General features: G+C 40.7%; 3 protein-coding genes across 3 annotated transcripts; 1 reads left to right on the forward strand and 2 right to left on the reverse strand.

The window, feature by feature from the left end:
* Positions 1–532: 532 nt before the first annotated feature.
* On the reverse strand, positions 533–11,140 carry barx2 (BARX homeobox 2). The gene is made up of 4 exons (XM_026340406.1): positions 10,728–11,140; positions 5,836–6,154; positions 2,941–3,025; positions 533–2,106 (listed from the first exon to the last, which is right to left on the reverse strand). The coding sequence occupies exons 1-4, from the start codon at positions 10,912–10,914 to the stop codon at positions 1,825–1,827; spliced, it is 873 nt and encodes a 290-aa protein (XP_026196191.1). The 5' UTR covers positions 10,915–11,140; the 3' UTR covers positions 533–1,824.
* A 2,637-nt stretch (positions 11,141–13,777) lies between these two features.
* rbm7 (RNA binding motif protein 7) lies at positions 13,778–17,868 on the reverse strand. Its single transcript, XM_026342237.1, has 5 exons — positions 17,666–17,868; positions 17,207–17,369; positions 16,256–16,331; positions 14,958–15,051; positions 13,778–14,765 (listed from the first exon to the last, which is right to left on the reverse strand). Exons 1-5 carry the CDS (start codon positions 17,756–17,758, stop codon positions 14,421–14,423), a joined length of 771 nt encoding a protein of 256 aa, XP_026198022.1. The 5' UTR covers positions 17,759–17,868; the 3' UTR covers positions 13,778–14,420.
* Positions 17,869–61,048: 43,180 nt separating this feature from the next.
* On the forward strand, positions 61,049–115,817 carry clmpb (CXADR like membrane protein b). The gene is made up of 7 exons (XM_026378558.1): positions 61,049–61,439; positions 101,025–101,176; positions 104,651–104,855; positions 107,419–107,586; positions 108,857–108,979; positions 109,478–109,619; positions 110,899–115,817. Exons 1-7 carry the CDS (start codon positions 61,391–61,393, stop codon positions 111,233–111,235), a joined length of 1,176 nt encoding a protein of 391 aa, XP_026234343.1. The 5' UTR covers positions 61,049–61,390; the 3' UTR covers positions 111,236–115,817.
* Positions 115,818–125,458: the final 9,641 nt, after the last annotated feature.

Consider the following 125,458-nt stretch of genomic DNA (forward strand, 5'->3'; position numbering starts at 1 on the left):
CACTAAAAATACACTTAAGGCTGTTCCTCACTTGCACACGGAGGAGCCCCTAGGTGCACTACAGGCCATCTTGTTTGCTCTACAGATAAAGACGATAAATGTCACATTATGAAGCGCTTAAATGCTTTGTTCAGCTGAATGTGATTTATAGCTAACTTTGACTACGGCTTATACATCTTCAAAAGCTTCCTCAATAATGGCCTGCCTGGACTTCAACCTGCCAGAGCTACTGTAACAGTTTGATTTAAGTCAGCTTAGCATGACGTGATCCAAGAATTAATAGGATCGTGTAATTTGTTGCTGAAATGTTTTGATTAGAGACTGACCAAAACAAGGCAAGTGAAATTTCAGGTTACATTTGTAAATTAGACTATTATGAAATATGAAATGAATAAATCAGTGCATTTGATCTAATCTATATTGCTATTTCTAGGGTTTAATCCGAGCAGTTGTTTCACAATAATACAAAGCAGGACTCAAAAGAAATATATTTTATTAAGTGTATTTAAATACATAAACACACACTTGTGTATAGTAAAAATGATTTTACACACACCTAAAAAATGCAAACAAGCTTACCAAACAAGCAATATTTACATCAGAAAAATACTGCACTTTTTATATGAAACAACGACAAAAATAATAATAATAATAATCTGTATAATTCAAAAAAGCGAAATTCTTTAAAATTACACATCTTTGAAACAGAAGAAAGTACAGAGAAGTCGCTGACAGGCAGTTGAGGACGGTGTTATCTTAATGCGGGTCTAACATACTGATTGCTGTGTTCGGGCAAAGCCTGCACGCTGAAAAACATCTTTGAGATTTTAAATGTTCAGCATTTGCCTGTATGCGTCTCTGGCACAGGCTGTGATTTATTCCCTCTGAGAATCTCTGACAGCTTAAGAGTCTTAGTGGCCTCGTGGCAGAAAGCAGAGTCATCCCTACTCCAGTTAAAAAGAAAAAAAAAAGAAGAAGAAGAAGAAGAAGAGAAAAGATCGGGGACGGCTGTAACGTTTTACATACAAACTATTTTAATCCAATTTAAAACAGCAGTTAAAAATACTGTTTTACATATATATCCGAAAGACCATATATTTTATACTTTATACATATTTATACAGTATGATACAGCGGCTGAAATATTGTTGTTTAAATGAGAACAAAATAAAAATGTAAGCTTGTACTGAGCAAATAATGAACACTGCTGTACAGGAGAATAGCAAACTAAACACAGTAGTGTCGTTTTTAAACTCTACAAATGGCACTTGTAATCAAAACTCACTGTAAAAATATACTTGCATTTGATAGTTATTTTAATCAACACTTTAAAGGTTTTCCTCTGAGACTAACAAGGCACTGTAGCCATTTATATCATAGCTTTTGGCAGTGAAGAGTGAGTTCTAACACATAGAGACACTACAATAAGGCAAAGTTTGATATTTTGGCACATGCACTACGTGAGGCAGCTTTGAGGATCAGTGCCGTGTGTGATCTCATACGCTTTAAAGGTACAAGAAGTTGTGATACATGTCACTGTGTTGTGACACATTAAAGCTTGACTGACCTGTTTGGATTTGACAGATTTGCACTCATCATGCTTATAGACCAAACCAAAGTTTTACCAGTTACCTCTCTGTGTGGTAAATTTTCCAGTACCGAGTAAATAAAAGGCTACATTTGGTAAAGATTGGATGCAACCAAAGTGTTTCCAGTCAAACCCCTAAAGCAAATGGGTCTAAACACCACACTGGCTTTTGACAGTGATCCTGAGGCACCATTTGTTTTCAGGTTGGCGTTAGTCTTTGGTTGCTTTGTTCTTGCTTAGCTGGCTGCGTGAGTCTCTGACTGCATTAGGAGTGGCAGCGCCCGCTCCGATTCCTCCATTGCTCTGGCTGAACTGAAAGCTTCCGAGCTCAGATCTTCGGGTTCGAGCTGAGATGCCTCTCCCCCATGATCCTCTTCCTCAGCTGCCCTCCTTATCTTCTCCTCTTCCTCTATCTTCATTCTTCGCTCTTCAGCCTCTATTTCCTCTGTTGTGGGAATAGAGTTCTTCTTGGGTCTTCCCTTGGGCTTTGTCGGGGCCTCGTGACCTCCTTTGAGCACCTAGAATAACACACAGATAATCTTAGCTGACTCTTCTGGTAATAAATGGCAGCAGTAGTCAAAGGCACTACTCGCTATTATAGTAATTAGGAGAAGACGTATTGCTGCTGGTCACCCCGTGCACGCTCATTTATCTTTAACGATTTCAGGTCTTTTTTTGTTCTCTGAGTTGTTGACCCTTCTCCAGCAGTGTTTGCTCTCACTGCTGTCATCATCGGTCACACCTAACACCACACTTTGTCTGTCCACACCCTCTCCTCCTGCTACCTTCCACTCGCTTCTCTGTGTAAACCAAAAGTATATACAATACAATTGTTTAGCAGCGAACCTAAAGCCGGGTGGAAGAAGGAATGCAAACCATTTTTGACCGAAAGATAAATAAATAATAACTCAGAACATTTGCCACTCCCACTATACAACAATGGTTGGCCCCTGTTCAAGAACCACTCCTACAAACCAATTAATTATTATTTGTGTTAACCAGCTTCATCTTATTTGAACCGATGTGGACATCACGTTTACTGACTGCTGTTCTCCATGAAGAAGAGACTCTTATCTGATTGAATCTGGAATTGAATTATGAAACTAAAATAAAGATTATAACTAAGACAACAATTATCTTCCTCTGACAGCTGCCTCAGGGTCTTTATGTTGGTCGCCACCCAAGCTAATGTTTCCTCATTAAATATCTCCATGACTGTCACGTCCCCCTGACCGTCTAACACATTAGTCATGGACCGCTTTGATTTAAAAAGACATTTTTAGCATCAAACTTAATGTAAAGCCGTATTTCTGTCACGGCACTGTGCTGCTCTGATTACATGTGTTTCTTACCATTTTCTTCCACTTCATGCGCCTGTTTTGGTACCACGTCTTCACCTGAAGCTGTGTGAGACCAAGAGACTGGGCCAGGTCTAACCTGCAAAATAACAAAACAAACCATTTAGGCTTTAAATATTGCAAACTTAAAGTCATTATATGCAGCTAACAGCGCTGGCATGAGATAAATCCACTGTTTTAATATTTCTGCAGTGCTGGTAGTGCACCTCGGTGAGAATGGGCCACTGGAGGCTTCAACAAAGCCTCTTTGCAGCATATTTCTACTACAAAAATATGAGGAAAAAAACTTCCAGTACGGTTAAATAACTTTTTACCCTTAGCTCTAACTTTCAATGTGACACTGTTCACCTGCAGCAGTGATCATCTGTACTGAGGTTCAGTAATGCAATCACAGCACAGGATGATTCTGCCTATTGGGGCTGTTGAGAAAACTCTGAATGTATCCACCACATGTGTTGATCCATGACTAACAGGGCTATTGGTCGGCGTGAAATGCGATACGTCAGGAAGGGACAGATAAAGTGAACAAGGCATCCATTCGTAAAGGAAAAGGAGCAGCTATTGGTTTGGTGTTTAAATAAGATTTCCTCTTCCCTGCTCTTGTCAAAGTCTTTAATAGTCAGATGAAGGGTTTGTCACCCCCACCAACCCCCAGTGGCAGGAACTGAGTTTCATTTGATGGGAAAGTCAAAGCCGACACAGAGAAAAAGGAGAGAGCAGAATGTAAAAAGCAGAGCAGCAGCAAATCCCCGGGAATCATGGGATCGTCTACTGTACATAACCTTATGCTCTACTACTGCTATACCATAACGTGTGTGTGTGTGTGTGTGTGTGTGTGTGTGTGTGTGTGTGTGTGTGTGTGTGTGTGTGTGTGTGTGTGTGTGTGTGTGTGCCTTTGAAAAACACCAGCCAGTCAGGCAATCAAGCTGTCTTTTGAACTTCACCATAATAATGTTTCCCCGTCCTAAAGCACAGCAACGACTGGAGGCAAAGACAAGTAATTGCACAAATGGAAAACACCTACTTATTTACGGTCATTAGTTCTCAATGGAGAGAAACCACACATTCACGCCAACAGATAAGTAACTAACTCCCTCCAAGCTACTGCAAAACTGCCACTTTGTTGCATTGCTACACCTTTCACAATAGGAGCATAACCGAATACCTTTCAATAATGATGATGATGATGATGATGATGATGATAGCAGTGGTTATTATTAACACAATTACTTTAATTGGTAGTTGCCTAAAATCATTACAGTGCCATGATATAACTGATTTAAAGTCTTTTTTCGGGCATATATTTGGTTTTGTTTCCGCTCGCACTTGTGCGTACCGTCTACTCAAGACCGCAGGAGGATTCGAGCCAAGGAAAGGAAAGGGAAAAGTGAAGTTATCTTTGGATCACAACAAACCAAAGTGGGGAGCACGCCACATCTTTGATGTGGGGTTTTTTAAAAAGGGGATTTTCCTCTGCTGATGTTTTTCCGCCAGCTGGGTATTTAATTAATTTTCAACACAGTGTTAGAATCAGATATTTTGACAGGACACAGTATTTTGGCATCGCCATGTGTGCGGGTGGTTGGTTTTGATCACTGAGTTGTGTTCTGCCTTGGGCCTCTGCTTTAAGATGAAGCATGGCACCTTTCCAACAGCTTCAGGCAAAACCATGATGTGATATATTTAATAATGTACCGTGGGAGTTTTCCCCACGGATGAGATGCAAACGAAATGACAAATAAATCTGGTTGATTCCAAATGTGCCAATGTTTGTTTTCGTTTTTTTTTTTAGATTGGATGTGGTGAGCAGATAAATTTTCAAAGAGGATACAATGGGTGACACGTCTGTTTAGAAAGTAGCTACTCCCATGTTTAAAATGCTGCACGTGAAGTCAGATATTTATGTTTTTAATTAACGCTGATGTACTATCAGTATCTGCATCATAAGAAGCAGATGAGTGATGAAGATTCAGTGTTCATTCATTCTCTATTTAAAGTACATTAAAAAGTTCATAAGCAGTTTGACATTCCTACAGCGCTGGTAGTTTTTTTTTTTACTGTTCACTACTATTCTGGATTATGGAAAAGTAGCCTGCAGGCCAAATATAAAAGTGAGACATACAATAAAACTGGAAAATACAGTCTAACCTCATGTCAGGTCCCAAAAATGACCCACAGAATGGAACTTAAGACACAGATATTAACATGTGGATTACTTCATCTTATTGTAGAAACCTAAACGTACTTTACATACACCTGCACATGTGTGAAATGATTGGCAGTAAATCAATGTAATACATTTCTGTTTGCTTGTGTTGGCCCCCGTCCCTGTTTTCTTGAATAAGGCAGTGTTTCATTGTCGGGGCTTTTTTTGCTGTTGGGGAGCTCAGGGTTAAAACGTTACTCTTGTCTCAACTAGAATGCTGAGGTAATGCTCTGGCTTCGACAAATTCACATTACACGAGACATTCCCCACAGGATGAATCAAAAATTATGATGTTAGGTTAACTACTGCTCGATAATTACAGCTGTGGCTTTGTGAATGTGTGTGCGTGCGTGTTCACTCTGCACTTTCTAAATGCAGTCTCTGGCAGGTATGCAGGTTTTTCAAAATGTCACAGTTGATTGACACTTATGACTTTGTTGGCTTTTTTCCATCAGGTTGAAATTTGAGAACTTTTTTTTCTTGTTACATTTCACATATTAATGGTTTGCTGACTTTATGTCACTTAGCCACAAAACCATTTAGGTAGCTCTCAGGTTAACAGAGTCGTGATTTATCCTTTGACAATATGTGCAAAACTCTTGTAATACACCCCAGCTGTACCTAATCCAATCTACTGTACCTAGGTGTACTCAATCAGATGTGAGTTTGGTGAGCATGCTGACCTGTCAGGCGTGGACAGGTACTTCTGCTTCTGAAACTTCTTCTCCAGCCCCATGAGCTGCAGCTCGGTGAAGATGGTGCGGCTGCGTCGTGGCTTCTTCAGGCGAGGCGTGCTGCGCTCGGTGTCCGACTCGCTGCTGATGCTGAGGGGTGTCTGGCTCGGCGAGGGTTCAGAGCCTCGCAGGTGCTGCGGGGAGAGCAAGGGCCGGTGCGAGGGGGGGACCCCGCCCGGAGACTGCGGCTGGGGGAGGTGGGTGGGCAAGTTCGGAGGCTGTCGTGTGATCACTGAGAGAAGCGGGTAGGCGCGTAGTGACGTGGAGCCTGGAACAGCAGAGACAGTGCGTCAGATGACAGAAGCACAGCAATGCATTAATGTCGAGCATGAAGAAAGAAGGAAGATTACATATCCCCCTGAATCACTGTAAGTTTTTACTGAGCTATTATGAGCTCCTCGATCACCTCGGTTGTCCAATTATCGACCACCTGTAATGACTTAGACGGCTTCATTTTTAACTGCCCAGCGTTTGCAGTGAAAAGTGTTTTGCTTTTGACCTCCCTCATGTAGAGAGCTGTGATCTTGATGACGCATGCTGTGTTTTACACTGCTCCCCTGAACCCTTCGGAAGAATGATTATTTTTCAGAGGTTGTTAAATGGTAACCGACTTCCCAGCACCAAACCACATCCACACACTGAGTCTGTCAGCAAGATGTAGAGGCGCACACACAGACACAGAATTAGCTGCAATTAAATCTTTAAAAACTAAATAGTGAACTGTACAGCTAATTACTTTCCTCTTAGAATCTCCCGCACTCGTGCAGAGCCAAAAACAAACACACACACACACTTTAACCGCTTTTCAGTGTAGACAGAAGCAGAAAGTCGCCAGAATCAATAAAATGGAACACTTGTCTGGAGCCGAGGAAGGAGGGAAGAAGGCTAAGAGGTTGGCTGAGAGGAAGTAGTGGTTGAACCAAAGTGAAAATAATATCATGCCAGAAAAATCCTTACGGCTTCAAATAAAAAACGAGAATGAAAACCAGAATGTAGACACACAGGTTGTCACGAACAGCACGTGCAACCCTGGTTGTGTGCAGTAGAGCTGTCTATCCACGCATCCAACAGCAACAGACAACATGCACCAATGCCCACTGGAGGCATAAAGTCAGACCTTGACTTTGGTTTTTAGATGCTTTTCCCTGTTAGTCATCTGTCATTTTCAGATGATCTGTTTTCTCCGTCAGGTCAGTGCGGATTTGTGCAAAGATAGGAAAAATAAGAGGAGGAAGGATGTTTTTAAAAAGATGGAGCAAATCTACTCTACACGTCTAAACTGTGCGTCAATATAAGATTAACCCCGCTGTTAGAGGTAGGTCAACATGCATGGGGAGCACAAGTACTGCATGTAAATACACATAGAGTGCAAGTAGGCATAGTTGCTCCACACACACACACACACACACACACACACACACACACACACACACAATGCCTTGGGCTTATCATGACATCATAGTAAGGCACTGAGGTCACCACTAATCCTCCAACGTTAGATTGCTGCTGTTGCAACAGGTCTAGACAAGAAGACCTCTTTACTCTGGTTATACGCTCTCGCTCGCCATTTATACTATAAAAAGTCTCAACCGAAAGGAAATCTCTTGTCAACAAAGAGCTCGAAGTTGTCTCAGACGGAGAGAAGAAGGGGATAGAGACATCGAGAAATGTCAGCCCTCGTGGTGACTTTCCACTGACAGCAAAAACTGCCTCCCTGACGCTCTGTTGACAGGGGCCAGTGTCTTGTCAATAGTCCACAAATAAACTGTTTGAGTAGCTGCAGGAGCGCATTGATACTCTTGATAATCACAGTCGGAATGTGGGGACTGGCACAAGTGCTTATGGTAACCATTACAGAAAACATACCTGCTAAAAATAGATGGAGAGCTGTTTGTTAAGACTTCCTTCAGATGCCAACAATTTGTTCTGTTGATCACATAGTTATTGTTGTGTAATCTCACTCAATGAGGAACATTGTTCGTTATCTTCTACCGTCATCTGCGACCTCTTCTCTGTTTCATTTTTATTTTTTTCTCAATGGTGATCTGAAAAAGACGATTGAGGGCTGAGCTATCACAAGTAACGTGAACTTTCACCCCGCTTTGTGTATAAACTGTTTGGTGACAGCTACAGAGGGCTCAGTTAAACAGGTTTGGGCTTTTTTTTTTTTTTTTTTTACTTTGCCCTTTGAGAGCAAATCAAACAGTGTTAGGGTGGGAAGGGCAACAGGCCACGGCAGCTTTCTTATCTGCCCTAACTCATTGCTTTAATTAGAATCATTCACCTTCAGGACATGACAGATTGGAGCAATTGATTGCCAGTTCTCAACAAATGGTAAAAATAAGCTGTTAGGAGCATCTTGTTGACTATAAGTGTCTTTTTTTCCAGGCACACTGGCAAACTTCTCCAACTGACGCTGCACGTCTAGCAAAAGACATTAAGCGTTAACTATTTAATCTGAAACCTGATCCATGCAGGTCTTCCTGTGGCTGCTGAAATCAGCCTGTAGCATAAACTACTTTTAGAACTGATTTATTACTGATCCTTTGTCAAGATAGAAAAGTGTGATGGTGGTGGTTATGCAGAAATGGCGGGGGGGTGGTGGTGGTGGGGGGGGGGGGGGGGGGATGACAGGTTGTCAAACATTATCCCCAACTGAAGATAGAAGATATGTGTGTACTGTGTCCTTGTGTGTGTGTTTGCATGCTTGCCTGTGTGTGTTGACACTGGTGCAATCAACTTTCTCAAGCCAGAATTATGCCTAATGGGAGACTTTATTGTCTGCATTGGATTAGGCTTTAAGATGGGATGAAAACCCTTTTGCTCACTTGGATTTCTTCTGTAAGCCCTCAGCCAGTATCAAACCAGTGAGCAGCGGCCCTCGGGCTGCACACACTCCTCCCTTTTTTATACATTTCTTTTTTATCATGCTGTCAGGTGAGATCACACTACAGTTGATCTTAATCTCTCTCACCTCTTCGGGAAAATACCACTAAAAGCCCTGCCCTGGGTCCTGCTGAGAGATGGGAGTCCAAATGAAATATCGTACCCTGCCATTACACGGTTCACTGTTGCTGCCTCTGACCCTGATGAAACTGACGGAGAATTAACTCCAAGAAAATGAATCACTTTTACTCCACAGAATCAAGTCAAGTATTTCATCATGCACAAACAAAAATGGTCCAAAGAAGAACACGTCTGAATGGAAGCGATACAAAGCCAACAATTAATTTGTTATCAGCTCCCTCTGATGACATTATTACCATTTCTCTCTTTCAGCGGCCTCCACTGGAATTAGGAGGTCATAGCATCTCTTCCTATGCAGGATGAAGAGCGCAGTTTCCACGATTAGGGGACCACGCAGGGGCCAAGCGCCTCTCTTTGGCTCGGGATCTGTAAGCCTGCCAGCTTCTATATCAAGCACGAAAAGCCATTGATGTTGGTGAATATACTATGTCTCACACCCCCTCGGCTACAAATAAGTGGTGGGCACACTGTTCTGATATGCGGGATGGGTTACTCTATCCATCCAAACAGAGGGGTGCCAAAGCCCAGTCATAGTGCCCTCTAGCATACACCAATCCATATCAGAGGGATGAGGGAATTGCTTTCCCCTATTTTTATCCATCCACGACTGTCATCATCAAATTGCAGTGGCTATTATTTCAAACTTTGGAGCTATTCTCCTAATGGTTCATATGGAGTGCAGCGGTGGTTTGGATTCACCAGGTATTAAAATGATGATGAAGGGAAGCTGTTTCGTTACATTTTTAAAAAGCTTCGTCGTGTTGCTTTGGTACAAGACATTTTAAAGGGCTTCTTTAATCATGGAACATAACCGCTTCATGAAAGTAACCACATACTGACAATAATATTTTTAGGTTTTGAATTTCATTGAGTATCAATAAAGATTCCTCAGGGTGCAGTATTATTTTTCTTTTCTCCTTCTTTTAATGGGCAGTGTTAATGAGGGCACAGCGCTTCACTTTGATCCGGGTCACATACATTTCTGTGATGTTGGACACTAACAACACGCAGTCCTAACATCTGAAAACTTCCATCAGCAGCAGAACTCATTAAGGGAGGCCTTTGGTTTAGCAGAACATATATTAATCCAAACCAATGACATCAAATAGAGTGAAGATTAAACACAAACGTATAGGTTTAGATTTTGTCTTTGTTTTTTATCTGTCTCATCTACTGTGTCTTCACTTACTTTCATGTATAACTACACCGACTTATCAGTGCAGTCATTTATCATCTTAGGCACAAAAAAAGCCCTGAAGCATCGGTGATGTTCACTGACTGTAAAGCATGCATTTGAATTTTTTAGCATGAAACCTGCTGTGATTTATAAAGTAAAGCAAAGTAATGATAAAGGTGAAATTAGAGAATTATTAATTCATTTAGAATTATTTAATTTAATGATGCTAATCCACAAATTAAACATTATAAATCACTCAAGTGAAAAAACAAAAATGTCAACTTCATTTGCACAGTTTGAGTTGTAGGCACCTGAAGGACAATGTAAAAAATAATTAGCATAGAAGACTCAGCAAATGTTGTCATTACATTTACATTAAGTGGCAACACAAACCAACATGGTCCAGTGTCGATTCGCCTTGAATAGGATGTAAACGTATTAGAATTCAATTAAAATAAAAACATCTATCAGAAATAAAACGGACCAAGTGGAAAAGGTGTCACAATTTCCGTGCGTAAAATGACATCTTCCCATTTCCCCTCTCCAACCTGCAGCTGCCATTACTCCCGAGTCACCACTGTTTTCTAATTAGTTTCTTTTTTTAAATTAGTCAGAATAAAAAAAAATCTCTTCTTACCCGAGCACGAATGAAGGGGCTTCGGCCGAACAACGAGTGAAGGGCACACCGAGTAGAGAGAAAGTTTCTCAAAGTAATCACAAGTTTCCTTGGAGAGGATCTCGTCAATCATGAAAGTCTTGTAGCGCCGCCTGGCAGCCTTCAGCTGGCCCGGGGAGGAGAGCCTCAACTCGGCTTGACAGTGCATGATGCGTCCGAGTGCGCCGTGCGCTATCTTCGCTGGACAGTGGTTACTGGTCAGTAATATCTAAGCTTATGCAAGTTGAACCGTGTGGAGAGGCGACGTGAGGAGTTCATGCGTTTAAATAACTCATTATTTGTCTTTAAAAAATAATAATAATAAATGCGTCGGCGGGTTGAAGCAGCCTTCAACTGGAGCTGCGCAGAGCGCCACGGTCGTAATGAAGTGACTGCGATCTGTGCTCACACCCACTGCTATATAAACCATCCCTGAACACATCTCTGCAGCTCTCTCTCTCTCTCTCTCTCTCTCTCTCTTTTACAAATACATTAATTTACTGTACCTTGCCCCCCCCCCCCCCCCCCCCCCCCCACACACACACACACACACACACACACAAACACACGCCAGAACATTTTTCTCTGTATAATTTTCTACCTGCTTTGTTAATTTGACTCTAAATTACTTTTCTGTAATAACAAAAGTTGTTTGATTATTACAAACGGTAAATTAAGAAACTAACATTATTATCAATGTTTCAGCTTTCAAAATAAAAGCGGTATTAATGCATCGGTTTCGTCGTGTTTTTTTTTTTATTCCGGACGCTCACATTAATTTTATTTAATTTATCTGTTGATAAATCTGTGTCTAACTTGTTTTCTTCTCTTCTTTTAGCTCATTTTTGTTATGAACCTAAAACTAACGAATCTATTCGATATTTAAAGTCAAGACTCAAACTAAGTTTGAATGTTGTGAATTTAACTGTGACAGTAAATAATAAGAATTTCTTCTTTAACCCTAAATAGGCTGCAGATACGTATAAAGGAGTTGTATCTTGTCTGTGGAGTAGGAACACCTTTAACTATTTAGTACGAAGCTCGATATAGTTAAATCCACTGTGTTTATTTAGTTACATGATTTAAAAAATGCAAATATTATTATTATTACTGATGTAGTTGTCATAAATGTGGATTTTCATACTGAACTCTGTAGTTCTTTTACAGAAGAAACATTCAAATTAGATTATTTATAAAATAAAAGTCTATATAGCCAGAACTGTGATTAAAGGCCAACTGTAAAATGACGCATTTGTAAATAATTATTAATTATCCACAAACGACATGTGCGACATGAACAGAGGCCGACTGAGGTAAACAGATGCAGGATGTCGCAGGTAAATTACTGCAAAACAAACATTTCATGTTTACAGAGCAGCAGCATTATGTTTTTTTAGGGGGTTAATATTCTACTTCTTCTTTCTGACATTACTCTCAGAGTATTAACTGTATTTCTCAGATAATGTTTAAGTGAAAAACTTTTTTTTTTATTATTATTACCTCAGATTACACGTTGTCAAATAACTGATATGAACAACAACTAGTTTGTGTAAGGAAACCCGGTGCAGGTAGAGTTTCAAACTCCAGACCCCTGAGGGGGAACGACCGTCATCACCAGAGCAGGAAATAAAAGTGATTCGCAGGCTGCATGCGGCTGCGTTCAAAGTGAGAATGAGCATTATGAAAGGGGAAATGTGGGAGCTCTGCATGGGACAGAGCGGCTTCTTTTCAGGAGTTTGCTGCCTTGATCAAGGAAGTGGAAGATGAGGACGACTGCTGCTGCAGAACCAGGCTGATGAACCAACGTTAAAACCAACTTAAATTATTTTACTGTGTGTCAGTCGCCGTTTTAAATCAGCATTGGTTAAGAAAAAAGACATTTAGACTGGTTGCATTGACGGTTTTGAACATTGAACATGTTTAATTATTTAGTAAATGAAGACCACATTAAACGCACCGCGCGTCAGGCCTGTGCCACATGGCCACCGCGGCACCGATAAACCCACCGACCTGAGCTGGTGCCAAGCTCCGGGACTTAATGCTGCAGGGATCTTTTCATTTCTGATTTGAGTTGCAGGGCTGCTACAAGAGATGGAGGATATCTCCGTGGGTGTTTGGAAGTGGATCATTTTAGGAGACTAGGCTTCTAAAAAAGTCCACACAGCAGCGGCTACTGAGTGGCCTCTCTAATCCGTTCGCTCCAGGGCTGGAGACGCCAGGCAGATCAACCAATTAAAAGAGTTATGCCTCAGTCAGGAGCGGAATAAGCGCCTTCCCAGTACTGACACCGAACAGAGGATCCTCTCCATTAGAGCGATTTGGGAGCATCAGGATGCAACATGATATCAAGCAGATTACAGGCAAGGCAGAGCTTAGCGCAGTAGGTGCAAATGCACAACCGCTTTTGGACACTGGCAGGTTTATTTGGGGGGATGTAGTTGTCGATAGAGCGCGGGAGCCGCTGTTGGTGTCATAAGCGCTTTCGGAAGGGTAGATTACGACCTCAACTCGGACATTAAGGGATTTGATCATCACTTTGTTGGAAAGCAGGTCCTAACAAAGACGCTGAATGCAACGTGAGATGTTAAGGATCAAAGTGCTGGTAATTCTGGGAGGGAACAATATGTAAAGTGACCCTAACCTGAGATGTTAAAGAGTCTTCAAGGGAAAACACACCTCAACATACCTAGAGGCTGTAAAGTGAACAGAGTAGATGACAAATCTTCACACAGACTCGAGCATTCAGCATCCTCATCAGAAAGGTCAAACGGAAGCGCCGATCATGTGCCTCAGTTATATTTACTCTCTTAATTGATTCAATAAAAGGATGCGTGTGGCGCCACCTGTAGATTACTTCATAACCCACCGCACAAGCATATTAGTTACATGTGGGGCCATTTATAGGTGCAGATGAGGCCATGTGTGCATGCACTGCAGCGTGTAGCATCAACATACAATAGATCACTAAGTCACATACACAAAGAGCTGGAAATAGTGATCAAGAGGTGCAGCCATGAAAGACAATACAACAATCAAAGAAAGGGAGCTTTATAAGAATGAAAATGTTCATTTTAAAACAGTTCTGTCTTACAGACGTACAGAATAAAAAAATAAAATAAAGCTCATTTTTAGAAAGCACAAGATCAACTAATCAAACAATAAGAAAAGATGGTGCCCAATTGCAGTAAAAGTGGTGCTGGTGGATTTTTTTTTTTAGCTGACTTTGTTTTTTGCTCCTTTTGTAAAATACCTGAAGAATTTTAAATACTGGGAGCCCCTTTTGAGGGCTAATTGCATAACATAAAAACTGGTCAAAATGCAAAATCTTCTCTCTTTTTTTTCTTAAATATGTCTTTTTTTTGCCTTCCCAAAAATTATTACCAGTCATGTTTGCTTTTTTTTTGTCCTTATGACAATATTAGTTTTCCCCCCATTAAATATCTGCAACATATGTGAGACAAAACTCACATGACAGTAGTGTACAAATTTAAAAAACGCCTTAAAAGTAAATAAAAATGGCTCTAAGGCATTAGTTACCAAATTGTCAAACTGGTAGGATCCTGTATAAACAACCTGAGTATTGGTGTGAATTTGTCAACGTAATTAATGGTCTTCTTCGGTAAGTTGTCCACAAATTTGTGAAGAACTGAAGTCTTTACAGAAATCCTTAGCATATCAGTACCGTCGCCATCTATTCTCTTGGTAGCCACGGTTATCGTGATGCCTGTTGCCACCTCTGTTGTCGTGGTGACGGTTGCTACTCCTGTCATTCTGGTGGTGGTAGGTGTCCCGGCTGTGGCCGTGTTGCGGATGACGAACAGAGCCTGGTTCTTCTCCGTAGCGCTGGTTTCTGCCACTGTTCATCTGGGACGAGTGATGCCGCTGGGAGGTGTTATGTTGCCTTGAGCCACCTCTGCCTGAATTTCCACCTGCAGGAGGCTGCCTCTGCAGAGGCTTGGAGAAGCCACCGTTCAACTGTTCAAGTTGCTGCATGTGAAGCTGCCACATCATGTTGTTCATCTGCAGATGAAGGAAAAGACACAGGATTTGTGTTTTATACAGTTCACCCTGGACAAACCCTCCCCAATTGTTTCCCCTGTTAAAATATGCACATTTCATCTTAATCATGAAAAACAGATGTATTAAATGCAGACATTACTTTATGTCATGGCCGTGCAGTGTTGTATCATTATAAAAGAAGAAAAAGCTCACCATGACATTCTTCTGCAGATTCTCGGGAGATGAAAAGGACCTTTGCATTTGAGGTGGAGGAGTGTAAGGTGGAGAACTGAATTGGATCGGGGTCCTGTAAGTCAAACAAACTACTGTCAGATATTTTTTTATTTTAAAAAGGCACATCACATAATGCCTTGCACACACTTCGGCAAAACCTCAGATGTAACATTTTGTAGGATAGTAACCACAGATTAATAGTAGCAGTACTTTTTGAACATTTTCAGAACCTTTTAACAATACTGTGATGATACAGACAGCTGATAATTTTAGTCACTATAATTATGATATTAAATTAAACAACATAAATTAATATTACAGGACCTATCATTGATTAAACATTTAATGGACAAGTCTATCACTGCTGATGGGGGACTTTTCAGAAGGGGGCGGCAGAGTGGATTAAACTCCTCAGACATTCCCCCATCATAGTGGGAATAGTGGCATCTTCTCTCATTTACAATCTAGTGTTTTCCACACATTGACACACATCTGTTGTAAAATGCCACAAATCAATATTACTGCCACTTATTGACTCTCTTTTTTTAACAGATTAGAGATGTTATTTAATTGTAGAGCTACACACAGTGTTGACCAGCTCGTCTCTCTCTCAGTCACACACTCGCATACTGACTCATCTGCGAGTACCCACCACAGTAAGCACTGTCCTAGTAGTTGTAGAGAATCAACTCTTCAAATAAGGTAATGGCAAAAAAATAGGAAGTCTAGCTAGTAAGGACTGCTAAGCCAATGAGAAAACACAGCCAGGTTGTTCATAGTTTGTATGTATGTGACTGTTGCTTAATGTGAATAATGTGAATATTAATTATTTTCCTTTTTAAAATATATTTTCCAACAAATGTCCTAAACAGGGAAAGATGGAAAGAAGTGAGTCTTCTATAAGTGTATATGCAGACCAGTCCAATCCCATTTCATATCATATCCTATGGCAGAGTTCCTATTTTAGTATTCAGGAAGGCAAAAAGCATTAAAAACTTGTATATCTAAATAATGTGCATGCTATGGCTCTACATTACATGGAGTCACAAGAAAGATACAAAGCAAATCTAATCTAAGATTAGAAAAAAAAAAGAACTTGTCAAATGAAAATCCACTTTCCCACTCTCACTCTCTCAAAGTTGAGATAAAAACAACATTTCTAAAGGAAAAACACCTTCCTTACATGAACTCAGTGGTAGTGCCATACATTAAAGTGCAGCTAAGATCTCATCAAAAAGAGATCTGTACCTGAAAAAATTAATAAGGTAATCATTTACCTCTGGCCATGGGGATTTGGGGTGTTTGCAGGACTTGAATTCTGTGAGTTTCCTGGACTGCCTGTATGACTGCTACCTAAAATTGTGCAAACAGAATATAAACAGTATGGCATTAAATGAGAGAAAATTATTAAATGGGAGCATGACAAAGATCTACTATTCATTTACCAGAATATATGGTATTCTATAACCCATTAGTGCCAGCCACACAAAAGAAACATCAGTCATGACACCTGGAACTTCTCCAGAACTGACACCATATGTTCTGTTTTTGTACTAAATCAATTAAATCGCATAATAATAGGATCTTTACATAACAAGCAAATATAAGGAGAACTGCTCTATTCCAAAATAAACCACAACTGACTTCACTGTAACAAAAAATAATGCTACTCATATCATTTGCAATTCAATAGTCAGTGGTAACAGTAGTAAACAAGCCTTTTTAAACATGCCTCCTGCACTTTTAAAAAGGCTGCGGCTACACCTTTGTTTATTTTAGCTCAATATCATGAATGGTGTCTCTTTTCAGTGAGAGCCCTCTGATGGCATAGGTACACCATTATTCCTTTATAGACATGGTTGTATTCTGCACCAAGACTTTAAAAAATCCAATGGACCCAAGTGCTGACTCCCTCTGCTTTTAGCCACCATGTAAACTTAAAGACATGAAATTATCAAAGGGGAACAGACATACACAGAGGCAAATAAATGCAAGCAAGTACATTAACATATCCTTATTTTTCAAACCCCTAGTTAGGTCATTATAATCACTTTCAAGTCACATAATAATGATTTAGAACAAACCAAAACGAGATTTAAATGTCTGCATACAAGGTAAATGAAGATACTACGTATCTATGACGTGCAATTAAGCTGAATGTTACTAGCATCCAGTAAAAAAAGCAAACAAACAAACAAACAAACAAACAAAAACCAATCTGAACTCACCTGATCTGAACTGCACATGAATAGTCCTTCCAAACAGCGATATCCCGTTGAGTAGTTGCATGGCATATGGCACCGACACTTCATGTTTGTAAACGGCAAAACCAAATGTTTTCTGTTTTCCATCAGAGTCTTTTGGGATTTTAGTTTTGATGAGAGGACCTGCCTGAAAAAAACAACCACATATCGCATCATTTCCTAAACAACAACTGAGCTCAAGCTAATGCTACCTAGCTAGCTGCTATTACCACGAACCCCGTAACCCTCAATCTCATATTATACAACCATTACCGTTAACTCTATAACACGATGTCACATTTGTTAGAAGAGAGCTTACCGTTTTATCACTTAACCTGATAAAGTGGTAAGCTCTGATATGAACTCGATGTGTTAGCATCTATTGGGCTATCAATGCACTTGATATTTGGTGTTAGCTCTGCTAGCTTTAGCAAAAAAAAGCACCTGTAAAAACAACTCGAACAAAAGCTCCTCCGTCACTCGTGAATCTAAATTTCTTATGAAGAGCGTCCGGTCAGTTTCTTCCTCTATTCCCATTGTACTTAAGCAAATACCGTCTCCCTCCTAACGATATGATGCTAAACTTTAGCTTAAAAAAAGCGCTCTGCGCAATATAAACGGAAGGCCTCGTATTGCCGTAAAGTAAAATGCCGTCAAACTTCAGCTGTCGTCGCAATGAAAAAGGGCTACTTTACGACACACAACAATGTATTAAACCACGATTGAAAGATTTTGGTTTTCTTTGGGAGTATGGTTTAATTAAACCATGTCATTTAATTAAACAGTCTAATCTATCTATCTATCTATCTATCTATCTATCTATCTATCTATCTATCTATCTATCTATCTATCTATCCATCTATCTATCTATCTATATATCTATCTATCTATCTATCTATCTATCTATCTATCTATCTATATAGATAATGTTTTTGTCTAGTTTCTGTGACTGCCTGGCTGTCACCTACAGATAAAGACTTGTTTTTCTCTGTTGCTCGGTCTGATTACGTCACTGGCTGAAGCACCTGGAACTGAGTGTTTCTGATTCTGGCTACATCATTGAGTGTGGGGGTCAAGTGAGCGGCATGAGAGGCTTGACTGCCACCCTAATCAGCTGGACCTCTGTATCTGTCCTCCATATTAATTAGATCAATTTAAACTGTAATGATTTTCTCCTCGGCGTCTAGAGAAACGTCCTTACATATTCTGGGCTGATAAAGCTCAATTTAAACAATGCCTTTCTTATACTTTTCTTGCAGGTGAACTTTTTCATTAGACAATTCGGGCGGACTGCATGCTATAGACATTACTGAAGAAGCTACGCGTTGCAGTTTCTATGACATAGTTATTCCACGCAAGGTGTTGTTTCCATTGCTTATATTACTCATGTAGCAGTAGGCTAAATACTTCAATTTAACACCAAACCCTTGGCTGTCAACATGTCTTGTGGGAACTGTTCTGCTCTGCATAGTTGTTAATATTTGACTTATTGGTGCCTTCCCACAAAATACTTATGATTTAAAATGCTGCTAGGGTGCAATGGAAGCAGTAAAAAGCCTGAACCATAAAACCACACCTGTGCAATATACTATTTGATGACTAAAGCTCTCAAATCTATTTTTGGTCCCTACACTGCCATTACCCCATACATCTCCCTGATGTATTTCCTCCTCCTGTTTTATAACCACTGGAAGAAATTCAGAAGAACACTATGAAAGTGCCGGTTCTCAGAACAAATTATACAGTGTGGAAATGAGGGAAATGGGTTTGTTAAATGCAAGACAGAATGGGCAGACCTGCTGAATTTGTTACTAGTATTAGTACTTCCTGTGGGAATCAACTAAATACAGTGCTGCTTTTTTTTTTTTTTCCAATAAATAAGCACATTTTTCTTTTGGTCTCTAAGGTATTTCAAATCGACATCCAATTAAAAAACAAATACATTTTATCAATATCCATTTACTCTAAATCTATTGGGCATGGAGTGTACACTAATGATCTACACATTTATCATTTCTGAAAAGTAGCAGTAGATGGCAGCATTGATCCAGTGACAGTGGATACACCAGAGTCACACTACCAGGGGCCTCATCTCTGGGAGGATTTGAGACAGTATGCACTATAAAAAGAAACAAAAGGCTGAATGTGTATGGGTTTTTATGTAGAGAAGGGAATTGAAATTAATTGTCATAGGACTATCTTCTGTTTCCCTTTTAGCCTGTAGTCCACATTCAGGTTTCTCATAAAGATTAAAAGGATCTAAATGGTTTGCTAGAGGGGTAGTGTTGTTGTTCATGTTCATGGAACTTCACGGTTTCTACAGTGTTATTTTTATTTTTTATATTTAAGAAGGGAGCTCCAGGGTGAAGAGCGTTATTAGTAGAAAAACAGGGATATGTGGGTACATTAGGGGCTTTGCTGCTACTCATGTACGTATCATTTAAGCTGTACATTGACTGAAAGAGTTAATAAAACAGTCATTTTTGATGTGATCAGTGGTTTTTGTCATCCTGTACTCACCATCACGGACATGAATGCATCCGCTTTAGTTTTCATTACTAAATTCCTGGATACATCTACACACAGGCTTGACTACATTGTTTTAATTTATAGAGGAAGAAAAAAAAACATGACAAAATGAGAGCAATGCTCAAGGGCAAGACAGTGGCCACTGAGCAGTTTTTGAGGGTAGAAGTGACAGGGCAAGACCCCAGAAGTAGGCCACCACCAGCCACTCCTATTCCAGTCACATCTGGGTGAACCCTTATAGTAGTTTAGAGCTTCTCCACAAATGTAACGAGACCCCACACAGACACACACTTCCAATCATGACCTCTGGCTTGGAGGGTTATTTCGTGGGACTGTGAAGATTTATATACGCACCCGTTTTCTTCACCAACCCCCACCCATGCTTCAGGCTCTAACCTATACACAACACACCCTTCTGCTATTCATTGATATTCATAATTCATGTGGAAGGAAGTGATTCTGGATCATTAATCGCACATGAATTTTAGTGAGATGAAAGTTTAATTAAGCCATGCCCCTTTGGTGGCATGATGCCACAGAGAAGCTTCCTACTGAATGCATCCAGTGCACAGTTTAATGGTCTGTACCTTTATAAGTGCTGCTCAGTGCTTATCCTGCAACATTTCCCCGTCTACAAGCAGCTTTGCTGTATTTTATACCCAGTGCTCTGCTATTGGATGATAACAATTGATAGCGATGGGGTGCGAGTGGTTCTTCTTATAGGTTCAGTAACAGGATGTGGATCAATCTTACTTCATTCAATAGAACAGCAGAACCACTATTGTGATTGTGCTATGTCATTCATTATTCATGACTGCCAGCTATCGGTCCATGTACAATATGCACATGATCTTTTATGTCTATGCAATCCTGTTTGCAACTTTGGTGAGTGCAAAATATTAGATTACAACAGGCTTGAATCTATTGCAGCTTCACTGGAGGAACGCTCCAGTGTTCAAGTTCAGCAGCACAAGTTAAGCATTACTCATTCGTTCCCCAGCAGATTAATAATAATCATTTTCAGTCAATCAATTTCTCCAGGTTTGCTTCAAATATTAAGTGCAGGACTTCAGGGACATATTCTGTCCTCACTTTGTAAGACATCTGATGAAGTGACTCCCTCATACACACACACACACATGCACACAAAGACAAGAGCTTATCCTTGGCAGTATGCCACCCCATTTCAGCACCCTCCTAAAACAAATGGATGCAAAAATCTTCTGAGGGATGTCTCAGTCATTTCGTTTCTTCAGAGCTTTCTCCTCTGTTGCAACATGCTTGTTATCTCAATATTGGCGCTGCATGTTGCTGCTGCCCTGACATGCTGTGACTTCATTTTCATTTATGTGACTCCTCAACCCACCCACACACACACACACACACACACACACACACACACACACACACACACACACACACACACACACACTAAGACAGAGATCTATCCTGCAACAATGCTACAATGCTGCAGTGCTGAGCAAAGCATCACACATAGAGAGAGAGAGAGAGAGAGAGAGAGAGTAATGTCTGGCATTGGCCCCATACCACAAAACGGACTGCGGCAGTGCACCCAAAACTATACCTTCCTTATCCCCTAATTCACCCTGCAGAGGTTGACTGATGAACAATATTAACTTACACATTTCAAGTCTTAGCATGGTTATTTATTTTGCATACAATAATCCCTCTACCCCACTTCTCCCATTACCTAAACCCCTTTAAGTGCTAAGCAAGAAGAGAGGCGTCAGCACATTTCAGATGGCCAGGCTCACCCAGGATGCCGCTCTGTTGAGGAGCAGAATAATGCCCTTTGCCAAAGATGCCATATGGAGGGTGTTTTATAGCCGAGGAATGGAAGAGAAGGACTATCCTAGAGGACTAGAGGAACAATTAAGAAATGGATCCCTATAGTATAAGGGTCTCGGCTTCAGCTTCTCTGCATTTAGTTCTGCTGTTTAAAAACCTGAAACACCTTCAGAGAAGATAACAAGCGCTGCAAAAATAAAGATCTTCTAAAAGTAAGATTTTGCCTCCCCCCAAATTCATTATAATCAACAATGGAGTGTCCTATATCTTTGCTGCTAAGTAGAAACATGCCCTCAGAGGTAGTCAATGTTGGAGCTCATAACCTGTAACCCTGAGCAACCCCTGAAAAATCTGTTTTTTCCATTTGAAGATGTAAATCAGCTGATCATATGATAGTGTGCCAACTTCTTATGATGCAAACATTTGCCCTACACTCAAAACCTCCAGACTAGAACTTTTTTATCTAATTCTCACTTGAGCTCAGGCTAGCAGTCTGCCATCAATGATGTAATTACACGGAGGAAATTACACTCATTGAATAAAGGAACCCTGCAGTCAGTTAGCCCCTTAATCTGTAATGTCAGTATATTGAAGAAATTACACAGACACTGGAACGGGATCAAATTCCAGGTAAGGACATTTATACATTCACATAAAATAATACAGCTGTTCCTCTTGATCAAATGCCACTTGAAAAATCAAAGTTGTCATATAAACCGCAGACGATTGGCATGAGGTTAAGAAATACTAGGTACTGCATAACTTACTGACCTCCAAGAAATCAATGATGCAAATGAAATAAAATTTCATTCAGCCTTAGTATATGGAGAGCATAAGAAGAAGAAGAAGATCAATATTTTTTTTTGTTTAATGCTCAGGGTGTAAATTAATTGCTTGCAGTAGTTTTGCATTTCTAGCTTTGTAGCTTACCTCCCTCATATGAGCTAACTTTCAAATTCACAGTGAGCTCTCTGGAGACCTACAAGTTGTTGTTTTTTCCTCCTCACCCCCAGCCCCAGCCCTTTATCTTCACTGTCAAGGTAAAGCACATTACTTCAAACCGATGCAGGAGCCGCTCTGGGCTGTACTGTGTTTCTTACCGCAAAATAATGGAAAGAAAAGTTCAAGAGGAGTCTGGCAGCTGCAGCGAGATGGAACCATGTCAGATCTACTGAAGGCTGTTTCAGGGTTTTGGATCTGTCATTGTCAAAACTAATATTGTGTGGTCTCTCTATCCTTGTGGGTGGGTGGGTGGGGGGAGTGGGGGAGGAGTTGTACAGAAATGTTCAGTGTTTACCATGCCATTCAGCTAATTTATTTATGATGTCAGAGAATTGTAGATGAGCCATGAAACTACTACAGAACAAGTTGAGAGACAGATGTTGTGCAGGGCTCAATGAGAGAAAGCATGAATCACAATCTAACTGTCATACAGTCAGAATTTGTATTCATAGCTTATATTTTCTCTAATGATCCAATTTTAAAACCATTCACATTGCAGGGATGACTGTGATCTCCTAGACAAACCTTTGGCACATGCCCTGGGACCTGCAGGTGGAAGAAGAGACAACACATAGATGCACATTTTAATTTTTGGACTAGGCTGCATCAGCTATTTGTGAAGTCATTTTATATATTTTATGTGTGTAAAGTCCCTCCTATGTTCTTTTTACCTTGCTAGTAATTTACTAAATTAGGTTGTAATAGTAAAGCTTAAGAATTGTCCCAGCTAGATATACATGTGTAAATGAGTTGTTAGGAAACATCTGTCACATGATGACACCCAGCTGCATTAACCTATGAAACCAGACAAAGGAAGTCAAACTCCAGGCATGCTTGAAATACATAAAGGCCTGGAGGTCCTGTAATTTTCTACTTCTAAAGTCAAACAAGACAGGGTCTTGTCAAAGACATGATATCTAATCATATACAGTAGTTACTCTAGATGACATGATGTTGGCCTCGAGTATTACTACGAGGAACCTTGGAGTTATTTTCAACCAGGATAATTCCTTTACCTCGAACAGAAAATATATTTCTAGAACTGGCTCCTTTTACCTGAAGAATAATGCTCAAATTAAGAACTTACTGTCTCAGAGTGATGCTGTAAAACTTACCCAAACATCAGCCGCTCCTAGACTGGACTACTGTAAGAACTAGTTTGTGTTGTGTAACCTACATTCAATTTTTGTGTTCAAAGTGCAATTGTTTTTAAGCACTTATGTTATAATTAGAGTAAGTTTGGAGTTACATTTAAAAAAATTAAATGAGAGGGCACTTCAAAGAAGTTATCTTTACATCTCTTATCATACAGCTTACAAGAGCTTACATTTGCAAAGTAATTTCCAGTCCGTCACACGTTCTAACACATGGCACATAAATACTTGACAAATGCAGATAGATAGGGGCTGTGATTTTCCACATACTCTGACAGACATGGGACATTCCTGTGCCATTATTCCCTTATGCTTTCCATTTTCCCAGAGCACAATGATGCATGCAACAATGCATCAGTTGGCTGCCCACTAGATTAAAGGAAAGAACCAGGAATCTTCCAAAAATAGCATGTGTATCAACACTCCCACCAGCTGCTTCATGCTCCACCCGGGGACATCATATTCCATCAATCTTTCAACCATTTATTGACAGGATGTCCGCATAAATTTGTCTGACGGGCTTTGGAGCACTATGAAATATTAATTTTATATTCTCTGTCTGATGTTCTAGATGTGGGGGCAAATTCTGTCCCTCAGGCAACACAAGCAAAGGTTCATACATTAACTAACAGATAATGTTGATGGAAAAGTGAATAGTAGGAAATGTTATGATGGTATCAACAGTTACTCTGGTACTTTATGTGCTACAAATCACAAAAAAGTCACACAGTCATACACTCAATCCTAAAACAATATATGTGTCATGTGTTTCTTGAATAAGTCTATGCCAGTTCACTCATGGAGTAGTTCAGCTGCATGTAAGCGACACTGTGAAACCTGTTGTAACATCTCAGGGAATTGAAGCATCGCTTCATCTATCTATCTCGTGGACATGCCATTTATAATCAGAGAACGTGATAACCACTTGTTGTATCATCATATTGCAAACAGCAAACAACAAGGAGTCATAGCCTTCAAACTGCCACCAGTGTAAGGGTATTTTAAAATAAATTTCCATATTCATTTTGTTTTTATCAAAGTGAAAGCGACCCAGCTTTGTTTGGATGAGACACAGAGTTTCTCTGTTGTTTGATGCTTCCAATTTAAAAACTGTCTGAAAGTAAAGAAATTATTCACATCAATCCATGCAGAAAGTACACGGAAATCGCTGTTGAGTGTAATTATATACAGTAGATGGTTATCAGAGGGGTGATGGTGGTGTACCATAAATCATGTGTGTATATTTTAGTGTACACCCTTCCATGTGCATCTAAAAATAACACATACCCTCAAGTGTAAGATGCTGTATTACAACCAGGACATCACCAGCACATCAGGTTGTATGAGAATATGTAAATAGCATATTCATTGTTTTCTTTGTTGTCTTACAAAAGGTATAGCATATGCACCAGGCCGTGGAGAAATATATATCACTGGCTGGAACAGACTGAATTTGAAGTTCAACAGATTTAGAGATACAGCATGTGGAATAAGAAGATTTTAATGATGAAGGACTAATCCCAAGCCAATTCTTTATTCATCAGCGGAGTCAGAAGAGTAAAAGCGTTTGAAGCGACTACAGCACCATGTGGGAATGAGGAGCAGGAGAAGTGGCAGAATAAACAGTGCTTACAATGATATATGACTTTATTAATGGGTGATATATGAAAGGGGAAAAGGTCTGGACCATCATCAGTAGAAAAACTTCCCCTGTGATCCCAACCTCTGCTTCCAGCGTATAAATCCATTATGATGCAGGGACGTGATAAGCAAACTGTTTGGTAGGTCAAAGACCACCAACGCTGAAATCAATACTGTTATCTATTACACAGCAACCCAGTAACTAAAATAGCAGTAAAGGGACATAAGAATTGTTTAGCAGAGGAGAACAAATTTCACTTCACATTGAAATCACCAACCAAAATAACACCAACAATGTACCTTCTCAAATTGGTGTGGCTGTAATTCATTGATATCTGAGAATCGCTTGCTACTTGATGAATATTCTTTGTTAACATTCATAAATAATCTTTAACTTCTTCACCCGGCGCAGACTTGCACAGTGGGAGGTTTACTTATTATCTTATTTTAATAATTTCCATTTGGCTAATGATGGCTTATTTTCACCGTGCCCAGAGGCACACTTGTTTGTATTGTTGTATTTCATCATTTGGATGTTAATTGAGTTTCTCATATCTTTTGTGCTGAGTTAATGTCTCACTCAAAGGATTTCTCCCGAATTAGCTTTAAGGGTCTCTGCAGGTGTTGCAATTCCACTCACAGTGCTAGGTTTTGTGCATAATTGTTTGCTGTCAAGCCATGATTCTTCACTTAATGAGCCGTCTGTTGAGTTTGGAAAAGTAAACGAGACTGACCTACACACTATCACAGAAGAATTATCGCTTAGTTTTAGAAACCACCATCAGAATTTTCATCCCATAATGTAATAATTACAATACAGCACCTCTACAACTTGACTGTCTACATGAATCCACCCCAACCCCTTTAACATAATCAATGGATTGCACTTTTAAAAACGGTACATCTTGTGGCAGTGTAATTACTCCAGAGTATTTCACCGACAGTCATATTAGCATATGCTAAACATACTAGGATGAGTGGGGGTGTGTGTGCCATGCAGCTAATGGAAAGGACATGTTCAGAATAGCAACAGCATTTGACAGAGGTCCGCAGTTTGTTCAACATCCAGTCAATGTGCCTATGGTTCTGTGCTTAAAGCTCACGTAATACAAAACAGGGTAACAGGGTATAAACGTGTCATATGCTCAAGGGATTCCAAACTCCTTGTAAATATTTGATCTTTTTAGTACAGTCCACCTATTGAGAATTCAATCTCTATTTTACATATGCATGCATCTTAATAGCTAAAAGTAAAAATAGACATTGTGTACACAAATTTACAATGACATGGTTGAATATGAGCCTCAAGTTCATGTACATATACAAGTACATGTTTCATTATAATGAGAATTCTTGCTTTAGGGGTTGCAGTCAATTAGCCAAAAGAGTTGCGAACATTGGCACTAAAGTAAACATGTGCATCAGCAAGTTTTTATTCATGCACTGCATCAATGAATTTATGCATGCTTTCGTTGACGGGGGTCACATTCAGAGCGCCGAAGTAAGAGCTCCAGCGTGTGCAGCCACAAGCTTATATTAGAAAGCCACTCTTAAGCCATCAGATTCAGAAAGAAGTGCATGGAGTGGAATGACAGAAGGGTCTGAAAGAGTGAAATCGCCATTTGATAACAGTATGATGTTGACTAAATGTAATCTTTGGTTTCATAGGTTCCAAAGAATGGAGATCAGATGAATCAGCTATTTCAGGCTTCATTAACAAAACAATACTTGAATGGAATCAATTCACTGATTGTTTTTAATCTTAATTAAATGTTATTGATAAAAGTAAAACCACCACAATGATTAGCATTTGTGATGGTAATAATGACCCATGTGAAATAACATTACACTACTAACCACACTTTAAGCTGGCACAGCCAAATAGAAAGTGGCAATGCAGTAGAAGCATGTACAAAGAAAGACAGACAACAGAGCTATATTGTGTGGAGGCAGAGAGAGGCAGAAATTGACAAGAGCCGTGACAGACAGGGAGACGAGTGTTGAAGGAAGAGTTGCTCTGTGCATTGCCTAAATCGTGCTCCGGGCTGTGAGCATGTAACTGAGATAGTGCAGGTATTGCAGTGGCAGCAGTTGGTAATTACCACTGTATCAGCAACATGTCCTCTGTGTTTTTCATTTCATTAGCTATGCATTCACTCCAATATATGGTGGGGAATAGCATTATTACAACCCAGCCTCCCCTTATCCTTTCCTTCATTATACCACGTCTGATAGCAGTTAACAAGCTGTGGGTGAAAAATATTGCGTATTTATCAGAGGATATAAAAAAGTAGGGATTATTATAGTCTGAATTTTTGTCTAAATTTCATAAAATGCTAATTAGTGATGTTTTCTAGTACACATCACTCACATTAATGTTGTGTTGCAGTGGTGAATGTGTTGAGAGCATTTGCGGATATTTTTTTTACAGCTAAACTCTCTCTCTCTCTCTCTCTCTCTCTGTTTCTGTTTCATTCCCTTATGAATGATCTACACCAATACTTGAGGAGCCCCCCGTACTTTTTACATTAAGATATGGTGGAATGTTTTGTTCAAACAAGCTCTCCTCACGGACCTCTCTTTTGCATAGGGAGTGCAGCTACCTGAAATTTGAGCAGGCTGTGTAGCCACAAGCAAAGTCCCACAGCAGGCAACAGCATAGAAAATAGTGCAAACTACTAACACATGAATAAAAACATAAATGCAAATGCAGATGCGCTCGCATACATACATGCTAACCTTTGCACATACACAACCATGAGCACACTCAACGTTACTGGCTGCATCAAAATTCAGAGGTTCAAGGCCACTGATGAGGGAAGTTCTCTGCCACACAGCCACATGGCAAAAGTTAGTGACTCAAACTTGAGTCATGCTCAGTTCGAAGAGGCGAATTCAAACTGCACTTGATATTTGTGTTTGACGTCAGACTTGATCCAGGCTCGATGATGATGACTTATAAGGTATGAGATTTAACCATAATTTGATAAAGCATGATTAACATTTCCAGAGGCCAAAATAAATGAGCCCTCTATTTCTTTTTTTTTTTTTCTGAGCAAAACCTTCAGTTCTAGTTAAAGTGAGAAAACAGTCCACGTTTATCCAGCATGAGAGTGTATTAGGGGCCATTGGCTAAGCATGACTGTGACGTCAACTCTATACATCAACTCACAGGACTTTGTATTGGTAACAGCATGAATGTGCACACACATACATACACACACACATACACACTTCAAAATTGACTGCTGGGTTCAGTTCCAACTTGAGAAACGGAGTGCAAATTAAGCCCCCTGAAATTACACAAACATGCCAAAACACTAACAACTAATCTCCCAGTGAGATGAAAATGTCAGTCAAGATAATTTAGAACTCTCAGTTCGCTTGCCACAAGGAGCTCTAAGTGCACAGCGCACTGTATAATACCCTCTGAAGCTGAAAGACTTCAAGTGTAAGAGTGTGTGAGAGAGAAAGGAGAGAGTGGAAGTTGGTTTCTCCCTGATTATTTCTCTCTACCTGGCATAAATCATCCTCATCCAATTATAATAAAGTCTGCAGCCTCAATTACATGGTTTTACCATGGGGCAGGGAAAAGATCATTTTTACAGACATTTTCTACAGTGAATAAGAGTGAGATTCCATTTGGGCTTCAACAGGGCATGTCCTTTTAATTAATGGGGCTCGGCTGAGTTGGAGATGGTGCAGCTATTTAAGATGCTAAATGGTTTTCCTGGTTTTCTCTTTTGCACTCAATAGCCTGCTCTCTCACGATCACTGCTGACAGCCAGACTCACCCTTTGTGCCATCTTGTTTTGGTAGGTTACAAAGCATGTGCATATGGCTGTAAGTGTATACTTATGTTTGAGTCGAAAGGGAGCACAGAGCAGTGATGGGTCAATAGACTGATGCATAATGTCACTCAAAGTCTGGTCTTAGACAGATGTTTTATACAGGTCTGCAGACGATGAATTGTATTGTTCAGGGAGGAATGGAAACCACAACAAAACAGGAATTAGCATCCACAGTCACGTTGCAGGTGAATTTGTTACAGAAGGCAATGACAGACCTTTATATAGGGCAGGAACAGAGAAGGGGTGGAGAAATTGGAGGGTACGAAAAGGTTGAATGCGGTAATGAAAAGCAAATGAGAAACAGTGGCAATTCATGGATATGGGAGAAGGAACACTGAATTATTGAAAGGTCATTTTATGTCTGAATAGTATAAAGCACAATGACCTGTTGTTAGAACAGCACATAGAGGAGGTTATTTGGCACACAAGTTCAACACGCTTTCCTCTACATGACCTGCGAGTCCTTCTGAATCCTGCTTGTTTGATTTCTTGGCAAGAGTTAGTTTAGGAAGACTAATATCATCATCATATTTGTCAGCCAATTAGTTTAACTGGTGGTTCTTTTTTAGCTCTTGAATAAAAAACTACTTTAAGTTTGAAGGGGCTACAAAAGCAATTGACCTTGCTATTGACCTTTAGTGTTAAATTCTGCTATAAAGACTTTAAACTTTCAACAAACCACATTTATAAAATGTTTTTCTCAGCTTCTTACGGTAACCTGACTAATAAATAGTGCACTGTGACGTCCTGCTGATGTTGTTGTATAGGTTTTATTTAGGTGTTGCAACAAAGGGCAAACAGGCACTGGGAGAATCCTGGCTGCACTGCAGATAGTTTAGCCTCGCTACCCCTTGATAACCTCTCGAACCTCCCTCCCTCTTCAGCAAACACCGTCACCCCCTCACCCCATCCCACCTCTGTTCCCCAAACCCACAGCTCCCTGGGGCTAACATTTGTGAATTCATCTCTGCCCTCACAGCCCTGCTCAGCTGTCACATCGCATCTCACACGCGCAGACAGTCAACGATAACAGTGTTAGGGCTTTTCATATTCCATACACCCAGTTTTCACCTCCCACTATACTGACATGCAATGTTACCCACAGTGCCTTTCTCTCTACTATTACCCCAGTAGAGACTACCTATTAACTCACGACCACGACTGTGGTTGGGTGGTAAGAATTTAGCTATTTCCTGCTGTTTCTCTTTTCTCTGCTTTGGTCTCCTTTAGTTGAAAAGGCCTGGATGTTAATTTCAGTGAAATCTTACAACCTAGGGTCTTCTGCTTCTGCTTAAAAAATTATTATAAAGAATATGAAATGATTTATCTTAATAAAGAAAATCTGGGAGGTTTAATCTGAACTAAAAGCTAAAACACCCTGGCAACTACATTTTAAATAGGGTGAGCAAAAGTTTAGAAACACCTCTTAATATAATGAGCTCCAGTTTGATTTCATCACCACTATACTCTCAATAATAAAAAAAATAAAAATAATTTATAGTTGAAAGATCACCTTGTAGAAATGATAACAATTCATTGCTGAGCTGTTTCTTTGGTTGCATTAGACTGTACACATGTACCTAATAAAGTAGCCAGAGTGTATGTTCACAGTAAAACGAAAGGAACACCAAAAACATCTCATCATATACCTTGAGGTATAATGTTTTAATGGAAGGTAGAATTTAGGGCAGCAAACAGAATGGTCTTGTCTAGGGGAATGAAAATGTTTGAGAGCTAGTTAAATTGTAGAGAGTGCAGTGTAAGAACAGAAGCCCTAGTGGGACGCACTAAAGTGGAAGGAGAGAGCTCGAGAGAGTGAGACGAACAAAAAAAAAAAAAAAAGAAAAAGGAAAGTTTATTTGGTATACTGCAGAACAGGACAATAAAAAGAAGCAGTGAATATTGAACATGAGATGTCATTTATTTAAAAAAAACCAAAACCAAAACAAACTGCCCAGGCACAAAAGTCAAATGTCCCTTAACTCCAAATCATAAAGAATTTATACTGTCAGTAAATCATCCGTTACAGTAGGAGAGAGGGAACACTGTAGGTGGTTAGGACGGAACGAAACGTCAAACACACATTTTAGGCTGGAAACTGTCAAATCAATAATACCTGCATCCACACGTCTGCCAAAATATTCCACGACTACATGAAAGGCCGAGTGAAGGACAGTACATGGAACTTTTCTACAATTTCTGTCAGCAAAGTAGTTAAACTTTAATGACTGAATACGGTAACAACTCTCGATAGTGGTGGAAAAACTTTTTGCCTTAACATGCTGCCAAAGGCAAATGATAGTTATAGCAAAAAAAAAAAAAAGGAAAACATATAGTACAGCAGCTACATAACAGCCTTCTTTAGATTTGGAGTTAAAATGGATATGACTAGAGCTGAGAGGTACGAATCTTCAGGGATATCTAAGTATGGGAATCCTCAGAACTGAAGAAATGCAAATGTATTCATGTTTTAGAGAGTATTGTCACTAGTTCAGAGATCACAGCCAATACATTTATCTGCATTGCCACTAATTTGTATTGTATGAACTGAGATGTGATGTCTCATGATGTAACATTCGACAACCAGAGTAACATTTTTGACACAAGCCTGGAATATACTCTTCATAACCCAGGTAGATTCTGTTGGTTCAGACGAATGCATCATTTCAGAGATAAAGTCACGCAAAGCAGTGTTTGAAACGTTGTCGTTGTGAATAACTGCCAGGATGTGGTGAACCACTGAACCGTTGCCTGCTTTGTGTCCTCCTCGTGCTGATATTCATTTTTGCTGACAGTCCCTTCCCAAAACCCCTTTATCACCCATTCTCCTGGACATATTTTTGTAATATGTCAAAGGAAGGTCTCTCTCCCTCCATCACAGGGATTCAACTTTAGAGATGCAAAAATACAAGTTTTCAAGTGACTATTATCAGCTGAACATGCGATGATAGGGGAAAAGCTGAGCATGGGAGGAAAAGGGAAAGAATAATACAATGTCACTCACTTTGAGTGAGTGACTGATTCAACTTATCACTGAACTGTGCAAAGCCAACAAATAAAAAAAAAAAAGAGAAGAAAACACATCATGTCAGTTCTTCAATTTCACGCAAGACTGCCTTGCATCATTGCAGTGTATCCCTATAATAAAGAGACTTTGCGTTCTGAATAGTGATGGCCTCTCCTTTGGCGTGCTGCGCAGCTGCTCTACTCCACTGCTTCACACCTGACCTCTATCCAGTTACATGAAGACACCTAAGTGTTTGTGTTTTTTTTTTTTTTCTTGCTTATGCATCTGTACATTTGTGTACGTGCTAAATCATTTGGTAATGGTGATCGTGACTTCGTCTGCAGGTCGCTAATGACATGTTAAAGAGGGACCCACAGAAGCAGGTGTCTTTGTATTTCACCTTTGTCTCTTTTTTGCGCTTTCTGTATCAACTGGGACATCTGTCACACGAACAGTCCTCTAGGTTACTGCACCACAGTGAGGGAAAAAGAGGAAGAAGAAACAAAGCAGTGCAAGATGAATTAGGCAGACAAGGACACCTGTCAAACTAGCAGGCAGGTTGCCCAACATGGTCCTGCAACGCTGAATGTGATCGATACTGGGCTGACGTTGTAGCACAAGCACACTCATACCCCAAGCCACAAGTATGTCTACTCCTTAATTGGCCTAACTCACTTATTTACGTGTCCACTTATGCCAGCAAGAAAAATGTCCTGCATCAGCAATGTGCCACTGGGTCGTGTTTACCATTAGGCCTTTGATTGCATTATGGGACATAAGCATGATTGATGCAAGCGGGTGAAGTGGTGATGCTGCAGAGGGAGGACAGTGCACCTCTGCAGACAACACAATGTCTTTGCAGATTGATCATATTGCTGATTGCATAAATGACTTGTTTAACAAATTACTGTTGATCTTTTTGAAAAATGTAGAGTGAAATCTGCATCAATCCACAGAAAGAAAAAGAAATGCTCACATTTCAGTTGCAAGTCTTATTTGTGGTCGGTCCATTGCAAACACAGAGTAGGAGCTTTTTTTTTAACACATAATTAGTTTGCTCTGAAATGAATAAGTGGACTAGTTTGTAAACTTTGTCTGTTTTCTCCTTGGTACATTTCGCTTTCACAATAAAATTGCTATGCAACATAGAACAACTGCACAACTGTGTCGTGATAACCCGGTGACATAGCAAGTCGCAAATCACTAACTGAACTTTGAGAAAACATCTGAACACACTGAACCACTTCGCACTTTGTAACGAAGTGAACAAAAAGTGAATCACTCCGGAGTTCATCCGGTAAAGCGCCTCTGTGCTGCTGTTCTGGTTTGCACTGACAGAGACATAACATTAAATATGTTCCCTTTGGGATTAATAAAGTTTTTTTTAACCTTGAATTCTTGCATTCTCTTAATTTTTCATGACATAAGGAGGCCTTATTAATATCAATATGTTCCTGTGTTTTTAAGGTGATGGTAAAAATGTTCCTAGCGGAAACACACTGGGAATCAAACATGAGCTAATCCAGAGAGGCTTCATGCTTATGCAATGGTGCCTCAGGATAACAGTCCACCCTAATAATGCCTCTTGTAAAATCATTAATTCATAGCCTGATCAACTGACTAAGGAGTAAATTACTATTATAATGTGGCATTTGCCCTTTAAATTAAGCTGCTGAGTCAGAGCATTATTGTACATTGTTATTGCCTAAGCCTCCTCCTCAAGGCAGAGTCTGCGGACGATGACCATGACTGATGACTTGCTGTTCTTGCCATCTGCATTTTTGTTTCTTAGACCTAACATAGGGATTACTTCCATATCACTTCTGATTAAATCAGATACATGCCTGATGCTCCGTTGTTCTTTCTTTCTCATGATAGCTCTGTCACATCCATTCATCGTTTCCATTTAATTCACTCCTGAGTTCCAGCTCCTCTCATGTGAATCCAGTTTTTGTTCTTACAGCTACAGCGAAACATTAAGCACATTGTCATCGTTCGGAGGGATTTGGTCACATCTGCAGTCAAGTTCACAATAGCATACTCCATTTTCCATCACTAGCCGCCCTCCACGCCTCCACCCACCAGCCTATTCCTCCTGCTTCCTTTGCTGTCTTTTCCCTGTCCTTCTCCAGTTGGGAGAGACATGACAAGCCAATGTTCTGAATCCAGCCAGACGTGCTCTAGTGGATGGACTTCAGTGTAATGACTGACGACTGCATGCTAGTCAGTCCCAGCAAATCAACAGTGAAAACAGAGAGAGCTGATCCACGGGCCTAATGGAACCCACTGGTCCTGTAAGTGCCCATCAAATGGGCCGGACACACAAATACACAGAAACACACACGCGCCCACAGAACACGGTAAGTCAGGGGAAATCCAGTCCAAATGTTGTCCGTTCCTGCTAAATATACCTATCATGTAGTGACATTCTACAAATTTCTCTTACCCCTACCACTAGATGCAAGATTCAGAGAAAACGATGGACCTTTAAAATAGCTGAATATGGCAAGGCCAAGACGCAGGGGAAACACTGGGTTTATTAATAATTCATGGTCACACAATCAAAGAAAGACAGGTTGTCAGTTACCAGATTTTATTCTTAACAGTGTGAAAATGCAGGATACTTATTGCTGCAGGGAAGGGCAACTGCAACTCTTCTTTGTTTCTTCTATACCTTTCCCAACTTTCTCCAGTTTTTTCCTGATGGACCAACTGATCAAACCAGTCTTCAGTTCCCGTGGGCCAGCTGGTGACAGACAAAGGTCATTAGGTAAGGTAACTGTCTGGACATTCTCCTCAAACAGCACCCACAATGGGAAAACGATCTAATTTTAGGCCACGTACCTATCATATTGTATTTCCTGCAAACTGATGATGTCTGGCACCTCTGTTGACAAGTGTAGACTCTATGTCCCCCAAACCCCTTTCCTGACAAGATCCTGAAAATCCTGGACACCTTGTCTCTAACACCCCTTTCAGTCATCCCTCAGAGGCTTGTTGAGGGATGGATGGAGAGAGGCAGGGATCCAATGAAGGGAAAAGCTCTTAGCACCTCCTTGTCCACACACTTTGATACACAGGAGACTGTGAAAGAAACAACAACAAATAACAGGGAGCTGTGTGAGAAATCATCAGTCAGCCAAAACGCGAAAGGTCACAATACTAAGCTGAGGTAGAGGTAGGTCCCTTCTTCTCTGCTGTTACTTTTATGGGAACTCATTTGATCATCTTTTTGGATATCAGATGGTTATATTTAGCCTCTGGTATTTAGCTGAGTGTCGGTGATGTGAGACACAACCAGCATGCAATCCACTTGTTCTCTTTGTTCTCTCAAACCCCAAAATAGCTCTTGTTGATTAACTACGGCCATTTGATTCCAGTTGGCAGGGCTTACTCTGCACCATTTAAAAAATGATAGTCGATAATGGTGGTTCACACGTTAATTTAACCTGTGAGTTATACTGTTATTTTCTCACTTGTGTGAGAGGGTCCCCATTAGCCCTAAATGAGTAGTGCAAACGGGCGGCACAGTGCTTGGATTGTGGTCTGTGACTGGCTTTCGGCTGTGCTAAATTCAAACTATTTATAGGAGGAAATCACATATGTTCCACTTATCCCCACTGATGCCTCTCGCTCAATGTAAAGGGGGAGGAATCCTATCACAGAGAGGCAGGTAGCGTAACAGTGTGCAATCTTTGTGCCCACCAGCCCAACTTAGGTGTCTACTTCTATTAAGATCTTCACTTTAACTCTATCTGCTATCTGCCGTGTGCTGTCCTGCTTGTCTTTTTTGCTTGTTTGGCAGCGAACAGACTAACTGGATCAATTACAGTCCTCAGCGATAAAGAAATGCTTGGATGTAAACACGCACATGGTCAAAGGCGGAACGGTAGAAAGAACAAATGGAGAAAATAAATGTTGGAAAGTGCAGAAATCCTGAACTGGTCTTTGTGTTGAACTAAGCAAATGTATCCTTTTTCAAAACAACAAGTCAGCATGAGTCATATCTATGATTTGCTGTCACACGAAAAAAACAAATGCTCTCTCTACTTGGCCAGCTAGTTAAAGCTCGCCAAGCATTGTGATGCTAGCTGCTACTGTGGGCACAAAGCCAACATTTGCATTTATTTATGCCTTAGCTCACTCACCTAACAGGCCCCTGTGATATCCTGCCAGTATCAGCAATCTCATTTGCTGTCTCACGACTTGCTGCAAACATCCACTCTCACATTAAGCCCCCTTAGACATGACTTGAATTATGCATGATCACCCCACTGCCACCCTACATGCACAGACACATACAGTATAAGATATGAAATATATTATATTGTTACGTGGAACTGGATCTTTTATTGCTTTATGCTGCATTTTATTAACTTGACCTTTTCAGTTCAGTGTTCTTCTGTATTATTTCTATTATTGTTCTTGTGAAGCACTTTGTAACACAAGTTTAGAAAGTGCTCTACAAGTAAAGATTATTATTAGTGTTGCTGTTGTTGTTGTTGTCGTCGTAATAAATAACATGTTTAGTCAGAAGAACACAACAAACAAACAAACAAAAAGTAATCTAGAACTCAGTATATCTTGATTGGACAGGATGCATGTGCAAGTCTATAAAACCTCGGAGACAAGAGCGTGTTGAAAGCCAAGAAAATCCTTCAACATGTCACCAGCTTGTGAGGAGCTCTCTTCGTTGGACCCTATCCAAGTCTAGACTGCAGCCGACTCATTCATTACTTCTCAACTTCCTGAAGTCCGCTCAGTCCACTTGACTCCAAGGACTTTGCTTATTTGGACCTAACTGTGCAGCATAAGAAGAGCCCCCCGGGTGTTTTCCCCATTTTCCATTTATATCCTGGTGCTTTCATAAGTGATTACTTTATTTGGCAATTCACAGCTAAATTGTTACGCAATTGATTTCACACACTTAAAGGTCATTCCTCAGTTATTATGTGTGGTATTATAAATGATTTCTCTTGACAAATGCTCCCATATATGTGTGGTGTACACTAATGTCCTCTTTGAAGCACATTTTGTTGGACAACATAGACACATTAACTTTTTAGATTGTGTTGCATTAGATTGTATTCTATATGTTGTTTACATGTTTGTCTTCACTGGGATGGAAAGAGAAGCAGAAATGTTTTGCGATGAAGTGTAGTTTTCACGTCCATCGAGATATAATCCTGTTTCACTAAGTTTCTTCTTTTAACAACTTTTCATGTTGTCGGTGGATTACTGCTCCCCTTTATTAATGCGAGATGAATGTTGTGTATACAACATCATAGCCTCAAACAGTTGGCTCGGTGCCATGGTAAATATTTTTAACTTGGCTGGCAACATCAAGTAAGCAAAAAAATAACTGGAGGTAGAAGGGAATGGTGGGCTGTTGTTATTGGGCTCTTGCAGATTATAGACAAGGTTAATGTTGCAAAGATTCATATAAAAATGTTATTTCCCACATATGAATGATGATTTGATGAAAAACATAATTGCTAATGTAATTTACTGAAAGTTTGACTGAAGAATTTAACACATTTTGCATTATGACAATATGATGACAAAAATTATTCAGCTGGCAAAGTTGTATTCATTTTAATAGCTACTGTAAATATAAAACGTTGTGACAAACAGAATCTCAGCCTCAACGACTTTTGCCTACAAACCAAGTGCCTTTGTGAGTGAATCTGTCGCCTCTTTATTGTTCATAACAGCAGCATATAGCTTTCTATATAGATTTTCTACCATTGTATTCAAACCCCATCAAGCAAGGCTTTTTATAGTTTTGAGTGAAATTCACCACGCTCAGTTAGACTAAACCTCCCATGTGATACAGCGTAACATACAGTGTGATCAGAGTTAAACATCCGAGTTTACACTAAGAGGAACCATAACTTAAATGCAAACAGAAGATTTCCTGTCATCCAGCCTGGACTTGGAGTTTTGGTTTCTGTCACATAACCTGCTGCGTGAATGAAACCCATCACCAGCATCGTGGTGTGTGAAAGAATACGGCGGCCTGCACGAAAGCACAGGTCTGCCTGTTACTCCTCTGTCTTTTCTCAGCGTCGTCAGCCTCTGTGCCTGTGTTTATCTTTTGTGTGCTCGTGCATGAGTGTGTGAAGGAGGAAAAGTTCTATTAAAAAAACAGACAAAAGCACACTTAGTTGCCCTCGTATGGCTCTGAAACACTCCCATTCCATAAGTCACATATCTACAAGGCACGACCTCAGTTTTGAGAAATAGTATCATAAGAGTTGCTACGCCTACAGGGCCTCCTTGTTCTCTATAATTGCTTTCACTGTCACCGGCCCGACCAGCTCTTTCTGTTCTGTGCAGGATGCGGCGTGTCACCATCACAAGCAAAGCACTGACCAAAATAAACAGCCAAACCTTCTTCTCCACGGGCACCATCCCTCTGTACGCCTCACCAACAGATGTCCAGGGATTACCCCATCCCAGTGGAAAGACACAGGCTCTGTTTTTGTTTGCAAGTTTGCTTTGCTCACTGGAAAATGTTAGGTATTTTTAGACAAGACTGTGCTGAAATGTTGAATGAGTGGGCCGCACAGAATATGTATCAACACACTGGATGTCTTCCATTCTGACAGCAGGTGATGCCTCAAACCCACCGGGCCTCTGCTGCAATGTGGCGGGACTTAATCTGCTCATCAGTCATGTATATGTTGTATGAATGGCAGTGACTAGCCTCAATGAAATGTGACCAGTCGCTAGTGCAAGAGTCAAAATAATTAAACCATAGATATACCACATTAAAGTCAAACTGTAAGACGGCTAAAAAGACGGTAAAAATGTTAGCTTTTACTTTGCAAGTGGAACCTATTTAGCATAGCTTGCTATTTTTCACTATATTTCTGTCATCTTGTTCCTCCTTAATGTTATACACAACACAACTTAGATCAGTACAAACCAAAAATATGTGCAAAAACAAATCGTATGAACATTCGTAGGCGGCAGGGATATGATGTGGTGGGAACTATTATATGTCATTCAAACACTGCCATTAAAATGCATCCTCACCTTAATAAAACCTTTTTAAATAGTGGTAGGTGCTGAATGTAAAATGTCAAATTATTAGAACAGTGACTATACAAACACAATATATCATTAAAAAAAATCTGGCAGCAAAGTTACAGTAAATAACAGCATTTTACTGTAATTTAACACTAACTGTTAGCCAGACTTATTCTCGTTTTTATTTTTTATTTTTTTTAATTCTTTACAGCGCAATACTTTGCTCCTGCCTTGTGATTTGCATTTGAGTCTCCAGTACTATTTATTCAACATCAATAATAATAACAACAATAAAACACTTATCTTATACAGGCTTATTGTACTATTTGCATCTTGTAAGTGTGGCGAAGGATTAAGTTCAATATAGAAACTGTACTGTGGTTCTCTATGAACATGCAGAGTTGGTATATTTAGTTTCATGTTCTCTATCTATAATCTCTACAATATACAAAGGTATTACTAATGTATGTATAATTATAATATCATTACATATTTTACCACATACTGTAAAACCTTTTATTGTTTACCTTGTGTAGATCACAGTGTGTTTAATTCCTATAGCTGAATTTCATTTCATGTTGGTGCTGCGTCTGTCCCTCCCTCTATCTGTCCTAAATCTATCTTAAATGTTCTTCTCCGCTTCTTCCCACAATGACTCTCTGCCATCTGGCTGTCTGATATATGGATACAGATTAGCACTGTAGAGACACATATAAGGTTGTAAGGAAAAATCTAATTACCTCTCTCGCATGACAATCCTTCAAGCTCAAGTTCCCTTGCAAACTATTGATGTTCTTTACCTCTCGCACACTCATAAACTCTTTGTTTCACTCAATTGAATTTGCAAATTATTCTTATGTGAAGCCAATCCCAGGTACCCAAGATAAATTCTTCACTGGACAATTGATGGAGATGTTGCAGTTTCTAGCTCATGTGAGGCTTTGAAAGCAGCAGTCTGAGTGAATGTGCTAATAAATACTATAGACACACACCACCACATAATCACTCCGTAGAAAGAGAGAGAGAGGCAGGCCAGCAGAGAGGTAGCAGAATCCAAGCCAAGGTGACCCTCTAATTTATCAGCTTCTTGTAAGTGTGCACACAACTGGGAAATATGATGGGCTCCAGAGGCAGGAGCATACCAAATGTGGTTTCACTGTCGCATGGGAACATGTGCTTCCAGCTTTGGATGCAACCGTCTGTGTACTGAAGATGTTTCTGTGCTTCAAAGCCCAAACTGCTGTTACAGGATGATACTGTACAATTGACTATGCTTTTCTAAGCGGACTTAGCTGGCATAAAAAAAAAAAAAAAGGCACAAAGATGAGGCTGCGGCAAAGAGCCATGTGCATCTGCAGTATATTATATTAGGCTTGCATTAAATTAGTTTTATTAAATAGTTCTATTCAGTTACAACAGCTCAAAGGAATAGGACGGCGTTTGGCAACGCTGGCTTATTTGCTTTCTAGCCAAGAGTCACATGGGAAGATCAATATCACTCTCATCTGTCCAGTAGAGATAAAGCTACAGCCTGCAGCCAGTTAGCTTAGCTTCAACTGCTATGTGTCATATTCACGCTTCATCTCTTGCAAGGATTAAACAAATGATATCATGTGCTAATGAGTTAGCTTCAGAGGTGCGCTTAGGCGTATTTTGTTACATAGCTGTTTCTCACTGTTTTAAGTCTGTTTGTTAAGCTATGATCACCAGCTGCTGGCTGTACTAGGTATTTCTGTATTGTGGTATTTATCTTATCATCTAACCCCTGGAAAGAAATTCAATCAATTTATTGTCCAAAATGTCAAACTACTTATTCAAGAAGATTTTTCCCTGTTAAATATTAGAGGTATTTTCAACATAATGTATTTTTAAAGACATCAAATCTTTTTGTGACCCATCATCAGACATCATCATTTTAGTGTGGACATAAACCAAGATTTTTTTAATAAGAATATTTAGACACACCATGCAAATACATCATTTTCTTTTACAAGATTTATACTATTAATATGAAAACTGGAACCCGCTAGACAAATTGTATAAAAAAACAAGATTAAAATTATTAACATATTACTCTGAGAACTAACCAATAGCTATCCAGTGTGTCTTTGTAAATGAATATGAAACATTATTTAACATTAGTGTGTAGCCAGAACATCCATGTAATAACAAAGAACCATTTTTGCCTTAGATAATAAAGGAGCATGCTCCCTCTCATATCCAGCAAAAGCAGCTGAATGACATGACCCTTTTGTACTTCAAAGGTCAAAGTTTGCCATATCTCCTTCTACTATTCTATCTCTATCCATTTATTAAGTATTGGTTATATCTGTGACACAGGGATTAGAATAAATTTAGTGAACCATAACAGCTCTGGGTCAGTTTCACTGATGGGTCTGTCCTTGGCTTGTTGTTCAGGGAGGACTTAATAAATAAAAGGTGGCACTTTTTCTTAGTCTGAGTTCACCCTGTTTGCTGCACTTTGAAGCCAGCTCCTCTCTCTTCTCCTCTCATTCACTCTTACCCCCTGCTGGCAAGAGCACTGGCTCTTTCCTCCAGTTGCTTTGAGCAGGCTAATTACAATAACTACACCTGCGGGATCCATTTTTTCGGTTTGACACATTGGGTAATAGAGAGCAGCGATTAAGTGTTGTGATTCATAGTTCGCCTAATTGCAGTCACATGACTTGATGGGAGTTTGCTCTCGCAAAATAAAATCTGAGAATGCTAACCTTGTGTTCTGATTAATATGCAATTTAATACCATCAATGGATACGTTATAACCCCCAAATGTTATATAAATTGTGTCTCTAATGACATTGGCCAACGGGCACAGTAATGTGTTCTGTAATTGTATGCACTAAGTAAACAACACTCCAGCTGAGAAATTAGCCAGAGGAGCGCATAAACAAAATGTGTCTCTAAGCTTGTTAGCCCACCTCCTATCACAAACTAATTACAACAAAGTTAGACTTTTCCATGAAACGGCTGCAACGTGTCCCCGGAGATGCAACAACAATAGCTCCTGTGAGCAGTGAGTGACACCTGCCAACAGATGAGTCATGTCTCTGCATTTCCGTTAAGACAAACGCTCCAATGTGAAGAGCTCTCCTTCTTTTGTCCTTTAAAATCAAGGGGGTGAAAAGAAATCAATTCTCCTTTACAGTGGCTCTCATCCTTACATACAACACTAGGATGGTGAGTGCCTTTTAAGTGGGTAGCATGGGGTGGAGTTACTGAGCATATGTGGAAAAGCTCAATACATGACCAGTAATGATACTAAAATCAATGTCTCTAAATTGAATGTAAAAATAATTTCTACTGCAGTCTTTTCTTTTCTTTCTTTTTTTTTTTTTTGAAAGCATGCCCTTTTTGTTTATTGATTTAAGAAGATGAAGCATATTTACATGCCAATTGCAGCTTCACTATGAAGAAAGAAATTTTAGAACTGCAGGACAGAGGCCTACTGTCACCGTTTCTCAGATAAGTTTCATTTTATGCTCTAGTGATGGCAAAGGGATTTGATTTGGCTGTCCTACGGTCATTCAGAGTTCCCATCATATCTGCCAAGCCAGAGCTGAAGAAACCTCTTCCCTGCCTAGAAAATGAGAATGATGAAGGTAATCACCTCTTGACTGAACAGAGATAAAAAAAAAAAATGTAGAGAGCGATGTGTGCTTCCAGGGCTTTGCACACCGGACATCATGGCTCTTTAAGTTCAAGCAGCCAAAGTCAAAGCAGATGATAAGTTGATCCAGCCTGTTAAGGTAGGAATTTAATGAAGGTGGTACAAGAAATGTTCACTGTTATTTCAGGTGTGTCCAGTTCTCTGGGCTATGTGAATCCCACAGAGTGCCAGTTAGCAACGGTTAGTGATGTTAAAGAGTCAGAAACAAGACACTGAACATGTTCAGAGTGCTAGCATGACATTTGTTTCATACAGTATACTTAAGGTTGAAGCTGGGGCTTAAATTAATAGGCTCAGTCACTGATCTAATGTACAATGTTGGACAGTTACCTTTCCATCCTCAAGACTTAAATTCTCCAATGCCCAAGGACATCAGTTGCCCTGGTAAAAACCTCCATCTGTCCAATCCCATCTGTGCAGAAAGAAAGCTTTGCTCTCTGCTTCCTTGCAAGTGAACCTATCCACTGATCAAGGTGAGCAACCACCTGTACTGGTGCTACGTGTTTGACAGTAGGGCAGAAAAAAATCTAAACCAAAAGTAAACTAAAACTGTTACAATACATTTTGTTCTTCATGAACTTTTGGTAAAGGTTTTTCTACATTACTTAAAATACATATTACTATACTTACTACATATAACCTTTAAAATGACAAGGTCAACACATAGCATTGCAATCAATAGTACTTTCTGAAGAAAGCCAGCTGTAGATGACATGTTATACAGGTTTTCTGTAACTTTACATAAAACTATATTTATGTTGCAATGTTCATGTAAAATAGAATAAACCTGGACATGACAGAAGTCATTACTAATCTGTCCTAGGAATGTGCTGAAAAAGACAAAGTGCTATGAGGCTTCTTTTTTTTTCTAATGTCAGCAACGTGCCAACATGGGAACAGTTCATCAAATATTCCTCCTGAAGTCATAGGACTGACTAAGCATTATGACCTTTTTTAATTCAACTGACTAATCCTCCCTATGCCGCTGTATCATTCAACACTTTTCAGACAAGGCTGTGCAGGAAAAAACCATCTGGTCTTCGACTTAGTGCACTGATACATTATTGAAAACGTCCCTAACACATCATTGTCTGACTCTTAAGTTCCTTCCTTATGTTCCAATAAACAATCACACTGAGCCGTTAAGCAGTCAGACCCATTCAAACTCGTCTTGTTCATTGATAACACTCAGCAGAAAGGTTTTTGGACTTATATTGTAGAGGTACAGCATCCCTGCCTGTCAAAGTGTGTTTTATTTGCCCAAAGTGCTCTGGATCTAGAAATCAGAGAAGACGATGCATTTATGTCCATGTGAATTTCTCAGTAAATTTGAAGCAAAAAGTATCAATTTGGCTCTTTGCTCTGTTTTAGTGCTTATGCTTTCAAGGGTGGAGGGATCTCTGATCTCTATTCTTTTGTTGTCAGTTCTCTTCCACTCAGCACACTCTGAGCTGTAATTGTGCCTGTTAGACAGAGAAAGTCTTAAGAAGTTCAACAAAGTTGCTGTCATAGTGTAAAAATGAGTGACTCATTTACAGTACGTGCACAGTGGATTAAAAAGGAGACTGGAACATAGCCTGCAGAGTTTTCACTCGCAGCAATAATCTTACGTATCTTATGAACTACTTTCCACAAGAACTAACAAAAACTGTCCCTCAGGGAGAATGAGTTTTAAATGTGTTATCCTAGATTTTTACATTGCATTAAAGTGTTACTGTAGGTATAGACTTCTAAGAGCAGGAGACTTTTGTCAAAGTTAGGCCGAACCATTTCTGGACCAGTTACATAAGATTTATAATCTTGGTTAGCCAGCATCAGACATCTAATAAGTAATCTCTCATTGGCTATGTTCACGCGACATGCTGATGTGGCTCAAATCCATTATTTTCAGGTGATCCAAGAAACTCGGATCCAATTTTTAGGTAAGAGTGGACAAACCGAGTTAGATTTTTTCAAGCCAAATGTTCATCTGAATTTTTTGAAAATGCTGTCATGTATATAAAAGTTTGGGTTGATATAGATTTTTCTGAGTGTAAAAATTAAATTGTGAGATATACTATACATTATAGTGTTATATTTAAAAAGTTTGTGTATGGGCAAACCTGATTATTAATGATAGAACTTTTCTCCAACATGAATTTACCATTAACGCTGTTATTAACACAGCGCTTTGAACATGTTTTCAAGTCCTCACTCGAACAATCAGACCACAGGCAGGTTTGCCTCTGACTCTTGAAAGTGTAGACTGTTTGTCAGGAAGTGAAGTTTTAAGCCCTGCGGAGGACCAGACTGGAGCCTCATGGCAGCTTAGCAAAAGGGAGCTTTATTTTTAGCAGTCGAACAACAGGAAGGAGAAAAGGAGGCCAAATCTACCTGGCAAGATGTGCAGGAATGATGACACGGGCTCAGTGGAGTGTAAACTGAGCATGGGGAGTTTGGTACATGTTGATACGCTGAACACCGTTGGGGGAGCGTGGGGGTGAAAATGAGGTAAAGAGATAAAAGACAGTAGTAGAGGAGTGACGGAGGTCCAACAGCACACGTCTAAGGTTAGAAACTTCCTCAGCCTCACAAATAACTTATCAGAGGATCCTGTGGCAAAGTCAGGACACTGTCCACTGACCAACAGCACCAGTCAAAGTCATATTCTCTTCATATGTACTTAAATTTAAAACACTTGTTTGTCACCATTCAGGGGAGAAGCTAACAAATGATAGTGAGGACAGTAAAACCCAAGGTAAACAACAAGACATCAGTATTCCAGATAAAATCAGTTTGCTACAAAGCTTGGATGTTTAATCAGAATATGACCTTTTACTGGATGCTGACATTCACATAATATTACACACAATACTTGCATATCAAAGTAACATCAGAAAGTTAATGCACAAGAAGTAAACACAGTACAATCCAGGGTGATCATCCTCATCCAACCTGCTCTCAAAGCTCCAGGACCATCGTTGTGCGGGGTGATTATACACTGATGGTTCTCTGGTTTTTGGGCCACTAATGGACGAAACCCAACAGTTCTAAAATAAATAGGCACTCAACTCTTGTCATTCTTCTTGCACTCAGCAGATGTTTACCTTTGACCTATCTTCCTTGCAAGGTTATTGTAAGGATGCGAGTGTACTACGCTGACAGTTCTCAGTGTAGCCATGTGACCCGTGTGCTGAAATCTCAAACTTGGCTCAGTATGTGTTTGGTGGCTCTGCATGCAGGAGATAGTGCTCGTCTCAGTGAACGTAACTCTCATCTCATGACAGGTTGCGGATTCTGTGCCTGCGGGGTCTGGGGGCGACAGGCTTTTGTAGCTTTGCTGTTAGTTTTGTTGTTTTGAGCGCTGGTGTATGAAAAGGCTTGAACTCTGCTGGTATTCACCTGAATGGAAAAATACAGTGTATAGTCTCAGGAAACTGTTTACACAGTCGTTCAGGATATCATACCAATGATGCTTAGAAGAGAAGGACTGCATTGCATCCTAGCTTTGAATTGTTTGAGGTTTGTCAGAAGGAGAATGGAAACAGTTTGACATTTGGCAGCCCGCAATGACTAGTTTAGTACACACGGCGTGCTCTCAATCCTGAACCATCACAGAACACAAGCATCATCTTAACATGCATAGCTGGTTGTGCACCCTATGAACCACTTGTATCCTGTACAAAACTGCCAAACGCACATCCACAAGCCCCAGCTCCTGAAACACAGTCAGCACTTTAACAGCAAATAACACATCAGACCAAACTGCAGTTAAACATGGTCCCAAACAGAAGTCTGTTTAGGAGGCCTTTTTTTTTGTAGATAGAGTGAATAGTGAATTATTTAATAGCAAATCCAATCTGCAAGTCACAGGGGTGGCATGCATGTGTTAACATGGCTTACAAGGCAGTGCTGCAGGGAAAGGCCTTCTCTTCTTTTCATTACAGAGGGCAGATTGGGAAATGGATCAGGCTCTGCAGTCATTAGTGTGCGCACAGAGGAGTGATTATAGCACACAGGCCTCCAGTTCCTCACCTGTCAGGTTTTTCTCACGCGAAAGTATTTATCAAGAGGGAAATGAGCGAGCGCCCCTCATAAACACCTTTGATTTCAGCTTTTTCTAAGTGTGACAATCATTAGCAATCAAAAGAAATGATGGGGAGGTAATAACCGGGCGCCCAGAGCTATTGCATCCACCGATGTGTCTGGAATGAGTAAGAAGAAGTAGGTTGTGGTTCTGGACACGGTTCAGCCAATTAAGAGAGAATGTGCACAGTAACTCGGATATCATGGAAACAGCTTGATGGTAAAACCTCAGGGGATGAAAGAACAAGTTAGGAATCTAGGAAATCAAGACAATGTATTTACACACAGTCTATTAAAAGCATCCCTAGAGCCGACCTTTCAAACCTCACAGTTAGAGAATAAAACAATCCATGATTGGAAACTGTTTCATCATTTCAGGATCACGTTAATAGCAGCCTTATGTACCAGTGTGCACACAAAGAGCGAATTAATAATCATCTGATATTGCACAATTCTTCCCCCACTTGTGTTTCTTTCTTGTTTCAAAATGTTATCAATAAATAATGCTGGCGGCATCAGAGAGTATGACTGAAATGTAAATGAGATTCGGCTTCTAACTCCCATGTTCCACTGTCGGTTTCTGGTCTTCCAGGGAGTTATTTTTGAGGCAAATTTGGGTCACGACTCCCAAGGTGTTATTTTTAAACATCAGCCCCTTTAGCCAGTGTCTGAGCCACAATAAATTCATGCAGGCTTGATTTGCATTTTTAAAAAGAGAGCTTGGAGATTTGGTGTACTTTGTTGGTCCTATTCCTGTCTTTTCTCTTTTTCTTCTTCCTCAGATGTTAGTTATTTCAAGAACACGGGCAGGAGCGAGTTGTTGTTGTTGCATCTGGCTTTGGTCGGCTCCATTGCGGTGTGGAATGAGACAGATAGTGCTCTCTGTTTGAATGGCCTCGCTCTCAGCGTTTGAAGTGAACACAGACTGGCTATAGTTTCTACGTGCCGTGTCACAATCCTCAGCGTCTATATCTGGATGTTGAAAGGCTTAGTTCTTCTAATTGTTCCAGAGTTTAACTTCACCATTTAGTGTTTGGCTCTGGTGACTGACCACATTTCAGCATGATGATAAGTGAAAAAAAGGACTTCCACAGCCACAGTAGTTGTGCACGTCGCTGATGGCTTATCCACTTGACCTCGTTTCCATTACAGAATTTGACAGTACCAGTATTTAATATTCTGCTACTATTCTGAGCCTTTAAAAAATCCAATTAGGTTCCCGAATTTACTGGATTATGACACGACCATTTGGGATTTAAAACGCCTTGGTTCAATCTTTGTAGAGGAATTATCAAAGATATTTTAGGCGGAGAAAAAAAATTAATTGGTGCTTTAATTATATGTGAGTGATTTTTTTTTTTTTTTGCCTTCATCTTGTACACTTCACAATGAGAAACTGGACAAATACAAACACACTGGGATACCAGGTAACACAGATCTAGTAATGCAAGGTTGATGATTGCACTGGAAGTTCGGCTAAAGCTTAATTTTTATTGGAATTAAAGGTACCAGCATCAAGAAGACAAGAGGCGGATTTGCAATTTACTGGTAGCAATGCCCAGAACTCCTCAATGCAGTTCTTTAATAGTGGTGCAACTTCCATCTCTCATATTAGTAGTGTGCCCTTGGTGATTTAGCACTAACACATCCATTACGTAGTACTCTTAATTATACTGTTTGGTTCACAGCTGATTATGGTAACGTAGCCACACTAATGTCATTCTGTTCTGTAAATATATGCTGCCTGGCTTCAACGAGTACCCTTACATTTTTTGGTTGAGGCACTGGTTGTGCGTAACAACAGTTAACAACGGCAGCCGTGTCACTCTGCACATCCAGTTCACACCTTTAAATGTTTTATTTTGAAGCGGTATTGACTTTAAAATTGCCGAGGCAGACAGAAAATTAGAAATCGTATCGCAGGCGACTGGCTGCATTTGTTTTTCCGTCGCCTTCTGAATTTCATCAGCTGTGCTTGAATGATGCCTCCCTTCAAGTGGTGTATGATTTGTCTGAGCCCCTCTATTCTCTTTATGTTTGTTTTTGTTTGTGTGTTTTGTTTTGTTCTTTTCACATTTGTCACTTTTTGGATAATTTGTTTGTTGAATCACAAAAAGCCGCTCAAGACCCATCCCTCCAGTTTTGCCAGTTGTGCTCCTTCAAGCACAAGCCTCATGTCCCTGCCTCATGTTCGGATATTTTCCCTGACTGTTTGGCATGGCAAGAGAAAACACACACTGTGTACTCACCAATCACCAACAGCAAGTGACAGAAGATATTCCGCCGCAGTAGCCAGATATGTCAAATTTCTGGAAAGGAGTTTGAGCCTGCGTGGGCAATAGTGATCTGCAACTATAACGGTTCTGACCGGCATCTGATTTTCCTAAGTGAGGGAAGTATTTATTGAATTTAAAATACCTAGTTAGTAGTGTGAAGGGAAGAGAGGCTCCATCTTTTGATATATATAGCTCTGCCATAGTGGTGCCTCAAAATTGATGTAATTAGAGTGATTGGATTGGATGGCTGCACAATTAAATGTCCAGAGCATCTGGTGCATTTCCCTTTTTTTTCTAAGCATGCTCCTTGCTCTGCCATGGCTTTGATATTTGATATACAGTATATGACACCACGCCATCTTTACCTTTGCCTTCCTCTCCGTGTGCTTCATTTCTGTCTATTGGAGCTCATTAAAAACGTCTAAGGGACTGGGTGAAGGGAGCAGAATGTCCTGAAGAGGAAGCTTGTCTTCCAAAAGCATTACCATAACCTGGCGCATCTATCCTCCAGGCGTGCTACTCTGCCTCACTCTGTTTCCAGTGGCCCTGAGCTATGTGAGTATATTTGCTATTATTAGGAGGAGAACTGCTGGAAGGTATAGAAATATGGCAGGAAGGACAGCTATTTTTAACAGCTGGTGCTCGGCCTTGATCCTTCTTTTCCCTCTATATTTGTCCCTTTTATTTTATATATTTCTTTTTTTTTTTTTTTTTGCATGCTCTTTTCTCTCTTGCACCTGCCACAAACTGTTCGATGAGCTGACTGGACGTCAATAAACTGCCTCCTCTTTCAACTCCATGCCTACTTCCCATGACCATGTATTGATAAATTACAGTTCCCTTGTATCTCATTTATCCCCCACACGGTGACAGTATCTGCAGAGGGAAAGAAAATGCACGAGCCATACAGTTAGGGTATGAGAGATTTGTATAGGACCTATTTTTAGAAAACGTATCTCACATCTTTTAATTTCACTCAGCCAACAGTAAATTAATGAACTGCATAGCCAGGCTTTTAAATAGTTTCTTGGAAGAGCGATGCAAAAATCAATTCATACAGTCAGTGGTACACTAGTCCTCACTGACATTGCAGTGCTAATGCAGGCAAGAGAACCCCTCCTCTTCTACTATGTAAGCACCACAAGCTGAGAGCATCAACAAGAATTAGCTCTCTCTCTGTGTCCTTCTCTCTCTTTTCCTCTTCATCTCTCACATGTACGCTGTCTGATTCTCTCCTCAAACATTTGTCTTTGCAGTTTTATCATCATTTTCTTCTCTTCCTTCCTAAAATTACAAAACAGTTCTGTTCTTTCTTTTCATTTTTTTTTTGACCCCCGATCATCATTTCTCCATCCTGCCAAAAAAAGAAGAAGAAAAAGTTGCTAGAAAAATAAACACTCCCCCCTCCTTCATCCATTTCAGTTGCTTTCCTCAGACACGCAGAGCACACTGTTATGATCCAGTTTAAAAATCGTCAGATAAGATAATGTCTTGATTGCCTTGATCATATTGTTTCTGGGGCACTTTTGAAGAGCGACAAAGATGTGAAAATGATATGACCGCGTGATTATATCATAATCTCTAAAAATAGCAGACATGGGAGCTGTCACTCCAAAACATAGAGAGAAGAAAAATAGTAGAACGGCTCCTCTACTCCATCAATAAAATTAATACATTTGCATCCAGTTATTTTGGTTCAAAATTCGACAGGTATAATTATGACAGCCATATGGCATTTTCTTATTTATATTTTGATAGCAGTGCACAGGTCATTCCTCTACCCATGTTTAATGCTGGAGCTAACACTGTTGTCAAGGCTACCGTATGCAGGATGTGAGTCCTGTGCAGCACAAATCATTTTCTCATTCCATTATTAAAGCCATAACAACAACCTAACCTGGTGTTTTTCTTTTACATCCTTCCGTACATCTACAAAATAAACCCCACATAAGAAGTGGGAAAAATAATATGCAGTTTTTCCGTGACACTAACCAGAGATTTTACTGAATGTCTATAGTTACCCTCAACACAGAATGTCATCACCCACGGAGAAAGAGAAGAGAAAGGGAAAATGAAGGTTTCGGAGGACTGCAAATGGAAAATGAGACAGGAAGTGACAGAATGAGAAGACAGAAAGGCTGCACAGCTGGCGTCGGGCCAACAAATTCATTTTGTGGGGCCACAAATCAGTCAGTGTTAACGTGAATCAGAATCCACAATGAAACAACAGCAAGTGCTCACGGTGTTGGAACATGATCAAAGCAGACTGCAGTGCAAAGGAACACACCCACAGGAGCAGACCTGGAAAGCGTTTCGCCTCTAATTCACTTCAGTTCCTTGTTTAGCTTATTTAATGAACACTTGTGTTAGAAGAATTAAATACAGTCCTGTTATCCATCTACAGCACAGCAGCTGACCCATCGTGGTGCAGACCAGTTCAGTCATGCATAAATGGCAACCATCCCCGCAGGGCGTGCCATCTCCAAAAACCACCTTGTTTAACCTTATCTTGTGAGTGTACTTTCAGTAAAACTGATATTCTCCATATTACAGAAGATCTATACTGATAGATGCACAATAAAAAAATAATTGCACAATAAACACATTGTATATTACATTCTGTACAACAAATTAATTCAATTCAAAGCAGGTGCAGTATATGTAGTGCTTCACAATATGTCTTTTTTAGAAATACCTTTTTCATGTTCAGCAGCCACAGCACAGTAATGAGCTAGGTGTTATTTAGTGGGTGGCCCTCCTGACTAAGGCAAAGTGACAGCTGCATGCTAGGTTGTAATTTGTTTCTTATAAAACTCCGGTTCGGTGTCCAGGCTCATTACATATGAGAACATGTCACAAGCTGTATTTCACTGCTAAATAAACAGCGACTTCAAGCACACAAAACTGTTTCTAGGGCTGAGGCGAGCTGTAATCACATCGCTAGCAAGCCATACGAGAACAAAGTTCAATGTTGTGCATCTGACACAACACAACTGTCACAATACAACTGCAGTTCTTCAGCGGCATGTGGCGTGTTGTCTGAAAAAAAAAAGTTGTTGGTTCACTGGAGTTATAATGGAAAACATTTCATTTGTATGTTTATATTAGTCTATATGTTCCAAATCTATCTTTAGATGTTTCCAGAAACTACCTAAAAACATGTCTCTGCAAATAAAAGTACAAAAGCATTAGTTATTTGAAGAATAGTTCAAAGTACACTTTATACAGAATATTATATTATCAGATTATAATTACTGTGTTATGTGTTGCTCTCCTTGAAGCCTGTAGCTGGTAATGATTTGCTAACTTGAATTTTTTTAATATCATTAAAAGCTTTTTTGATGATGGCATGTCTCAGCTGGTCCAAGTCGTGTGTTGTTGTTTGCAGGTGTTTCGTGTTCTGTCATTACTGTCTTTGTATTTAAGTTAGTCCTGTTTCAGTTTGTCTTTGTTGGTGTGTCACCTCTCCACCTTTGCCTCCCTTCCTCCACTGGCCTTTTCCCCCAACCTCTACCTTTGCTATCCTTGGCTTAATATGTATAGTGTTAGTGTAGTTAGTCTGTTGGTCAGCCCTTCTGGTTTCCTTCCTATTTTATTCGTTAGTCTAGTCAGCTCTGTTAGAAATTGTTAGTTCAGCATTTTTTCAGGGTTTATTTTTGTTCTCTAGTCAATTATTAGTTCCTGCTTCGTGTGTCCTACTCCTGTCTCTGTACAGTGATTTTCTGTTCTCGTTTTCTCGTAAGATAGTCATCCTTGCAGTGATCCTTGATTCTGTTTTTCTTTGTTTGTATTGTTGCTCTCATTGCCTGCCTGCTCTGTGTTTATTCAATTTGACATGGTTTAAATAAACCTGTTGAATTGTATCCTGTCTCCCTTGTGTTTCGGCATCTGGGTCCTCAGCACGTTCATAACAGTAAATATTAATAATAACAACATTTATCAAATATGAAGTAAGCATATGATTTTTTTTTTCTCTGAAATGTAGTTGAAGTATAAATTAGAAGAGCATGAAAATCAGGAATACTTGAAATTTGTATTTAAGTGCTTTTCACCACTGCAATATTCTGCCGTTTCAGTGGAAATTTGTTCAGCAAGGTACTGCAAACGTCCCTCTCCCCAGTGACATTTACCAGCAGCTCCAGTGCGATCCTGACACGTTCCCAAACCAGATGAGAGGGTATAGTTTCTGCAGCATTCTGGGCCTATCTGGGGGCCCACTACCAGTAAACGTGCTATGAAAACCAGCCATGCTCCCAGGAAACATCCTGATGAGATGCCCAAACTACATCAACTGGTTTCTTTCCACATGAAGGAACAACTGAATGTCAGAATCTTAAAGTCTGAGCCAAGCCACCCTACAGAGAAAACTACATTTAACTGCTTTGTCTAATTGTCTAATAACACAATTTTAACGTTGGGTCATGATCATAATCAGCATTACTATATACAGGACTTATTGTTATTCAGAAATCAGTGGCTGATACATATTTAACGTCTTGTTTAAAAACCTTTATCAGGTGAGGCACATTTTATACCTCACCCACTCTAACTCTTTTATTTTATTTGTTGTAATAGCTCCATTCCATCTGCTCTGTTATAGGCATTTTACGCAGTTTGTGCTTCTGAATAAATGGAAATAGCACGCTTTAAAACTATTTTTGTAGCAAGAGGTTGGGGCAATCTCTATTTAGAGTTTGCTGCAAGGCATCCCGGAGGACTGTGGGACTTGTAACTTTCTATGATTGTGTTTCTCCTGTCCTTTTCTCTGGAGCATTTGCATCAACTCAAGGGCGATGGTTTGCTTGTAACATGCCACTTTACTTGACTCAAACCTGACTGCTCAAGCTCGAGTTTCCATTATCATATTCATTACCTGTGTTTTTGGAAATCACAAATACAGGACTGAGCTTTCAACCTCGTAGACAGGCAAACCTACCCAGGAGACAGGAGGCTACTGTTCCCTCTTTTCTCTAGCTAATACTGGTCTTATATTGAACTACTCTCATCATGATTTGTCCTGTCAAAGCTGCAACTGCTGTGCACATGGCAAGACTCCATCAAGATAAATTAGGAACACCATAAATAAACTTGTCTGTGAGGAAGGAGGCAGAAAATGAAGATGGATATCAGAGTAGCACCTCCAAGGCCTTAAACTGAAATTATCCTAATTTACCCACAAGTGACGAGTCAGGATGAAATCAGAGTGTCGGTGCCAATTATTGTGCTTTCATCAGAAAGCAGAAAGAGCAATGTATATATGTATTTATTTTTTCTAACTGGTGATAAATGCAATCTGTACCCAGCCAGAAAGGTCAGGACAGAGATGGAGACTTGTGTTCACAGCCAGAGAGGCGATAAATCGAAACACTGATGAGCACAAATGAACTTTTTATCCGTATAGTCGGCTGCTCTGTTTTTGACAATCTGTTGCTGTAACAACCCATCCTTCAGCAAAAACAGATTTGATGTGAGCTGGTAGACAATGTTAATCATTCCGAGCTGTGCTGACAGTAAATAGGAATAGAGTGCTTTTGCTTATATGTTCACCATTTCATTTCCCTTCTCATTTTGGCTTCACATTTCCTGGTATAATATAGTTCCCCTGAACAAACAGTCTTCTTCAATCTGTGTGTTAGTGTGTGCTGAAAACTGAAGTCAAGAAGTCACATGGAATCAATCAACAAATCTGGAGACCTTCTTAATGGACTGATCAATTTCTGGTGAGAAAGCTAAGCGACTCGGACAGTACAGGACCAGTTTGTGGGTGTGAATGCTGGGGCATGGTGTATTCTGCAGGAGGTCTTTGGTGCTTCCAAGAAGTCTCAGCATTTATCTTAAAGCCAGTTTGTCAAACAGTTTGATTACTGCATTGAGACAGTGATGCTACAGGGATGCTACTCCTGAGAAGAAAGCATATTTATAAAGCATTGCTGACATGGCATCAGAGTGAACCACTTTTAGTTGGGCATGGTGCATCTGTATCAAAGGAAACTTCTGCACAGTCAGATGTGTGTGCGTGCGTGTGTGTGTGTGTGTGTGTGTCACATGCTTCACATTGCCCAATAAGTGTATCATTGCTTTGTGCTGAACTTTTCATTTCTCGTCGTTCTTTCTTGGTAGGGCTTGTCAAAGAAATGATCTTGCTTCACTGGTCACTGCATCAATCACGCCTCAGCCCATAGTTGCTCTGGAAAATTGCCTTGGCTTTAAAATAGTCCCCAGCTCGGGGCGTGGAATTGTCTGTGACCAATACATGTATGTTTTTACATAAGACTGGTGTGAGCCGTGCCTTTATGAGCCGTGAGTTCCTCTCCCTATTTATACTGCAAAAATGTTCCAGAAGCCCTAGATCACATACATGTATTGGTAGAATTGGTGTCAAGGCACAGTCATTTTCCCAGATATGAATATGAGATGATACACTTTCTCCACATGAAATCACATCTATTTAGGATGTATATTTTGCATATGCAAATAACGTTTAGTTTACTTCTCATACTTGCTCTTCATGTAGACTGTTGAAACACAGCCCCAACTAATTCCTGTGTGGTTCCACAATGAGTGTGCAAATTCTAGAGGGTTGAACATTAAATGGTGCTAATAAGGTAATAATAAGGTTCTTTATGGCATATTTGAAATCACAAATATCTCAGGCCATATTTCTATGTTTATATATTTGCACTTAAGCCTACAAAAGTGGAATATTTGATCATTTAAAAGCAGCAACATGAAACATGCAACCATACTGGTTGATAAACAGATGCAACTGGTGGTTTAATCCAATAGAGACTGAGTTATATCAGCATTCATTTGGAAAAATTCAACATTCAAACTCCTTTAAGTTTGTATTCTTTTGGAGGGAAATATCTGCCTCTATGGCTGCTAAATGGTCCACTATGTTTACTAATTGAACTACTGTGTCTCTTTGCTGTTGGACAGGTATTGATAGTGAGACAAACAGTGAGAAAACTGTCTGAGTAAAAAGACGCTACTCCCATTTATTTATATAAAGCAAGGTTTCTAAAGTATAAGAGCAAACTTTGTGTCTATTTGCTCGTGTAAATAATTTACACATCTAAATAGTGATAAGATCTTCTTGGCATGTGTAGAGTGAGGGATCTTTTTTGGAAGATATAATCTTTTCTACCATCACTTACACATTTGACCTTGCAGATCCTGCTGGTTCAGAGAGTGTAAGGGGAGAGAGGAGCATCCCTGAGTCGTTTAACAGACAAATGGAAAAGGTTTGTTCAAAATCCCCTCGACATCACAATAGAAGTCTTTACCTTTCACCTACACACACACACACACACACACACACACAGAAGCGGTTTGCACACTTGCACTTCACTATTGAAAGAAGAAGTGGTGTGTTTCTTGCCCTGTTTGTGTCCCGTGGTGTAACAATCAAAGCGTTTACCAAGAGCCTGCTCATTTCCCTGAGTGATGAATAGAGAAGCGGTAGAAACGTAGACCCCCGGCTACACCCACCAGTAACCTCAAGCATAATGCAAAGCTGCCATGCAGCAACAGCGTTGACATTACTCACTCCCAAACGAGCGGGATGGAGACCACCTCATCAAGGACAGGACAACAGTAATAATAGTAGTGTTTAGGACTGGTCCACTTATTCTCAAATCAAGCTCGTCCTGTTTGCTAAAGGAAAATGAGCTGGCAGCCTCTCTATGCTGTGTCAATAAACCTGAGGAAGCAAAACGATCAATGAAAAGAGAGGCATTCAATTTACGTTTAAATCCAGGGCTAATCAGTTAATTTGTTTGGTTCTGTGTGGTGTCCTAAACTCCCCACGAAGGCTACTCAGCCGTCCTGGTAATTTCTCAGTTTACGAAGGTCAGTTAACTGAGTCGGGCAATTTAAGTTATACACACGTGCCACAGTGGCAATATTTGTATGGTCTTATATGTACCCATCTATTACATAGTGAGGCGAAAAAAGCTCTAGTTCACTGTATTAATAAAGTTCAAGGTGATTTCTTTAATAATAATAATAATAATAAGGGAAGTGATAGACGCTGCAGGATTCAAGCCCTCACGTTACATCTGACACCTTGATAGTGGTGCAGTGTTGACTTATAGCACCATACTAAAGTCTTTCTAAATAAACCAAACATACTCCTTAAATTAAAACTTTATTTGATTTTTCTTTTTAGATTATTTTCTAGCCACTGGCAGGAAACAGCATTTCCCTGCTGATGTGGAAAATGCCAGTGTGAGGAAAACAAATTGTAATGCAGTACTCAGTGTGGTGGAAACAATATTAAAACATGACTGATTGGTTTATCCCGGACTGGAGTGGGCTATCTCGCCCAAATGACACTGTTATTTTTGGTTTGTTAAGTCATTTACTCTTTCTCTGGGTTCTGAATTAATTCATTCATTCACTCATTCATTCAATCATTATCATTCAGCTCGTTCAGTTATCACAGCAGACTAACTGATGCCTGGCCCTTTAATTAGAGCATGATAACATGTTTTTAAACTCCATCCTTCTCCGCCTCATGTTGCCCGTGAGAGTCTCATAAATAAATTGAGGAGGAACAACCACTTTTGAACTCGCTGGGCTTTACAGTACAAGGAGACGCGTGTACTCACAAGACCGTGGAACAGGAGATGTGGCCTAAAACGGGCATTATCTCATTGTCTTTAATCAGAGTTTACATGTGAGCTGTGGTAACAAGAAGTCAAAGAATGCAGCCAACTCCACTTCAATCCACACTCCTCAGTAGAAGCCATATGATGCAAGGAAAAAGGGAGAGAGAAGGCTGAGTAGCGTATTTCTGTCCATGGTACGTCTCTGACCGGTCATCAGGAATGGCTGTATATTTGAAGAGATTCTAAAATAATGAACATTGTCCTGTAGTGCATTTATTTTATTGCCTTAAGAAGAAGCTGACAATTTAAATGCCCCTGAGGTGGAGTTGAAATGTACAGGAAGGAACCGAGCTTTACTGACCCATAAACAAAAATCTGATGTGTATCAATAAGCACACTGGCCACTGCTGCCTTGAGATGTTTGTCATAAATTTCAGATTGCCATCCTCTTCCTCATTAAATTATGAAGGATCTGTGAGCTGTGAAACACGCTAAAGCATCACATTGGTTGCTAAAAATAGAGAGAACTAAAAAAAGGTGTTTTTTTTTTTTATCTCTATATCAATATTGTTGCTCAAGAACCCTTTAAACTATCCACTTCTCTCATTCCCTGAGGTCAGGTAGGAGAGGTGGCCAAAGCCGGGCATCATGGCGTGCTCGCGTGTTTTCGCAGGGTGTCGGCCGTGCGTCAAACAAAACACTAACGCGTCCCCGTGATGTCATGATGAGGGAGATACAGCTGTTCTGGCGGACGGGAACACTCTCGCTGAAGCTGTCCGTCTCTTCCAGGAGGTCCGAGGTGCATCTTGTTGTCCAATTTAAATTGCAAATCCACTTAAAGTACATAAGTCAAGAGTGCTCCCAGCTAAAATGCAAGCCATGTCGAGTCTGGAAGATTTTTAAAAAATCATGGACCTTGCACTTAGGAGGATTACATTTTCATGCGCTAAAAAAAGAAAAAGCCAAGTGAGAGTCCCAACACATCATCGTCATCACCTCAGCAAGGGGAAGCCCGTGTGGCAAACGTTGTTTATTCTAAAGCGTTATCATACATTTCTTCTGATGTCTCATCATAAATTTCACAACCGGTCATATGTTTTCAGCGGCAGTGAGAAATGAGTGAGTGTGTGGAGATTGTCGTGCTCTTGGTGATGTGAAACGAAACCACACTAGTGGCTTCTCAAGGCCCTGTGGTATAAATATCAACCATCTGTGAGGCCATCTGCATTGGGGTGCTATATCATGCACCAAGGCCAAGGCACCACACACAGACAGGTTGTCTCCCATGGTACAATCTACACTGCATGTGAGACAAGTAACATATCACAGAATCACCACTATCAACAGAGGATGGCATTTGTCATGCTGGCATTTGTCATCCCTTTATAAATGCTCCTTTCAGGGTGAAGTCACCTTTTAAAGGGGCAATCATAACGCCGCCTGTGCCGTATGAAACATTGGCAGCTGCATTACGCTGCCCTGCACCCAGATCTCGTCTTTCTGTAGAACGAGTCTGCTCTGTAATGTGTGTTGGCTCTCAGGTGTGTTTTCAATCAAGTATTTTTATCTGGACTTAGATTACAGTAGCACTGCTGTGATTACAGGCGAAAAGATGGCGGTTACAGCCAAGCATCCATCACACAATGACAGCTGATATTGGAACAGTTTACAGTGGTTTTTTTTTTTTTTTACTATTTGTACTTTGCTCAGTTGTGTGAATAGCAGCTTCTGCAGAGATGAGGTGCTCTGAGACTTTGGCCTTTTCTATTTACATGGAAACAAAGAAAACACAGCAAAGGGAACAGAGGAGAAAAGATGCCAATTGTTATTATAAACAAAATATCTGACCACACGTTAGTTCACTGTTTAAATCTCACCCATCTCTTGCAACATGTCATGTTTCTTTCTGCATGTAGGTGCGGGTATTGCATGTTCTGAAAAATAGAAACCAGTGAGAGAGAGACAGGGAGAGAGGGAGGATATGTGTGCATGTCTACTTGTGCATGTGAGACATTGTTTCAAGCTATCTGGTTATTGGAACGGAAAGGAATGGAGGAGGGCTGGTGCTGAAGAGCAGGCCACTTGAGGGGGGAAAAGAGAGCGAATGAGAGCACAGGGGCCACCGGCGAGTGAAAATCCTTTTGTTATTTCTGTGGATTGTTGAGACACAAAAGACGGGGATTAATTTGTCTCAAGGTCTGAGAGCAGCCATCAGCAAACAGCAGCAGCACCCCCCCACCACTACCCCCCACCCCCCATTTCGCTGCTTGTTTACCTAACCTGGACCATTTTTTTGCTCTAGAATATCATATCCGACGCTGGAGAGGGGACAAATCTGGTGTGGCAGTGAGAAGCTACTGGACAAAAAAAAAAAAAAAAAAGCTAAGCGAACATAAACATGCCTTCTGGTTCAAAACAGATGTTTAAACTGGCTTTGATCACAAGCATGCATCACCATAGCCTGAAAAATATAAATAGCCCAGAAAACGCATCATGCTTTTGAATTTCAAATGCGCAGTCTGGTTTGTTTCGTGTTGTAAAATCATACTCAACCTGACAATTTAAATTAATTGAATTCAAACACAGAAATAACGCTTCCGAATGAATCCATTAATCTATAATATCTATATATATTGTGAATATATAAAATGAAATACTAAGGAATAAAAAGAGTGAATCCAGGGCGATGACATCAGATGACATGTTTCGTCCACATAGATATTCACCTATGACATTAGATCACAACAAAAGTAATATAACAATACAAATAGACTTAATATAAAAACCTAACAATCCCATAATCAATGAATCACTAATTGAACAAAAACAAAATGTGAAAATGCTGAATTATATTTAATTCCTTCCTATAATAATTTGTGAATTGCAAATGACCAAACAGCACATGAGGTTTATTAAAGGCGTATTTCCATTCTCACCAAAGACATGAGCTAATTCTAAGTCTGCAACACCTGAGACACGGGGTGGGGGGGGGTGTCACGGTGCAGTTCGTTGCACGGTGCTCGGGCTGTGTGAGAGAACTTCAGACTCTAGAGGTCTCCATCCTTCAGCATCCCCTCATCATCCACCTATTCGCCCTCCTCCTCCTCCTCCTCCTCCTCCTCCGTCTCCTCCTCTCTGGCATTTTGTGCAGCGAGGCGCAAAGGAAGGGAGACTGCTGAGGAGGAGACAGAGGGTGCCCTGAGACAACACGTCCCATGCCACGACCAGACAGCCGGGGAACTTTGATTCGACGTCAAGTCAAAGCCTGTGACGAAAAATGACGATGGAGAGAAAGAACCACGTTTCTTCTTCCTGGGAGGCTTAGATATGTCGGGCGTGTACAACAAATGATGTCCTTGGACTCATACGCTCAATGAAGATTTCTTTACCTCTGATTCGCTCCTCTATTTGCTGATGGTGCCGCTTCGTTGTGCCCGCACTTGGCTCAGCCGCATGCATTTGAAGGTAGTCTGAGCGCATTGTTTCCAGCTCCGTTGCATATGGGATTTCCAGCCGTGATGTCTGCAATATTTCTCTCTTTGTTCCTGGGTAAGTCACTTCCCATTCCTTTATAATAGTAGATCATTAATGAACCCAAAAACCTCGGGCGCGCGTTCGTCCAAGGTGCCACTAACGATGTGGACGTCGATGTGACATTTACAGGGGGGTTTATTTTAATTTGTGTTGTTGTCTAACACGTCCCCCCCCCACACACACACACACATGCCAAATGTTGGCAGCCTCGATTTAGGATGATGTCAGAATATGTGCATATTTATTTATTTATCCTCTTGTAATTTGCACACTTGCCTTCGCATGTTACATTTTTGTGGATCACGGAAACGCAAAAGTCAACTTTGCTTTGCAGACATAGGCTGCTCTACTTGGTGGAGCCAAAGAATGAGGTGAAATTTAAAAGGGATAAAAGTTCACCTAACCCCTCCCTTTAAATCTGCTTTCCAGCTTTAGTGGCTGTATGCTGTAGACATGTGAGTACTGACACTCCACAGACTTGCACCAGATTTGGCAAAGACAAATATTATAAAGTTAGTATTGTTGCTATTGTGCACTGAGAACCTCCAGGAGCGTCCAGCTACAGAGCTCAACTCCACTGTGACTCCACTGATTGGAAGTTGCTGTAAGACGGTGTAAAATGACTTCCAGTAAGACGTGTTACACTCCCACTGATGTCTCATCACCTACAGTGAAACAAGAGGAGGAAAAAAAAAGGCGAAACAGCTCATTTCCAGTTGGGTGTAACCCATGCAAAGTTTCTCAAAAGGGAGTTTACAGTCTGGAGTATCTCTGGATACAGACGCTTCTCATGAAACACGTTGAAAAGCCCTGAACGAGAGATTGGCCATATGAGGAGTAATGCGCCCAAGCTGCGACAGCTTGTCTGTTCTGGTTCGAGTCCAGAATTTGTGCTCCAGCCGAGTTGCCGTTCACGATATTGCAGTCTGGTTAGAAATCAAAAGACTCCAGCATTTGTTTTGAATTTTTCATTCCATTAGTTTAGACATCTAACTAATGTGATTTGCTCATGCTTGATGTGGCTTGTGCTGTGGGTTTGTAAAAGCCCAAAGACTTTGTGACTTTCAGCTGCCATTATTTAGTGATTGGTGTATTGTTTTTATTCATGTGTGACCTATCAGGAGTAAACCGTGCCCCATAACCAATGCATTCTGGGAACAGCTCCAAACCCCAAATAAAATAAGCAGTATGCAAAATGAAAACAAAAATGACAGTGGACCTGCGTACATGCTGACTTGTTAATGGCTGTCCACTGAGCCCAGTCCACAGTTTAGACGTAGTGGTAATGGCCACTGATCCTTGGTTTAGCTGAAGGAGCTGACTCGGCAGTGCACTCTGAATACCAACACAGTATTTTGGTTTTAGTCATCAGCCTTGTTGCATTAGATAATTATGTGATTCAAGCTTGACATGCATATTATCTAAATACCTGGGCCTTACTGGTGATGATGATGATGATGATGATGGTGATGACAAACACTACCATTTCATAGCTAGTACTGCTGAGCCAGCAATAGCAAGGTGAAAAACATTACACATAAAATTATACAACAGCAGTTTATTGTCTAATGAGAATAATAATGGTTCACGTTTCTTAAAATAACCATCAGCCTGTGCCAAGAGTTTTAAATGACTTGTTTCCATGGTGAGGCATTTTTTCCATCCTCTGTCGTGTCACCAGATAGGACTTGGATATGAAACGATTCCTGCAGCTGAAAAATTATATTAATAGACTGAATGTCTGACCTGGGTCACGTGTCTTTCAGGAAAGAACAAAATATCTGCCAGTCAGCTAAAAAGAGACATATACTGTATATGGATATATGGAGCTTTTCGATCTTCACTGTTCTGCTGTGCCAGACGGAAGGACATTTTCCAGAAGTTACATTATATATTAGTATTATTGCAAGATCAACACTGAGGCCAAGTAAAGAGAGAAAGTGGCTGTTTTATTATAGAAGAATCAATAGTCATTAATAGGGGCTCATTTCCTTTTTATTTGACTTTGGCCTCGCAAGTCCTGAGACATCCTTAATTTAATATCTGTTGGAGATGTAATATCCACTGTTCACATTACAGATAAGTAGCGCAATTAATTGCCACCGAGACGTCCGTAACTCCCTTTGGTAACTCTGCTGATACAAAGTGCAAAACAGAACAAGGTCAAATAACATAACTCGGTAGCAGGAGGGTAGATTCAGCCAGGTAAATGAGACTAGTGATGGATTGCCTACCTGTCTTTGTGCCAGGATTAAATTATTCCAAATGATGGAATTTTAAAATGACTGTCCAAGAAGTAATAACATGGTGTAAGTCACTTGACAGAAATGTAATTGGAAAGAATGAGCAGCTTTTCCACGTAAAAGCCACCGTCTTGCACCTCATGCACCTTTTTTCATCAATCTGCGAGACAATGAGAATGAGCACGGGGAGTACAGTCAGGTCTTAACGTTGCTGTGTTTGTGTCCCGCGTCTACATGCATGCATAAACTGTAGTGTAGCAGTGAAAAGATGCCAGTTCCTGTGTGTGTGCATGCTTGTGTTAGATGTAGATAAAGCGAGCAGTGGCTCCAAACAGAAATTCTGTCTCCATTCTATATTTAGTATGTCTGCCGGGGTAGGCAGAGGATCTCTGAAATGTGAAGATGACAGGAGCCTCCTGAGCCAGAGGTTATGAAGTGACATCTTGATGTGTTTGCGCCTGAATCACACTCCCACATACACTCAGCCACAGACTCCTGACATTCCTACAAACCCAGAGACATTTGGATGTTTGACGTCTAGTTACCATACATTACTGCTACGTTTTGATCTCCCTTTGTCTCACGTGATTCCACAGTGTTATCACGTGGAATCCCCTATGCATGTTTTCCGCTTTGAAGAGATTTGCTTTTTGTCAGCATGCGATGAATTTGCCAGACCTGCTGTGTGGGATGCGAATTCGCAGGATATTTAAAATATTTGTCAGTCGCACGGTGCGTTGAAGTTAACCTTCATCTCACATTGTGAAAGCACAAACCTTCCCTCAATTGGCAAGTGCAGCTAATTTACACAAAGGTCATTTGATGAATGTAGTAGATACTCTACTGTACATAAATACTCTTAGTAAGTTCTCATATGCAGACCAAGATGAGGAGCATTGCACAATAATCACAATACATACAGTATGTACTAGAATCAATATCCAGTAGATATTACATTGAAGCTGAAGAGTACTGTAATAGCATTGCTCTAGATAGTTAAATGACTTCTTTCCAACCTACAATGTCAGCTATTTGACATGCAGAACAAAGTGTAAACAGATTTCCTTCAAGAGAGGATTGTATTACTCAAAGCACAAGTAGCGAATCCGAATGGCTCAGCAAGGGCAGAACACTCTGGAATACAAAACCTACCCGGGGTGACTAAAGAGGCCTACAGATGAGTACAGAGGTCCAGCCGTCCTCAGAACAATTGACCCAGATCATTAACAAACACTGATTTGCCTTTCAAGCACTTTCACCTAATGTGCACGGCCTATGAATGACAGCGAGCCCCCCTGAATAACAAGCTGTCTTCTTTTTTTTCTACCTGAGGGATTCTTCATGTTTCATTGATTGTGCTGCTTTTAGTCAGAAGGTTTTTTCTATGCTATCGCAGAAAGCTGGATGCCATGCTCCGAATGAAAGTGTTTGTAGGTGAACGTGTACCTGCTTTGTAGAGTAAGTGCTTTCATTTCTACTAGTGGGGTCGATGCAGGTTGTATGTTTATAGCAGCCAAAGACATTCAAGGTAAAAAATAAAGATCACACTGGCGGAATGGGTGTATTTTTTAGCTGAGTTAATCTGTTGTTGCTACAGTATTTCTTTGTTTCTTCATCTCTCTCTTGGCGTGTGTCTACCACACCCATAATTTTCAGGCTACACAAGTATTATTCTGTATGAGCCTTTTGTCACTTGTAAAACACAAGACACATGCTCAGACAGAGCTGGATTTGTGTAGTGTTTCTGACCTATAAACCCTCCCCCTTTTCATCCTTCACTGGGAAAATTACTGCCAGATCATTTTGGAACGTATGAACAGGAACTGCCTATTTCACTTTACTGCTAATCTTTGACAGATGTTCTTGAGAGGCCCACATTCACATTAACTGGAGCCACATGTACACCCTACACATGACACCACTCCACGGCACGCCTGTATTCCGTGCTGTTGTGCAGCACAATAACAGTAAATGACACAGGCAGATTTGGAACAGAGAAACTAAAACTTGCAAGTGATATTGTATTTGCTGTTATATTCAACAGGTTGACCCTAACATCATTTCTGTTGAGTCAGTCAGTAAGATCAGGTTGAGACTGAAGGGAATTTAGCAAGTTTAATATTAATGACTATTATAGACGTGTGAATGCACAGGACTGTCATACTATCAACCAGTTTGGTTCTATGTGGGGTCTAAGCAAGGAAAGCACTTTGGTTAAGGTTAGAAAAAGTTGGGTCATTTTTCTACAGTACTGTTTTTCTAAATCTACTGAAGAAGCAAAGAAACACATGCAACTTGATGTTCAATTTAATAGTCCAGTGTTTCATCATGCACTATCAGGGGACCAACAGTAGTGATTGGGAAACAATACTTTTTACAGTGCATTTCCAAAAATCCTATGGTAAGGCGTTCTGTGGGATTTTTACATCAATGTTTGTGTCACCATTGCATTGGCCCCTAGTCCTCTGTAATCTTTGCAGTCATGGCTATTTGCTCCAAAGGGAAGATTTCTGCCTTATTTGTCCTGTAGTCGTGAATAACCATGAAAGCCAATGGACCGATTGCAATTACACCTTTCTATTTTCTTAGAAAATGTGAAGTGATTTGCTGCTTGTGAGCATAAATATTTTAATCAAGGTCTATGATTGTTTTATGTAAGCAGTGTGGAGATCAAAGAGTGAACACAGCAGTGAAGTAAATGCTGATGTTGTTGATAGTCTCCCATTGATTCACCCCACTGAAGGTCTGTCCTGATATTATTTCCTTACAGCTACAGACATTGCCGGAAATAGGATTTAATCAATCACCAACTGAGTGCCCTTCGGTTTGCAGGAGCAAAGGTGATAAAAATTCATACATCTTGCGAAAATTGCATTTAAAATGATTTGTTTATCAGTGGTAGGGGTTGAGATGCTATCAGCTTCCAGCACTGTTGTGGTGCTTTCAAGTGCTGCCTCAGTGAAAACTGGCAGCGCGGAATAAAGCTGGCATGCTTGTCTTTCTCTAAACAGAACATGCTTTTGATCTATGTTCTGTGTCTCTTAAACCAGGTATATCTCTGTTTTCTGTGCAGCTGTGCGATCCAACTGTGCAGGAAAATAAACAGCTCAAAAAGCAAAATCCCTATTTCTGAGGTGTCTTTTGCGTTCAAGCAGCTTACCATAGATTACACCAATGACACAAAGGAAGGAAAAGCAAACTGTTGATGCGACATTCACACCCTGCGAGCACCAACGGGGGGTACTATTGGTTGCGTTACAGTAAAGATCAAGACGTTTTGTCCCTACAAAGATGTCCTGTGTCACCTGAAGGCCAAGGTTGAACAAGACAGGATGGTATGAAATCACTCAATTCGCTTCAGTAGAGTGAACCTTGACTGAACGATGTGTTTTTTTTTTTTATATAGCTGACCAGGTTATTTGCTTGACTAACGTCTTAAGTGGGTCTGCACAGTGTCAACAACCTGTCAATACCTGATCATTTCTTAGCAGTCGCTTTGCTCTTTAATTAGTGCTAAGCATCATGCGGGGCACCTGTCAGACTTCGACCTGTGGGAGGCTTTATCTCACAGTGTAATTATTGATTATTGTATCCAAATATTAACTTGGACATTTAAACAGCATCTTACATGAGACTCAGCAGCTGCAAATATAAATTCCGATATGTGCATTAGATTTTTCTTTATTCCAGTTTGATGTCAATACAAACAATATTGACATTTCTTTCACTCACTCTGGCATCCAGCTTTAATTCAATCTTCCACAATTGATTGCAGATGGAAAAAAAAAAAAAAACTTGTGCTGCACCAAACAATAGTGAGACCTGGGTGAGGTTTCCCTCCCCTTCTCCCTCTTTTCCAATTGAAAACTGACTGAATGAACAGGAGGAAATGTTCCACGTCGCTCTATTTAGGCACCTGCTGTTCTTTTCAATTTGAAGAAGTCTATTAGCCCAGCAAGTAGGACACTCCATTAGGTGTTTTGAACCCGCGTGCTCCGTTGTCTCACCCCATTTCCTCTTTCGCTTGCAAGTCTTCCCTAAAGCGTTAGTGGCTTGAATCCGTAGTGGCCTTTCTGTCCTGGACATATTTATTTTTATCTTCTCCTTTTGGTCATCAAAGAGCAATCCGGAAAGACCAAAAGATGGATGGTGTTTGGAAGGGAGGGCATGTGATGGCTGTTGATGAGAGCGATAGGAGACAAACCTGTACACCATCCCTAAAGGGACCCTCTGTGTGCATGAAAACCGGTGTCAGGACTCAGCCATGTGTTAATTTATATCTATACTGAGTGTGATAAAAGAAAAGGATTTCATTTTACTTGGAGACTTAGTGACTTTAAGTAGCCAGCCTAATCTGTATACTGACTTTGGAAATGACCTTTAAAACTCTGCAAGGTACGCAGTTGTGCTGATGAATTCTTTATAGGTCTTCAGAACTTTACCTGGTGTAATTGCCATTCAGTAGGAACTGTAAAATTCAATAGCGTAGGTCCAGTCTTGGTTTGCCAGTGCTGTTGTCATGCAGTGGATTTTGCGTGATGGATGGTCTAATTATCCAACCACAATGCCGGCCATTCTTTCGATCACTGTGGAAACGGTGTAAACTTAATATCATTGATCAATTGCTAGGTAGTCCACAAATTAAGTATGTAATGTCACATATTGTACTACAATTGCTTCATATTAAATAGCACAGGAAAAGATAAACTTGCTTGTTCAGATGCTTTGACTGTGGTCAGAGTACGGTACATATCAGCAGGCCTGAAAAAGCGCTTTCCTCCTCCTACTTCTTTCCCCCTTTCCCAGCAAAGTGTTTCAGAACAGATGGCACCACCACCTTTGTTTTTTCCATCTCGTTAGACTTGACTTGTTGATAAAATGGAGCCTTTATGCTATGCTGCTCATGCAGATGTGTAGCTGTACATTTTTTAATGTACCCTCTGTTGTAAAGTGCCCTGCGGAAAAGGGTGGAATAATCCACAGCCCAGAGTACCTACATTATATTTGTGTTTATGTTTGTTGCTGCTAGATAAACACTCAGAAGCTACTGATACACAAGTGCTCTCTGCAGCTGTAGGCTAGTGGTGCTCATGTGGTTGTATGAACTCAGTACAGTAATGGAGCATACCTCAGAGACCAGCAAATTGATGCCATTAACTTTGAAATCATAACTCGCAGCTAATGCAGTGAAGATAATGGCACGTTTCCTTCATTTGCTTTTTGCCATGCTCTCCCTTTCTGTTTAGTGGGTGATTGTTTATTCTGGACTGTCATGCAGTTTGTCAGACCAAACATATAGAGCAACACATCTCTTGTTGAGAGACAGACGAGGCCTTAGGACTGTGTTTAAGATGCCTGTCATGGTTTGGCATTGTTGTCCTAGCTGTCACACTTCAAACTGTGTTATTGTGGTGGCTGGATGTGGATGGCGATGTTCTTCAGTGTGTGAACAGTTCAGTAGCGGGGGAAAAGCGTGGCACAGTCGAGTTTGACGTCTCTTTTTTCCTCTCAACAGCAGGCGTAATTTTTATTTTGTGTGCCTTTCTAAAAAGAGGGAAATCAAGAGTGTTAGCATTTGGCTTGATTTACTGTCTGGGGTCCAGCGATGAAGTGGCGGAGGAAATAGCCGACTTTGCAAATTCAAGCACTTAAAATAATTAAAGTTGGCATGATGGCTGTGCTTCTTAGACGGGCCCAAGCTTAAAAAAGACAACTGAGCAACCACACAGCACTGCACTCTAGTACTCTGAAACAAGGAATACTAAAGGTTATAATACGCAATGGGCAGATAAGATGAAATGAAATGCATAATTCTATCAGTGCTGAGTGAAATTAAGCTTTTGGCCACTGACCCATCAGACTGCAGTGGAAAATAAACATTTTTCCATTTAGGAGAGGGAGACGTTGTTTACTCTATTAACCTTTCCTCTCTGTTGCACTCTTGACATTGAACAATGTGGAAGAGGCCGACTCCTCACTGGCCCTTTTGCTAATGAGGCAATTAAGTCTATCCTGCCTTGGTTGAGCAAGGGGCCAAGAGAGCAAGGCAAGTCATCTGCTGTCTCAGCAAACACCAAGCGCCTTAGCGATGCTGCAGTCAGAATACATAACAGGCCCTGCTTTGTTATAGTGGTCTCTCAGTCATTGTGGTCCCCCCCCCTGTCAGTGCAACCCTTAACACAGCTGGAGATCACAGGCAGCATCAGGCCATATTTATCCAAGTGCACTGAGTTGCAGCAAATGGAAATGAAAGAAAAACACGGAAATGAAATGGTGTTTGTGCTCTACTTGTAAGTTTTTCTGACTATGGTGGGCGGCAACTGTTTGTGCAATATTTTGGGACAAAACAATGGCGCACAGAGCATTGTTGAGGGATCAAGTAGTGGAGTTCTGCTTTTAATCCCTGCATTAGAGTCCATTTCAAAATAAAACTGCCTGATTTTCATTTGGGCACGTTTCTGTTGTGTGCTTTGTTGTGCTCTGTTTGAGAAACAGCTCCTGCTGAAGCCCAGTGTCAGGGGTGGTGTGCACAGTGGCTATTATTTATTATGTACACAGGAGTGGATCGACGACGTAGCTCTGACTCCCGCAAGACCTGCGAGAAGCAAGGTTGCGCCTCGCTTTTTTTGAACCTGACAAATTTTCTCTGTGTGTGTACAGCAGAAAGAAAGAGAAAGATGAGAATATACCACAATGTGTACTCTAAACGTGACTCGGTGGATGTCGGCGTCTGTGTGTGTTCATGACTGATTTTATCATCAGATGCCCTTTCTGGCATATGTTTTGGAGGATAGCGCAGAATTGCTGTTGCCTCCGGAGCTTTGCAGGATAATGTTGATTGCCATAAAATGTGTGTATGTTCTGCATCCATTAAAGAAAAAAGCTTGTTACCCAATTAAATTTGTTTGACAGCAATTAGGATGTTTCTTTCCTCTTAGCCTAGTGACTGGCTGTTATGAGCAGCTGCTGTGTCATACAAAAGGGGCCAGCATTAGGGCTAAGTTAATGTGTTTAAGGGATGCACAATTCTAACGAGTGATAACGAAAGGCTTACGGCTGCTCAGAAGGGATTAGGGGACATAGTTGTCTGTCTTAAAGCTCAGGCTTAAACATCATACTCTTTTTTTTCCCCCCTCCCGCCTCCATCTCTCCTCCTTGGAAATGAATCGACGGTGTTTCCTGACACGAGGCATGAAAAAAAAACGTCTCACTCGGAAGGGAATGAAGACGGCTGCTCATTAGGCGTAGAAAGGTGTACCGAACCAGAAAGAGAAGATGTCCGGACAGATTTGCTCAAAAATCAATGCCTGTCTTTGGAAGCGTCACGACAGTATGTGGCTGCCACAACTTATCAGATTAAGATTCATAGGAGCTCATGTAGGCAAGCAAATGTTCGTGCAAATCGTATATTCTCTAGAATAATGTACAGGACTGGGCTACGGTTGCTTTTAGCCTCAGAGTTCAGCCCTCTTGCGCAGCTTTCACTGTCCACTGTAATGTATTTGCCTTTACCACATGACCAGATCAATATTGAGAGATTACCTCTCCTCAGTGTGAGACACAGATGTCTCTGAAAAGGCCGGATTGGAGAATGACAGAGTTGATGGTTTTCAGTTACAGGAAACTAAAGATGCATAGTCGCAAGGGCGCCAGAAAAAGTGCGCAGTTTGCAACAGCCTGCACCAGTAAGTGACCATGTGTGTTTCCTGCTGGCTAAAGTTACTGACATTGGACACACTGCCTTCACTATAAAATTTACTAACTCCAAAGGCAGAACCATCATCACACTCATAAAGTCCTCTACTGTACCTGTCCTGTTAATTACTTCAGCATAACTGCCTTCTTTGTACACAGATAGATCTGGGAGCAGTTTTTCAGGAGCAGTGTCAATAGTGTTGTCACTCACCCCTGTGCTGCCTCTGTGAAGTCTAAGAGGAGAGCATTTCACCGGCATGCAAGTTAGCACTGTTGTGTCACCTGGTCCCTACAACACGGGATCTTCAGGGAAATCATAATGCAACAGCACCAGCTAATTTCTGATTATTAATGCAAATGATTGCATTGAGGCACATCACTCTCCCTGTGACCTAGTTTGAGCACGTCCCACTCTGGTGTCCCCTTCGTTTCCTTGCTTCATTTAGCTGTTTTCATCTTCATTAGCTATAACAACTGCATATACAGTATAATCGCCTACTGCAGTTGAGCTCATGGAAGGGATAGTAGTGGTTATACGGTAGGTGTGGGGTGACAGACATTTAACCTGCTCTCTCCCATTTGTGGACATCTTGATGTATTATCGCACACATTATGATGTGAACATATTAGCTTGGGCAGTAAAAGGTTATTTCATATATTCATTGTTTGTTTCACTTTACCTGCAGTCAAGCTCAAATAATCTTACTTACTGTTTATTTATCATATCCGTGCCTGTGTACAGGATTATATTCGATCGGAGAGTAGAAAAACAAATAGATTTTATTTATGCAGTCCCCAAATGTCTTTCTGTATTGCTATTTTTTGCCTACATGGCATTGGAATGCAATAGAAGCATGAATGATGTTTCACTAGACTGACCAGCAAGGTCATTAATCCTAATATTTAGACTGCAGCCGCCATCCACTCCCAGCTGCGGCTTGACTTCAAGTAATCATAGCCTTACGCCTGTGTGTATTGTGCTTCAGGAAAAACACTACAAGCGCTGAACTTTAGTCCATCAATCTAAGAGACTGGGCTTTCTTTTCTACAACCCCGTGTTGGGGGATTTTACATGGTACCCTTCTATCGTCCAGGTAGTATATTTATGAGTCCTTTCTCTTACTGTCCTGCCTCTTCCCAATCCCTTCGTCCTCTTATGAGACATAGGGTTCCAGGTGGATGGCGTGTGTATAGCTTTCCGATGCAGTGTCATGATGGATGGCTACACAGCTATACGCACTTTGCTTACCAGAGGCTGGCCATATTTCTACTTCGCTGTTTGTATAGACCTGCATCTGCATGAGGACTGTCAGGGATGCTGCTTTCTGTAAGCTCAGCAGGGCCTTGGAGGAGTATTCAATTAGATGTAATGGAATTACAGTAATCTGATTCCAAAACAATGACATCTGTAATCTGTTGCAGTTACTGTAAATATGCAGTAATCAGATAACAGATGCTTATGATGTTTCAGAGTTATTGCAATGCTCAATACAACGATGGCATGTAAATTGTGTAATTTTTTTTTATATCATACAGAACTGCAGATTAAAATGAACCCTAAACTGAGTGCTTTTACAGGAGTGTGGCATAAATTAAATGTTCCAGCAGCATCACTGCCTTCAATTTTCTGCAGGTAATCACTGCTTTAAGTAATTGCCTTTGAGCGCAATCCTCCTATCCCTTTCTAACTGGTGCTTCAGTGAATGGTGGCTGGTTGGGGTCAGTCAGATATGTGGGGGATGGATGGATGGAAATATTGAGGTAGAGTATTAAAATGGGAACACCCAAGTGGAGGATACTGCTCAGTCATAGAAGTAATAAACACTGCATCGTGCTTGGTATGGCAGCATTTGGGTCAGTGAAATGAAAGAAAAGGGGGGAGGGAGTTGGGGGTCTGTCATTGATCCTTTGGGATTAGCCTGGTCTGCAGTCATAATGAAACCTGTGCTGTATGCTCTATACGTGTGTACACGTGTCTGTGTGTAAGTGACAGCCCATGTAAATTTCTGCATCTGGAGTGTTTATATGCCAGTGATTAATTATAACTCATGTGGACATAAATAAATCACTTAAAGCTAGTGTGCGCATGATGTGTTTGCATATGCGCATATCCCCTGACGGCCTTGTGTGAGCATCATCTCTGTGTATGTGCTGGTATTCCATTTGCGCAGGTGTGTGTGAATGCATGCGTATATTCCCACATGCCTTATGTGAACATATTGTAGGGTTTTCATAGTACTAGTATACCGTGTGTGTGTGTGTGTGTGTATTTCAGTGTGTGTGTGTACACAGTGATGGAGCAGGAGAGGCTGCTTGGCGACTCATCCATCATTTTCCCCCCTGGCCTGCGGTGCCCTCAGAGGAACACTATGCTGTCACGGTGACATTGGGCTCATTTTGGACTAGAAAAATGGTGCATCCACCCCCAGCGTTGCCATCGCACATTGCCTTTCCCCCCCGGGCAAACCAGCTAGCTTAGACACTGCAGTAACAATTTCTCTAACAGTTTCGGACTTGTTCTGCCATCGTCAGCTTTACACAGCATATCCACAGGGGAAGATTGCTAATCTATTGAAGGTCCCACGTTTGTCCAGAGTAGTTTAGTGAAGCTGCTTCAGGTAGACTGCCACCTTCCCTGACCTTCTCCACCCCCACCGCTGCTACCGCGCCACCCCCAGATTGTGCTGGATAACCTTGGAAATGGTGGAACAGGGGGTGCAGAAAGGGGAGATAAGGGAACATATGAGACTAGTTTTATGAACATCCCGTGGTCTCCCTGCCCCGTCCAGCATCTCCCCCTTGCTGGTAATGTACAGGGTGAGTCAGCATGAGCAACTGCAGTATAGTGGTCCAATCAATCTGTTTACTCTCGCCTCTGCAGAGACAATGCCAGTGCCACACTGCCAAGCCACTGCTTCGTGACTCAGTGTGGTGTATGTGTTTCCACGTGTCCTTCAACTCTTTTCACAGATTTGCCCGTGCACATGACAGCACTAGCGCACAAAGAGTAGTACAAACTGCTGTGAGTGATAGGTGTCATGGTCTAGGCGACACGCTGGACAGTCCAGCAGGGGTGGGAGGGTGCATGGATGTATAGATCTATGCAGTGTTATACAGTATTGTGTGTAGGGGAAGTATGTGCTACACTAAGGGAAACGCACTCTATAACCAACCATATATAGAAAAACATTACTCTTATTAAGTGTGTAAACCTATCAGAGGCACAGCTCGACCACCAGCTCCCATTATATAACTGCAGGCACTACACTGTAATGTTATTTCTCCCAAAAAAAAGGCACCTTGTTGTTAGGGGAGGGTTGAAGAGGGAAACAGAATCAGAGAGCTGGAGAATGAAAAGAGAGAAGCATGAAGGGGAAAACGCTGAGGGAGACTGGAGGAGACAGAAAGAGGAATATAGAGGATGTAGAGTAGAGAGGATGAATTTCTGCACGTCTGCCCCTTCCGCGCCATGCTCTCGTGTCTGCAGCTAACAGTTGCTAATCAGCCCTGCAAAAGAGGAAAAACACGCATACACATAGGAGCACACAACATTTGCACAAATCTACTGATACATCAGCAGACGAACACACACACACACACACACACACACACACAGCTTTTCCTCAATAAGCCTCCTTTCGAAGATAACCCCTCTCCAGCTGACAATAACAACAATAGCATAAATCCTGATCCCGACAACAACAACAGCAACGAACAGCATCCTTTACTGAACCCACATCAGCACAGTCTCCCCTCTCTGTCCTATTCAGAGCAGGTTTTTTTTTCTATTGGTTTTTAAAAGGCTCGGTTTCCAGAGCTGTAGGCATTCTGTTAGTAGCTGCCAGGTTGGTGGCCGTTGGATCAGGCTGTTCTGTCACTGGAGATCAATTGCCATCAATCCTCTTATATTGAAGATCTTGTTTCCTCCATTTGCTTATAGCATGTCCAGTGCTCTTATATTCCCACCTGATCTGACCTTTTCCCCTAAGTAGGGCCAAAGGCTAACACGTTTTATTAATTTGTGTGTTCCTGTTGAGCACATGCAGTTAACATGCTGTAATATCATATTCAGCCACTGTGCAACGTTACCCTCGTATTGTCTTTCATGCAGTCCTGAGAATAACTTCCTTCCTGTGTGGTGGATCAATAATGTAGCGTGGGCTGTAAGAAATATTCCTCACAATAATGACAGGGATCGTGGAAAATATTTGCTAGACAGCCTGGAATCAATAGCCCTAAAGTAAATGTAAACTCTTTCCTTCCTGTTGCAGTGACAGTATTGTGGCCTGTACATGTACATTTCTATAGACAAAGCAGATTTCTATCAGAGGAAAGCTACACTAAAGACATTTTACTCCATAGGGTTACAAATGACACTCTGTCTTCTTTTGAATATCACAGCTAAGCACTATGATGCATTGCTCCATGGCCTCTTATCACAGCCTCTCACCATGAAGGAATGGTGAATAGCACATTTCAATCATTCTGTCATGGGAGAACTATAATCTTTTTCTTCTGCATGGCATATGTCCTTCCACTTCTAACTAATCCTTATTATGCCTCAGAAGCGAAGGTCATTGTCAAAGCCGAGGGGTGATTAAGTTAATCCACTTGTTTTCTGAATCCGATTTACCTCTTTTTCCAAACTAGGGAACAATGTTCCGGCACAAAGACATCAAGATGATAGTGCAGCACACATTAAGGAGGAGGGCCCCTACACTGTAGAGACTTCTGTTATCTCTCTACATCATCTGCATCCCATTCTGCGTCCCACTTCTATCAGCAGATTTCTAACGACTGCATTCAAAGCTATCTCTGCCATATGGACAGTGAGAGGGGAAGTGAGAGGCGAGCACAAGTCTGATTTGTGAATCGATCTATGTCACTGCAGTATAAGCCACTAGCAAGGCAATGCACAGTGCCCTGGTGTGTGGGAGTCCCGGTGCTGCGGCCGGCCAGCCTCACCGAGTTACGCAGTGCAGTGGCATACAGTTGACTTCATTAGCAGGGCCCTCCCTTCAATGGGATGCGTTATCTACTATTGCTCTAGGTATGGACAAATACTCCACAGTTATTATAGACTGCTATAGAGATATTTGCAAGCATGTGTCCATAAGCGGGAGACTTTGTGTGTGTGTGTGTGTGTTTCAGGAGCAAAGCTGTTTATATCCCCTAGAGTAGGTAAATCAGGTTTAACCTAGAAGAAATCTTACACCTTTAATAAATCCTGGACCAATGCCAGAGAAGTCATTAAATGTTATCCTGTGTCAGTGGGTGAATCTGTGGTTATTTGTATGTGATCGTGTATGATTGTACCACTGTATGTTAGCTCACATACAGGACAGAAAGGCCTGTGCATCTTTATCCACGCTAATGTGTTATGCATATGCATACTCATCCTTGTGTCATACAAATCTGCATTTAGTAATATTTGTTTATAGATGTATTAGCGTGCAGAGCTTTTAATACGCTAGTGTAACCATTAGCTTCTTCCCGTCTGATCTGATCACTCGTTACTGCCTTACATTTCTGTGGCTTTTCGCTTGCAATCTAGTCAGCAACTCAAGTGTAAATGTGGTAGTTATGTTGTTCAGTATGCGGTAGTGTGAGAATCTGCATTTTTTTTTGTTTTGTCTTGTATTATACTTTTATGAGATTATGGGATTGGAAGGCATTACAGCATACTGTAATTTCAGTCTTTACTTTAAAAGGAGTTCACTATGCACAATGGTGGGAAATAAATCAATGAGTGTAAAGTTTATGCAATTTAACCTTTTGTAAAGTAACATAGTCCTGCATGGACTGTGGAATAATTAACTCTCTAACTTTTATAGGATTTTTGGGGGCATTATGCCTTTATTTGATAGCATCAGGAAGGAGACAGACAGTAAACATGGGAGAAGGTAGAGGTCTTGCCATGCAGTAAAGATCCCCAGCTAAACTCAAACCTAGCACACTGCAGTTACATTGCATAAGCTGCAACAATTCGGCCATTGAACATGCACTATGCACTCTGATTACATTACTCAAGCCTGCTGGGAACTTGGGTTGGGTAATATCACAAGCATGAGGCAAGGAAGGCAAGAACAAGCAAAGGAAGGAGCAGAGAAGGAGACAGGAAGAGAGGCAGAAAGAAAGGAAGAGAGAAAGTGTAACTGAATGTGGGGCAGACAAACAGGCTGCAAGTAAAAAGGAAAGAAGGAGGCACAAGTTAAAAAGTGCAGATGTTTAAGTATATTTAGCAAATCCTGGAGTGAAGCAGTAGTAAAACAGACCCAATGCACAATTCAAAACACCTGGAACCCCTCCATCACTTATTAAGTCAAGCTTATAATCATTGAGGTGCAACTCCACTGCAAACCTAATAGCTCTGATTGTGTGTGTTATTCGTCTCTCTCTCTCTGTCACTCCCACAGCTTCGCAAATTAAGGTGTGACAGAGCCAAAATGAGATCTCTCCATAGCCAGAACAAACACCATAATAGGCATTTCATACACATACCCTATTATTTCTTCTGTGACAGCTGTGCTGCATTTTGTATGACGCTGGTGCTTTTTTATCGGCTCCGGTTCCTCATGATCTACCCTTCAGAAAACACCCACACAACACCCCAGATGATTTGAATCATAAAGTTCTTGTCCCTTCACGTAAATGTCTTACTCCTACGCTCAACAGTAATGGTTATATAACAAAAACATCACTTTTAGGGTAAGAAAATGCATAAATGACGGGAGAGCAGTTGGAGCAGATTGGGGTCAGATGAGTTTTTCACTTTGAACTTTGTTTTTCACTTTTTTCCTTTTGACTATTTTTGAGCCTTTAACTTCAGAGTTCATCACACAGCGATTATGTAATACACTGGCATTTATGTCAAGCCTTAAAACAATAAGAGATCATTCTTGTGTCTAAAAATGGAAATCTGAAGCGTTTAAAAATAATTTCTGAGCTACTTTTAGTGTTAGGTTTACGGGAGCAGCCCGTAAAGAGTTTGGAGGAACAACTGGGCACAATCTAAGATAGTTGTCCCCATTTACATTTACATTTACATTACATTTAGTCATTGAGTAGATGCTTTTATCCAAAGTGACTTTGAAGTAGGGAAAATACCTTGAAAGCAAAGTGCTACAAGAGTAAGTAAAATAGTTATGGAAGAATAGCTTTGTACCTTATTTAATATGATTGGTATTTTTTGGGAGTAACAGTGCTGAACATGCAGAACTATGTAGCTACTGGGGTGAAGAACTTTACTCGGCTCTTCTTTGGCATTTGCACAGTGGGCGAGAGGGATTGTAGACCTGTATGAGGTTGTTCAGGTTGGAAGGTGCTGTTGAGTTGACCACATAGGTGAAGGTCAGACTAGTGTTACAGAGCATTTGTTTGCACTATATCTCTGAGGGGGAGTGAACAACACAAGAAAATAAGAATAAGTATTGTTACATTTGTAGACCAAGTATTACGCAGCAGGTTGCATGACTCATTGTGGGGAAGTGTTGCACCAAAGCAGTAAAAGTGTACAAAATAAAGAGGCTCTTTTATCTTTTGTGTTTTCTTACTCACATTCAGGACCACATTTGTGCTTGCTGCACAGATTATGGTTGTGCATGTAGATGGCCTCTGGAGGTAGAGCACACTTCAATCAGCAGAACTTTGAAACAGGAGAGCTTTTACCCTCTCCGCGGCCCGCCACCCTGGATTTCTGTATGTCTGCTTCGTTTGGCAAAGCATGTCTGCTAAACAAACCTTTTGAACTCTGGCTGACTTAGGTTCATTTAAACAAGAGAGCAGAGGGAATAATCAATCCTAACATGTGGGAGACGCACCAATGTAAATATTTTATCACCTGATGGCTGAGTCTGAAGCTTGTAAGAGGAAACTTTAGCTGAAGTACCATTTATTAAAAATTCCTGTGTCTGCATCCGCCATGATTAAGACTTAAATGAACTATTATGTAGCATTTCGTTAAAGGAAAAAAAAAGAAAGGGCAGCTTAAGTGTGGCTCATTACCTTGCTTTAGTGTTTTCTAGATTCCTGTGAGTGATGATTAAAAGCTGCTGGTAGTGGCCAGTGTGGGAGCCGATTCTTATCACTCCAGTTCTCATGGCTTTTGCCAGATGGAGCTCTTGGTGGCAATTTCTGAGCTACAACCCACTGAAATAGGAAGTGGGACACGCTGATGATAGAGGGCCATAATGATTTAAAGTGTTAAACCTTGTCTCCCCACACATTCCTACGGACTAGTAGAGTTTATGTTAATTAGTTTGTTTAATATCCCCGCTGACACCTTTTGGTCTGACTAATATGTACCACCTTGGCTATAATTTGGGTTTTTAAAGCAACACCATTAGCTGATACACTAGACCCTCAGGACATCCCTCGTGGTTTGATGGTCTTTCTTAACCCCTTTCTTTTTTTGTCTAAGTTAAAGTGCATCTGGCTATGCAACTACATGAAGTGTCTAATTTTCAAATTCTGTCTGTCCCTACGAATTATCTCTTGCACAAAGATCCTTTTGAGCAAGAGGGACACCTCCCCCATACTTTCAGGTTGCGCAAAGTCTACTTACGCTACCGTGGTGGTCGTCAACAAGGCAGAGTGGAACTTAGTTGTGTAATCTGCCCTAAATCTGGTAAATATAAGCAGCTGCACCTACATCCTAATCAGACAAGACAGCATTTACAAAAGCTCACTTTACAAAAGCCATTGTATCGCTGGTGAAGCTCAGAAACTTAGCAAGGCTTACAAATAGAAAACAACTGCAAAGCCCAAGATTCAGACATGAATGATGATGTGAGATGATTTTATGACTTAAAAGAGGTTTTGACTCACAAAGAGAGCCCCTGAAGATGAGCCTCAGAGAGTAACAAAGTATGATTTATGCTGTTTCATCCTCCCAGTTCGTTGGAACAGGAAGGAGATGCATTTGTAACTTTTTAACATTTCATTTCACGTTTGCAGTCTTTTCTGACAATGGATGAGTTGTTCATATCTTAAGTATGGCCAACAAAAGGTATGTGCTGTTGCTTATTGAGTGAACAGGCAGTGATTGTAGAAACTCTGATCAGTAAAACAAAATTCTTGCAGTAACACTTAATCTCTTGTTTTATTTCCTCTCTCACTGCCTCTGTCTCTTGATCTTTGTCTAGTATGTTTTACACAGTGCCAAGAAATCATCAGCCAAACATAATTTCTGCAATTACTGAAAACAGTGTCTGCAGCAGGGATCACGTTAAGAAGAAGCCACGTACACCCCAGAGGTGCACCAAATCAAGCTTTGCATACTTGGCACAGCATAACTGCTAATGTGTTAATCACAATAAAGCTGCTAACAGACCAACATGTTTTTTATTTGTACTTTTTTATTAGTGCTATTTCACTATAACCGCTTTCTCTGGATAAAATTGTGCTTCATCCTGCATTTGCTAGGTTATCTATTACTTTAGCAATTTAGAAAAAACGCATCTCCAACACAAATTGTGTTCCAATCAGCATATTATATTGCTTATTAACAGATATTACCAATTGCTTACAATTTTATGCAATCAATCTTATAAGGAGACTATCTCATACGTATTATGTATTATCTGGAGCGCATGCCAGACACTGAAGGAATATGGTGAGATTGGCTATTAAATTATTATGCAAAATGTGAAAGAGCTTGGCACAGTGAAGATGGCTCTCTCTCCAATCCAAAGACATTTGTTCTTTACAATGTCATGTATTGCTTTATCACTTCCTTTCTCTTCTAGTCTTTTCTCTCCCTTCCTGATTCCTCAGAGGGACACTGTTTAATTCTTTGAATGGAAACCAAAACCAAATCCAAAGAAATTAAATGTGTGGTATTAAGGTATGATAATATTTTGTTCCGAGGGTGTATTATTGTAATGTGCCCTCATGAAATAAACAACCTTATCTGAATTCAGGGTGTGGAAAGAGGGAAGCTAATCAGGACAATTAGCAATCACTGTCTTCACTGCAGCGCGTCTTGGTTCTTGATGTATTAGCATCCGGGGGATCTTTCCAATCATCTCAGCAGAGGCTCCTAAATAATCCTGATTGTCTCTTCATTTCAAAGTGCAGAATCAACTATATTACAGGTTTAACCAATAGTAGTTTGTCTGCCAGCAATTGATCCAATAAAGGAGACAAATGAAATGAAGGTCTCTGTCCACTGCCTGCATTCGACTTGCAAATATATGTCTGGTCTCAAGGTTGCCAGTCCTCTTGGCCCCTCTGACACAGTTTACGGTGCAGCATTTTGCTAGTTTGTCACTATTGTGCCTAAAGGGTCAACCAGAGGGTTTGATCACTGACCTCCCAGGTCTGTACAGCCATGCTTTGACCACCACACCACCCACTGCGCCCATGAAGGATGGCCTGTTGACTTCACAGGGAGCACCCATGCGTCCCTGAAGCTGATTAAAACACAGGTTGATGGCTGTTATTTACTGCATGGCCCTGTGTGTGTGTGTTGTGTGTTCTGTTTATGTCTGCATGCATCTCAAGGACTCTGACCCCAGCAGGCTTCTCGCTTCATAACCCCCATCCTTCAGTCAGTGCAATGGATCATAGGAGAGAATGAGAAAGAGGGTGGGTGCTGGATGTGTCACCTCTTTAGCCTTGTTGAATAGCTGGTTGAAGGTTGAAGGCTCCTGACATACGCTCAGACCACGATGAGCAGAATGTGCTGTGTTTTTGTGCATGCGAGTGCTTGTGCTGGTTATGAATGGCCTGTTAGTGCATACTGTATGTGTTTGTACGTGCTGGCATCCGCATGGGGGTGTGCGTATGTGTTGGCACCTTAAACGACATTGCAGCTGATGCCTTGTCACTGATAGTGTCCCCACCATGAAACGAAGGTCACAGCACTCTCTGGGTTTCATCTGGCCCTCTCATAGGAGTACCACTGTAGCTGTCAGCTAATGAGACAGTGGAAACAGAGGATAGATAAAAGCACTGAGAGGGAGAGAAAGACACAGAGGGAGCGGGTGCGTTAATGAGATGGAGGAGCAGAGAGGGGATAGGTAGAGAACAGAAAGAAAAAGAGAAGAAAATTAGAGAAACAAAATAATGGAGTCAGGAGGTGGACAAAACAAAATATGGGAGAGAGACGACAGCGAGCACGAGAAGGGAAAAACAAGAAAGGAAGAGATGACAAAAAAGAGGACGTCAGAGAGGGACATGCTCATGGGAAAACAGCAGACAATGGGGACAGAGTGAGAGAGCTTGAAGAACATCAAAAACAAAACCCTGCCTCAACTCCATTTTTAAGCAAGTCATAAAATGTAGCTCCACAGAGCAGAGAGCTGCTACAGAAGCAATATGGGAATAGCCTCCTGCAGTTTGCCATGCACCACGCCTTCCTGCTGAGAGCATCCTGCCCTGTCTCATTTACATCCCCCCTGTCTTCTTGTGTTTCTGTCTGGAACTCGCTGTCTTTGCTCCCTTTTTTGATTCCCCCTCTTTTGTTTCCTGTCATTCCTTTGGAGAGAGAGAGAGTTTCCAGATAGTGCCACCATACTCGGGAATGATGGATTGGGTCAAGGGTGCATGGAAGCTGTGGGGGTTGCGAAGCACTGCAGTGTAGCATGACTGATGGGAACATGCATTATTTTCCTGGAGGGGCTCCACAGATGAGGGCCAGAATGTGGTACTGAATATTGCCTGCACATGCAGGGCCTGCAGCACAGAAAAAGGGGCACTCTTTAATGGTGATTGTGTAACACTGAATCATGACCTGCTATCCCTATCGGTGTGTATTAGCTCATGGCACCGATAGAGCAGGGTATTGGCAGATATTCAAGCCACACTATAACACTGGGTCCTCGATGGTTTGTCGATCAACCCTCGCTTTTCTCCACAGACCTCAGAGCAGTAAGTGTGTCTGTAAAAGGCTGTTTGGCTGAGAAACTATTCAGTGACTCACCTCCACCATAGGACATCATCCTACACCCACTTGCTACCCTGTCATACGTCATACATATGCATTACTTTGGCCACCACCTACCCCAAACTCTCCCTGCATCACATCATAATGTTTTAACTTATCAATCAGTATTCTGGACCGTGAATTTGCTGTGACTTGATCAAAATAAACCTCAAAATGCCCCTTTCTATTACCCTGCGCCTGCCGTGCTGTGCATATGTACTGTGGCCTCAGCCCAGCTCATTCATTTATAATGAGTTGGTTATGACTCCCCTGAGTAATGGTGGAGACTAGTGTCTTACTGTTCAGTCAACCAGAACCTCCTGTTGGAGCAGGAAAGGCAGGGATGTGCCACAATACAGTGTTTGTAACACAAGAGTGGAGAAATGCTGCTGTGATATTAGCATCTCATGCATAAGTGGGCTGGAAATTACAGTTCTCTTTAGCGCACAGCATTTGGTTAAAATTGTAAATTTTATCATCACAAAACAGAAAAGCATAAAAAAACAAAACTCCAGCTGTGGTGTCTCATCTGTTTATTTGAAGTAAAGCTTGATATGACCCGTTTGAGTGAATTTCACCAAGTCCCAATCTGAAAATCAAAGACCCGTTAATGTTGAACAAGGCCTGTTTACTTACACATAATTTTTAAAACATCATCTTGTTTTAAGTAAAGCTAAATCAGCAGTGGGTATAATTGGAAAACAAGAAGGACAGTGGGCCTTGAGGATCAGGTTCTACACACTGCTGTCACACACAGTATAGCCTCCTCCACCTCAGCTTGGATCTTGGTATTCTCTCAGGTGTTTTGGAGTAGGGGAACAGAGGCTTTGTGAGAGGAAGAAGTTGGTGCCAAATGACTAAAAACCTAAACATTGTAAGAGCACACTTCATCCACTCTGCCTTCTGTCTTATGTTCCTCCATTCCTTCATCTCTCTTTGCCTCTATCTCCGATGTCCTACTGTCCATGTAGCTTTATCTCCTTCTCCTCCACTCACTCATCCTCCAGCCTATCCAATTCACTTTGCCCTTACCCCTTGCTTTTTATCTGATTCTTCATCTTTCTCTCCCTGTCCTTTCCTCCATCCACCCCCCTTCACTCCTGCTGCAAACTAACTGGGCTGCAGAGAACAGAGAGCCTGAGGACAGGATGTCAGGAAGTCAGCTCCCATGAAAGGCAATGGGTCGCCACCATGCCTGTATAAGGCCAGATGACTGGTCAGTGTGAGTTAGTGTGAGTTTGTGTACGTGTGTGTGTGTTTATCTATGGGCATTTGAGTAAATTTACTCACCGCTGTGTGTTCTTCGAACACACACAAGAGTTTGAAAAAAAGTTTTTCGGGGTTTGACGCTTGCGTGTGCACAAAGCACACACAAGTTTATGTCACGTCAGTGCGCGCGTGTGTGTCTTTGTGTAACTGCAGCCCAGCAGCAGCCTGACGTGTGCCACGCAGCCACGGGGACTGAGGGGGTTCTGCTCTCTCTCAGCTAATCCAAACAAAACTCAGGCTGCGCCAGAACGAGGAATGTCTGTGCTGTTGGTCATAGATGCGAAGGGTCAACAAGGATGAGTGTGGGTGGGAGGGTTAGTCTGTTTGTTTGTCTGACTGTGTGCATGCAAGACACATGAACCAGCTTTGTGTTCTGTCCTTGCATTTTCCTGCACTGGTGTATGTGAGTGCGTCTGCCTGTTTGCAGCTCCGTATTCTCTACCATGTACTTGATTGAAAGGGCTCTGTGAACTTTTAGGGGCCTCTTGGTTGGGCAGACTATTCTTATCCCCAGATTAACCTGATTGCCATGTATAGTCACAGAGAGATTCACCCTTGCTCCAACATATGATGTAGAAGCAAGTGAAAGAAAAGACACATAACACATCCAGATCCACACGTAAAGTCAAAGCCACATGCACCATAGCAACAGTGTTATTTCTCTCTCTCTCTATGTGATTTTTCTTCATGTGTTTATTCGTCTCCTTCATGTGTTTAGTTGAGTCCAAGTGCTTCCTCTGAGGCACTAAGTTCTGTATATAAAAACAACTCATTTTATTTCCTGAACCATCATACAAGTTTTTCCATTCCAGTAACATTTGCACAACACATTCCCATTTGGCTCCTTCCTCAGATTCCTGTTGCATTTCAAAACTTTAACCACTGTCAGTAGAGCTGCAGTTTCCTCAGGGTGACTGATGGAATAGAGTTGAGGTTTGGAAATTTGAGTGTTTGCCTGAGCCAGGGAGAGCATTAACCACTTGTCAGCGACAGGGCTATTGCATGTCGTGGGTTTTTTTCAGTGAGCTGATGGGGGGTGCGATGAGCACACAAGATTGGCATTTAGAGCCAGCTCGATTTGAAGATCACATAAACTGTCACAGTTCATTGCTTTGCCTTTGTTTTTTAATGTCTAGCACACTATATGTTTGAGCAAACAATAGGAGCTCACCTCACTGTAATGTGCCTCATGCACATGTGTGTTCAGAAGGGTATTGTGGGGCCAGTAGTCTGGCACACCATGGTCGAACGGGAGAAAGAGGTTGGCAAGGAGTTCAGCATGAGATAGCAAGTGATGTGACTATATGTGTGTTCTCATGTGTATGCATAGCGAGAGTATGGTAACAAACTGAGACAGACTACACATCACTAAGCGATAACATTTGGATATTTTTATTGGATGTCTATGAATGAAGTAATTCATGGCTGAAACCTTACATAATGAATGTGATGCTGAATAATACAGATCTCAACACCTCCATCCATCCGTAGCTCCCAGACACAAATAACACTGCCACTTCCAAAGCAGGCCAATTAAAAGCCATTGACATTCAGGTGTGGGAGACAGAATGACATTAAAGCTAATTCCTGCTAAAACCCGTCTTTTTTCGACTGTGTTCTTTATTGAAGAATGTAGTACGGTGCCAGCGGGAACTATGTAGCGATGAACAGCCCTTCAAATGTCATTAGGCATTTTATCTGCGCTTGTAACAGTTGAGATGATCCACATATACTGCACATGGATATGTTATTTCAAATAAAGAGAATTTCACATTAGCTATTTAGCATGGATTTGCTAAGAAACAGGGGTAGTTCCCCCATTCATTCTCCTATTATCCTCATGCTCGTGCAGATGTTAATCCCTATCTTGCGATAATGTGGGTTTGAAGCTGAGCTGCAATAAAGGACATCTCAGAGACGAAGGACATTGTGGCTTGAAGGTCGTACCGTGGAGTCGGTAGCACATTGCTTAGGGCAGCAATACTCTCTCACTCATGTGTGCATGCACATTTGTGTTTCTGAATCTGCTAACTATGCGCAATCTTCTTGGTGTGTGTGTGTGTGTGTGTGTGTGTGTGTGTGTGTGTGTGTGAGAGTGAGTGAATGGACCTCGCCAGTGTATTTGCATTTGTGTATGTTTGTGTAACACACAAATGTGTAATTAGGTATGCGTGCTCTATCTTGTGAGTATGTGGGAATGGAAGAGGACATGCTGTCTATATGCTGTATGTGGGTTTGCTCCCAAAGACCTGGCACAGGGCTAAACTCTTCTGCTCACCAAACCATACAGGCGTTGTTCTAGTGTTCTTCACCATTATTTTCACATAGAGAGCCTTCATCAGCATTTGATACGGCTATTTGTGTATGAATTGAACAACTACATTAAGTGGATATGATATACACTCCAAATGTTTCTGCAAATGCACTGATGCAACCTGCATCACTGTCGGGCCAAAGTAAATCGGGAAGAAAAATATATTACTCTTTAAAACAGGTAATTACTTTTGTTATGACTCAATATGAAGACAAGGATATGTTATGTTACTCTGTTACTACTCCTGGAAGAAATTGCATGCAATTCATTTAGATGTACAACAGCTTTGTGAAATTAAGCAGTCAATATGATGAAGCAATCTCATTTGTGTCTTTGCCCCTGACTCCTGGTAAAAGTCTATATTGTTAGCTGTCTACATGTCACCTGTCAGCCCTGTTACCTAAATACCATATTCCTATACAACTGAAGTGCAGCTTCAATTACGTATTTCTAAGCATAATTTAGAAACTAATTTCTATCAGATTACAATTTATTTTATTAGCATAATGAAGATATTTTGTTGATGTTTCTGAGATGTCTCACTCACAACTTCATATTTCAAACATTAGATCTGAAGGCGTTACCAGACTCAAGATTAGACAAACACTGGCTCTGACAGAATATGAACACAGATTTCAGACACAACATGTTGTTGTTGTTTTTTTGCTCTGCTCTTTATATGGTGCCCACATGTACACGCACAGACTAGTAAATCTCAGGTAGAACAAAATCTTCCATCTCTCTAACTGACCTCCTCTTCTATCCCGCTATTAGCCTGGCTTCTCATGCGTAGCCACAAGTGTCACATCACATCACTGGAAGGCACCACTAATAGAAATATTAATATGGGCCAGATGAGAGAGAAAAGCTTTTTTGCTCACTATTTCTCATTTTCCCCTCAGCAAACAGATTACGACCTAATCCACCGGGGATACGGGGAGATAAATCCTTCCTGATTGGCTACATTGGGACAAATAAACGCATGTCTGCTGCAAATGGAGCTACACTGCAGAAGTCATTTTGTTTCATGTTTAGTGTTAAAATCTTACTTTCTCTAAGGAAATTGCAGTCACACAGGATCACCTCACTTGTTTTTCACCACAATGCAATAAGATGATCCAGGTCCCAGGACTTAAGAAAAGTGTCCTGAAACAAAGAAAGTTTTACATTAGTTTTGCATTAAATGACGCCAATATTTAAGCTTGTGTGGTTCTGTATAAGATCCTTTTTTGTAGCCTTTGTTTTAACAAGCAGGCTGCAATATGACGTTTGGTTCAGCTGTGGTGTTTTTTTCTTTTAGATTTTCAGATGGAATTAGCAGTTAGGGATGTACTAGACCAGCATGTGGCACATAGGAGCAAAGCTGAGATGTCTGAACAGTTTCTTCATCTGGACCGGACGGAGAAAAAACATTGTCATTGTCCTGGAGTTGGTCCAGCCATGCATGGTACAAACATTAAGCACTCTCGACTGAGCAGGCGTCACGCAGGGGCTAAAAGTGTGCTTTTAAGGCAATGACTTTTTGTGTGTGCATTCTCTATGAGTCCTCTCTGACGTACAGTGAGGCTGAGAGATGTGAGAGGCGTAAGATAGATGATGATGATAATGGCAGATGAGACAATTGAGCTTTCCATTAGGCCCCCAGCCTCCAACATTTTCTATGTGAGACACCTGCACTGTGTAATTCACTGAGATCAGTCCGATAAGGTGCTGTGTGGTGGTGTTCCTTCTGGAGCAGGGTATCCCATGAAGATCTCTTAGTTTAACACTCTTCTTCGAAGGTTTCCATGTTAGCCAGTGAATTTGCACTTTTTATTTAATCATGCATAAAGGCTCTGTGTTAATCTTGAATATGTTAGAGTTGATGTCCCCACCTGCTTTTTAGGCTGCCAGAAGATAGATTCTTTCAATTTATCTCAGGGACAACCTGGTATAACTTTTGAGCAGTAGCACTACAGTAGATAACATGAAGTGCTTATATCAGCAGTTTTACTGAGGAAGCTTTTGAGAATGTATCCACCCAGAATCCTTTTGCTTTAAACCTGTTGCCCTAAGATCATAAACCAGAAAATTCAGAGGGAGCTAAGAACACATCAGAGGGTGCGTTAGTCATCTCATTTTGGCCACACAGACAGATGAGACCTGCAATTTCCACCTGGCTCTCTGAATCACTGAAGATAATAATAGCAATGCCGACATGCCTGTGGAACACTCAGGTTGTTCATTCACTAAAACCTTCTCCTGACATAGATCGTGCATTAGCCACATTTTTCTTATGAATGCCAGCATGCTGGAATATGCAACACATGGACACACAAGCTCATACCTGGTGGAAAGAATATTTCATTTTGCAGACTGAAATCAAATGTGTCTGCACAAGACAGACACAGACAGACATTAAGAGCAAAAAACTGGAACGCCGAAACAGAGCCGAGCTTCACTTTTATGTTACTGTTATTTATTTGTTGTCCCGGTAAAAACGTAAGAGAAAGTGTAGGATGAAAGAATTGCTTCCCTGAGTGAGCCGAACACCCTCAGTAGCACACCACATAAACCTCTCACTGGTCAGGGGCTGTTTTTAACCTTTGTGTGGGATCCAAAATGCCAAAGAGGCGAACATCTTTCATTAATCTCAAGACAAAAGCTCCTTGCATCAGCACAACCCGCAGTGAGCGTCGGCAAAGTGAGACTCATGTCCCGAACTTTTACAGAGAAAAATACAGCACCAGGCTGGTCTGCTCCCACCTCTGTTACAGCACAGTGCCTGCACCGATTTTCCTCTTGCACCTTCCTCTTTTTTTAATTAGGAAGGAAATATTGCCAAAGGGCTGATGCATAAGGGACAAAGCACTTAGCATGTCTGGCCCTAACTAAGATTCTACATTCTGGTTCCTAAAATAAATCCATTTATTGCCTCCCTCCTGGGTATACTTTCTCATGCCTAAAAGGAGCGCGATGTTGATTATAGCTTTAGCTGCCACACTCTGTAGACTACCCAAGCTTAAGCTGTGTGGCCAAATTTAAATGAAAGGACTGTGGGACATGAATTTGCATAATACACACATGGAGAAAAAGAGGGATCTCAAAGGTAAAACGTGAGATGTAGCGACTACTTTTATGAGGTTACAATTAAAGCCTCCTTGCCCCCCATCAAAATAAAATCCACCCCCACATTCAGATGTTATCATCTGTTAAATTACTACCTCAACTCAATGACATATCCTCAGATACACCTCATACACATTCATCCTAATGTTTAATTCACTTGAAAGTTGAGCACGGGGCATGTTTTCCTTTCTCTCAGCTCCCTCTTTCTCCATCTCCCTGTGGCGATGTCACAGGGGATTAAGTCACAGAGGCCAAGGGACTTGTTTATGATTCATCTGGAGGGAGGTCTGAGCCGGTAGTAGTACCCACAGGGCAGGCAGCAAACGGGCTACATCCTCAGCTTCCCTGTATGTTAACAGGGCACTGAACACTGAAAAGACTGGAAAGGATCTAATGGCCCTCGAACAAATGACGGGAAAGGAGAATTCATGTGAAGTAATTTCCCATTTCAGAATGACATAATCTTTATGACATAAATCACTTCATGATACAAGTCATGGTGCGCATATTAAAATCGTATGAGGTTTGGCATTTTTTTACGGTAATAGATTTCCTAGCTATTGGTAATTATTGTTTAAAGAGCATAATATAATCATCTTTTTATAGGTACACAACCAAAGAAGTGTAATGTCCAATGCAGTCTTTTTCTTTTGTTTTCCACTATAAAATAAAAAACATTTAAGTATAAGACTGAGAAAAAGTGCAATTATCCTATGTTAAATGACTTTATGAGAAGTGATCTGTAAAATTTCTGTATTGTTAATATTACAGTTTTAGAAGATTCATATACAAAGCACCATTGTAATGTTCCCCTTACAGATGACAATAAAGCCTTATATATAAAACTTTTTAACAACCCACAGGAGTTGATGAACTGCTGTAGTAAGTGTGCATGTGTATTGTGAGGCTTGCTTTTAATAAGGTGTCTCACAGCAGGTAAACCCACATCTAGTGCTAAAGGTTAGTTAAAAGCACATGTCCAACCGCAAAATGTGCTAATATCATGCCAGGCTCTCTCATTACTAATCCATTTGTAGCTAATGAAATGTGGTTTGTTTTTAGTGACAGACTACAGTAGGACTGTTATTCAGCATCACAGCATGTCAAGGGAACTAACATACTACCACAGTTCAGTGAGACTTACTGTCTTCTTTTAATTGCTCTTTTAATTAACTTGTGTCTAGCCTTCGTCTTGTCAGAGGATGCCCAAGCTTGCCATTTAGCACAAGGTAATGAGATTAACCTCTCGTTGACCAAGCAAATGTAGATTAAACATTATGGGCAAATGAAATGAGCTAGGCTTTATTTACTCGTGTGTACAGGCAGGCGGCAGGCAGGCGAGCCACAACTCTCTCAGCGGTAACATAGCTAAAATGTCAAGGGGATAGAGGGGAGTGTGTTTGGCATTGAGTCGCAAGTGTGGCCAACCAGCTGCATGAGAAGGAATGAGAAAACAGTTTGCACTGGAAAAAAAAGTACAAATTTCCCCCACTCTCGTCTGACTATCTCAGGAGAGGCGACTGCAGACTGTTGACGAAAACAGGCTCCTAATCAGTCAGTCACACCAACACGTGTAAACACAGACGCAAACACACACCTCCAGCGCCCAGACGCCCTCTCCGTCTCTTTATCTTGCTGTCTCGTTCAACACGTTTAATAAGAAAGAATGCAAGTGGCACCTTTTTAATCCACACACACACACACACACACACACACACAGGTACAAGCATTCAGGAATTATTGTTAACATGCAAGCTACACCATTGATCCAGGGGCCTACATGTCTTTATTAGTTGCATGATAATTTAGAAGACTGCAGTTCACAAGCATTATTCTAAAAAGGGTTCTTGGGACCCAAAATACAAAAGGCATATTTCTACTATTCAAACATGGATTTATGTCTTGGAATCCTATCAAGAAAAAGGAAATGTTTAGTCATCACACTCTATCTAACAAATGCATTTAACTTCTGTATGATGCTAATAATTCCTGCTCCACTATTTTTGCACATTGGCCTCATTTCCTTTGGCAGATCAGTTAACAGTTACAACGACAATGGCCTATTTCAAACATTCTTAGCTACTGTGAAACCCTCAAAAAAGAAAGACAGAAATGTATTTGTGTTTTAGGCAGAATCAACTTAATTAAATGTATCTTTAAATGATGACTGCAGAATAATAGTATCAGTGGATTTGTGGAAACTGGCTGTGCTTTATCTAGAAAACCTCTGCTGCAACAGCGTGAGCCAATTGCAAAGGCTTTCGTTTTGACCTTCGCCCCATTTCCTTTTCGCCTAGGGTGTCACTCCAACGTCCTCCTAGCCAGAATGAGCTGCCTTGGTCCAGCTAGTCCCAAACCTTGTTTTAATCAGGCTTTGGGGAGTGAAATATGGGGCTGGCAAGCAGTCTGTACCCAAGCTCCATTCATCTGGTTTCAATCTTCTCTCCACCCTCGGATGTGGCCGCGTGGGCATTCCTTTTCTAGACATTGGGGAGTGGGTAGAAGTTGTGCTGATCAGCACAAAGGGCAGGCATATTTGTTCAGAGGGGTATGTCTGTGTGTGTGGTGGTTTTGGTATCACTGTTAAAAGCCTGCCACATGCAGACTAGGACATACTAACTTGTTGATGCTTATCCGAAATGTACAAGAGCACACATATAAATCATGTAGAATCATATAATCATACTTTCCTTGGCTGAGGTTGAATATTTTGATGTGCTTTTGCTTTATTTTCCAAAGTCAAATACATTCCACATGTACTGCTTTTAATTAAATTCAGCCCAAAGGCGCAGAGCATACTTTGTTCCACTACACATATATTATGCATACCTGTGTTTTATGTTCATGTACTGTATGTGAGTCCTGCATGAATGGGCTTAGCTAGTCATAAGGACAGATGGTAAGTAGGTCTATTAGTTTCTAAATGAGCCTAAGTGAGGCCTTTCCTGAAAGCCTTGTAGCCCCTGCCTCCAACCTCCCTGGCAGCCACTCTGCCTCTCTCAACTGCCCCACCAGTCAACACCTTTCATTGTACAGCTGCCAAAACAGACGTGGTATGTGCTAACCTCTAGGGAAATGGCAGCCATCGACATGTCCTTCCTAGTCACAGGGTTGAATGGATAGGTTACCTGTTTGTCCTTTGAAGCAGAAGCAGCAACAGCTCCAGCATCAGTGGCTGTAACAGAATCATTCTCTCATTTGTGTATGAAGTGTCTCCTGCTTTGTTTTTTGTTTTTTCTACTTAACTGATCCAAGTGAAATCATATGTCAGATGCATACCATAGGACTGGCTACAGCACTAATATGTCAGTGACGCAGGGCTGGGCGGATGGAGAGAGGGAGTTAGCGTTACCGTCTGTTTTCAATTAGCTGATGAAATGTACAACATGGGAGCTGCTCTGTTGTATTTAGTTCCTATTCTCCTGTGGATCCAGCAAAGTAAATTAGCATCTTTTCTAAAAGGCTTCGCTGTCTAACCCCAGGTGAACTTGGGACTTTAGACAGTGACAAATAATCGCAGTGACCTAAATAATGGAATTAAATCTGTGTGTGCAGAAAGGCAAGAAAGAGGAGGAGGAGAATAAGGAGCACGCAGAATCCCCACACACTCCTGATTACAAGTTCCCAAAATGTAGTGCATACATACCCAGATTGGGTCTATCTTGCATTGCTTCTAAAGCTGAGCTTTAGTGCTGCTCCAAATATAACTCTATCACTAGGCTTTTCCTCCCATTCCCCTTGTTCGTCACGTGCCAGCAACCTTAACCATATAGCCCGCTGTGGCTTTTATTGTCTCCACATAAGCTGTTAAATGCTTCTTTGAAACACCGTTGGGTATTGAATTGCATTTAATAAAAATCAAGGGTGTAGTGCTTTATAGTGCATGAGGTAGATAGTATTTGAAGTTTTCACTAGTCTCACACTATTGTGAAGCATCCATCATCAGAAAGAGTCTGTACAACCATGATACATTCCAGTTCCTTGGGTCATACACTTAGTCAGCTCTATTTTCAACTTAATGGACATAAAAAATTGCAGATTGCAGCAAAATGGACTTGGCAGCACAAAAGCTTATTAAGTATTGATCCGTTGAGGTCAGTGCCCATGTCCAGCGACTCCAACAATGTGAGAAGCGGTCACATGCTTGCCAGCCACAAGTTGATATTAGATCACATAAATAACTGGGGAAATTGAGGAATATTTTATGTCCTGGGGAACAATGAACTGTGCCCATGCTTCCCTGATGTGCCTGGAAAAACTGTAGGAGAAAATGGTTGTTTATACAGTATGTGCACTGTGGGCCTTATGGTTCTTTTTATCACAGCTATCCCATCTGTCCAAACTCCAGTAGTGCTTCTCTGATACGATATCATGCCATACCAATGCCCAACTGGAAAGCTTTAAGTTGATCAGCAGTAGACAAACCTGTCTTCTACAGTATTTTAATGAATACAGCTCATCTGTTTCACACTGTACCATCTGTCAGCCAAACAGGGTCAAACAGAGCTTGAACTCAGCAAAGAACTGTGGTGTGAGTACCTACACTTGAGATTTCAGTGATAAATATTTTCCATTCTTATTCACAAAGGTCTGCCAGCGAAAATAACTTAATGCCACACAGACCCATAAATAAGCTCAGCCCTGGGACAAAATGCAGAGGAATTGGAAAAGATGTGCAGAAATGGAAGGAAAGTTTTCTTTGTGAGGGAAACCAGATTTGATTTGTCTCAAAGCAAATGTAATTTCTATAACTGGATTTGGAGTTGTTTTCTTTTGATAGCCAAAATTGCTGACTTATCACTTTGACACCAAGCATTTTATTTGCCCTCAGTCTTAGACACATGCAAGTAAAAGTGATTTTGAAAATCATCTTTGGCAACAACAAAGAAAAAAGTGGGTGGCGGTGGAGGTTTCTTTTCGAACTAAGCATGTCTTGTGGATGTCTTAATATGTTGAAGGATACAGTCTTTGATTAAAAAGCGTTTTCTCAGTGGGGTACAAAAGGTTTATTCAAGGCGGCATGCATGTGCTGCAGGGAGGATGTGCCCTTTACACCCACACACAGCTTCAGTAACCTTGGTGATAAGTTTCTACAAGGCGTTAACTCTCTCTCTCCTTTTTCCTGCATGCTTTTCCATAGTCTCAGATTTGGAAACTGTCATGCAGAACAAAGTGAATGTGCACACATGCTGGTTTGTTTAGGCTTTGCCAGATGCTCAGAGGATTCGTTGCTACAGCAAAATAGAGAGGTCACTGTCCAAGCCCCATTTAACTGAAGCGTGTTATCTGGTACAAAACAGACTATTTGACATTTGGACTTTGTTCAATCTGAACACAGTAAATGGAGGAAAAATATGAATGGTGTTTTTTAAAGCTGAATATAACTCTGTAAACTCACACTATGCACACATTAGGCTGAATTCTCTAAGATGCATTGCTGTAATTAACATTTTAAATGTGGGCCATCATTATCAAAATGATTAATTGGTTTTTAATTAACCAAACTTTCAGCCTATGGCAATTGTTGTTTTGTTTGTGCAAGAGAATGGAGTCCGTCTAATTCTACTGCTTTCCAACTGGTCATGCAAACTGTCTGTAAAAGGTACTTTCAAGGCTCTCAACCAAGCAGCATCTGTGGTGCAGGATGGTGAAAGTGGTGCAGGGGAGTGATAGACCTCAGACCAAAGTTCAGCCCTTATGATAAACTCTGTGCTCCTTGCAGGCTACAAGCAGTTGTGGAACATCCATAGTGTGGGTGACACTACCAGATTCAGAATTGATAAAACGCGTACAGCACTGTAAGCAGGTTTCACTGATTCTGCCACCCTCTGGGAATAGTTTAATTAGCTTTTTTTCTCCATCTCCTCCCTACTTCCTTATTTTGCTAGGGAAAAATGTAGAATACTTTGGGGGAATTAAAATGCTTATTGTGAATCTATCTTTGGATCTTTCAGCAGATTGGTGTCCCTGTTGCTTGCCATGACAGCAATGACAAGGCCCTGAAACGGACGCTAATGAACGCAATATGGCTGCAGCAAGGTGAACATTTGACAGGGACTTCCATTATTTAGACCTCAGTGGTATCTCCCTTTTATAATTCCTACTGGCCCTGACTCTCTTTTCCCATTTGCCTCCCTCCTGGTTAAAAGGATCATCATAAAGAGGAATTCTATCCCTTCTTTTCCTCTTCAGATTCATTACTGCTTCAGCGAGAGCACTTAACAGTAGAAACCACTCTTCAAAGATGAACACGATCAGCATCACCTTGACTTTCAGAGGTGTTTGTACCAAACTTCAGATTAGCTAGATAGATAGAAAACTGTGAGAAATAGTCACTAATATACTGCCTGTCGGTAAGATTGTGTGTCTTTCTTTGAGGGAAAACATGGTAAGGTAATTCTGAATTAATGACACGTTCCACCAGCAGCTCCTCTGTACTTTCATCAACAGCAGCACAAAAATAGTAACTAATATTTAAGTAATGAGGTGTAAGGGGGAAAGGGTTATTCAGGAATTACTTTAAGCTATTGCTAATTAGCAGTTAGACTTTAGTTGTTTCTTACTTATTCCTCGGTAATGACTCTATGTTGCCTATTGTTAAGTCTAACCAGCAAAAGCTCTGTGTCAGCAGAAGGGAGCATCGGTTGCTGGGTGTGACGTGAGGAGGATTATGGGATTTTATCCCTTCAAAGTACCAGCCTCCAGTCAGGAAAAAAAAGAGCCCCTTTGATTTTCACAGAAGCAATATATTCATGAGTTGGACCTTGAAACTACAGTACAAGGAGACTTGTGTAGTGTGGCATATTCAAAACATGTGTTTTAATGGGGCATGATAACTTGGTACATATAAAGAGACTTACCCTAAAGAAGCTGTAATTAAAAAGGGAACTGTGGCTGTATGAATAAAGGACTCTCACAGACCTTGTATGGAGGTTGTTTTTGTTGGCGCTGTGGGTGGCTTCTTGTCTGCTCAGACATCTGAAGATTTCATGGCCTTGACATTGTATTCAGGGCAAATGTATCAGGAAAGTCAGATTTAACCTCCTACCTGACAGTCTATGTGCCAAATTGTATGTATATAGTGTATGTATGTGTTCATATACTCAGTAATAACATCCAATTCAGGCCACACAAGCTTATTGTGGATTGGTGGAAGCAGACACAGCCTGTTAAACAGCATGATGAGCTCTGAGTATTTTACTTTTGTCTCATCAGCTCTATGCTCTTCTCAGCATGTCCCCAAGTCAGCTAAAAAAACTAGCTGTATGTCAGCAATAAGAATGGATGAATTGCATTTGCCATGTCAGATTTTGCTAGTTATATGCATGACGTCTTTAATTTTAGAGAATTTATATGGAGGTCACAGCTCAAACGTTTCTCTTTCTCCTGCGTTTAATCCTGTTCCTTGGTGTGGTCTGTAATTGACAGAAGATAAACCTTTCCTGCACAGATTGGCAGTGTTGGTAGATGATTGTTACTTTTGCCTGCTGCAGCAAGGCTCTCCACATTACTCATATGTGCCTGAATGCCTGATGACACCAGCTGTATTCCAAATCATAGGTTTGTGTGCTGAGACACTGACTCAGTATTGGCAAAAGATAGTTATGCAGATAGGCGCCAGTGGAAGTATCTTTGTGACAGAGCATGTGTTCACATAAAGCATACACACCAGCAGTCAGGCAGGTACATAAAATGTAGACATGCACACATATATTCTAGACAGGAAAAGCGGCGTGGATGCACACTATGGGAGATTGTCAAAAGGAACAGAATAGAAGGGCCTCCAATATTTTCCTCCTTTTGTGCATCTGCTAACCTGTGTCTAAAACCACCTTTGTGATGCTATAATCCTCGCCAGTCTTCATGCCAGTGACTTACAGTAAGTGCTCAAAATAAGGCATTGCACCATCCCTCTACCCCTCCCTCAACCCATTTTCTCTGTCCTTTCATTTCTCTCCCCCTTCTATCTCTCTCTCGCTGTCCCTCTTTTTCCTTCTGATGTGCTGTGCTTGAGTACCAGAGGTCATAAGCTTTGGACATGGCAAAGGCTGTGCTGACTGAGGGGATATGGGGCTTGACTTTGGGCAGTGTGAAAGATCCAGGCCTGTCTTGTTTGTCTGTCTGTTCGTCTCACTGGCCACACTATAATAAGATTGCAGGGCTCTGTAAGGCGGATTTACTGGAGCACAACTCCCCCTAGGGCCTTTTCATAGAAATTGGTTCCTCCATATTTCACCCTAGCCTCTCACTCTATCTCTCTCTTTGTCAATGTGTCTATCTTTCTCCCTCTCACACTCACTCTCTCTTTCCAAAACCTCTGGTATTAGCGCCCACATTCTTTTGTTAATTATGATATGCTTCTTTCCTAGTCACAAATGGAGGCATGTGCAAGACTATAAATAAGTAGGAAAGTAGTGAGATGTGATTGTATACGTACTAAACAGCCCCACTCTGATTTGTTAGCCAAATCTTTCTGGCAAAAAATCTGAATAATTCAGTCACGGATTTAATGTATTTACCATATGCTTTTTTAAGTGAAATGCACACAGTTCATGGAAAAGCCATGTTGTAAGGAAGTGAAGCATTCTAGCAATGCTAGTTGACCCCACTCATTGAAGGTCAAGTTAAAGTCAGGCAGTTAAAAGTCAAGTACTTTGTCTGGAAAAAGATTGCAGCACTCCTCTTTCTTCTGTCACCCTTGCCCTATCTATCTTTCGGGTAAACTCTTCCATTTGCAGAGCGTACAGGTAAAGTGGGGGGCAGTTTAAGAGGAGGTGGGGGGTGAAAAGCAGGGAGCTCTTATCAGACTTGAAACACAGTGTCGGGTTCAGCCTTAGGCTGCTGATGAGTGTGAGAGTAATGATTAAGTAACAGAAGCTAGCCTGAGGACCTGAGGGAGATGGTGGGCATAGGTATCCCAGCAGACCCTTCTACCACCATCAAACATTTACTCACACCATTAGGTCCAATCAACTGCACACACATGCACTCACACAGTCTGACTTGTCTCTCCTGAATATTCTTTACACTGCAAAGCCCTCTCCCTCTTTTCTGACATCCAAGCTAACATCAGTAGGGAGCCCACAAGATGAATGACCCGCGAATGCTGCATTAAAAAGTCATAAACGGGGATACCTTCAGGGTTCAGGAGCTCCTCTGTGAAGAGGGGCGGCTCTTAATTTTCTGCTGACTAATGACTTGAACTAAGCAGGTGGTCTAACAGAACAGACAGGCTTCAGCAATTTGGCCTTTCACTCCTGTGCTGCCAAAAGGACATACAAACATTCAGCCAAGTATGAAGTGTCCTCCCTCTCTGTCCAGCTTATAAATGCCAATTGGAAACCTTACACCTTGATTGACAGCAATTACCCCGGGGCTGGAATTTATGGCTTGGAAGGTAGATACAGAGTTTAAGCAAAGCACGACGAACTGGTGAAATTCACAAAATGATGTCACCAATATGGGTGAAATGCTTTTAGAAGAATTGGTTTCTGTGAGACTACTCTTTTCCTCTGTGTCCTGCGTCAGCACTGACTCATTGGTTTCACAGCACAGGGCTGACATTTTCATTGGCCCTGAGATCTCTTATGGGACAGGGTGTTGGCTCCTGTGAGGGTGGACCAGTGGACAAGTGGACAGGCGCCCAGTGAGTGCTGATGCATTTGCGGGCCACATTTGGCCTCCTGTGGAACATTTGACAGCATGTGATTGTGTCTGCTGTGCAGAAAGTCATTCTTGCAATGACTAGCTCTGGTGCTGGATCACTGCACTGCAAACATAATACCAATGAATGCACATAGCTTTTGTTCAGTATGTGTCCCACACCATGGTGTTTATTTTTCTCTGTGCAACAGGAGGAGGTATTGCAGCACCAAGCACTTATTAAGCAGCGTGATAATAAAAAGGAGATATTATACAACATTTACACAACCTGTACATTCCTGCATGATACCAAATGAACATCTGCTGGCTGAATAACTCTATTTTAAGGACCCACAATCCCCTGTAGCTATTGGCTTGTTTGGCAATTAAATTAAAGGAAGTACTTAAGTTAAATGTTGTAGAGCCAAAAATACTTGTCACATTTCAGTGTGTACGCTCAACAGAGGCAGAGCTCTGCAGTATTGTACAAGCCTCCTGCCAGGTGTAGGGAGTCAAATATCTCAGCAGTGCACCGCCCTCTGTAGATGCACACAAATACACACACAGAAGCCATCCATAGTTTCAGCTTCCAGTAACCCCCACTGACGCCTCTGGCTAATTCCACTCAAGCCCACCGGGCTGTCCAGCATCCTCCAACAAATTAGCTTTGCTGCTCCCCCACAGAGACACAGGCTCTGACTGTCTGACCAGTGTCCAAAATGACTTGCCTCTGCACCCACTCCTAATCATTTGTGCTGCAGTTGGAGCTCTTCACTGAATAGATGGTGCAGATTTTGGTATGTGTGTAACTTCGGCTGCATGATTAGCTTGTAATAGTTAGATACTGGTAAATATCAAACCTGTTTCCGATTTGTCTACTTAGCATACCCAGGCCTAATTTGTAACGTGTTTGTAATTTAGGTGACTCAGCAACTGTGTCTCTTCAGTTTAACTGCAGAATTATCCATGTGCAGCCACTGTGGCTCCTCTGTAACTTTATGATTTACCTTCCTTTTCAATGGCACAACTTCCCAAAGCTTTTGCTATGAATAAGAATGCGTTCTTCAACTACCCTTGTCAGAAGAGGGTAAAAGGATCACCATAATACTGCTCCCTCACTGACCTCTTATGCCAAACTCTGGTTCCTGTAAAAAGAATTCCCATTCTGTCTCTCTTCAGTGTCAGCTAGTGACATATCTCAGCATCTGTCAGATAGTGATTGGGATTCTGGGTCATATCTCCCGCTGTGTCTTCTGTCTCAATTTCCTCTGCATGGTTTTACTTCCTATCCACAGCATCTGCCTCTTGTCTGAAGTTTGAATCAAGCTTGTGTTCCCATCTGACATCTCTCTACCTCTCCTTCTGCTTTTTCCTCTCCCCACACCTCCCTTCCTTTCCCTCAGTCCTTTTCAGCCTGCTATCAGTGGGTGCCCAGACGGAGATGAAGAAGGTCGTTGGGGACAATGCCACCTTACCATGCCACCATCAGTTCCCATCATCCAACTCTCTGGACATCGAGTGGCTACTGCAGAAACCAAACTCCAAACAGAAAGTGGTGAGATAAGATTCCCTTTGTTTTCTGTCTGCCCACATTTTCAGTGTTACAGTTACTGTGGAAAACAAACTGCACCGTTGTCACCTAACATATGATTGTGGTAAACAAACTAAAGTAAAAAAAAAATGCATTGAATCTTTAACCTGCAGCTGCAAAAAAGAAAAAACAAAAGGAAAGAAAAGTGTCTCATTCCTTTCCTCCTGAAGTTAAAGGTGAAGCTGCGGTTATAGACTTTATAACCCTTGCTAGGGGACTCACAAACTAACCAAGGGAACCTTTGTACAAAAACATAAAATGCTGTCTACTGCTGCTATATTTTATGTTTTCATCCACTTTGTTTCCCTCGGTCTCACTTTCTACAATAACGATTTCTACAATTGCTATCCTAACATCACCTGGTTTGAAGTGTTACCAGCTCCTCCAGTCATTTTGGTAGGATTTTACTGGTTTTGAAGCATTGCCTTCCTTCACCCAAATTAAATTTAACATCTGATAACAGCGCACAAACTTTCACTAGCTTTCTGTCCAAAAAAAGATATTTCCTTTCTCTCAGGAGGACGATTGTTCGTGCGCTGCTATGTTGAACAGCACAAAGAAGCGTACCACTGTAAGATAGAAAATAAAGGGAAGTGCACGGGGGAAACAGAAGGGTTAGGAATGGCAGAAAGGGGAAAACAAGTGTGTTACGCTTTGATGATTCAGAGGGAGGCTGCCACATTGTGATGAATATTTAACAGGAAGATAACATTGAAGGCGCCATTAATCAAAATCAAATGTTTGAAATTTTGATTAGGAAAGAGACTGTGCCTGTAGCTGAATGAATAAATGATTCTTTTGTTCTGCTGGAAGGCCATGTTGAGAGGGAAAGAGCATCTTGTCAGCATTTAGACTTCGTTAGCAAATGTACTGTACATGCTACATGTGTTAAGGACATTCAGGATCTAGGGACAGAATAAAAAGGGTCACACTGTGAATTTCACCAAATTTCAATTTCAAAGCTCAAAACTTTCACAACAAACTAGAAACTTTTTTTTTTTGGAAAATACACTCAACGCAGTGTGATGTTGCCGTTTTTTGGAATCACTTTATGCTGCTGCTAGGGCTCAATAAAAATGTCTGCAGTGAAGAATCTACTATTACCAGCAGACACAGATCTGTTTAATATATAAGAGTGTTTTGAACAATGACAAAATTGACTGAATGTCTGTATTATACCTTCATCAGTATTTACTTTGCAAGTTAATAAATTAACAATATATAATAATTAAAAAATAATTTGTTTGTCTCTTCTGAATCTCTTCTTTTAACAAACCATGATATATTAAAATAAATAATGCACTGGTATTTTTGCAGTGGAGGCAGACTTCAGGTTCAATTACACTTAATAATTAACAATTTTATATACATGTTTTTCTACCTCTAAAATAACTTCTACCTCTTGTCAGCAACAAACACTGCAGTGCAATCAAAACTATTTAAAATAAAATAATGTAAAAGTAACTGAAGAAAATGTTTACATAATTCTCATTCATTCAGAAAAACCAAATAAAGTCATGGATATGGAATTTACTGAATAAACAAACTACCTCATTTTAATTACAAACTATGTTAACATCCCCCAGGTCATTTTTCTATAAAATCCTCTCAACTCACTGGCACTTTCACTGTCTCTCTGTTGGTCTCATAAGCATGTGTTCACAGTACATCACCAGAAGCATAAATACACAGACACATGCAGTGTAGACGATAGTCACGCACTTGTGAGTAATAAATGTCCAGATGAGGGCAGCACAAGTGTGCCCACAGGCAGATGCTTTTAAAATATGTTGCACTCCCGGGCCGTGTCTCTTTGTACCTGTAGCGGTGACACAGTAATGTACTGTAGCTCTGTTTGCATTCACCACGTGTTTGTACTCCACGTTTGCTTAGATACTAGATTTTGTGCGTATCTCTGCGTTTATGTGTGTATGTGGTTAGGTGTGTGTGTGTGTGCGTGCGTGTGTGAATAGCCAGTTGTCACCTGTGATCACAGCAGGTGCCCCCGTTTCTTAAGCACTGATGGGCTGTGGCACCGGCATTTAGCAGTTCCCATCTGCAGGCTCTCACTTGCCCTGAGTAATAGGCCACTGTGACAGCTGTGTTTGTTTGTGTTTTTGTATGTGGATGGAGGGAAAGAGAGGCAAAAGAAACAGACACACAAACAGACGGAGTAGCCAAAATGTCTGTTTGGATGATTCTAATAATTATTTGATTGGTTTTTTTGTGTTAAACAAAACAAAACAAAATAACAATATACAGAATAGAAAAGGTCCAAATTAGTATATGCATGTGCAATATATACACCTACATTACAAATACTGTATATATGTGCACCTTGTGTGATTATTTATATGAAAATACTGTTAACTACAACAATAATGCATTCTTCATCCTTGTTGCTAATTTATTTATTGATTATTTCACATGCTTCCTGCATCTATAATAAGTAAACAGTGGTAACATTTAGGTTTACTCTTCACTGTGAACACTGAAATGGGAGGTTTAGCAGCCCCCATATAACATAGCATATACACATGCTAATATTTTGATAAAGCAAGCAATATCAATACCATAATACACTCAGAAGTTAGGTCAGTTTCTGCCAAACTGGCCAAAAAAGCAGGTTACAAAAATTTTGCAATGAATTATGAGATAACAGAATCACATCACGAAACAAAAGAATAAGTAATGAAACAATAACCTCTTTGGCAGAGGCAAATAGAGCAGGTGATATAATATTTATTCATGGTCTGGCACATACTGTAGTATAGGTTACTGTGCACTTTAAACTATGTCGGGCATGAGACATTTGTTTTCTAGCCAGAGCGCTAGCATCACATCAGCGCCACTGTGGGTAGTTTAATCTTTTATCTCAACCCCAGAATAGATTTTTATTTGGTCAATTTGACAGCTCCGCTTGTAGAAAGAGCATAAGGAGATAACGGCACTCACAGATAATCAGCTAAATGAACACTGGCAGGATACTGGCATTCTAGCAAATGCATTCATTTGTAAAATATTATTTCCCAAGTGTTAATTAAAAAGTGATTGTTAACAGTGTTACCCATGAGTGACTGGTATTCTGTTTTTCTCTGTTACTGTGCACCCAGTGAGGGACTATGCAGATATGTCTGAGCTGTGCGCACACCATAATTACATAGTTTTAAGTGTTAATGGCAGGCTACCAGTCAAATATATCAAGGGTATTACTGTTGGGACATAGAAATGAGGTGAAATGAACCAAATGTGTTGTTCTGTCACATAAAAGCTTATTTGAGCTGTGTTAATAAAATGAATATTGACAACATCATCAATTAACATTAATAAGAGGAAATTCCTCTGAAAGGATGTGGGATATCTGTGATCTTGCTGTCACATGAGACATAGAAGCATGTTGCACAACTTTAAAATAAGTCTCTAATTTTCTATTTCTAGATCATTACCTTCTTTGGAGGCCAGGTATACACCAATGAGGCTACAGGCAGTGAGGCCAGCCGTCTGTCCTTTGCTGGGGAGTACCTGGGAGGAGACGCCTCCCTGCTGATCAGTGACCTGCTGCTGACCGACTCTGGGGAATACTACTGTAAAGTCAAGACTGGAGGAAAGTATCACTGGAGCCAGGTCAACCTCATTGTGCTGGGTGAGTGTTCTCAGACAGGTTTTAACACAAACACACATTCTTAGGTTGAGGACACACAGGTGTACACCTGCACACATGCCATCAGGTTATGAAAAATATCCAAATCCATTTGTACAAGGAAAATGGACATACACACAAATACTCCATCACACACACACACACACACGGAGCTAATCACTGGATCATTAGCCTGGCACATTTCCTCCGTCATGCTGACTGATCTAATGATTCAATTTGATTCAGACAGTGTGATTTGATTTTGCTCATGCTGTTTGGGTTCGTTTGGATTGGTTTGTTGATGAGGTGAGACCAGAAACATGTGGCTGGGTCTGGAACAGCACAGAACTGATTGATTAAGTTAGAGACTCGGTTATGTTGACAAGCATCAAGTTAAATTTTGATAGATTTCCGTCCTCTATGAGACCTACGAGAAACAACAGACAACAAACAGTGGTACTAAAAATCTGTTCCTGAACATCACAAAGAGCTAAACGACTACTGTATGAAGGACAGACACGGGGGAGCGGCTGCACCACTAAAGTCAGCCACAGAGTCCGGCGAGAGGAGCAAGATCACTCTCAATGTCAGAAAAGCAGGCGATTTATTAAAACATCATGGGAGATTAGTTCAGCCCGTGGTTATTGGTTTTCTAATGGAACAGTCTGTTAATCCCCTCACTCTCACTTTACTCTCTTTTGCATAAAGACATTTCAGTGAGTTAGTGCCCTGATTTTTACAAATTGCCCTGAGCTTTGCAGTGACACTTTCGATTTTGAGAGACGAACATTTGCATTTTTCTAAGATAATAGCTTGGCAGCCAGGCTGGTAGCTGGCTTGCCATGAGACGGCGTGTGAGATTATATATATACATATATATGTGTGTATATATATATATATATATATATATGTGTGTGTGTGTGTGTGTGTGTGTGTGTGTGTGTGTGTGTGTGTGTGTGTGTGTGTGCGCGCACCAGGGTTTATGTGGGCCTTGACTAGCATGTGTTTACATTCAAGCTTGCGCGTACAAGCCTGTTCTCAGTGCACTCGTTTTTGTATGGATTTGCCTGTGCAGATTTGTGACTTAGAGTTTATTTGTTTGTGTTTGTGGCAAATATACGGGGTGTTTGTGTGCGTCCGAGGTTATGCAGTCCAACTTCTTTTGCTGCAGTTTGGCCGTAACTGGCCATGACAGAGCTCCAAGACGCACAGACGAAGCATCAGCGCATCAGAGGATGTGAGCACAATTCACTCTGCTTCCGGGAACACATGGATGGGAAAAGAAAAGGAGGATTAAACAAACAAATAAAGAGATGCACAACTATCTAGCTCTAGTCACTGGCTTATGCTACAACTTTGTTGAAATGCAGCAATATCAAAACGCACAAAATGACAGAGTAGTAAAAATAGAATAGATGTTTAAATTTAGTGCACCATTGATCTAAAATGATGTCACTCGGGAGGTAGAAAACAGTGTGCTATTTTCTTCCTATTAATAGCGTTTCAGTCCCTTTCAGCATGTATCCAAACAGAGCAGCTGTACAGGGCACACTATACTGTCTCCTCTGCCTCTAGCTACTGGACTATGACCAAAACCTTTGACCCGTGGAGAACATGTTACCACAAGCATTCACTGCCAGATTTGGTGTCACATTGATCCATTCCCATAGGGAATTACAACTTTGATCCATTCCCAAAGGGGTATGGATCAATATGAATGGGTTTGTTTTCTTTTTTGTTTGTTTGTCTGTTTTTTCTTTGTGTGTCACCAGATTTGAGTAAGGACTGTGATAGAAAGCTAACTTTCATCAGTGCCTTATTTAAAATAGTATATGGTCCCAGTAATGGATGCACTGTAGTTAAACTCATACGAATAAACTTTATAATGTACATATATTAAACATTTACAAGTGTATGCAGCTCAACATTTGTGTTACCATTATCACTGCCTCTCATCTTAGTACATTATTTTAATCTGAGGTGATGTATACTATGTGTTTTGTTCACTGAGCTTTAAATGATGGAATAACTTCTATAAAATCTATCATTTAGTCCATTGTAAACACATAGAGAGCATTATCATCACTATCCATCAACAATAAAGAAGCAAAGAATCTGGGTTTTCTGGAGATTTAAACTTAAAAAATAACAGTTCAACATTTACAAATTGTGTTTATATTGCTTTATAATTTTAAGGGCAACTTTTTCAATAGCTGTGAGGTCCTGTAATTGTTCCACAGACTTTATGTCAGTAGAATAATTACAAAAATCTGTGATTTTTGTTTTTGTTGATCTCATATCCCTGGAAGATTAATGCTTTAAAAAAAAAAGCAAAGAAAGTAAATTAAAATGTATGTATTTTTTACTTATTTTTATTTGTATTTTTGTGTATCTACATGGCTCTCCTTAGTTTTTACAAGTTTAAGACATTATCTAATTGCTTAGAATTTAGTGCCAGTCTCAAAATGCAGATAGAGTAGCAAGATGGGATGAATAAAAACAAAACTTTGCTTGATTGTTGCATATTTTCAAATTAAATGTTTCTGATTCCTGTGTGTTCTTACAGTCAAGCCTTCTAAACCGAGGTGCTGGATGGATGGCAAACTGCTGGAGGGCAGTGACGTCAAGCTGAGCTGTAAGTCCAGTGACGGTTCAGACCCCATCAGCTACAAGTGGGAGCGAGTGCTGGACAAAGGCAAGAGTCTGGGCAAACTGCCAAACCTGGCGCTGATAGGTAAGAAAAGTAATTGGCACTACAGTGACATGCTGATTCAACATCTAGCCCTCTGCAGAGAAAAGTTATAAAGATTCATTTTCATATTAGTGATTTTTGTAGGCTGCATTTGTCCAAGGAGGTGTTTTGCTGAGTCTCCCATCTACACATTCATACCCCGGCATGCACCGCCACCTACATCTGTCCAAATCGACTACATTCTTCTCAGATGCTTCATTAGATCAATTTATAGTTATAATGTTTTGCTCACGGGCACTTATATGGGCTTGGATAGGCCATTGATCCTGCATGCCTGTATTATCTTTTTACTACTGCCACCCCCCCTCAGATTTGAGCAATAGGCTTGAACCAGCTTCTTCTGCTGGGATGAGTTAAAAAACACAAGGATCAAGGCTAATACTGTGATCTGATGAAGATCTCTGTGACGCTGAAATGCCTGCATGCATGAAGTCTATGTGAACTGAGGGTTTCCTTGGATTGTGTGTAAAGCACAGAAAATCAAATGTAATACCCAGAACTGGACTGGCAGCTCCTACTACATTCTGTACCAAAATAAAACATTGGCTCGATAGTAGCCCTAAGGCATATTTCATTCACATGGTGTGGATTTTGGCATTCCTCTTGGATCATAACCAAGCATATCTGCTTCTAAATAGTAATAGAGACGGTTTATAGCAGAAAAACTAATGGCAGAGCAATTCTCCCCACTGCGTATTCTCTAAATTAGCACAAACATTCCCGGGATGCCAAATTCTTTTCCCTCCAGTGTTCAACTGGCATCCGTGATGGCACGTGCCCAGGCAAAAACGTTCAAATTAATGACCTCCACCAAACAACACCTGTTCAGTCTAATTAGTTTTCATTGGACGATAACGCACAGCGTCAGCAGCCATTATTTATGGGTCTGGTGAACGGTAATATTACATGGCTGTCATTGGTGGGAATGACTAAATATCCTAAGAGGCTGAGGGGCTTCATTGCTTTCTCAGAGACACTCCAGCTGCACTCTCTAGGGCTCCTTTAGTGTGATTGGCCTCACTCCTAAACAAACACTCTATCAGTGTCTAGCTCTCTTCCTCATCCCATGGATGTCTGTCTCTTAATTTTTATTACTTTATATTTGAGTTTCTTCCTCTGTGCTGTAACTGTAATTGGCATTGAGTACGGTACATGCAGGAATATATGAGATATATGTACTTGAGTACAAATAGCCCTTTCTAAAAATAAATAAAAAACTGCTTCAGCTGCATTAACTCTTTTTATTCCCCAGATCTCAAGAACCCGGAGATTGTGACTCTGAGGAACCTCACCATGGACAGCACAGGTGTCTACAGGTGCACAGCAAGCAATGACGTTGGAGAGGAGAACTGCACCATTGAGGTCACAATGCAGCGTGAGTTTTGATAGAAAGAGGGAGTGGGGGCAGGGGGTCAACCTCGCAGCTTTCAAGTCAACTTAAAACTGACACCCTGATGGATGGTTGTTGTTTCAAACTGTCGCTCGAAATGCGTATATTCCATCCCACACCTCCATCCGCCCATTTTCCCAGAGCGTTACTACACTGGGGACTGTGCTGAACTTAAATTTGTGGCTGCTGGCCACCACCTCTGCTCCCAGAGTTGTGTTTCACTGTCACTCTAATGTGTTTCCTGAGAGGTCCAGGGCAGTTGGGGTCATGTGTCAAGGAAATGACACATGTAATAGCTCAGCAGAAAAGTTTGATAGCCCTGTGTTAAATTGAGTTTGGACACGATGGCACTAACATAGAGCGTTGCTATATTTCCTGTGGCTGACCATGGCGCAGAAGCATGTGCAAAGATTAAGAATGAAAACTACAGATTTAAATGTAACAGTTAGTAATCTCTCATCACTTTCTCCTTTCTCTTCACAGATGTGCGAGATGTAGGAATGGTCGCAGGTGCAGTGGTGGGAATATCCCTTGGTGTCCTCATTGTCATATTAATCATCTGGCTCGTCTTCCGGAAAAAAGAGAAGAAGAAGTACGAGGAGGAGGAGACTCCAAATGAGATCAGGTTAGTTTCATTTTTGAATTGTTCGTTGTGATTGAAAAGTTTTAATCTAGGTGACATGACAGAAAAGGCAGAGAAAAAATACATATAGAAATCAGTTTAACTGCTTAAAAAACTGTGTGGTAACCCGTGTGTGTTGACCCCTCATCGACCAGTTCAATTCAGTTCATTGCATTTACTGGAACCTTTGATTTGTGGCCACACCTAGGCAGGTCAGATGCTGACACAGCCACTGCCCTCATATGCATAGATGTGTTTAATAACTGTTTTCCTGCCTGGTAGGGAGTGTTTATTCCTCACTTCAAAGCCTGCGTGTTTGGAGGATCCTGTGGACCACTAATGACACTTGTAAAAGCAACAGCATTTTCTGTCACAGACTGCAGTCGGTGTAGGTGCATATTTACCGATGTAACTATGAATAATGCAGTCTGGTTGAGGGACAGCTTCGAGTAAATAATGTAGACATGATGAAGTGTTTTCTGTTTTTATACCATGTTAAGAGTCTGAGCTGTTCTGCTAATGTGTCCTCAACCAGACCGCACCAGCTTTAGTGACGCACATCTCTTGGGTGTGTTTTTAGAACCAACCTCACTGCTGTTTAAAAATTTTAGTTTTTCTTCCAAGAGTTATAAAACCTTCAGTGTGTCTGAGACAGTTCCTAGTAGCCAGCCGTGCACAGACGAGAGGTTTCTATTTCTGACTTTCTGTAGAGAAATTATAAGCCTTACTGTACATCAGTGGAATAATATTACCTGCTGAGTCTCACAACCCACACACCCTGGTGACTTGGTGACAGTGATTTATAATAACTGCAAAGATCTGCAATTTTATTACCATCCAAGTAACAATCACGGCATAAATTACCTTCGTTTTGGTGATTAATGGTACTCTCAATTGAATTCTGTGTAATTGTTTTTGCCATGCAGTTTCTATTCTTCTTCGTTATTTTTTTTTTGTCTCCTGCCATAAAAAGCTAAGGAAAACATAAAATTATAGAAGAAAGTTTTCATTGTGTTATCAGCAATATCAGCCAAGCTTTTTTTTTTTCCTTAAACAGTTGTATCTTGGGAAGTAGTCATTTCAGCAGATTTCATTATTCCATGTAAATGTGTTTCACAAACGCTGAAGCTGAATTACATGAGGTCCCATGTGAATACGAACAGTACTGTGGTACTCTGTTTTGCAGTTCAGTGCGTATGTGCCTTTCTTTTCTCTATTTTTAGGCATCCAGTTAAGATAATATGGACCTTGATCAGTGTTTGCTGTTTGTTTCTAACCACAGGGAGGATGCAGAAGCTCCCAAGGCCAAACTAGTGAAGCCCAATTCCCTTTCTTCATCCCGTTCTGGCAGCTCGCGCTCTGGTGCCTCTTCCACCCAGTCCATGGTGCACAATAGTGCCCAGCGCGGTCACCGTCCCCGCCCACCTGCTGTAGCAGCTCTCAAGGAAAATGGACAGCCTCCAGGCTTCACCCAATCCCCTCCAGCCTACACTACAGTGGTCCCCTCCAAGACCCCAGAGCCCCCTGCCACTCCCAAATACAACTCCAGTAACATGTCAGGACCCACACCACCAACCCTCATGGTGCCCGCCCAGACCAAGGCCTTTCAGACTGTGTAGGACTGAAAGATAGCCCTTTCCTGCAGCCATGTGAGACTAGCACCCCTGCCTAAACCCTCTACCCCCTCCCAAAGACTAAGACTTTTCCATAAACAAAGAAATGCAACTATAAAGGATGTAATTAAAAGAATCAATACTATTAGTCCTAAACTAAAAGTACTTTTAATGAATGCATACATTATAAAGGGAAAAATAAGACATGCTTGCCCCCTACTGAGTTACATAAAACAACAAAACTAATGAAAAAACAAGACCTGAGATACCACACTGTACGTGTCTCTTGGCTAAAGGCAGAACTTCTTTTCTGAGTTCCTTCTTTTGGCTTTGGAAGACACAGGGTAGCATGTGCAGTGAGGTGGAAGGAGCCCCCTAGTAGAGGTTTTATTTATTTATCAAATCAAAGGGTTAGGCATGCAGCAGAGAAAAACAAGGAAAAAATGGGAACAGTAAAGGCTGTATAATAAAGCCAAACGCTGAGCCAGGTACAAATGGAGTCATGCAGCTGTTAAGCTTCAGTTGTCATCAAATACTGGATGGCTATAGCCAGGGTGGAAAGAAGGATGAAGAAAGTGTGCAACACAGCCACTGATTTGTTTTTCTCTGGGAGAAAGGGGGTTGTCAATCTCTGATTCATGTCACCCTGCACCTCCAAATGGCTGCTTCCAGCACCTGCTCCGAAACCACAAAACCCTTTGCCTCCCGTGGGCTGGACCAAGTGTGCCCATCCATGTGGACAGAGAGTGCGCGGCATGTGCATTATCTGCTCCGATGCTCTCGGTCTTTTCATGCTCTCAAAACGAACCCACGAGAAACCACGGCGGTCCTGATACTGACTCAGCTGGCTCATCAGCTTTACCAACAGCTCACATGCTTTACCAATTATCAGGGGAAACTTCAGGTACAAGGATGTAGCATTGACAGTGGAGTCAAATCAATGGAGTTGGTCTCCCTCTCCCACATCCTCTCTACCTTTATAGACATCCTTTTCTGATCCTTAATATTGTCCCCAAATAATTAAATAGTACGTATTAGGCCTATAGCAAGTCAATACTTTAAATATAGATGATAAGCATCTAGTAGACCAGCTAGACTTGTTTTTCTTCTCTATCGTTTCTGTTCTCCTTTGTCTCTTCTCTCGGAACAGGTTGTAAAGGGTGACAGACAGCTATATGTCCATTCATCCATATTAAGAAGTGCCACCAATCCCTAGAATGGGTTATTATTGTTGCTTTTATACTGTTTTGTTTACCTGTTACATTTCTGACTGAAACCAAAATCTGTCACCATGAATGTGTGATGTACAAAGATGGTGGATCCTATTGTTTTCAGCCTCCTCTAAAAAACCGAATCAATATTTGAGCTAAGGCACAAAGAATTGACTTTGATATTCAGTTTTACAGTTACTATGTTTGAATGAAGGGAGTGAAGAGTATGATTCTAGAGACTTCACTTGTATAGGGTGTGTATGGTAACATTGTCAGTTTTCTCCCTGGATCCGTAACAATGGAGTGGCATTCGATTGCTGTCTCACTGATTCACTGGGTCCTGCTTGGTTATTGGTCGAGCTGCGGTATCGGCCAATCCTCCCTTTGTCGCATCCTCAGACAGACCCAACGCAGGTTGATTGAAAGTAGCTGAAAAAAAGGGCAAGTAGCCTATCTAGTGTGCCTTTACAATCCCCTTTTCCTTTGATAGTTTCTTTCTTTGTCCTTATCTTCAGCACACCATTGGTTAAGTCTCTGTTCACATCAGCTTTGAGGGTCAGCAGCAGCAAATATTGGGAGATACAACTTCACAAACTTGTCCTAGTAATAACAGATGCAGCCTAGGGAGCACCAAGCAGAGGAAATTATCCATGGTGAGAACGCAATCCCATGCCACAGGACAATGTATTGTACATTCTGTAATCAGTCTTGTTTTATATTGTACATACAGATAGATATACGCACATGATGTCATTTAATTTAATAAGTAAGGGTATGTGAGGGGAGATTTTCCCCTTATGAAAGAGTCAAATGAGAGACCCAAAAGTGAATTTAAACCATGTGTTTTGGTACAAATGTTGTGCTCTAAGTGAACTATTGAAGCCCTCTATGTCACTGTTGGCATTTTTATCTTTGAGCCCCGTGTTCATATGAAACAAATGTAAATCTAAATGGCAAGTGTAGAAAAAAATGATCATGATTAGCAGTGAGATAATGAGAAAACACACACAAATATTGGCTTTTCATATTAGTTATGCCGCGCCATTTCTTTAAGCACCATCATCGGGTCAAAAATGTACCCAGCACTTTGATTACTAACAAGTTATCTTTAGCTAATATTTAACCCTTTTAAGCCTTTTATCCAACTAAAATATATCAAAATCTAAAGGCAGATTGCAGTGAAATGTCATGAGCACTTTCAGATTATGTGGGTTTTATTTGAATGACTCCTTTATTCTCAGGATAAATTTGAGTTTAGCTCCACTGCTCGTCGGAAGAATTGCAAATTAACACTTTAATATTGCAGCCTGTAATGAGCGCTGCTATTCTGAGTGATTTAACCTCAAAAGTTCTGAAAGCCAACATCTGCCTGAGAAGCATCTGTGGTTTGACTTCACATGCGGGGTTTCATGTGACTTAACTGTAAGGGTCATTTAGAAGAAATGCCTTTTATATTCAATTAGAGACAGCAGTTCATATTTGACCAGGGAAGCTACTGTTATATGTCTGTGTGCGCGAGCTTGCGTGCATGCATGCATGTTTGTGAATGTGTGCGAGTGTGTATGTGTGGGTGTGTGCATGTAAATTCAGTATACGCCCTTGGGCCACACCCACCCATTCTCATGTTAGCCATTCGAGATGAATGAGAAGGATTCAGTCAAGCAAAGTAACCTCTATCTAAATTTATATGATCGCAGATTGGCAGTGTTTGTTTTCATTTTCACCGCCTCACACACTGGCATTTGAAGGCACACACACAATGCAGACATGTAGAAGCTGAATATATACACACGTTAACAAGTGCACATGGCACAGTGAGGTAAAGAAATCGGTGTGTGCAAGTGCAACTCACACAAACACACACACACTCACACACACAATCTTCACAAAGCCCAAACAGCAATCCTTGTTATTTCTGCTCCTTCAGAATCAGTTTGATGGATCGAATGTCGGGAGGTATTACGACTGACTGATGGAACCAGGATACTAAATTCAACACAGAAAGGGACACTCTACACTGCATCACCCAGGGGATATGCACACAGGCACACACACACAAATATACTAAAATAGATACTGTAACACACACAGCTGCATGCACACACATGCACACATTCAGACATTGATATGCATCTTAACAATCTGGATAGCATATGCTTCAAGACTTTTTTCATGGCAATCTGCAAGGGAAGTACTGGGAATCAGGAGAGGTATAACTGGATTGACATTGAGCCAGGGCTGTAGGCTCCTGCCATTGAAATTCCCTCCACCACAGATGAAAGTAGCAGTAGAGGTGGAAGAAGGGATGCAAGTCTTCCAGCTGTTAAATTCCTCCAAGCTTTTTGATTTGCTTTCAAGCAACTGCAAGTCTCAGGTGGCAGATTCTCCAATTTATGAGCCCTCGCATTGCATCTCTCCTCTCATGTGTGCAGCTTTGTGGCCTGACAAACCTGCACTATTTCCAACAAACAAATTTTAAGGAGCTTTTGTCAGCCAGTAGAAAGTGAAGGAGGTAAAGTCTTAACATACCTCGAGAGTGTCAGCAGCACATTCAGTTTCATTCTTCAAAACTGTATCCATCAGCACTATATATTGTCTTATTATCAACACTCAAAGGTGCAGTTACCATGACATCGTTAATGGCTATCCTGTGTTATATGATAGGGGTATGGACCTCATGTAGCCACAATGTTTTATGTTCTATTAAGTGGTTTTATTTCTGATAAAAGCAGTAGAGCAACGCGACATGATGCTCAGACTTTGTGGCTGGGGCTTGTATGTCAGTATAAGGGAATGTGATGTACTGTTACTGCTTAGAGAGGAGATGGATGGGGCTGAAGTCAACCTCAAGAAGGAAAGCAAAGGTACCTGCATGTCATAGGAGATTGAGCAGATGAACGGGAATGCTTTGCTTTGATGTAACATAACTGTATTCGGCTAAAAAGAAAAAAAGAAAAAAAAAAGAAAATCTACAATTGTAAATATATTCACAGAAAAGAAAATTATGAAGCTTTATTTTTGTCTTTCTCTTTATTTGAAATTTTCATCCATGTACTTTGCACTTTTTTCTGTGCTATGTGCTCATCACCGGCCTGTGTGGGATCTGTGTGGTTGGCTGTTTCTCTTGACTCCATTGTTTTGACGTCAAGGGGAGACACGCTCAGTGTGGCGTCACTGAAAGGAAATGTAAGACACTTCTGTTTTCTTTACTCTCATCTGTTTTTTCTGCTGTGGCTTCTCTTTGGTTTTGTAAAACAGAACAGAAGTTTTTGGTTTGTTTTTTGTTTTCTTTTCTTTCGTTTGATGAAAACAATCCATGTAAATATCACAAGTAAAAAATGTATATTTTTACGACTTCTGAGTTATTACTCTTTCATTTGCAAATAAAATATTCAATGACAACCTAGTTGGTCTTGTGGCATCTTGATTTGAATTTTCAATGAGATATATCTGAACTAAAATTTATATGCATCCAAAAGCTTTACATTTACTTGTCAAGACTGAGTAAATAAAATAAACATTAATTACATAGCAACATGTATTGTAACATGCCATATGAAGCTGCAGGGCACTAACCTACTCATTTAAAGGAACCTACTCATGTGCATGTATAAGGGGTCCAGAAATGTAGAAGCTCCTTCTCCTGCTTCCTCCACTACAGTCTCTGTTGATTTCTGTCCTTGCAATGTTACGCTGACCCCTGTGGAAACAAGGTCAGTGATATCTATTGACCTGTCAGCCACTTATTGACTGACATTCATCTCCTTCCTCTGAAAATTGAATCTATTGAACTGTCGAGATGGAGTGTCCACGCCAAACCTTGTTAAAGAGACAGGGTGTGACTTTATCTTCGAGCTACATTGCACACAAAAAGTATGACATGAAGTCCCAAAAACTGTGTGTTGACCATGTGGAAATGACACCCTGAGTAAATGCGCATGAACGAGCCATAGGGGATAATAGAATTACTGGTGTGTTCTCCAACATCTGTTTGTTAGAGAGCTGGCTGCAGACTGCACACCAAATTTACATCTTTTTCAAAACGCTGCATCCATATCAAGCAGGATCAAATTTTCAAGGCCAGATTCACATCTCTCCACTCCCTGGTCCATGCCTCTGTGCCCATTGTTCCACATGATTAGCCATGTGTGATGACACGTACACACATTTGACGTCATTTGGTTATGGCTAGGTCCATCAGAAAACTCGAGTTGATGGTATAAAGTGTTGCAATTATACTAAACGTGTTTATAGGTGCATTTAGGTTGCATCATTGTTGCTGCAAATCATTTAATAGCACAATGTGTCATAATTAAATATTAACACAGAAAAGACACTCACATTCTAATTAGCCTAAATAGAAAAGGTCTAAAATATGTCACCACAGAGATGAGGAATCTTTTGGCTCTGAGCAGGCTTAGTAGCCTAATTTATACCAAATCATAGTTTGCTCCTGGTCTTCCTCTGTAATCTGCAAAATAAATACTTGTAGATTGCCACACAAGGTCTTTATAATTGAAGTCACTTATATAATTGTACCCCATGGTGTTGTTTAGGGATACATCTCTTGTTATATGTGAGGCTGATAAGCTGTTAATGAAATGAGAGAAGTCATAAGTCGCATATCATACATCATCAGTTGAGATTAACTAATACGAAACCTTACGTGGAACCTATGTAAATGAAATGTGTTATCAGGATGTCTGTGGCAACTCTTTTCAGTCTTTGTGAGTTTTTATGTATGCATATTTTCTTTTGGTTTGGACACTGACTGCAGCACTGATCACTAGATCTTACCACATATAACAGCAATTTAATTTAATCGTGAACACTGATAATTAACCATTATCAGTTTATGTACTGTATCGGCCTACTGTGCATTGCTGTCTTGTAAGGCCCAGTGAAGGGGAATAAAAGTCATACTGGGTACTAATGATGGATATGAGTGGCTTTGCTTAAAGCTCCCTCTAGTGGAACCTGGTGTTTGTACTGATAGGAAAATTCTTCAATAAACCTCTCAGTCATTATATTTGCAGTTAGTTTCTTTTAGGTGAATTCCATGCTGGATCACAGCATAGACTGTGAACGGTCACTTGAAGCTATGCAGTCTCACGACAAGCTCAGATGTAAAAGGATAACTATTTTCTAACATGTACCAAGTGTAATATGCAAGGATACAATGAAAATTAAGAGTGTAGAAGTGTAGGCTGTTAGTATATTGTTATGATGAGGTGGAATTGCAGTGTTGATCAGTGCAACCAGCTATTAAATATTTACATGTTATTTTCAATCCAATTTTTTACATTTGAAAGCTATTATCTCATCTATTATCTGTGAAAATCAAATTTCCACTTAATATTTTAGCAAATCACCATTGTCTTTGGCCACTATAGTCTTTATGAATAATGCTGTGCACTTTTTGATTCTTAATAGTGTCTCAGGGTAACGTGTCCCATTTTTAAAATACATTTCACTCTCAACAACTCAACTAATTAAAGTGCTGCCATAAATTCAAATAGCTAGGTTAATAGCATGCTATATTTGACACGTATTCCCTGCTGAAATCCCACTTTGTAACAAAAGTTGTCTTTGCATATGGATGAACTATGGAATAATTATACATTTCTGGTATAACTATGTAGCTAATACTGTTCGATCTGGCAGCACAGATTATGATTAATTCACCTATGACATCAGGGATTGATGTGAGCATTAATTAATTTGCAGCTTTCTAAAAATTACAGCTGAACTGTTTGCTTGTGATGTGCTTCATATAGAGGTTCGAAATTGAACTGCCCCCATTATCGTTGCTGTCAAAAAAATGACAAAGTCACCTGTTCACATGACACATAACTAACAAGATTTCCAATTATTTAATAATTAAAGCATTTGGAATTTCTTTATCTAACATAAAAAGCAAGAAGCATGAATATCAATTTAGTAAACCAGAATTGTAATTCATAAGGCTATTAGTTTGCCTAATTGAAAAATGAAGCAATTAATGATGAAGTATCTTTTAATGGAGCAAGCAAGTAAAATGAACTGTGGGCTAAATTAGACAAAGACGATCCATAATACTACACTCTGCAGAGGAGGACAACTGAGCCGAGGATTTTACCTTCAGATTCTAGTCGTGTAACATGTTTTCCTGTGCACATCTGTCTTTGCGTAAAATGCTGATAAACGAGAGCTGCACATTAAGGGTATTACTACAACTTGCATCATTTCAGAATCCATTTCATAGCACACAGCAGTGAATTTGACTAAAATATGTGAGATTATAAAAAATAATAATTCAGAAGGCTGAAGTTAGATTTTTTTTTTTATTATGGTGAACACAATAATGGGTGGTTTACATTGTATTTGTTATTGTTTTTTTAATCATACACAGCGGTGACATGTAGTCTTACTTACATACTTACAAGGCACATTCTTTTGTACAATGCAACCAAATATATCAACAAAATGACAGGTTTTTTTTTTTTGTTTGTTTGTTCTTTTAACTGCACCAATTGACATACATAACAAATTGAATGATCATAATCACATTGCACTTTTATGCCATTGGCCACTATGAAGATATAATGATATACCCTGTAAACATTTCAGTCAATCTATGAAAGTTATGTTTTCTACAGTGAAGCCTCTGATAGAATAATCATTTTTACATCTCTCCTTGGCTAACAGAAAGCACGCAGGGGATGAGGTAACCTCATTAAGGTCTGCAGGTCTCTAGACTCCACACGAACCAAGCAGCTCGTCGTGCAGAGCGGACCTGCAGACGCTCCGCTGCAGCTGCATGCTCGAGCATCCACCTCCTTCACACCTGCTGTCTGCAAGTGAAGTGCGCTCACCTGTTGCAGGGGCCATGGCCTTTGGGCACCTCATCCCTCAGCTGAGGCTGGAGGAGCTGGCGGAGGACGGGCTGTTCAGGAGCATCGCCCTCCGACCCTTCCTACACGGACATCACCACGAACGTGGCAAGTCAAGCTCTCCCTCCAGGGAGAGGAGACGACACAGGTAAGATCTCTTTACAACGCTACGAGGTTTTTAGGCCTCCGGCTGAGAGAGTGGAGATGTGAATGCGCAAGGCGATTAAATTTGGGGTGTCAAGAAAAGTATCTGAAGGCTGTAATGAGAAATCACCCGTAATAATCCTCTTACAAATTCACTTCAGTCCTTGATGTGTTTAAATGTGAAGCTCTGACAAATAAATGTGCTGCCTACTAATGTACCTGTCCAGTAGCACACAGCAGGTAGCAGCTCTAAGTTAGCAGGTGAACATACAGACAACTAGCAAGTTATTTATATTTATTTATTTATATTTATTTATTTATTCATGTCTTGAGTTGTTGGACACCATAACAGAGCTGAAATGTGACTTTAGCTCCTCAAATGTATGCTGACGTGTGTCTACAGTAGGTGGTTAAGCTGTTAGCAAACAACTGTGTAAGCAGCTAGCAGCTAACACTGCTCCCAGGTGGATGTGTATTAATTAGCTAACTTCACAAAATGCACACTGTGGTTGTCATGAAATGCATTATGTTCAAAGGTGAAATCCAGTATTGTGCGTGGATGATTATATTATACACTGTGTAAGTCCTGTAATTAAATGTAGTGTTAGCGTTGATTGCTCAACCTGCTACTTATGGTTTCTTAAACTTACTTCCGCCTTACCTGTATTAAAACATTGCTCTAAATCAGGTGAGATCTGATGATTTCAAGTATAAAAACTATAACATTTAGCAGTTCAGATGATGTCATCTTGTTGTTGTATACACATTATTGACCTATCAGTCTGGCATTGGGACATGGTGTTATTCCTGTATTCCTATATTCCTATTCCTGTTGCATTATCATGTTGGTTCCATTGAAAGTTAGCTGATTCATGAGCTTTCATTGAGGTTTTAGGAGCTTGACAACGCGGCTGTCGTCTGCGATATTGCTGTGAAACTCCGAACATCCCCGTTTGTTGCCATGGGAGCTGACACCTGGGACAATTAAGATCTAATTGAGGCTTTGTCTAATGTGAAAACTGGCTTTTAGCAGCCACGGCAGCGTGCTGATTAAACATCCATCTCTTCCTCTGCTGAACAGATATCAGGCCCTACAATGTCAAGGATCTATCTTGTGATTCTCTGGGTAGAAGTGATGCGTGCCAACTGTGTCGGAGCCAGATTACACAGCTCAGTGATAGTGTTAGAGCACTAAGGGGCATCTGTCTAATGATGTGACTTCTAAAGAGAGCTTCTGGGCTGAGAAAACTTTGTTCTGCACAGTGATTAGATTAAACCAAAACTGTGAAAGATCCCAAATTTCTTATGACATACCATCACTCTGGGCAGAAATTCACAAGGGTACTCTGTAGCCTAAGGAGCTGCTTCAGTGTTGTTGCTTTTATCACATGGGAACCATCTTTCCAGGGTAAGAAAATGAATGTTTTTGTGTCTGTGTGTGCCACTTCGACTGTGGCTGGAAGCAGTACAGAACTATCTCTTCTAGTCAAAACAATCACCATCCTTAGTGCACTGTTAGATTGCGGAACATAACACAATGAATGTGTTCATATTGGCAATTTCTGGGCATAATTGTGCAATTGAAAGCTGCAAATTGCACATGAATATATAGATGGTCTCCATGATGTTGAACCTTCCTGTCAGAGAGAGATCAGTTATGTGTGAAATTGTGAGCTGAAGGACAGTCGTGGTTGTACCGAATGGTGCACAGGCACCCAGCCTTGTCTCAGGTAACTATAATTTGAGGTCTTATATAATTGTGGTTCCACCGCCTCTGGCTGTATCTGTGACAATAACACACACTGTAAAAATGTCACTGCTGTCCTGACAGTTATTTTAGACAACATTGCTACTGTTTCTTGCCATAAATCTGTGACATTTGCTATTTTTTTATTTTACAATGTGACAACCTACGAATTTTGTGTTATGTAAGTTTGCATCAATGTTTGTATCATCTTGCTGACATGTGTTCTTATTTTGTGCTCTGTTCTTTTTGGTACATACTGCATAGGTTCAGTCAGCAGAAATTTTACTACCAGTTGATTAAATTGCTCTTAGGGAACCACTAATAACAAATTCTTCTGGTTCAGCCCATAACACTTTTCCCAGGCTGGCATCTTTCCAAATGGAGTATGGATGTTTTCTTTACTTCACCTACTCATTACCACTCAGCAGAATTAAAAAAATACTGCTGCCAACATTGGTGTCATTCTATCTCTGCTAGAAATACTAAGGATACGAGTCTAATTAAATCACTATAAGAACAGTTAAGATATTTTGTAACATATAAATTATGAAATAATAGCTTGCACCAACAATAGATTAATTTAAAGAAAGGTTAAGTATGATACTGTAGCACAGTTTACACTTATCACAATCTGAGCTTTTATAAGCAGCAAGCTAGTGTCACAGTGTGCAATGATGGTGCCGGGGTTAGAAATCTTCCGGTTGTCATTAATGTCAGCACATCTTAGACTGATCTTGTTACGATTCATTCAGTGCTCCAAAAACTTGAGCAGTTCAGTCAGCTCACAGGTAACACATGACTTGCCTCCTGATGGCAGTGGACCTGACTGAGGAGAGGTGAGTTGCAGGCTATATCAGATGAGGTCAGGCAAGCCTGACTTTGTCAGCAAATTTATGCCTCCAGTTCCATACTGTAATGAGTGTGTTCGCTCTGAGGAGCCGCTGAGACCAGTCACATAAATCGATTTTTTTTTTAATGTCATGAGTCAAGATAAATATTGTGAATGGGTGATTTGATGCACACACACACACACACACACACACACACACAAGGAAATATGGGTTAGAAGAAACTAAAAAAAGGCTTTGATCTGACTCTTTTTAATTTTTATGCTTGTATATAGTTTGTGTCTCAGAGGAATATGGAAACATGTCAGTTTCTAATTAGACTGTGCATGATATGGGACCTCAGTAGTATAAATTATTGAATTTTGTCACATTTAGCTCTGAAGCTGACTCCAATCCACTTTCTTCACTGTCACAGTGCCCTACATGGATGCTGTGACAGTGGATCCAGTATGAGTGTAAGGGTACTAATGAGGTCTCAGTCAAAGCTGCGACTGGTAAATGAGGCAGATTCAAGCCTTGGTTGAGGAATTGATCTTTTCTTTTATCCCTGTGAAATATTATGCAGAAGCTCCTTCTGATAATCCACAAACACAGCTAAGATCAAAGCCATGAGATAGAGCATTTTGAATCTGGGTTTAAGAAACAGGCTCCTTCACTCTGGTCTATTTTGGCAACCAAAACTATTAAATGAAGACAATACTCACAAATTGAAGCCAGTGGACTGCTGTATTCTCATTCCAATGTTTTATTCATACAAAAAATATGAGGCAAAGGATTTTATTAGCAGGAGTTTTTTTCTTTTACACCACATTTGAACTAGCAAATGTGTATATTAGAAGGGTCCCATGCTTCTTTTCTTCCTGTTCCTCATTTCCATACTACAGTGCACTTAGTTTTACAGGGCGCAGAAACCTGCTGGGAGACTTGGGAAAACACTTAAATAAAAAAAACCTAAAATTTCAATTTGCTGTGAGAACATGAAAAGCTTTAAAGAAAACGCATTTCGAGCTCCATCAAACATTGTATAATTCCAAAGCGGAGTCCTGAGTCCTTGACCTGCAGCTACCATTAAGTATTTAACAGTGGAAACTTAGTGTGTCAGTTATGCCAAATGGTTCAGCTGGTAGGTCTGATTCCTAAAACACAAGAAACCATTTAATACTGTATATTGCCACATAGTATAAGTTCATCATGAAAATGCAGATAGCATTTATATGTTGGAGGCACAAAAAATTATAAGGACCAACTTGAAGGCCAAAATTCTGATGACGCACAATTTCTTTTACATCATGTGGATGGCCCAGTGGGTGGGTGCCATTTATGTGAAGAAGACATACCACCAGGATGCACTATGGTAGTCTGATCCATGGAAACCCCACCTTAAAAGATATGGTTAAAGGATATGCCTCTGACGTCTTGATACCAGGAAGTTCACAGTTCTACTGAAGAATGATTTGTGGACTAGTGCAACTATGGTTGAATTGTTCATGCTATCTGTGGTGTTTAGAAGGGTATTATGATCCACTACTGCTGCTGCTTTGATGCTTTAGGACCAGGAAATGGCCAACAGTTCAGTTACTTTTCTGCCACTGTAGATGGAGAGGGCAGGGTTGCTGTTAAGATTTAGTGAAGTGACTGGCAGCTGCATTTTAGCTAAAACTGAAGACTTAAAGGCTGCGTAAGAGTACAGAATTTGGACTTTCTCGTGTGCTGTAGCCATGTTGAATTTCCCCCGATGTCCTCAGACTTGTCAAAGTATGCTTGATATGAAATGTTATGTTTTTAAGAAAAGGTGTATACTGACGATCATGGCGATGGATCCACATTTTAGATGCTCTGTTTGATCCATAAAAGATCAATTTTGCTGTCATTGAGAGAGAGCAAAGTTTCGGTCTGATAGACTGCAGAGTCAGTTAAGCTCCTCTGCAAGGTAATTAAATTCAGATAATCCAAACAACAAAGGCTGTAATCCTGCTCAAATTCACCGCATTCTTTTGGTGTTGAACTGACCAACCTGTTAATAAACTGCAGCCCAAGAGATTATAAAGCTACTGTTTATTGGATCACAATGCACTAGCTTACCCACAATAATGTTAGACTATATGGTCGTGGTCTGACCCGAATAGACACCTAACTGTCACAGGGATAGTTTCATATGTGTTTTTGAGTTTGTCTTTGTCCAAACACTGCAGTCCATCAAATTCAGCAATCTTGCAGAGTTGTTTTTTGTTTTTATTGTAGCCAGAACTTAACACATTTAACTGGGAGTCCTGGAAAATGGAATACAGCCTCCTACTTATTATTTTATATTGGTGTATTATGGGAGGATGGGATAAATATGAACCTTTAAACTGTACATTACTGACCTAAGGCCTGAGAGCCAGCAGTCCTGTACAATGTGCTGTCCTGATTCACACTAATTATTCACTCTAAAGAGGATCTACACCAAAGGCCTGAATGATACAAGGTAGACTCAAAGTAAAGTAAGTAGATTCAGAAGTTAAATTCACTTGCTGTACAGGGGACAAATTACAAAAATAACTTTACTTGCTCACTTAAATATTTATTCCATTATTTATGAACGTATGAATGATGTGCCATGTCATCTCTGTCAGTGTGATGTTTCATAATACCTGCCTGCGAATTAATTTTCAGCCTCTCTATTCCTGGCTTCACAATCCACACAGCAAGTTACTGGGCTCCAAGGGCATCAGTCTGGCTCACCCAAGGGCCCTAACTAATGAGCCAATGCAGAGAAACAGATTTAGCCTCCACCTTCCTATCTTCATCCTGAGCAAGCTAAAACAGGGTGAGTCCCTGGGGTCTTGGTTCAGTAAAGCCCTCCACAGTCATTTCCTTTCCTCTGATTGAAGAAACGATTAATTATAGACCAGTAAAATCTAGGATCAGGTCTAATTAGTGAGAATATTGAATAAATGCAATCATGCTCTGTTAGCAAATACTTTCATGGTTGTAAATGCTATTCATTTTCTCAGACTAGTGTAGTTTAATTCTCTCATATGACAAATGTAAACATGCATTTATACATGCAAAACCATGGTATTGTTTGGCTCTTGACTACACTCACTGTATAGCAGAACTACAAAACCCAGTAAATAAGTAATGTTTCAGCTAATCAGTGTTTTGCATGTGGGGTTTGCTGTAATATTTCAGTATTTTTAAAACAAGAATAATTACATTAGTATAACCATTTGTAATAAGTGAAAAACAAAAGCTGACATTTACTGTAGTGAAGGATACTGTCCACATGGTGGCACAATATTATAACTCTTACATGCTGAGAAGTGTTTAGCAATAATTTAAGAACAGACAGACTCAGACAAAATCTTGCAAATTCTCAAGGTAAATGACAGGGTTTAAGTTATTTAGTAACTAGAGCTATTCTT

This window comes from Anabas testudineus, chromosome 13 (assembly GCF_900324465.2).
Source record: "Anabas testudineus chromosome 13, fAnaTes1.2, whole genome shotgun sequence".
Taxonomy (NCBI): Eukaryota; Metazoa; Chordata; class Actinopteri; order Anabantiformes; family Anabantidae; genus Anabas; species Anabas testudineus.

Excerpts from the sequence above, each read along its gene's own strand:
- clmpb (XM_026378558.1), top strand. The coding sequence starts at position 61,391 with ATGGGATTTCCAGCCGTGATGTCTGCAATATTTCTCTCTTTGTTCCTG. Across the intron at positions 108,980-109,477 it reads CATTGAGGTCACAATGCAGC|ATGTGCGAGATGTAGGAATG; the intron begins GTGAGTTTTGAT and ends TTCTCTTCACAG. Across the intron at positions 109,620-110,898 it reads GAGACTCCAAATGAGATCAG|GGAGGATGCAGAAGCTCCCA; the intron begins GTTAGTTTCATT and ends TTCTAACCACAG.
- rbm7 (XM_026342237.1), bottom strand. The coding sequence starts at position 17,758 with ATGGGAATAGAGGAAGAAACTGACCGGACGCTCTTCATAAGAAATTTA. Across the intron at positions 15,052-16,255 it reads CCAAATCCCCATGGCCAGAG|GACCCCGATCCAATTCAGTT; the intron begins GTAAATGATTAC and ends TTTGACTTACAG. Across the intron at positions 14,766-14,957 it reads ATCTGCAGAAGAATGTCATG|ATGAACAACATGATGTGGCA; the intron begins GTGAGCTTTTTC and ends CTTCATCTGCAG.
- barx2 (XM_026340406.1), bottom strand. The coding sequence starts at position 10,914 with ATGCACTGTCAAGCCGAGTTGAGGCTCTCCTCCCCGGGCCAGCTGAAG. Across the intron at positions 6,155-10,727 it reads GCCCCTTCATTCGTGCTCGG|GCTCCACGTCACTACGCGCC; the intron begins GTAAGAAGAGAT and ends CTGCTGTTCCAG. Across the intron at positions 3,026-5,835 it reads TACCTGTCCACGCCTGACAG|GTTAGACCTGGCCCAGTCTC; the intron begins GTCAGCATGCTC and ends GTTATTTTGCAG.